Source organism: Watersipora subatra, chromosome 8, assembly GCF_963576615.1.
Source record: "Watersipora subatra chromosome 8, tzWatSuba1.1, whole genome shotgun sequence".
Taxonomy (NCBI): Eukaryota; Metazoa; Bryozoa; class Gymnolaemata; order Cheilostomatida; family Watersiporidae; genus Watersipora; species Watersipora subatra.
In genome coordinates, this window is record NC_088715.1 from 28959203 (window position 1) to 29103381 (window position 144179).

Genomic DNA, 144179 nt, shown 5'->3' on the forward strand with positions numbered 1-144179 from the left:
GGAGAATGAAAAAAATGCCTACTGAAAAAGTGATTACTAAAAGTTACTGTTTTAAGCGAGTTAGCTAATTTCTATTTCGCCATAACACCCGTGGGGGTTGCAGAACTCGATTTCTTCTTCCTTCATGCATGTCCTTTTTGACCTGTCCAACCATGTCATTTTCAGCATCTCTTGGCTAGTTACTTTGTGTTTGTTTTCCTCATATTCAATTGTTGGTTACTCATGTAACCAATCCTCTTCATTTCTTCCCTCGGTGCTCTATTACAAGCAAGACACAAAATTTGTAGTAAATGTTCAGCATTGCAATATTACTTTTGCTAGAAATTAAACCAGTATTTTGTTTAAGCTTGTTCACAATTTGTTTTCTGTGATGTTTTTTATTCATTACCAGTTTAGCTTATGTTTACAACTTAATTTGTGGTTACAAAGGTTTCAAAATACACTAAAAAACTCTCAGATAATCCCAATACGACCTACATACTTACATAAAGAAAACGGCAAAATCATCCATACTATAACAATGTCTGCTCTAAAATTCTCCGTCACTCAAATGTTTCTATCAAAAAAGACCTGTAGGTTTGTTCTTTTATATCTAAGCATGACCAATGGGAACCATCACAGCAATGCAAGTTTCTTGATGTGACTGCCTTCTGGAGGTCTTGGCAAATTTTAAGACACTCATGTAGGGCCTATTCATGAGTCTTCCTTGCGAACAGCTCAGTTAAGAACACTGTATCATTATTTATCATTATTTATCATTATTGATCATATTTATCGTATCATTAACAGCTGTATCGTATTATTTTACAAATAGTGTTAACTGTATCCTCATTTTAAGATTGTGCTGAGACTTCGTTATTACGACGTAAAAATCTGTTTCTTTCAATCTGTGGAAAGTCACAACCCTAATAAGCATGTTTAATTTGAGGCCTGTTGCTTGTTTCCCTTCTCTGACTCTGGTCCATTTGGTTGGCACCTAATTAATTAATTCTGACAGCTCTTTTTCTGGTTTTCTTTGCACTCTACCCAATCACTTTTAAGACTTTTTGTAAGACACTAATATAGTTGGGAATTTCCATTCTCAACAACTCACTTCAGAACATTAAGCCAGTGCTAATTGCAGCTGATAACTATATGGATAGGTTTAGTTGGATCCAAGCATTTCTCAAGGGCTAGGATAAAAACACTCTGCCATTCTCTTCAGTAGAACAAGACCGTGAAGTAATCGCTAAAGCTGAAACTCAAAGACTTGAATGTTGTTTGCTCTGCCAATGCTGTTTAGCACTGAAGTGGCTACGTTGTGGTTATTAGTGTAATTGATCTATTCTCCCTTCCTTTCTCAGCAGTGTTGTCAGAGGGAACTGTTGCAATTAGCTACTATATCTCTCTTTAGTAAGAAGTGTCAGACTCTAATCCAGCGTGTCAATTTTGATAAAATAAAGCACTCAAGTAGTGCGATTATTCCTTCTTACAAGCGTGTTATGTATTCAGAGGGCTGAATCTCTTGTCTTGGTTTAATAGAACCAGTCACAGCCATCTGACAGGCCTGGGCAAGTGACCTATGGCAGCTATCGTAATGTGACGAGCTAGTCGTTACCATCTCAAATATTTAGCTTAAATAAGATTTTTATTCAACCATCACATTCAGGATGACTCATGCGATAAAAATTATCTACTTACCTTCGTCAATTTCAATGTTTTGATTTGTGTATTTTTCAATTGGTATTGTTTTTGGCATTTATCTAATAGAAATAACTCATTGTTTAGTGTGATAGCTTTAATCGAATTTAAATATAGTATGCAAAGTACACTTTTGAAAGTTTCTAACATTCCTTAGTAAAACATTTCATAACCTTTTGAGTGCTATCAGTAGGAAATGCCGAGTGTTTATCATATCATTGGTTTAAAATGGTGTTTATCATGGAAAGTAAATATCTAACTAAAAACACAAATGGATGGAGCTGTTTTCTTCTTTCGGCAGGAACAGATGAGCGAACGCTGCCGCGAAGCATGAGTCGGGACAAAATGTTTAACATTGTATCACCATCTGCAAGTGGACACTCAGTACTTTCTACCGCCTCTGATGATGGGGCGCTTTCTCGCGGCTCCAGCGCCGCCTTCTCTTGTGATCAGAATGTTACCGCCGCAAGAGACACAGACAGTGACAATACTCGTCATCGGCATGGTGTAGGAGAATACCACCTCACTAGTAAGTCTCCTTTCTAATGAATGTTTTGGCGAATAATTTGTTCTCGCACATCTTTACTGTTTATGCTTCATGTATTTCCTATGACATCACTCAGGTACTACAGTTATATGCAAAATATCTTCATCTAGTTTCTCCTGGATAAGGTTTGATCCTCTATAATGTGAATCTATGAATATTACTACTACAAACGCTTTAGGAACACACATCTAGTTGCTAGTAATTGCTAGGATGTAGATATAAAACATGTTATTTAAACTACGCAGTGTTAAAGGGACAAATATTCACACTATACTACGATTGATGAACATAACTACTAATTTCATCAAATGCTTAGATTTCAAATGATAAAACTACAAAAGGTAGGAGTTGTTTTCTCGGTTCCATTATTCCCCGCCATCAATGCAAGACAATTTGTAATGCTTACCATAGAAAACGCTATATACTAAAATAAACCTTTTTAAATTATCACCGATATCAGAGATTGGACATTAACTACTGTAGATGCATCTCATCATCCAACAATTCAGCCTAGATCTGTGAACACACCCGATTCATTCAGCTCTACCTGCCACTATTGCCTTGACAATCAGTCACAAGTGCTTCCTTATCACACCCATCACAGCCACCAAGGTTAGAGGCTGCTCATGGACCTGTCTTTGGCCCATGGCTTTGTATAACTGATATAAACTAATATAAACTAGTATTCAGACTGCCAATTTGTCTACATGCCCACTTTAGATGAGTAGATAACTCCGAAGTTTGTCAAACTTGCAACAACGACGTAATATAGACACTGTTTTGCTTCTATGCTAGTTTGAGGTTACTACTATTAACATGCTTCTTGTTTACATTAAAATAGAAACCTCACAGTATTTTTTGAACATGTATGTGGTAAAGTTCAGTAGTGTCTCACTATCGATTTTATTAAATATTAAAAAATTTTTTTTTATTGCAGTTAATCAGGATTTGTATGCTCCTGGTTTCAACAGGGTACATTACTTTTATAATTGTCTTGTTTCGCTACCTAATGTCTACGTGCTTAATTTTTCTTGTAAAAAGGTAGCAGTTGTGGTTGTGGATCCTCCGCAGCGCAAACTCCAAACTCATTCACTCATTACCATCAGAACATTCCACATGCTCTGGGACGGTCACAGACTAGCAGGTTAGTTTAACATATCCAGCTAAGGAACTTAGGCTTCAAGACTATAAAGACAATCTCTGGAATTTTTACTATAATATACGCCGTGTTCGTTCGTCTCACTGGTTGGAAGTCGGGAAATAGATTGCTTCATTCCGGATTCGAACTTGTGACTATCAGCATGGTATACGCACAACTGCGCCCATCGACCACCCGGTACAATTCTAGAATTATTGTTTATCTATTATTACACCTACCGATCTCTCACGGCATACTAGACTTACAGGCTACTAGCTTCAATAAAACCAGCTAACTTTAATATCTTGTTTTACGGTAATACATAGTCTTCATTTTTAAAAATTTTTTTGGTATGTAATGAAAAACATAATTTAGTTGATCTAAGATTCTCCTACGTCCTATGTTATTTTACAGTAATATCCTCCACCAAGGTTAGAGGTGGAGAGGTTAGAGGTTAGAGATATTACCATTGTCAATAAAAAGTTATACACGCGTTATGAAGAATCTCCAAATTTTACGTCACCTTGAATGTATGTTTTCTTGTAATTGGTTAGAACAATCATGCATATTTAGCCACATCTTTAAGAACTACTACGATCTCGACCAGTCGTTCAATGACATAAAAATAATTATTTATTGTTGTTTACGAAATCCTAGTCCTGACCCAGTAGAACCTTTCATAATCAATGAGATTTTGGTTAGTGCTTTTATATAGTGGTAGTTCTTTAAAAACAGCTTTGTAAAAACATTTCCAAATCTATTACTTTATTTTTGCTGGTGGTAAAATGTTTCTCACTTTTTTCTTGCAACAATACTATTGCATTACTATTGTACTACTATAGTACTATTATTGACCTATTGTTGCACTATTGCAACAATAGTGCAATAATAGTGCACTATTAGTGCACTATTAGTGCATAAATAGTGCACTGTGTTTCTATAACCTGTAAAGAACCCATAAACAGATAAATGCAAGCAAGCTTAGAATTTACCATGCAAACAGTCTTCCAATGGTAATTGCAAACACTTGTTTGCAATTACCTTGCAAAACACTAGTGAAATTACATTGGACCTGTGTTTTGTTGTACATTGGAGTTATCTCACTAACTCCCTTGACTGTTATGATTTTCTCACCATATGACGCCAAAGCAGGAACGGATTAAAATCATATTCTTAGGGTGCACTGTATATTGTTATAAAAATATGTAATTTTAAAATGCTGTCAGTTAATTTGTAAAGAAACCACATACTAAAAAATGCAAGCAAACTTGGCAACTACTTTGCAAACAGTCTTCTAAGGAGCTTTGTGTATTGTCTGACATGGGAGTTGTCTCACTAACTTCCTTAACCCATACTTCATTCAATCAGGTTGACTACAGTTGCCCTTTCAACTTGCAGTAAATACCACAGCGGATCATATGAGCCTCCGTGGGACCTTGTTTACCCATCACTATCCAAGCTCAGCGAATTCCCACAACATCATTCTGCTCGGCTTGGCTACACTATACCTGCAGCACCTCACGACTGCTTACACCCAGGGCCTCAAGGCAATATGTGCACACATAATAGCAGACCGACCAATGCACTCGGCTCTATGCAGAATCATCAGTCTCCATACAGGTAGGTCTTTGAGTGTACTTATCACGGCTGATTATGGATGGAGGAAAGATTAAACACAACCTGGCGCTCTACACGAAGACGAACTTACACGACATTTCAGTTGATTTTATTAGAAAGTTTCGATATTTTCTATAATTGCGGTTGGTTTGATGTTTGAGGTGATTGGACTACGAGGATGTTTCAAGATTAAAATCGACCAAACTTTATTGCAATTAAAGCATTCAGAAGAAAAATATGCATGAATAATGAATAACTAGTTGCCATTGTTGCTGTAGTTGATATCGGTTATTGTGTTCAAGTCGCTGCGTTGCGCGTCTCTATTCCATCGGTGTCTTCGCAACTATAGACGCCATAATCGTACCTTCGCTTGACCTGAGCATTTTAACCGCAATGAACTTTTGTCACTTTTAATCTTGAAACATTCTGGCAGTCAGATTACCTCAAACATCAAAACAACCGGAAACGATAGAAAAATACTGATAATTTCTGATAACATTTACTAAAACTTTGTGTAAAGTCATCTTTAAACATTTTAAGTTTGCTTCTGTTATTGCTTTGTAATTGACAAACAGCTTTTATGCGTACTCCTTATGTAAAAGTTACTTAGAACTTTTACATAAAACATTTTAAGGCAAAACATATACATATCCAGTTAAACCTCTTACAGTCAAACAAGGTAATTTGTTTAGCGATCTTCACATCTAGTACCAAAATACCAAAAATTCTTATAAAAATACACATAACTTTTTTAATCTGTGTTATAACTGAAAAATATGATACAACTGCTACATAAATACTCCAAATGCGGTAATTACACAAGCTTTTAAACAAGGATGTTACACAAAGCTATGCATAAATTTAAAATATAGATTTTTTTGGGTATATATCGAGGATATGAAATTAACATTTTAGATTTTAGAAACCACAAATTTTACAAAAAAATTCGATTATTATGCGCAAAAGTAGGCAATTACTTTAGGGGTAGACCTGAATATTCACTCAAAGTTCATATCCTACATGTATATTCGAACATTTATATGTTGAGCTCTGGCATGTCTCGTTTTTATGTAAGTTTTTCGGTGGTCAGCAACGATAATAATGTTGATGGAAGCGTTGTAATTAATAACCTTGAGTGGTTTTAATGACCTTCAGAACAGCGTTTTGTGCCGCTCTGCGTGCCGTTCTTGCCATTTCATTTTGCATGCAGCCCACAAATGCTTTCCTATAAGGTTATTGCTATGTAGTTATAGTCATTGAATTTTGGAGTTGGACCCCCTTGCAGTTGGAGTGTGCAGTGTTTATGGCTGCTGTGTTTTCTCTTGAGCGAATTGGGTAACATTTCTAATGCAATGTGCTACCTTCTTGAAGCAATGGGCTTACCCTATTTAGATGCAAGGGTGAACCATACTTTTGCAATTGGCTAATCCTCTTGATGTAATTGGTTAATTCTATTGATGCGATAGATTAACTTTCTTTTGGCAATGGGTTAACTTACTTAGGAAAGTCACAATGCTTGTAGAAGTATGTATTTCTTGTTTATTTTTGTAACAACCCTTCAAAGACTTCTTCAACTTGCATTTTTAGTTTTGTTGCGCTATTGATTTTAAGGCTTATATTGTGATAGCCCTTAAGCTTTTTCCCATAAAAAACCAAAGATTTCGTTGTTAGTTATCCTCACCATAACCTTGCCTAGACTTAATATCCAAGCTGGATTTCTCTCTTGAGCTCTCGGTCTAAATATTTAGATAACACATAATTGTCTTATCTCCTAACTGTGCAGGGGGTAATCCTATTAATTCTGACGCATAACTAGACTGCTTTGAAGTATCTACCCCGCATTTCAGGTCAATACTTCTTATTCTTCACCTGAAACATTCATCTTTAATTTTGCTCTTCAAGTAAACCAACTTACGACAGCAGGAGATACTTTTCTCCAGAATGTCTGCTTCATCAGGATTTCGTACTGTTAGTTTTTACCGACTAGTAAAAGAATAAAAAGGACATAGTTGAATAAGGATGAGTAACAAACTATATGAGATGCAGAATCTTGCCATTCGTGGTTCGTCTGAGAATAGCGAGGAGCATAATATAAGCGAGCTGGAATCTCGGCTGTATGACCTCACGCCAAGGACTACAAGTGATCGGGATGAATCAGACGATTGCGTTAGTAAAAGAATAGAAATATCGGCTCCACTCTTTGGAACGTTACGGTCTGTTTCTAGTTGGAATTTTATTGTTTTTTTCTAATTCATTAGCCGCGTCTGTATAGGGCTTGTTTGACATTGTTTGTCAAGCAGGATCGCGTTGCTTGCTATGCGATGATAACCCTACCATTCACTAAATTATCACAACAGTAAAACTAGTAAAATTGGTTACTTTCTCCTTTTGTTATCTGGTGGTTACACAGAAATTATTGAAATAGGTAAAGGGCTGAAGTGGTTACCTTAACTACTGGTAATGAAAAACAGAATATCTAATAGATCACCAACGGTTTGTTTTAGAGCTTCGAATTCGCTAGTGTCAAGGTCTATGACCAACCATGACAGGTTAGCTTTACAAGATGGCAATGTAACACAGCAGAGGGGGAATCATGGCAGCAATACTATGGCTACTACAGGAAGTCACAGCTATGAGACTCCATGGGATAATGGTGACAGGTTTGTAGTTTTATTATCTTGGATTGGTACATTTTATAAAAGTGTAAATCAGTCTATCATTATATTTTTTGAACCACTTCATGGATGTTGTTTGCTAGCTTATGTTTCTTTGGAAGCTGAAATTTGAATGTGTCTGAAACAGATTTTTTCATCTTCTATCTTGTTCTCTTAAACTGTACAGGGCCACAGTGTGAGTCTGAAATCTACACAGCGTCGCATCATGTCTTGAATATATTGTGTTAGTATAGTCTGTTATATTGTGTTAGTATAGTCTGTTATTTTGTGAGTCTAAAAGCAGTACAGACTCACATCAGGAATCTGAAAGCAATATCAGTGTCACATCTGGAGTGTAACGTTGCGAGTTTAGCAAACTATGTATTGTATGTCGACTCAAACACTTGCTCTCATATTATGTAGCTTAAGTTTTAGTTCTTTATACTTGAGTAATTTGGAATTGAATATTTGAGGAGCGTCATTTCCACAATGCTTTTCTTTTTACATAGGAAAATTACTTTTGGATGACTTGAAGTTGAAAATAGATGAGTGTTTCACGACTCTTTTTGGCTGAAAAATAGAAACTCATTTTTTATCCCACTCACCGTTTCATCAGCAGCTGTAGTAAATAATTTCTGTTTTGGATAGATTGGCCTGTTTGATTAACTCACCCAGATTTACTTCCTTTCTACATACCGTATATCCCCGCATATAAGCCTTGTATGCGGGGATATACGGTGTATGTATCAAATATTTACTATTTGTTCTCAACTATTTGTAGCCAGTCATGGCTGGATCGTAGTGACTAGCCTGATTTCTAGACAACGAACTAGGGTTATAAAGCATGCAAGGGTTCTAAGTTGCTCTCGTGATCCTTTTGGATTTTGTAGCTTTTAAAAACATGCAGTTTCATGTCTGTGTTGGGTGGGATTTATCTCCCTTTTCACATTTAAAAAAACTATTCAGTCTGTCCCTGTGTTTGGATTTATCCCCCCTATCTGCTCTCTTGTTGAAAACATGTAAATTTGTGTCCTTGTATGTATTATTTTCATTACATATTTGCAACTGTAAAAGCATACCTGGAGTATGTCTGTGTTTGGATTTATCACCCTTACTTGTTTGTAACTGTGAAAGCTTTTGTTAAGTCTATGTCCTGTGTTGTGTCTTACCTACTTGACTCTTGCTATCTAGTGTGTATCTATCGTAGCTGACTACTTGCAGCTCAAAAGTTCTTGCATACTGGCAGGGTCGCCAGTCGACCCGAAAGTTGCATGACACAATAACGACCTCTGGTTCTTCAGGGGACCGGTAAGAGTCACGCGTGTGCTCCACCCTCCATATTTGCGCTAGCAGTTAATTTTCTATGGATAGCTTTTTATGGACAACTCTTTGGATACTAAATGAGCTTCAACTACAACTTGGCATTGATATGACACTGAGCTAATTTAGTCTCTTTCTTAGAAAATGCCCGCCAAAACCACAAAAAATATGCCTGCCAGTAAAAAGTCAAACACAAATCCCATTGCAAATCACAAGTTTTTGGTGGCATGGCTAAATATTACATTGCCAATAGTTGGAAATGTTTGAAGATCTATTTGCTGGTTGATAGTACAGGGACAACGTTGGTGAATGATTTCATGATATTGCAAAAACTGAATTGGAGATTCTTGGTCATAGGGCTTGGCAGATGAAGTTAAGAAATTTATCTTGATGGTATGTCCAATCGGCAAAAAAATTACTGAGCAAACGAATTCACTGACTGTTTGTATGCAGGAGGCCATGCTCACTTGTAAATGTTTGCGCACACGGATACCCGCGAGCACATATTTTGTGCGTGAGCGAAGTTTGTGCTAGTGGCAGGTTTCTTCTAAAAAATATCTCCGAATTATATATATGCAGTTTTACTACAGCGCATCAAATTGGAGGGTGAAGATTGGTTGTCTTGCAATTGCTGGTTGTTGTGATGTAATACCCAGTGTGTTTTTCTTTGTTTGTCCAATTTTTTATCCCTCTTTCTGCGCATACACCTGGTTTGTTGTTGAATGCACTATAAGGTTTCACCCACCGCTGGCACCTCTGTGTTACTCTTGGAATTGTCACCTCTTGTTGCTCATGGAATTTGTGTAATCTACCTGAGCTTGGCCTGTCTTGACAAACTGTTGTTTTTGCGGAGTTGTCCCCCGTCGAGCGGGCGAGCAACACAACAGCTTGTCACAAGAAGTACTGCACCTGATGCATCAGCTGCACTTATAGGGAGTTGTTCTCTTCCGTCTATGCGGCTCGGTTGCGATTTTATATCGGTCGCTCCATTGGTAATCATAACAAATTTCGCGCAAAGATTTATGTAGAAAAAAATAAGATTATAACGTTTAACCAGTGGCCAATCTCCGCGGTAAACTTTAGTAGAATTTGAAAACTTAGGCTACAACAGTGACTAAACATGTCGTTATTTGTGCGCTCAGTCAGTTTTGTTTCTATTTTTGTATCAGTCAGTTTTATTTGTTCTTATTGATTATATTTTCAGTTTATTTTATTCTTAAGTTCTACTAAAGTTTACAACAGAGACTGGTCTTTGGTTAAACGTTGTAATCTTTTTTTAAATAAATCTTTGCATGAAATTCGTTATGATTACTAATGGAGCGACCGACATAACATCGCAACCAAGCCGCATATACGGAAGAGAACAACTCCCTATAAGTGCAGCTGATGCATCAGGTGCAGTACTTCTTGTGACAAGCTGTTGTGTTGCTCGCCCGCTCGACGGGGGACAACTCCGCAAAAACAACAGTTTGTCAAGACATGCTAACCTGAGCTGCACCGCTACTGGTAGTTGTTTAGCTGGCGTTTTGCCTAGTAACACAACTCATTCACAATGTGTGAGCTGATAAGCACTCGAATTTAATTAGCGAATTCTGTAAAACACTCGCAGCGTCGAGCTTGAAGCCATGGAAATTAAAACCAAGTTTCAACTAAACACATTATTATACTTGAACTATGCTAAACTCAAGTCATTATCGTCAACTTTTTGCTTAAAACTGCAAACTATGATAGTGCCTGCCTTAGAATTATCTGTTTTGTAGTCATGCATTCGCAAGTTTGTTGCATTTTAGTAGACAGATAATGGTAGGATGTGTACCATTGGTTGTCATAAACTACGAATTGAAGAGGGCTAATAAAACCAACTGAGTTTGCCATGACCTTTTACATGAATGACAACTTCTATTTTACATGAATGTAAAATAGAAGTTGTCTTTTTATTTTACTATCGGCTGATTTGTGTTTCTTAGATGCAAACTGGCTAAAAGGTATGCAGGCTATGGCTGTCCTCACTGTTCACAATTTTATATATTGTAATACACCTTCATGTCTAGAATATTTTTGAGCAGTAACTCAGTTGGAGAGCATGGCATCTCACAAACTCTTTCTAATGTTTTATCGATGTTTTCTAATGTGGTTTTATCAAAACCTTCTTGATCTGAACCTATGTTATAAGTGGATTTTTTAGCTTATGCTTTACCGCCTGTGATAGCATATGGGGCCTCTATTAGCACCCTTCACGCAGCACCAAATCTCCATCTCATTTTTTACACATTCTGAAGTTGTCCTTTGTACGATAAGCTAACTCCTGCTTACCTGGCTGATATAAAACATATGCTTTGGTCACTTTCTAGCCAGTTACCATGAGCTACAATAGCTTGCCAAATATTCAAATGTTGTAAAACCTATTTTGGTACTTAATCCTTGGATTATTTGCTTCTAAATACTGGCATTTTTTGTAGATACTATAAATATTTATATCTACAATGAACAGAGACAGTGATTAAAAGATGCTTGCCTTGCAATGATTGCACGTGCTATAGGATACAGGATTGTACCAATATCTAAACGCATTTTGCCAGAGGCCATATTTGCCAAACATACATTTTATGATATCACAATTTCTTGATTATAAATTTTCAATAATGTTGCAAAATACCTCCTGGGTGTCTAGCGAGAATATATCTGCTAAAGGTATCTTGCATTGCCTAAAGAGGAGATAATTCTAAAGATAAAGCTAAAAATAAACCTTGCAAATTAAAAAACTGTTAATAAGCACACATAAGCGTTAGTCATGTAATAAAATTTAATTAAAATACTTGCACCAGCCATTTGAGAAAATGACTCGCTGCTTTGATTTTATACAAGATGTCTATTTATTGTTTAATCATCTCCTTTTGTGACTAATTCATAAGGTATCCGAATCCCACAATAGAATGAAAATAAACAATTTTGGTGACTAAGACTAGTAATCATGCTTTGAGACAAACATTTGTCAGCACTTACCTTTGTAAACCCCAAACTGCTTAGGAGAATGTTTTTTTTTATAAAATCCTTATCAATTATTACAGCCTTCCTGTGGTATCTTGGCCATCCAGAGATTCCAGACACAATCTTTGTTCACACATTTTTATACAATAATACAAATATATAGAACGAATCTTCAGTTTGTAACAGAGTCCCAAGTCTTTACGGCAGCATAATCTCATAATAAAGAGAAACCAGTTTAATCTTGATGCTGTTGTCCCTGCTATGGATATATATTAATCAGCTATCAGATAGTTTTTGTATATGCTACAGACATATACCACCACCCTCCTCACCGCCACCTCCACCACCAGAGTCTATGAGACGCCCAACTGTTCCATATGAAAGTGCAGTGACACAATCCAATGTAGTGCACCACTTGCCACAGAAAAAGACCGACAGGCGGCAATGCAACTGGAGGTAGTTAAATTTACAAAACTTTTTTTTTTCGTTATCATTCTATCTCTCATAAGTTTTGAACGAAAAGGAGTAATGGTTAGTATTTTGAATTGAATTTAAATTTAAGAAACTAGAGTTGCTAGAAAAAATATTATTGGGCGGGTGCAACATTTTGAATGCTCAAAAATGACTTTTTATTAGTTTTTAACTAATGGATTACAAGTTAATGCATTTGAATCAAAATAGAATACAATTTTATTTATTTTCAGCTACTTTAAAAATATGGAAACTGCTCATTAAATATTTTTTGTTTGTAGTTTTCATTTTTATATATTTATAGTAAACATCATACATACATTTTTTAATATCACAATTTCTTGATTATAAATTTTTATTTATCTCAAAATAATGAGTGTCTAGCGAGAGGTTAACTGCTAAAGGTATCTTGGATTGTCTAAAGAGGAGATAATTCCAAATATAAAGCGAAAGATAAGATACATATGCAAATTCAATCCTTAGCTTTATCTTTTATTTTAGAGTTGTTTTATCATCTAAGTACATTTAGGAGAATATTTTTTCATTTAATATCTTCCTAATTATTTTCCGCATTGTACCCCGCATCAGTTCCTGTACAGTATTATACCTAGTTCACACACCTATAAACCCGTTACCTGGATACATACAACCGTTACCTGAACGCATTAACCTGTTTCCTTATTGTCTAAACCTGTTACCTGGATGTATATATATGACTATATTTTGTTCATCTTAGTCATTGTACAGTGTAATGATCCAATGAATAAGCGGATCTGAAGAGTTGTATTTCTATTGTAGATGTATTGGAGTATTTCTCATGTTAGCCATTGTATTGCTGGCTGGATGTGTTGCCGCTTTTACCTATCTTTTGGTAGAGAAGCAGAATTCAAACACACCATCTAAAGGTGAGCCTGTCCTCAGGTCCAAATACCTAAGAGCTCAATAAAACTAGGATACTGCTTTCATCTATATATATTTTATATTTATATATAATTTTATAATAATTTTATATTTATGTATAAACTGTATATTATAAATATACATTTTACGCAAAATGTTATAACATTGTGCGATTGATCAACAACCTGCCTCTATCCCTGACTCCGAATAAAGGGTCTTCTGACTCTTTTTTGACACTGTTTTTGACAATAAAATTGTCAAGAAGTTGACATATTGGAAAATCTGTCAAAATATAGCCCAAAGTGACGTGGTACCAGCAAGATCAACAGATAATAGATCTATGCATTTTGAGAGATCGATTCTATCAAGAAATAATGTTCATGGCAAAAAATCAAGTCTAAAAGATTTAGCTGATTGTGTCAGAGTAATATATATGGTGTACAATGTGTACACAGGAGACTGAGTAATTTATTGCTGCAGTTCTTTTCATTTATTCTGATAATTTAAAATTTCAAAGACCAACTGCTAAATATTGATAATTGCTATAACTGATGGTTGCTGACAGGTAGCTGATGATTGATACAAGCCCACTGATAGGTTTTAGTAGTTATATTAATTATTTATCAATATGAGCAGAGAAAATCTATAGCAAACATTTGTAGTTCTGAATAACGATTCGTTGCAACTTTATGCACTAATATAGCTAGAAAATGCGTATGTGCCCAGAAGTATTGTTTTTAAATGTTCTCCAGCTGTCAAACCACTAGAGAATGGCAGCAGAATTTTATGTGGCTTGGTTCAAATTTTTACAGACAAAGTTTATTGAGATTCTAGATGTTCATTGATTTGAATTGTGGTGCTACAGGTGCTAGCTTGGTGTCAGGACCAGTGACAGATGGTAACCTAGGTGACAGGCATCGTAGTGACATACCACCATATGATTTTGTCAAAGTCCGGTTCTACATGGCCAAGTCAAAGTTCTACAAGTTTAATGTTTCCATCAGTTCTGATTCTGTTATTGGTGTCTATGGTAAGTCTTGTCAATGTATTATTGATGTCTATGATGAGTCCTGTTCAATTTATGCTTAATATCTTTGTTTGATTAATTATTGATATCTATGATGGGTCTTGTATAACCTATGGTCTGTATTTCTCCTAGATTTTGCTCAGTCTATCGTTTGTGCCAACTATAGATCCTTTTCAATCCATTAATGCTGTCTGTTCTATTTTATTCCCCTACTAGATGAATGCCTGGCATTGTCCTGGTAATAAAAAGGTTTTGGTAAAGAAAATTTATTTTTACCTAACATACAAAATGTAACATTGTTCTTTGTCTGACTGACGAGCGGAGAGAGAATGTAGATGCCACTCCTATTCGAAACAACGTAACATACAACAGTCCATGTGAAAAGTTTTAGGTTTTACAGTTTTTAATGACTGACCTTAGAATTTGTTGAATTCGAAATTTGAAATTGAAAAAATTAGAAATTGAAAGTGTATAAATTGAAACTTGAAAATGATTCTTAATTTAAATAAACAAAGAAACATTAAATTTGTAAATAAAAAAATAAAGTTTTGTTGGTGGCCCACAATTAATAATCGGAGCACGCAAGCTAAGACCAAAGAGCGGAGCTAAAAGCAATGAGAAAAATGAAAAACCTCACTGGACTCGAATCCGAATCAGCACATTTGTATGCACGAATATGAAGCCACACTCATGTCGATTATTAGCTGCATAAATCATTATCACACTGTATAAAAGCCAGTCGGAAGCCAGCCGTGTAATGCTTACCACACATGTCTGCAGAACAGGAGGTTCTGAGTTAAATTCAGCGAGAAGTAGACTTTCCACTGGTAGATTTTAATCGCTATAACTGGATAAACAATAGACAGACAGATGACAGACAGACACTCAGATTTATGTAGAAATGTTATAATAGGTTTGCGTGTGTTCTCAACCTCAGGATGGAACCGGGATTATTTTGCTATGTTTAAATATGTACAATCTAATCAACCCTTTTTTGTTCATGTGAGCCTAGTTTGCGTGCCAAATTTTTATAACACTTTATTAGAAGTAATTGGTTTTCAATAATTTTAGTTTTACAATGATTTATATCGAATCCTTCATGAGTTTTTACGCGACGGAACAACAAGTATTTCATGCCTCTCGGGATGCCTAAAAGACAATTAAAATCGGTAGAAAAAATAAAAAAATGTAAAACTGTCTTTATAGTATGATACCGCCCGCTGTCGTTTTATATTAGCTAACAACGTTGCACACTTAGGGCTGTTTTAATAATTTTTCGTTTTTTTCGTTAGTTGCACATTTAGAGCTGTTTAACTGTTCTTATTTTAACACTTTTAACACACTTTTATTAGCTGAAAAAAAATTATCACAATGGCAGGTTGTTTCATTGAACGTAAAATAGTTCACAAAGTGTATGCGTAGCTAAAAGAACTAGCCAATGAGATGCAAGTGATTCAACAGGTTTTGAATAAACACTTGCGCTGGCCCAAGTCTTGAGACCATTGAAACTATGTATGTATGGGCTGAATGTATTGGTGCCAGCATGGCGTGTAACAGCATGTGTAGGAAGATCTTGTGAGCCATACACAGGTTTGTGGAAGGAGAGCTTGATCTTGAGTTCAAAGGTTTGTGGAAGGAGAGCTTGATCTTGAGTTCAAAGGTGAATCCGTTTGAATTCGAGGCTTCACCCTCTATATTACATTCCATTTAGGGAGACGAAGCGTGGAACCGACACACATACAGTATACATTTGTAGAGGCGCTCTATGGCCAGCAGATTGCAGCCGCGAACAGACCAAGGTTAGTATGTCTTGTCATGATGCACTTGTCCAGTGTTTAGGTATCAGCTGTTCAAATATGTTACCGGACAGTGGAATCTGTACCGTAAGACTCTATGTACGAAATTTTCAAGCTATGAAATGGCATCTGTCTGAGATGTGTCTTGATGCGAAACGTCGAAAGGCCTTTAGTAATTTGGCCTGTTTTTGTTTTGTATTTTGCCGCGTTTGTTTGTGTCATATTTTTGTGTATTTGTTTGTCGTATATTGGCTCATTTGCTTTCCACTGGTACGTGCAATGCGTCTCACTCAGTTTTATTTCCTATTGAAAGTCAGTAAATGACAATGCCTTCGGTTTCCTTTGGTTGCACATTTTGGAGTTATCATGTATCACATACGGATGAGGATAACTTTAGTTTTTAGCTGTTCAAGTTTGTGTTTTCTGAATGGTGACAATCAGTTTTTCAGTTGGCCCTACACGTTAATTTAAGTAAATCTTTCTGGGCAAGATTGTATTGTATTGCAAGAAAAAATATTCTGGGCAAAACGAAAACAAGGCAACTATACAACACCCATCACTGTCTTTCCACTCCTCGTGGTATTCGCTTAGCCTTGTCCAGACTGCCAAAACCAAGGGTAAACAAACAAACATAACCTTGTTTTCTTTGTTATATCTCTGTTCTTTCTTTTTTCTATATGTGTTTACTAATAATGTGTTTACATAATAATAAAATTTATTATGTAGTAATATATTTCTAAGATGTATTTGTTACAGGTTTTAATCAGTTCGAAGTTTTGTGGGGCCTTGTAATGTATTAGAGCAGTAAAAAAATAAAACCCGTTTACATTAAGAAATTTTTTACCTGTAAAACAGCTTTTGGGACCAATTCTTTTTGCGAGTAGATGTTCCACTGATACTATTTTCAAGCAGTTCTTGTTCTGCTATGTTGAATTCGGCACCTTCACTTCAGCTGACTGTCGGTAAAACATACCACTTTAGTTTTGACATATGACGCACAAATTCAGGCATAGCAGCTACAATCAAAGTGCAGTTACATTCAAACATTTAATAATTAGTTTATAACGATTTTGAGTAAATATATAAAAATTATTAAATGTAAGAAACACTTGTCCATTGGAGCTGCTTGTATAAATCACTTGCCAAAATGAATATTTTTTTCAGTCACATTTTTTGTGTACTATTCGACTTTCATTATGGAGAAATATAATTTTATGGGATTTATAAATACCATGAAACTCGGATAACTCGCCCTCGAATATCTCGAACACATGGTTAACTCGAACGGATTTGTTTGGTCCGTTCCCACGCAATAATAAATTGCTTTAGATAACTCGACCTTAACTTTGTTAACTCGAACAGTTTTTTTGCCCCACGGCTACCGAGACGAATGTTATCGCTTTAGAATATCACTTTATCCCAAGCTATATAGTTAAACAACAAATTTTAGTGGTTCTTAGGTGTCATTATTACTACTACTATCTGCAAAATATTTTCGTTAACGACTTTTCTATAGGTTTGCAAAAATCAAATTTTACCAAACATCCGCTTGGGGATAGCCCTCCGCAAGCAAGGAGAAGCGTCACATTACCAAAAACAAACAAACAAATCTCAAGTAATAAAAAGAAAATATTTATACTTTCTGATAAAAATTGTTAAAACATTACACGAGAGGTCCCTTAACTGGCAACAAGCAATCAATGCTTTTGATTTATATATAGTTTGTGTATGTACTGATAAATACAATAATACATGCACTTGTGACAGTGGTCTCATAACTTGAATGTTCTGATAACTCGAACACTTTCTCTCGGTCCCGTGAAGGTCGAGTTAGCCAAGTTTCACTGTAGTTTGAAAAACAATGACATTAGTTTGAAGGAGTAAAGTGTTTAATATGCACCTAGACTACGCGATTGTAATATTTACCGCGAATGAAAATTTTTGCGAATAATTTGCTGGTACAGGAATTGTCTAACCTTCATTGCTATTTTTTAAAATTTCTGCAGCTTAAAATCTTACCATTTAAGTTATGGCTACTTAAACCTTTAAGTGCGCTGTGCGTTGCTGAAATCGTGTGAACGTGTGAAAATGTGTCGTTTCAACAAAATGTTGATGTGTTGAAACGAACACGCTAGTCTATGTCAGTGGAGATAAAGCTGACTCATCTGCGATTGACAGAAATAACTGCTAATACTGACCTCAATTCAAATTAATTTATTTCCACCATAAACTAGTTGCATCCATGATTAGCTTTGACATGACAATGGCAACAGGGCTTCTTACAAACAAATTCTACTATGTGAAAAACATTATCACTTGTAATATATATACAAAGGCTACTAGTACAAATTGGAACAGTGCATGAAACATTTCAGATAATTTTTTTGTAATAAAATACATTCAATGAGTTTTTTCTATGCTTTAATCTATGTTATGAACTTGAAGTGTTTTATGTTTTGTTGTTTACATCGTCAAAGTGTAGCGTTTTTTTTTCAAGCAAAACATAGCAGTACAAATAGCTGTAGAAAAGCTATTGCTATCACAAATCATTTATGATCCATGTTACAATACAAATATTCTGTCGCTACTTGAATATTGGTACCAAACATCCATGAAGGATGTCACAGCCTTTGGACAGTTGTGGCTAATTCTCATTGGCCGTTTGTGATTATCAATATATATGGCCACTGTTAGTATAGTCTCGTAGTGTCAGTAAATGTATATATATTACACATCCTTGGTGTGTGCAGTGTCGTATAGTTTCACAGAGTCCCGTGACCAAAAGCCGGAAACAAAAATGTCCGATTCCAAACAAACCCGATCGACATACTGATCTCTAATGGAATATTCTTACCTCGCTCTCAACATCTCACTCTTTTGCATTTACTTTACTTTATTACAAAAAATCATTAGACGTTTCTTGTAGAGAATTTTGTCCTTTTTCAAATGGTGTATAATACAATAATCAATTTCAAAGGGACTGCCAATGGTAGTAATTTTTGTTGGTTAGTGTTGCGGCATCTCCATTATAACTTATATAAAACAATAGTGGGCGCGGCTTGTTTGCTTGGAGCCGTGCGAGCTTCGATATGCGCATCCGTTAGCAGCAAACTCTGTGAAGTTATTCAGCTCTGTACTGTCAGAGTCATATAGCTTTAAAAAGTCTCGCGACCAAAACCGGAAGCAAAAACGTCCGATTCCAAACAAACTCGATCGACATACTGATCTATAATGGAATATTCATACCTCACTCTCAATACCGCTCTTTTTTGCATTTACTTTACGTTTTTACAAAAACGTTGTTAGCACCTTTTTGTAGGAAATTTTGTTTTCTTTCAAATGGTTCATGATACAACAATCAATTTCAAAATGACTGCTAATGGGAGTAGTTTTTGTTGATTGATGTTGCGACCTCTCCATTATAACTTATATAAAAATAGTAGGCGTGGCCTGTTTGTTTGGAATCGAGCGAGATCCCGTATACGCTTCTGTTAGTCGCGGGACTCTGTGAAACTATACGGCTCTGGGTGTGTGGCCCGCCGTTTACTTGATACCTTGCGCATGTTGTCTTGCATGTTACAACTAAAATGGAAACATTGTCCATGTAGGCGTTCAACTCAAGAAAATGGTCAGAGTGGATCAAAGGAGGTAAACTCGGCGTTTGTCGAGTATCTTGAAACAGGCTACTGGTACATATCCTTCTATAACGATGGTAACATCACTCAGAGTGTACGCTTCACTGTAACTAGACATGACAAAATGTCAACAAACTGCCCTAATGATTGCTACGGAAAAGGAGACTGTGATGATGGGGTGTGCAGGTGCTTCCATGGCTATGAGGGCGTCGAGTGTAATCTAAGTAAGTGAGATAACATAAATAGTACTCTCCTATAATGTATACCTCCTAATACAGAAAATTTCCTCATAACGTAAAGAATTTGTGTAAAGCTTTTGCTTAGCACTACGTAAAAAATTCCGTATAACGTAAAGTGTAAAGTCAGCGAATTCTCAAATTCGATTTGAATAACAATAATCTTTTAGTATGTCGCTTTCGCTATTACTGAACTCGTGAGAGAGAAAAAACGACGTACACGTAGCGTTATCTCTGTTATATATTCAAGTTCAATGAAATTCTAGTTTGCCGTGAAAAATTGTCAGACGTGTCGAAAAAACAATGAGCATAAGTAGCTGCACAATCGTTCCGAAATTTTTATAGGCGATCAATTGGTACTGGTATTACAGCATCGGTGTACCAATCTGAATGTCACGAGTTGGAGTATTGTCGGAAGCTATTATTGATCCTGACATTGGCCCCTGGAAACTGATAAATCATAGCTAGGTCGACACTGCTCGTATTACAGTAAAAATAATTTTGTTTTGCTTTATTATAGACATACATATAAAAACTTTATTGTTAGTTTTCCTTTGCAGGATAAACCTTGCTCTCTAGAAACAATGAACAAATCGATGTAAATCGGCGTCAAAGATATGGGCTTCATTAACTTATAACATAAAACGAGTGAGAGTGATAAGAAACGGAGAAAGGTTGTCATTACAAACCAATAATACTGCAGTTATGGTACAGCCAACATATTAAAAAAAGTTTAATTTTTCTCTTTTGTATAGCCAAAGGGGTGAATTTGCAAAAATCTTGGAACGGATTAAACAATAAACATATACAATGTATTTTACTGTTCGTATAACGTAAACTCCCTTCTTGTAAACGTTCCTGGAACGGATTACCATAAAACCTCTTTTTGAACACCATTATGTCACCCTATTTTTCAACCCTTTTCTTATAGTGGGGATCAAATGGAGGTGACATACAAATAGAGGCTGACATTGTGTTTTTCAAATAGCTCATCAGAATTTTGGGAAACTAAATTTAACCCTTTTACTGACGACGCAAATGTTGCCTACATTTTACACTTTCCTTTGGCCAGAGCGACATTAACTCTTTTGTATGCAATAAATCTGTGAACTTACCTTGAACTTGTCAAAGATCTCTAAATAAATATGCGTTGAAAAGCCAAAAAGATCTCTATCAGCTGATATCTATTGCTTTCAATTAACCCGCGATGATATTATAGCTTGTAATATCTGCTTTGCAATTTGTTAGAGCTTTAAATTTTTTATTTCGTGTTAAATTTGAAGGCATTTTTTATTTTATAACTCTATTTTACAATGTTGCATAAACATTTATTGTACTCATTGAGATGTTTGCTGCAGTTTGCAGCCAACACTGGCTTTTTATGTGCAATAGAAGAGGAATTATGAGCGTCTATCCATTGTAAGCAGAGTTAAGATAGACGCAAGGAAGCTATTAAATAGTATGCTAAAAATCTGCAAATTTGTAACTTAAATAATTATAATCTATCAAATGCTACAAAGATATATTCAAGAACCAGTGACATAAACGAACCATAGTTATACAAGCAGAAACATCACATTAAATTAACAATTCTGAAACAAAAATATTTGCATCATTTGCTCAGCCAGTTGCATTCCGATTGTTGCAATCAATAGAACGCACATCTTCTGGCTGTTCAATACCTTCCACAATGTCTTCTGACCTCCACATATCTTCTGCACTGCTGAACTAGTCGATATTAGCGTCCAAACAATTTTTTGGCACAGCAAAACTTTTGCGCGGTGCATTTAGCACAAATGCAATGTGTAAAAGTTTTGCTTGCTAAACGTAACCTTTGGCCCAAAACTAGCTGCTAGTCTTATATCGTGAATGTAAACCGTTTTTTTATATAAATGTACTTCAAAGTATCAAAATCATCTTAAGCAAGTAGCTACTATTAGCCTGATACAGTTACTAATTATTTCTGTGGTATCGTTGTCAAAGTTTTAATAAAAAAACCAAAAAGCTTTGAAGTTGGAAAATGGACTTCGATAAGAACAGAAACAACGGAATTTTTTTTTATTGATGTAACCGAGTCATTATTAGTATCATTTTATGGACACTTTTCTACTTATCACTTTCTATTACGGGTTCGTAAAGATCAAAGAATGTCAAAGTGGTAGTCAAATGGAGGTGCCGTTCAATTAAAGGGTGCCGCTCTATTTTTCTACCCTTCCCTTATGGTGGTCAAATACATGTACGATCACATAGAGGTGGCGGTCAAATAAAGGTGGCGTTCAAAGAGAGATTTTACAAAATATGTAAAAGGTTATGAAGTTTAGCGAGTATGAATTGCTCGCTATTCATACTCGCTAAACTTCATTTTTATATTTCATACTCGCAGCGAGTATGAAATACTAATACTACACCGAGTATTAGTATTTTTAATAGCGAATACAACTACTAAGAGTATTTCATACTCACTGTAGTATTAGTAGTAGTGTTAGTAGTATTAATACTACTAATAATAGTATTAACACTCCCTGAACAGCGAGTATTTCATACTCTGAAATACTCACTGTTCAAATAAATACTGTGGTTCAAGGCCTGCTATTGCTCCATGCTGTTCTCGCTATGAAAATAGCCGAGAACAGGAATTGATTTATGAATTGATAATTATTATGTCTTAAAAGATATTGTTATTATGATAATAACAATTTCATTCAACAACAATTCAATGTTGTTGAAGCGAGTGTATTTCAGTGTATATACTCACTGAAAGGATTTCTTCCAGGATTTCACAAGAAAGTGTTTCTTCCTTTCAAAATCATCTTAAGCAAGTAGCTACTATTAGCCTGATACAGTTACTAATTATTTCTGTGGTATCGTTGTCAAAGTTTTAATAAAAAAACCAAAAAGCTTTGAAGTTGGAAAATGGACTTCGATAAGAACAGAAACAACGGAAATTTTTTTATTGATGTAACCGAGTCATTATTAGTATCATTTTATGGACACTTTTCTACTTATCACTTTCTATTACGGGTTCGTAAAGATCAAAGAATGTCAAAGTGGTAGTCAAAATGCTCGCTGAAGCAGCGAATAGGAAAGTGTATATTGATACTCAGCGAGCGAGTATTCATACTCGCTCGTTTTATTGTTCAAGTATTGATACTCAGCGAGCGAGTATGAATACTTGAACAATAAAACTTGAACACCGAGTTCACCGCGGTTCAGCGAGCTGAACGCGGTGATCGCTCGCTGAACCGCGGTGATCGCTCGCTGAACCGCGGTGATCGCTCGCTGAACCGCGTTCAGTGAGCTGAACACCTACTGAACGCTGTTCAGCGAGCTGAACAGCGTTCAGTAGGTGTTCAGTAAGAACTGATAATTCTTGACTATTTTCATAGTGAATATTCTTGACTATTTTCATAGTGAGAACAGCATGGAGCAATAGCAGGCCTTGAACCACTGCTCTGCTGTTTGCTGGTTCTGAACACTATCCACTACACCAGGGGTGTCAAACTCATTTTCACCGAGGGCCACATCAGCGTAATGGCTGTCCTCAAAGGGCCAGATGTAACTTATAATTGTAATGAAATGTAATCGAATAATATAAAATAACTTAAACTAGTCTTTGATATTAAATAACTCTGACTTTATTACTTAAAGTTGCAAACAGAACAGTTGCACAGCAAAACATGCAGAACACTTGTTTTCGAAAAAAAATCAGAAAAGTTACACAATACCCATTGTACTGGTTTTTGTCTTGGTCTACCAGTGTACCTAATGGCGACCCGACAGGTCGGCTTACATTAAGCTTGCCGTGCTTATAACTGTATGTGATTATCAACCCTAAGGTCCGTCGTCTGATTAGCTTAGGTCGACCTCTCTTCCTATAATTAGGTCGACCCAGTCAGGGCACATTAGCTGTTGACCTCGTAGTCAACTAGCTGACCGATGATGCCTATACTGGTCGTCTATCCGGCATTAATTTTTGCTGACCGCTCAAGCGAGAAATGAAGAGAGAGTGTGTGTGTGTATAATTGTATTGACTATATTACAAAACAACTGCCCCCACTGCGGCTATGCCTTCCTTTATATAGGTTGCAGCTCACCCATATAAGGGCATAATGACTATATATGGTAATGATGACCGTATATGGGTTAATGACGCGGGGTTGACTAATAATGTAAGTAAGCATGCACTTGAAATGAGCTGTATAATACGAGGAGTAACAAATCTGCCACATACGCTGCCCCTATAGACGGCTATCCGTCTATATAGACATATATAAAAATAACACTAAAAATAAAAAACAATAGTAATGAGGTGATAAAATAGAGAAGGAAATGAGTCTAAACCGCTTGTTACTGTCACAGTTAACAGGTGGTTTGCTGGTCGGCCAGCTTTTCTAAGTATGCGGCCGTCCTACGCAATTGCTGAGCCTCTAACCTCAACCGGTCAGCGGCTGACATTGACTTCCTTGGCATCGAGATTTCCAACCTCTCTGGACGTACATTCACAGTCCCAACGGAAATCTGAGGCTGTTGTTGACTGAATGATTGGGGCATGGCAGCACATTTTAAACTAGCCGCTGCCGATGACGTAATCGCTCCCCCCGAATTGTTTAATTGGATACTGTTCAACTCATACTCCCGCAGGTGCGGAGGCAAATTCCTACTCCTCTGAGGCCTGCTAACATTGTCTGGCTGTCGGTGGACAGCTGGCTCTCTTGCCTCCGCACTTGTTGGAGTGCAGTTTTCTGTATCTCGGCATTGTCCACTGGAAGGCTGGCTCTCTGGGTTGTCAAAAGCTGCCTTAGGAGTTGTCCCATCGCCACCTTCGGAGTTGTCCTCCCTATTTGCCTATTCTGCATTTTCAGCTTTTAAGACGGGCTCTGCCTGAGTTTTTCCATTGTTTTTCCTTACTCCACGCATGTTAGGCCTTCTACTAGGCTCAAGCAAGACTGGGGCTTATCCATGATAATTGCTGCATGGTTTGTAAGCTCTCAACCGGTGTTCAGACTGCACAGAACGCTGTCCCCGGCGTTCGATTGTGTACGTATGATTTGGAAAGCTTTGGATTACCCGGTAAGGCCCAATTCTCTTGGCCGACAACTTGGAGTTCTCCCCCTTTCGTCGACGTCTGCAGGTCATCCAGACCAGGTCGCCAGCCTTGAACAGTGGTGGTTCAGTGGTGTCTTCAGTCACGATTTCTAACTGCCTGTGCCTGAGAATCTCATGGGCTTGTAAGAGCCGATCTTGGATTGCAATAGCGTACTCATTCGTACTCTGAAAAGATTCCACTGAACTCCCATGTTGGAGTTGGTCAGGGAGGCGCAACTCCCGACCGAGCATCATGTAATTTGGAGTTTCTTTGGTGGCTGAATGGGGAATCCCTCTCAGTGTTCTCATTAAATGTGGTAACACGAGATCCCACTCCTCCTGTCCTCTTCCCGTAAGGAGGGCTCGCAGGGAGTCTCCGAGTATTCTGTTATTCCGTTCGACTATACCGTTACCTTCAGGCCGGTATGGAGTCGTCCTTGACTTCTCGACTCCCCAAAGTCGACACAGCTCCTGGAATAGGTCGGATTCAAACTGGGCCCCCTGATCAGTATGGATTATTTCTGGCAATCCGAAATAACTGAAAACCCTTTCCTCCAGCGTACTGGCCACGGTAGGCGCGGTGGCATCTGGGATTGCGATAGCGTCCGACCACCTAGTGAAGTGGTCGGTCATCACAAGAGCCCAGATGTTTCTTCGGGTGGTTAAGGGTAGGGGGCCGACCAGGTCTACAGCCAATCTCTGCCACGGTCGACCAGCGTAGAGCCTCTGTCTATTGGAGGTTGTTGCACCAGTGCCATGTTTGGCCTGTTGGCATACTTCACAGGACATTACCGTCCGACGTACGTCACTGGTCATTCCTGGCCAATACCAGTCCAACTGGACCCTTTTTAGTGTCCGATCTACGCCACTGTGGGCCTGTCTATGTGTCTCCCAGATTAGGTCTTGCCGCACAGGTAAAGGGCAGACGGTGACTGCTTTGCTTCTACCATTTCCTGGGATTGTCGCAGTTGAGACCCCGTCGGGATCGATCCGTAGCTGTGAAAACATGTTGGCTAGCCTCTTCAATTCTGGGTCGCCTAGTTGTAAAACTTGGGCATCTATGGGTCTACCAGTCAACACTGCCTGGTAAATTTTCCCGATTGCCGTCTCTGCTCTCTTTTGTAGCGCAACAATTTCGCCAGCTTTCGTCTGTGCGGAGGGCCGTTTTTCTATAATGGGGGGGGGGCTGACCTAAGCCTTGGTCGACCTTCTTGTTTACACTAGGGTCGCCCTCCTGGATTGGCCTGGGGCCGGCCTCCTTGTCCCTCCGAGGCCCGCTGTTGGGTCCGACCTGGTCGATCTCTACATCTGCCGGGACGCCCACTGCTTGGTTCCTCCATCTCTGGGGTTGTTGGGGCAGAAGTGGCCACTCAATCTCATCCAGATTTCCCGTGGGAACTCGACTTGATGGAATCGTCCCCTCCTGTAATTCCTTACAGATCTCCGAGCGGGGAGGCCCACAATCTCGTCTATCTATTGAGGCACATTGCTTGCAGTCCTCACACTGTTGCCTACTCAGGCCATCAGCATTTCCATGCTTCTCTCCCTTTCGGTGCACAATCTTGTATCTGTGTTCCGACAAGCTTTCCAACCACCGGGCTATCTGACAGGAAGGTTCCTTCCTCCGGTGCAGCCAGACTAGGGAAGCATGGTCGGTCCTGATGACAAACTCTCGACCGTACAAATAGGGCCGGAAATGTTTCACGGCTAACACCACCGCCAGGAGTTCTCGCCTCGTGACACAGTAGTTCCTCTCCGCAGGGGAGAGCGTCTTGCTGTGATAGGCGATAACTTGCTCCTGTCCTTGTTGGACCTGGGACAATACGGCCCCAGTTCCGACGTTGCTGGCATCTGTGTCAAGGGTGTACTCTAAGGTCGGATCTGGGTAGCCTAGTACAGGGGCATGCGTCAAGAGCCACTTGAGGTGACTGAAAGCTTCCTGTTCAGGTTGACCCCACTTCCAGGTGTATCCTTCTGCCGTGAGTAGTGTCAAGGGCTTGGCAACCGAAGCGTAGTCGGGCACGTATCGGTGGTAGTAACCGGTAGTGCCGAGAAAAGCCCTCAGCTGAGTCACATCGGTTGGCTCCGACCACCTGTGGATCGCTTCCACTTTTTCCGGATCCGTGGCTACCCCAGTTGAACTCACCACATGTCCGAGGTACTTCACCTTTGTCTGCATGAGGGTACATTTAGATGGTTTCAGTTTCAAGCCGGCTTGTCGAAGCCTGTCTAGTACTTCTGACAGCCTAGACAGGTGACTCTGGAGGTTGGCTGACATGACTATGATGTCGTCCAGATACAGCAAGAGCGTCTTCCAGTGGAGCCTTTGCAGCACTCGCTCCATAAGCCTCTGGAACGTGGCAGGGGCTGACGTCAGCCCGAAAGGCAGCACTTTCCATCTCCAAAGCCCATTTCTCGTGATGAAGGCTGATTTCTCCTGCGCTCCCGGTGACAGGGGTACCTGCCAATAGCCGCTCATCAAATCGAGAGTGCTGAACAATTTGCTGCCTGACAGAGCATCCAGACTGTCATCGATTCGAGGAAGTGGAAATGCGTCTTGTTTAGTGACCGCATTCAACTTCCGATAGTCAATGCACAGTCTCCAGGTTCCATCCTTTTTCCTGACCAGGACCACAGGAGGGCTCCAAGCTCCATATGCCTGCTCTATCATTCCTTGTTTGGCCAGCTCAGAGACCTGCCGATCTATTTCCGCTTCCTTCTCAGGGCCAACCCTGTATGGGGTCTGCCGAATGGGTTGAGCATCCGTTACCGTAGGTATTTCGTGTTGGACCAAGGTAGTCCGACCCACATCTCCATCCCCTTTACTGAAGACATCGGCATACTGATCAAGGAGCCTAACTACTTGTTGTCTGTCGTAGTCACCCCTACAGTGCACTATAGCTTGGCTATACAGCTCTTTCACGTGAGGAGCCACCTTTGGGTCAGGCCGGGTATCCTGGCTTGGTCTCACTCCCTTTGGCCCCCCCCTCTGTCCAGGGCTGGCCGATTTCAGTTTCATCGACTCCTGTGTAGCTGCCAATCACAGTTCCTGACGCCACCTGTACAGGGGAATCTGTCGGGTTCAAACAACGCAGGGCTACTCTTCCCTTCTCATCAGGTAGGTGGAGGCTGGCAGCCACCATGTACCGATCTCCTGATCCCTCTACCATTCCTAAGGGTTGGTAGGTGTGGGTCGTGAGGCGGCATGTAACCACCATATCCGACCGAGGTTGAAGTGTCATGGTACGGACAACCTGCACCTTGCTCACCAAGGGTCGTCCGTCCCGATCTGTGCAGATCAGCTTCTGACCATTCACTACCAATGTGGATTCTTGGAAGTTCATCTCACAGCATTGGTCTGTCAAGAATGGCATCCCGATGATGGCATCTTCTTTTAGGGGCATACAAGAAGTGATACAGTCACTTGTACACTTCTGACTCGGATGGGTACGGTCAACATGCCATGAAAGTTTAGGCGAGACCCGTCAGCCATCGTGCCATAGTCTGTTCTCTCTACGAACTGAGCCTTCAACCCCGCGGGAAGCCGGTCAAATACATGACGGCTGAATAGGTTGGAGGTGCATCCACTGTCTATCAGGAAATGAGCAGGTCGGCCCATAATCTTCCCAGGTAAGAAATAGCTACTACTGTACGGTTTCCAAAGGGTGTCCGCAGCTACTCTCTCAGGACCGACCTGCTGAGTCGTCCGACCGGTGTGCTGCCACCTCTTACGCCGTCTCCTTGTCTGGAGCTTTTCTGTAACCACTGGGTTTGGGATTTGGATTTCCTCTGTTTGCTGCTCAGTTAGTGAGTCAAAGGAGTTTTGTAGTAGGACTGAGGTCGACCCATGGGGGGTCTGAGGTCAACCTGTCCGACGTGGGGTTTGCCAAGGTGGCTTTCTCTGGTTTGAGGGTCCACAGTCAGTATGTCCCCCTACTGCTGTGGACGATGCCCGTTTCCCTGCTGCTGGTTTCTTGCTAGCTGGGTAGCCGCCATCCGAGGACACTGTCGTCTGACATGTCCGACTATTCCACATTCCCAACAGCTGGTCGCCCTTCTGATCTGCTGCGGCTCTGGAGTAGTCCGACCTTGGCTTCTGGGTCGGCTACCATTGACCGCCAGTCCTGTCGTCAAGGTGGTCAGCTCCTTTAGGGCTACAAAGACATCTTCCAACATAGCCGATTTTGTAGCTTGTGGGAGGTCGACCTGGGCTGCCTTGGGGTCATCCTCTTCCTCCCCTTCTATAGCCATGATGGTTGACCTTTGGGTCAACCGAGGATTAAATGGCTGAATTTGCAGAAAGTCATTTCCAGCCTGCACTGCCTCTCCCAAAGTCCGTGCTCCCACCGCTAACATATGCTTCTGTAGATAGGTGTTGCCCAATGTCATGGAGAAAGCATCTAATGCCATATTTGCATGATGGTGCTCAGGCAGATCAGCATAAGCTATATTGGCTAGTCTTTCTATTTCCGCAGCATGATCTTGCAAGCTAACCTTGACTTCCTTCTTGAGGTTTAATCGACTCCTGGCCTCTCTGTCAGACCAAATTTAGTTCTCAAGGCTGCAAAGATGGCATCTGTAGTTTCTCCCCTGCCACAGCTTTTAGCACCGTCCTTCAGCACCTCTCTGAGGTGCAGACGTGCTGACCCTGCAGACCATTGATTAGCTTCAGCTACTTCCTGAAACTGACAGATGAACAGTTCAACATCATCACTGCCATCAAACTTAGGGGGCTTGAAGTCCCTCTCTGGTCGAGATTGCCGTAAAGCCTCAGTTATGGCGTCAGCCATCCGCCCATACTGATCAGCTTGATTGAGATCAGCCTCAGCTGCCTCTCTCCTAGTTGACCGCCTTCCAGGCATGGTCAGACGATCCCACTGCTGCCACCAGTGTACTGGTTTTTGTCTTGGTCTACCAGTGTACCTAATGGCGACCCGACAGGTCGGCTTACATTAAGCTTGCCGTGCTTATAACTGTACGTGATTATAGAAGACCACGTCAACCCTAAGGTCCGTCGTCTGATTAGCTTAGGTCGACCTCTCTTCCTATAATTAGGTCAACCCAGTCAGGGCACATTAGCTGTTGACCCCGTAGTCAACTAGCTGACCGATGATGCCTATACTGGTCGTCTATCCGGCATTAATTCTTGCTGACCGCTCAAGCGCGAAATGAAGAGAGAGTGTGTGTGTGTATAATTGTATTGACTATATTACAAAACAACTGCCCCCACTGCGGCTATGCCTTCCTTTATATTGGTTGCAGCTCGCCCATATAAGGGCATAATGACTATATATGGTAATGATGACCATATATGGGTTAATGACGCGGGTTGACTAATAATGTAAGTAAGCATGCACTTGAAATGAGCTGTATAATACGAGGAGTAACAAATCTGCCACACCATCAACATGGGCATACTTTCAGTAAAATCAAAAATTGTGAGCTGCTAAGAACATGAATTTGTTGGCATACACACATTAAATCTGCAAACACTAAATAATTGCAACAGCAGCAACACAAAATCAATATGTAAGCAGCAAAAAATCAAAAAATGATTTGCTATTTGCTGAAACAAAGTTAGACTTGCACCAAAGAAATTACAAAATATACAGTGTTTGACTAAAATTAGTAATTTATTACATACAACACAAAGTTATGAATATTATTTATACATGTACAGTTAGTCATGAACATGAAAATCACGAAACTATAATTTCGAATTTTTCCTCGTGAGTATTATCTTCATAGCATAGCAAATCTACATCCCAATATAACTCAAATAAACTGTCATTAACATGTTTCAAACAATAAAATTATGTACAGTAACTCTGTTCTTGACTTTTCAGACTTCAGGAGCCGCTCTAAGAATGAATATGGGCCAATATGATCCTATCGAGATTGAATGATAACTTTTGTCTGACTACGGTTGACAGCCTAAAAAGTGCATTTTTATTCGAGTGTAACGATGCAAATTGACAAAATTAAAAGTTAGTAAAAACTTTGAAACATTAAAAATAATGTTTCAATTTGATTTATACAGTCTTTCACTGTCTTACCCCTTCTGAATCTGCATATTTACTTATGGAGTTGAAAAAAATTGATCGCGAACGATAAATTTTGAAGCGACAGCGATGATTTTCGTTTCAGTAGATGTCGCAATGGGCGCGGTAATTTAGTTATATATTTTGCCAGAGAGATCATTGAGGTATATATGTACGTTTGTTTGATTAACCAGAAAGATTTTTTCTGACTAATCAAAATTATTCTTATGTAATGTAAAAATAACAACACAAGGAATAGACCAATTTTAGAGACAAGATAACTCCCGTTGGTGTGCCTAGCAACGTTATAAATACGGGAGAATGAGTTTCGGGCGAATGAGTAATGAAGCCCTCGCGGGCCACATAAAATGAGGTGGCGGGCCACATGTGGCGGGCCACATGTGGCCCGCGGGCCATGTGTTTGACACCTGTGCACTACACCATGGCTGCTGTAGTGATTATGTCATAATGTTATGGCATTAAATAATTCACTCATTAAATCCTGGCTTTTAGGCTGAAGGCCATTATCTGTTAGAATTGAGAATATCTGTTAATATCTGTTATCTGAAAAGAGCATAGGAATAGAATGTAAGAATAGAGCGCACTATTTGCTAGTACAGTCATACATACGAGCTTAATGTGTGCTGGAACTGAACTCCTATGTCAATTTAGTCATGTCTCAAGCCACTTTCTTATATAAAATAACTAAATACAAATTAAGACGCAACCATACTACAAAAAAGCCACCTAAAAGAAGCCAGTACAGCAAAATACATGTTTTTATGGTTGCAATTCAGCACCTACACTAACAAAGTAACGAAAACATATTTAATTATAAAAATATGCAATAAAATCTAACATTAATTATTATGTACACTACTGTATGGAACTTTTACTTTTGAGGCAGACGTAGTGGCCAAAGCTGGTCTGAGAGATTTGACAGTAACGCGCTTGGTAGACAACATTTTTGTGGCGTTACTTGAAAGAAACTTTGAATTTAACTTGAATCAATTTAGCTTACTAAACAAATACTTGAAGCAAAGTTTTAATATTTTACAAAACCTAATTTAAGTTTTGTAGGCCTGATGTTTTATCATCTGTTTCTGGTTTGGTGCTTTTTGCCTCATGTTTACTGTCACTTTTAACCAACTTTTCCAAAAAAGATTTTCCTACTGATTCAAGGAAAAAGGCTGCGCGATGCTGTTCTCGAAAGCGGGCTCTCACATGTTTAACCATATTTGGCCATTGAGAAACTGGGTCATATTTTTGTACCTCAAAGGTTACTCAAAACTCAAGAAACTTGCTCAAAATTTTGTTTGCATCTTGATTTTTGAAAATGTTGGGGCATGCGTATATTGAGGTATGACTGTGTTAGCTACTGGTCAACACTACCGTATTGACTTGAATCTTGCTGCATAGCTAGTTTTCAAAAAAGGTTTTCAAATATTCGCACTGAGCTGGTCTCAGAAAACCCATCTTCAAAACAAGCTCTACAGTAAGATTCAAGTCATTGGCCAAGTAGCCAAAACCTAGGAGTCTAGCAGCCTTTAAGCCTTTAAGACAAGTCGAAATACTCTATTGAGTATTTCGACTTGTGTCGAGTTGTCGTTCGTGTCGAGTTCGTGTCCAGTTGTCGACAGTTGAGTCGTGATTGCATTTTTCATACGAAATAAGCATTGAGCTCTGGCAGTATGTTCTTATAACCTTCCAACTCCTATATAGATCTAGATTGGTAATGCTTGATAGATTTGTGAAAGCAATTACGACCAAAGCATGCCGTACTTATTACTAATAATTAACTGAACACAGCCACAATTTTAGCAGACCCGATTATTTTGTAGACGCGTGCCCTGTCCTTTGCTCTGGCAATGGAGTCTATGAGGAAGGTAGCTGCAAATGCTTTGACAGCTGGAAAGGTGTTGAGTGCTCCATACAAGCTCACCATTGCGAAGAGTGTGTGCATGGAAGGTGCTTGGAGGGCCAGTGCTCGTGCGCTGAGGGTTGGAGAGGAACACGGTGTGAAGAAGTTAATTGCCCTGTAAGCGATTGCTCAGGTCACGGCATCTGCCACGCAGGTTTGTTTACTCCAGTGTCTACTTTGGTTCTAAGGCTTTATGGTTACTAAATTGCTAATAGGAAATGTGTACCTATGCATTCTCTTGTTTTACATTACGTGATGAAGCTACGCATTTAAAACTATTTTAATGGTTTGATTCTATTTTACCAAATTTCTTGAATAATAACATTTTCATAATAATAAGTTTAGTTTTATTATAATTTATTTCGGATAATTAGGAGTTTTTACGCGACAGATCCTTAGCCATAAGGGAACAACAAGTATGCAATGCATTATGGGATGCTAAAAACAAATGCTGTACACTTGTGTGGACAACACAACAAATAAAAAAAACTGTTTTTATACTATGATAATGTTTGCTCTTGTTTTATATTAGGCGAAAAAGTTACACTTGTAGGGCTATTCTGATAAGTTTATTTCAGCTATTTTAATAATTTTCCGTTTATATTAACTGCAAAAGAATTATCACCAAAACTGGTTGTTTCCTTGAACTTAGAAAAGTTCACAAAGTGTGGGCATTGCTAACAGAGCTAGCCAATGAAACGCAAGTGGTGTGGCAGATTTTTGAACAAACACTTATGCTGTGCTGGCCTAAGTCTTTAGACCATTGAAACTATGTATGAGCTGCATGTATTGGCACCAGCATGGCGTGTAACAGCAGGTGTAATAAAATCTTGTCAGATGTGCAAAGGTTTGTGGAAGGGGAACTTAAGTTCATATAGCAAGTTTTCTTTTTCCACTAACATGCTTACCAAAGTAGTAGCATTAGAACACATGAAAAATGTAAGCAACCGAGATTTGACTCACATTATGTCAAGGTATATAACATTTGTTGATTTACGCAAGCTCAAAACAATGGAAGATTGCACAGCATACCCATACCCATGGACTGATACTGCGGCAGTGAAATCTTAATCGTTCAGTTTGTGTAATAGCTGAAGCCAAACTTTATGTCCATGACATAAGCCCAAGCCTTATGTCAACAAGGTATATGACATTTGTTGATTTACGAAAGCTCAAAACAATGGAAGATTGCACAGCATACCCATACCCATGGACTGATACTGCGGCAGTGAAATCTTAATCACCGTTCAGTTTGTGTAATAGCTGAAGCCAAACTTTATGTCCATGACATAAGCCCAAGCCTTATGTCAACAAGGTATATGACATTTGTTGATTTACGAAAGCTCAAAACAATGGAAGATTGCACGGCATACCCATACTCATGGACTGATACTGCGGCAGGGAAATCTTAATCGCCGTTCAGTTTGTGTAATAGCTGAAGCCAAACTTTATGTCCATGACATAAGCCCAAGCCTTATGTCAACAAGGTATATGACATTTGTTGATTTACGAAAGCTCAAAACAATGGAAGATTGCACAGCATACCCATACTCATGGACTGATACTGCGGCAGGGAAATCTTAATCGCCGTTCAGTTTGTGTAATAGCTGAAGCCAAACTTTATGTCCATGACATAAGCCCAAGCCTTATGTCAACAAGGTATATGACATTTGTTGATTTACGAAAGCTCAAAACAATGGAAGATTGCACAGCATACCCATACTCATGGACTGATACTGCGGCAGGGAAATCTTAATCGCCGTTCAGTTTGTGTAATAGCTGAAGCCAAACTTTACAAGTCGATCTTACCCCAAAAGCATGGATAATAGAAGAAATACAGACAGCTTGATTTTGACCAAAACTAGCTCAATAAATAATCATCCGTAAGCAATAACTGAATGAAAGGGATAGCTGGCAACTGAATTCTTCGCAAATAGTTACGTATTTCTCATACAGGAAACTGTTACTGCGAAACTGGGTACAGGGGACTGCATTGTTCTGTGGATGAGCTAAAGAATTTTACAATAGCGTGTAGCAATGATTGCTCTGGCCATGGGAGCTTTGAGCCTCAGCTCCAGACATGTACCTGCCAAGCTGGTTGGAGAGGAAGGAACTGCGAACAAAGTGAGTCATTACAGCTTAACTACCCAAAAAATTTGAATAGGTTTTATGCGAAAGTGTCTGTTCTATCCTTGGCCATTGTTTTTGGTGTTCGAACTTATTTGACTGCCTGTATGCTTCAATAGTTCTATTGTCTATTGTCCTTGTCTATTGTCCACGAGAGTTTCTTTCATGGTAGTTGCTGTCGGACTAATATTTGATCGCTTAGGGGACTGCACTGTATAATGAGTACTCTATTCCACAGACTATTCACTGATGTAAACATGGATGGGTTTTTGATAGTGTGAACAATGTTGTCACATATGATCATCGTAGTGTGGGATTAACGCCAACTTACGGCGATATACAGCAGTGTAAACCGGCCATAAGCTGGCAATGCCTGGGATTTTAGTCATTTTCAGTCAGACAGCCCGCAGGTTGGTTTTTAACAAGCTGGTTCTCAGAAACCAGATGAACTTTCAACATCACATATTTTTAGCGATCTGGCAGCTGGCATAGAGTATATGCATGTTATTTGGATGACATCGGCAAAAAATGTGGAAATGTTTAGCGCTTTTGCAGACTAACAGACAGACATACACAACGACACAATAGGATTTATTAATAAAGATTATATACATTCCATAGCTTGTACTTAACAAACAATTAAACAGATTATAAATTTAAATGACCAGTATTATGGTGACCGACAGCGTAAGTGATAAACAGTAAATAGATAATGGTAATGGATGACAGTGATAGATAATAGTAAATAGAGGGTGCTTTAACAGCTGCATAGCTAATGAAGGAAGGTGTGATGATTGGTCATTCGTATTAAGCCACAGGTGATAACATCCAGCTTGTTAATTTGTTGGAAGATGCTGTCTGAAGGTGTAATAAGACCTGATCGGTTTATCATTGTATATTGCCCACTCTCTGTACTATCCTTCTTTAGTTGTAGACTAGATTATAGTTAGTATTGTGTACACACTTGCAGTAGTAGGGGTAGTAGTTTGACAAGCACAAACGATTAACATCTTATATACAACAGATTTCGGACTAGTCCAGTCTGATCATTTACTGGCTGTTGTCGAGTACGATCCTGCAGTCCTCCTTTATTGCCTTATTAGTATAGCTAATAGCATTCCAAGCTCAGCTATGAGATATCGAATATATAGCAAGGCTAGTACTAGGTGCTCTGGATCGTATTCCAGCTGATCGTCTGCTGGCTGCTGTTGGTTACGATCGTACTGTACCATTGTAGTTTCTATAAAACAAATCTATTGTGAGCATAATTATATCAATGTACAGTTTGCCTAATGCAGTACTGTTTAATCACTACTACATCCAGGATTTTCTAATGTTTTCTTCTAATAGCAAGGTGTTATTCTGCAACAAAAATAACTACAGAATTATGTGTAGGCTACATACCTTGGTCCTATCAAAATTGAAAACTTCAAACTGAGCAGATTGTGACTTGTTTCAAGCGTCGCTGTTCGAATAATGAATAGCATGGTTAGTATGATGGCAAATATTATACTGTATTCGCAATCGCAAATACGGTATAAGAATTTGTGACAGGCGGGCCATGCTGCGCGCTATTGTCATGAATTGTCGGCTGGTTTTTTCCGCCGCGCTATTAATATACTGTTGAGCCTTCCGCTATTGCGCCCGTGCAAATCTGTATGCTAATGTATGCTGTATGCTAATCTGTGCTAACTACTCCGTCTAAGACAAAACGCTGCACCTATATCAGATATGAAATGTTAATACAGCATAATTATTTCTATCCATTTGTAACAGTCAGACGGATTTTGAGATGATATATACTATTCATCGATTTTAGCATAAGCTCAACTCCCTGATTGCAGGTCATACAATGGTTTAATTCAACATTCTCCAAAAATTAGGTATGGCTAAAACACTGCGAAGCCATTAGCTAGGAAAATCTATGCCACTTAAATTTATAACTTTTAGACAAGTGTGCTTATGACATAGAGTTAGCGTTAGGGTTGCGCATTGCAGCTGAACTCATCTTAGCTTGTTTTCTATAATATTAAGAAAATTCTTTGCATTAGCACAAAAGCTGCTAAGATGATTCTGTCATTCACTGCCCATAGGGCGTCATCCACTGCCCTTTTGCCATCAGCCACTGCCCACTCGGTGTCGTATACTACCTCTACAATGTCGTTCACTGGGTATATTGTTGTCATCCACTACCCATATAGTGTCATTCACTGCCCATATGGTGTCATCTACTGCCCATGCCATGCCATCCACTGCCCATAAAGTGTCATACACTGCCCAAACGGTGGTGTCATCTACTGCCCATGCAATGTCATCTACTGCCCATACAGTGCCGTGCACTGCCCATATGATGTCATCCACTGTCATATGGTGTCAACTAGGCACACTAAACTTATATCCTGAAGGGTAGCTGTTATCCATTTATGGTGTTACATGAAACACTTGTGGCACACCAGCTTGGCACAGCATTGGAGGTGACATGTAAAAAGAGAAAATTCTTGAAACAATTTCAGTGTGCCAACCATCTGGAATAAACTAGAACAAACTAAGTGCATATAACTCATCACTTGTGAGAAAGAGAAACAGTGTGTCTGGTCATAAGGTGGTCCTGACAACAGCCGGTCCTCGGTAGCAGTACTGGTTAACAGACTGGATTTTGGGTATCAAAATAAACAAAAGATAGAGACTGCTATCAGATGGTGTCCAAAAGGTCGACGATTTCTCTGGCTTACTTATTGCTGTCAGCTCATGTCCCCGGCTGGTCAGCTTAGTTGAAGAGTATCATTCATTCACTAGTGTTACATGCTACGAATTTTTGTTGTATTTTTTTCCTTCGTAGCATGTAAATGGTTTCAAACATCGCATATTTAATTCTTTGAAGCGATTTCAACCTCCGATTAAAGGGGGTATTTTTGAAAACATCGTCTCAACATCGAAGTACTGTGTATGATGCAAACATCAATATTCATATTATTGCATAAATTTTTGCGATTTGAGGTTAGATTTTTATCGTCTTTATTGGTGGCGTCCTTACAGCATTCCTACGCAGCTTTGTTTTTAACACGTGTTTTAAAAATGTCATTTCCGAAATAAAAAATATTAACTCTGAATCTGAAAGAAAAATTTCCCGCATTCTTTGACATTTGACCTTGGACGTATTTAAAAAATGTCAGCCGCGATATAAAATATGCGCCTCGTTGTAGCTACAAGCGCAACAGGTTAATATAGAAAACGTGGAGTTGTGCGACTATTGCTTCGTAGCATGTAAACCCGTCAACTAGAACAATTATGAGTTGTGCGATCACTCCTGCGTATCATGTAAATATGTCCTCTTCATTCCTACGATCAAAACCACAACATCGAAGCTTAAAAATTCGTAGCATGTAACACTAGGATTATCTCATTATCAGCTCATTGATGATATCTCTGAATTATCTCTAAGTTCCTACAGGCCTTGCTTGAATTGCCTCATGGCTTCTTGTTACGACTACCCAGTTACCCAAAATCATAAAATAATGCGCTGAACTGTGATGTAAAACATTTTATTTTTTTTATGGTATTTCTTAATAGTTAGTTTTGTGATGATAATTTAAAACCAAATAATTCTGAAGGTTTTGTTATTTCTGCAACCATGACATGACTTGGTCAATAGGTTTGGTGAATAGTTTAAATATTAGGTAGGTTATTGCTTCAGATTATCACAAGCCATGATGAAAATTTTTCCAATAAAATCTTTCAATTCACTAATATTCAAATTGTTAGATTTGAATTACTGCGCATTGTGATTTATGCTCTGTTCATTGCTACAGCTAGGCAGTAATGTCAAGAATTCTCATACCATGCGCATAGTCAAGGTTATACAGTAGGTTATACAATAAGCTTGCACGCTATTAGTTTGCATTGGCAGGGTATAATAGCCAGCCGATTATTTGCTATGTGGGAGCAAGGCTAGGGGAAATCCATTAAATGGAGTCATTGTCGAGAGGCGTGCCTAGTTCCTTGCAGTTGCCAAGCTGTGTTGCCAAGTTGTTGACATTTCACTACAACCATGTCAACAACATATTCCATAGACAGGAGGAGCATTCCAAATTCAATCAGTTTTAACAACAGTTATTTGCTTTAAGTATTCAATATTTGGAACACCAAAACTTTCCACTGGTCATAAGACTGCATTCACCTGTGCCTTATTTTTTGAAAGTAGTAGTGGGGCATTTTGTGTACAAATATATACCAATATGGATACCTTGAAGAAGACCCTGCAAAAGTTTTCGTACTTCCCTCTGGATTGTTCTAAAATGGGCATACTGGATGTTGCTAGACGAGAGAATGAAAGGCGATACTAGCCTTTGCTCTGATTCCCTATGTGTAAGATTGATGAGGGTTATTATTTGATTCAAATTATACAGTTTCCCAAATTTATGAGAATTAATACAGACTGCTATGAAGTTAAATTTAGAAAATTTAAAAACTACCTTAATGGGATAAAACACCAAAATATTGTAGCCATAATTAGTCTAATCCTAAATGAATATGCAAGCTCATGACCTTCTCATTTGGGCAACGAATACTCACTCCACAGATGTCCAGTGCCCCTACCAGTGTTTCCATACTGCCTAGTTGTTACTCCGTGCTTCTTCAGGCTTGATGGACAACAGTTTTTGTACTTACCATGAAAGTTTTTTGCTACATATTGTATTTTACATGTTATTTTTTTATTTAGTATAAGTTCATCTATATATATAAATCCCACTGTTTGTCTTTTATTTATCTATTGTTTTCTGTCGTTACTGATATACCTTCTATGCTTACTATTTATTTGTCTTTCTTGCAACTTAATTAAAATTCGGAAAAAGTTCTTTCGGAAAAAGATTTTTCTCCTGAATGGATCAGCTACAAAAATCTGCTAGCTGGGGCATGCTCCCAGCATTTTACATTACTGCGGTCTTATTAGAAAACCATTCCAACATCTATTGGAATGATTTATTAGTTTTTCTAATAATATCAAATGAATCGTTTTTAAATGTTGTTTAAAAATGTATAACATTTTTAAACAGACAAACCAATAATTCCTTTTCTATCTGCACTTGTCTGAGTTGATGTATAGTTACATATATATAGTCAGCATCTCATTAGGATAGTGATAAGCGTATGACAGGAGAAATGAATATCAAATTCAGTTCTAAGTATAATCTGAAGATAAATAGGTCTCTGCGCCCATTAAAAATCCTTTGCTTTTTTATGGTGTAATATTTTGGTTACTCACCTGATTATGTTAAAGTGCTGCCTACTTAACAGAGGTAGAGTAAAGCTGACTCTGTGTTGCAAAGAGTATCAATGGTTGTTTCCAAGGCTTAAAATTCCTTTTTTACTACATGGTAGGAAATTCAACGCGATTGGTTGGAAAAATTGTGTTTCATTTCCATCTATTAATTGGTTTATTTACAATAGTTTAACAACCCGTTTGTTAAAAACTATGCAACCTGACATTGGATATTAACTGTGCTTCATTGGAGTAGTAGATTTAAGTGGGCGCTATTGATTGAGGTGCTGTTGATTGAGCACTTGCATTTGTAATAACTTAGCCACTGTGCAAACACTGAGTGTACGAATGGCACTGATATTTGTTAATTTAACCTTGACCTGTGGACATGTCACATAATCTAGACCACCTAGAGATCAACTATGACAGCTGGTCTTATTCTGGACAGCTAAATTGAATAAATACGATTTTAAAAACGCCAGACCGTATCATGACAACAAATATCTCTTACAAAGCTATGTGGCTTCATGCGGCATGGAGATATGGCATACCTTCTTAGACTTTTACCACATGTGATGAAACAGTATATTTCAATATGGTTTTTCAGAGGAGTGCAATGTGGAGTGCATCAATGGTCATTGCTTCAATGGCCACTGCGTGTGCGATTACATGTGGGAAGGAGTGACGTGTACACAGAAAAAGTGTGATGCAAGGTGTGCCCTCCATGGCGTCTGTAGAAATGGCACGTGCAACTGCCAGCCAGGTTGGAACGGCAAGCACTGCACAATGAGTAAGTTTTACTCATTATATTCAATTTACTCATATTCAATTCTTTAGGTTTCTTCTCCTACCTTATCATCTTTAGCACTTAGCATCCTAGTTTAAGACTGTCCTCTCCGTTGCTAGCTGCTGTCATCTCCTCTAGCCACCGAAGATGGCAAACTTACAGAAATAAATGACGAGAAAATCTCTTCGGTTTTCATGACTATTTTTTATTGAGTAGAGTTGGTGTTGAGGTGGATCACTTGTACATACTTGTATAAATGTACCACTTGTACATATGTTGCTGTATCACTTGTACATACATATGTAGCTATATCACTTGTACATACTTGTGTGGCTGTATCATTTACGTAGGCTAATGTAGTATCCCTTCTGACTTGCACCGAACATTTTTTTGGTTGCTGTATTAAGAACACAATGGTGTTTGAACAAGGGCATAACTGCACTAGAAGGACTGTTTAACTCGTTCCTATTTCCTGATGGCCTAAGGAAGGTTAAACCATAACTGTCACCAACAACTTTTATCTATTTACTAGGTACATGTAAATCAGACACGCTGATTCCGATTTTGTAATCAAAATAAAGATTAGGCCACTAACTTTCAGAGTAATGAAGGATTTTTTATAGCGTTTTAATACCGGTCTCGAAAACAACACGATCGGCATAACAAGCTCCGCACATAAATACGTGACGTAACCTAGCTTTTTAGGAACAGAAGTTACGTAGGTATGTTTAGACCGATTTAGAATAATAGAGATGGGTGTTTTAAAATCCATTAATATCTAAATTCAGCCTTAAAAATGATATCAGTCTTTTCTGAAAGGTAGATAAGCTATTTAGCATTGCATATTTAAAAAGCGCGATAACAACGCTAGCTTGTGATAAAACCGCGCTTTTTGAACTAATTTTTCTCGGCGTCCAGCCCATTTAAACGTCATGTAGCAAGCTGCGAACAATTCTAAATAGTTTATATCCCTTTCATAAAAAACTGAAATTATTTTACAGGCTGGATTTAAATAATAATGGGTTTTAAGACACCCATCTCTATTATTCTGAATCGGACTAAACATTCCGAACTTCCGTTTCTAAAAAAGCTAGGTTTCGTCACATATTTATGGGCGGAGCTTGTAATGCCGACTGTGTTGTTTTCGAAACGGACATTGGAACGCTTTAAAAAAGCCTAAATGACTTTGAAGGTTAGTGGACTAATCTTTATTTTGAGTACAAAATCGGAATCAGCGTGTCTGATTTACCTAGTAAATACGATAAAAGTTGTTCGTGACAGTTATGGTTTAATGATGTGCAGTATGAAATGAGCTTTGTGCGATTTTACCATTTCAGAGCTGGTATAACAGTATTTTGCAATACTAGATCAGAATATGGGGCTGTCGTTCTGGCTGTCTAGAATGGTGCTTCATTGTCAATTTTATTAGGAGAGAGTTAGATGATATACGGAAGCGTTTGATTCTGATAACATGAGCCTTTGCATTAATTGCAGCTCACTCTGTGATTAGAAGCATGGTTTGTTAGCAGCAGTGTGAACATTAAATGAAATCCAAGTATGATTAAATGTATTTTTTTTATGCTGAAGAGGAGTTTGGACCAGAAAATTTGACAATTGCATTGTGTCACATTAGCAAGTTAACTAAGCTGTTTGTAATCTCACCGAATGATGAACTAAATCAAACGTTAATAGAACCGCTAGCTCGAGAGGTACGTGAGAGGTCGACAGTAGCGTAGTCTAATACCATAATAATTCCCTACGTAAGCGTATAGGGGATGTAGCTCAGTGGTAGAGCGCACGCTTCGCATGTGTGAGGCCCCGGGTTCAATCCCCGGCATCTCCAGGCCTTTTGTTCGAGGGATTTCACGGTATTTATATAACCCGAGTGTTTAAATATCTTTTTTTTACAATTATTTTAACTTCTTCATCCTTTTTTTAGATGGTTGCCCATCAGACTGTAATTCTCATGGGAGCTGCGAGAAAACAGGTGGTATTTATTCATGTTCTTGTGAGGCTGGATGGAAAGGATTCGCCTGTGGAGTGGCAGCTGAGCTGCAATGCGATGATGGTACAGATAATGATGGAGGTAAACTGCATTGACCAACCTATTTTATGAGCATAAATAAGTTTTGATAGTAGCAAATGGATTGAGATTCCATCACTGTTCCATCATACATGTTTTACCTTGATATTCAATACTTCAATGTCTATCAACCAGTGAACTGAGACAAAGGATTTGATTAACAAGCCCTGATCTTTTGACAAGTAATTACAGCTTTTTATTTTAGCACAACTGATCTATAATTGTGAAATTTGTTAAGTTTCGGTTGAGTGCATCTATTTCATGTTTTCATTACATAACTAATCAGATGAGATGGCAGCGCTTTTGCACAAAACATTCTTTTGATTTGCTGATAGATTCTATTCTATACTGATAGAATGATGCGCCGCTCTTGTTGGGCCATGATGGTTGAGTCATTGATTTGGTGAAAGTTGAAATAAGAGTCAATTTCTTCAAAATTGTTATATTTTTATTATTATTATAAATTATAATATAATTAAATGTTCTTATAAATATTTAATTATAATTATTATAACATTGATTATAATTACAATTATTAATATTATAATATTAATTATTATTATGAAAATAACTATTATAACATAATATTAATATATTATTTATTATTAACATTATATAATTAAATATTATAAATAATTATATATATATTAATATTATTATTATTATTAATATATATTATAAATAATTATTAATATTGTTGTTAACTAATTCTTCTTGTTTCTTTTGTATCTTTGGCATTCAGTACCAATCAATCATTGTAAAGAATTATTGCTCTGAGCCTAAATTATGAAAAAAATAATGAACCAAAATAAATCAAGACGATTATTGAAAATGTGAATCAGTAAAAACGCGTACTTGATATTCTGATATTATATTGATAGTCTGCTGGAGGCCTATTACAAGGACTTCACACTTTGTTCTTCGCATGGAATTTCAACATCAAGTATTTTGCAAACATCATGCCACTTCACTAGTAGCCTATACTCCCCTTTTCTTACACCAGCATCTCTGTACTGACCTTATCTGTTGTTGACATGTTTAGGTTCTACAGGGCTTAGCAAACTTTAGATCAAGTCAAACCGTGCCACTGACGGCTACCCATTTCACTCCTTACACGAATTCGATTGTGCTTGCAGATCACATGACTGATTGCTTTGACCCAGACTGCTGTAAGAAGCCAGTATGTAGCGATTCACCATTTTGTGGCCTAGCTCCCGAACCGATACAAGTACTTCAGTCAAGTCCAAGCTTAAGTGCTCTGTCATCCTTCTATGACAGGAATAAGTTTCTAGTGCAGCCCAGTGGCACGCTTGACAGGGTACAGAATGTTGCCGACCTTTCTGTCTTCGACCCAGCGTAAGCTTCATTTGTCATTTATTATCTTTATATCATTTATTGATATTATCATTATTAGATATTGATTAGTCATTGCTTATTGATTAGTTATTGCTTATTGATTATCTCTTGCGTAGTATTGATTTCTGATTAGCCATTAGTTGTTGATCAGTTTTACAGTGGCAAAGTTTTTATCAGTGTACTCTGAATACAATTATTGTGATCACTTAAGTTTGATTGAATGATGGTTTCATTAAAATGTTCTAAAGATGGTTGTTGGCCTTCTGAAGAATATTAACATTCAATTTCAACTGCAGCTTGTATGTATAATTTGTAGCCTGGTTTGGCTTGTCAAAATTTGAAGAACATTGTTCATGCAAAAGGAAAACATTGTTTGCCGGTTTTAGCAAGCTAATTTTGCACTAACAATTTAGCATTAATTTTCAAGTTTATCAAAAGTGGTGACAAACTGAGGTGGAAACTTTTAGCTTTCACAGCACCCTTCTGGCACAGAAATAACAATGTCTTAGTTTCATCTTACCTGTACTTTAAATTTTCTCATAGTGGTTGTTTAGCAGTTAGTTATTGTAATTCAAGTTGGTTTATTAAAGAAAATTAAGCAGAGCAATCAGTATCACATGAGATGATAACTCCCTTAACAGCCTTGTAGCATTTATTATATAATATATTTGCAGAAATAGAACATTACAAGCTCAATTGGTAGTTTGAAGTTTTTATTAGCAGAAAAAAGTTGAAGCAAAAGTTGAAGTTATATAAAACAAAACTTTGAAATTAATTGTTTCAGACGAGTCTCCGTGATTAGAGGTAAAGTGCTATTGAGAGATGGAAGTCCTGCCCTTTGTACAAGAGTCTATCTTCCAAAGGAGCTATCTTTTGGTTTCACATTGACCCGGGAAAATGGAGAGTAAGTAGTTAAATTTCGACCTGTGACTATATTTATGATTATGGTCATATTTTATATTTTCTAATCTTCTAGTAGCAAATGTACAATAAGTTTTCATACAGCGATAGCATGGCGACACAACTCCGTATAACGATACATTGCCATCATGATAACAGCCTTGTCACTATCATTTTGTTATGATTCAGTGTCGCCATTTAAAAGCGAAATATATGTGTGGCGGTCCGTCTTTGTGTCACAGAAACGACCTCAGCCACCAACTGTGTCACACTTGCATAGGTTAAAGATAAACCCTTGACTTATGGTGTCACACAACCACTGCTCGACTATATCACTCTTTGTAAATATGATCTGCTTATTTGCTCGGCGTAACACTGCAGCACTGGCTCACTAAGCCGTTACTGCAATAGTGCTGCATGTGAACTTAGCAAAGCTATTAACTTCATATTCGCTGTCAGCATGCAAAATTTTTTCATCTTAATTTTCACAGATTCAGCTATAAATGAAAATAAAAATTTGTTTCACTTTATTTATATTGCTTTTAGTCTGCTCTTTCAACTTCAAATGTGTGCATTTTATGTGTATATTGGGTGTGTATACATTTGACATATATGTATGTATTTTATGTATTTAAATTAGACTAGCTATGCAAATAGATGTTTCAAGTAATGAAACAATAATTGTCCTTCTATGTAAAAGGGTTATATTAAACTAGATGTGAATTAGTTTGTCACAAAGCTTGTTTGGATGAGATACATGCTTTATATAGCCGCCATGACCTTGGTAAACCTGCTACACGTAAACTACTGTAATGTTTGCCATCATATTATTTTGTAAGATAAATTCGCATTCGAATGGATTCCTAGATTTGACTTGATGGTGAATGGAGGTGGATCCATTAACCTCTGGTTTGTGCGAGGCCAAGCTCCTTCCATTAACACAACTGTCTGGGTGGCATGGAATACTTTTGTGACTATTGATCCAGTCACGTTACTTCAGGTAGGTCCAAATATTTATTCTTTGTTGCGAAATAACAGCTAAAGACTGGTACACACCGCATCACACTACATCGGGCAGTAATCACACACTACCATTCACGATGGTTATCAAGCCAGTCACAATAGCCGAGGTGGTGCGCATTGCACAGACTGTCATGTATGCATGGCGAAACATCGGTAAAGTTTGTCAGCTGCCATGTTTCCGGATATATCTTTGTTATATATGATATATATATATATGATATTTATATATATATCATATATATCATATCATCTGAGAGTGGTGGTGCACTCTTGTAATCCAACTACTTGGAAGCTAGGTTTGGTGGTATATATATATATATACCACCAAACCTAGCCTATATATATACCACCAAACCTATATGTATATACATATATATATATATATATATATATATATATATATATATATATATATATATATATATATATATATACATATATACATACACATATACACATATACATGGTCTTTGAATAATGGCTGAGTGTACAACCTGGACATACTGCAGTACAGGTTGTACCCGCCTTAAAACTTATGTTCAAACTTCTAACAGCAAGGAATATAACTTACCGATTTACTTGTAGTATTATAAGTTCTGGTATGTTTCTTATGTCACAAAGCAACTCTGAGATTCATCACTGTTTAATTTATGGACAGCAAGTAGTCACAGCTCAAGATATCTCAATGAGGATTGTTGGCTTTTTTACATATGGTTTTTTAAATTCCTTAGTAACACAGGTAGATACACCATGATTTAAAAAAACAAACAGTTGTTTGCTGGATTAACTGTTCCATAGAGACAATCACTCCAGGTTAAGATCAGTGTGAATAAAGAATTTGATGAGTGCGCATCCCTCTATTAAGCCTGATAAGCCAAAGGCCTCTGCAAAATTATAGTGAACAAGCGATATAAAGGATAGACTGTTGGAGTCAATGCAGAGTTTGGCTGATATTTAGACAGTTTGAAGCTCTAGGAAAAATAATAGTTGTCTCTTCGCTATGCATGCACAATTGTTGGATTGAGTTTAGCCAAAAATAGTCTTTGCAAGTAAATTCTCAGATTTTTTGCTAATGTAGGTATTGTAAGATGAGTTGATGTGATTATCTACACTTATGACACATCTGGTTAAAGTGAAACTGGTCCAGATTGAAATTGGGTAGTTGTCATATCTTTTTGTAGGAAAACGACGAGCCAATAAATGAGCAAAGTTGCAGCCCGGACCACGACAGGTACACACTCTATCCTGTCGTACTACCTATGTGGCAACACACCCAACTCAAGACTTGTCCAGAACAAAGTGCAATTATTCCAGAATCTCAGGTATGTTACAATGTTACAAATTATAGATGAATTTATCCTTTAAATCTCTACAGGAATTTGCTGTGATTGTTATTATCGTTGTTATTACTGTTGTATTAATGTTGTTTGTACTTCTATCTGTTTGTCTTCAGCATCAGTCAATAGAGTTCATTGTAGAATAAGGCAGTTGTAACAAGGAACTAAGCCTCGGTGTGTTCATTTTCTGCCAAACGATGTCAGTGAGTTTATCTATGAACAAATCGGCTTGCTGTACACCAAGGTGCAATGCTGTCACTGAATCAATGCTCTCAACCACTGAGAAATAATCACTAGCTGTCGCTGGTCACTTAACTTTTGCCTATTTATTTCACCCTAGCTTAGTAGGGTAGCAGCATATCACGTGGCAAACTGTTTACACATGTCACTGGTGGTATAAAGGTGCGGCCATACATGCCAATTTTTTCAATGGTTTCGACTGAAATCACGAAATAACGAAAAACACAGAATTATTTGGCTGAAATCCACAGAATTTTCAGAGCTGTGTATGCACACCAAAATAATTGAAGAAACGCTATAATTGGTTAAACAAATTATTAGCGAGAACGATTCTAGCAACTTTCGTGATTTATATAGTTCGAGGCACATAACGGGAAACGTAAGAAAAATACTAACGCTACTTGTCATATTAAATACGATGCCACTGACTTGATTGCGCTAAAGATGGCAACTCTTTTTACAACGGAACTTTTGTTGCTAAAAAAGAAATTGTCATTCATTATCAAAAACAAAGATTTATAGCCATAGTGTCTGAACGATAAAGAATCAACAATAGCGCAATTTAGACAGTTGCATCGTATGTACTATGTTGAATTGCACTGGTACTTTTGTTGTGTGTCGTGGTACGGGTCTTGGACTATACCAATTGCAAAAGCTGCTAAAATCGCGATAAATCATTAGCTTAAATCTTCAGCAAACATCGATATGATAGAATTATAGGTATACGTACTAAAATGCATGTAGCAAAGATTCTAATGAATGCAGGTAGTACAGGAGAGCATCACTATACCAGGGACAGACGCGCATATTATCTACAAAACCTCAGACATGAAAGGCTATAAAAGTACGATACTCATACAGCTGACACCAAAGGTCATTCCCAGTAAACTCTTTTTAGGTGAGTTTGCATCCAATTTTTTTTGAAGCTGTTTATTGATGATTTTCATGTAAGTGTCCATCATATTGCAGAGGCAATCAGTCAAACTTCTATTCGTAACTGTAGTGGAACAATCGTTAGAGTTAGAAGAATAGTAATAATAAGTGTAACCTAGATGGTTAGTCTGCTTATTTATGAGGCTCTACTTGTCATGAACTACTTTCCCTATTTTATTTTGATATTGAATGTTGTTCTAAAATCTTTTGTTGTATTATTATTACAAATATTTGGTAAACAGTATATACAGTACAGTATATGCGGTACAGTATATACTGTACTGTATATATGTTCTATAACAGTATTAGGCTAGTACTATATATAAATATATATCCATATGTATCTAATCACGTATATATAGAACAGTCATTAATGATGCCCTGATGACATATCACTGTGGAAGTTGTGTGCTCAGCAGTAAAGAAGTGACTCCTTGCTATATTGCAGTGCACCTCAAAATAGTTGTTGAGGGAGTTGTTCATACGGAAATATTTGAAGCTGACCCAAACCTGACCTACAAGTATTCGTGGAACAAGCAGAATGCATATCAACAAAATATATATGGAATCCGACCGGCACAAGGTACTATCTAAGTGCTTATAGGTATCCCAAATCCATTCTAAACTTGATTGGTGTTTGCATAACAAGATGATATCGATAATCAGAAAAACAAAATGTCCACTGATCGGCAAGGAGTATTTACCAGCACTTCTGGTTGTAACCAAAGCTGCACTCATGCTTGCTAAATTGAGATTTGTGTACTCTTGTTTCATTATCACCACGGAGTCTGTATGATGATGGGGCAGCCAACTCCAATAACGTTTGTATGATAAACATTTGTTAGCTTGTAGCTTTTGGGGTAATACCCAGTCTCATGCAAGCAGTTGTAAGCAGAGCTTAAATCAACACGTGAGTTGTCATGCTTTGCAGTCTCCGTGGGATATCAGTATGTTGGCTGCGACAAGATAATCTGGGACAAACAGGCTACAACAATCAGTGGATATCATGGAGGGGACGTGGGGGAGTCAGCCCGCTACCTTGCTAAGGGTTGGAGATTAGACATTCAGCACTTTTATAACTATATGGAAGGTATATGCGGCTAATTATTTTCTACATTTGCTGGGCTACTAGTTGAGTTCAGGAAATAGTAGATCTGTTACATGTACATACATCCGAATGCCTAGTTTTATTTGTTTTTTGAAAAAAAAATTCGAAAAAGATTTTTAAAACTACAGATAAAATGATTTTTAACAGGACATTTATTAAAGTTTCAGAATATTAAGGGTGTTAGTTACACTACATATCTCTACCACCACCTCTATCTCCTACCTTTGTACGTATTACCTAGTTTACACTAGGTTTACCGTAAGTTAGCGACTCGGTACAATTATGTATGGTAGACGCTCTTACAATGGAAATAATATTTTTACAATGTATGGGTTTTATGTACAGAAAAATACATATAAATAGCTTAATCTGTTCTGAGATATTTCTAAACTCAGCACTTTGAGCAATTCAAAAAGGAAAAAAAACTATACTTACCTTTTCAATTTAATGAATGTGCAGTAACTGTAGTATTATTACTTTGTAACGACAACGTTTCTCCTTATTCTTATCACTTCCACTCTATTTCACTCTATAAGTACAGTAATTTTATGACAAGGTATGGGTTGTGTATATCTTCAATTCCAATTGACCTCGAATTTTTCATTTTCTTCTAGATGGCAAAGTCTACTCTGCAAAAGAAAAATAGCAAAGAATGTTTTGTGTTTCTAAAATCTTTCTAAAATAATTCCTATAATAAGAGCGGTGTTTGCCTCTTCGTTTACCCTGTTGCCAGTGTTCAAGGTTAAGAAAAAATTGTTTTCGACGAGAATACAACTCCAACTCCGAGAATATAACTCGTGCATTCAACTTGGAATACCGATACTCTAATGCTAACGATACTCCAATCAATCGCCTTTAAGATTTTTGAACAGTTGCGCAGCTACTTTTTCTCTGTGCTTTATTGACACACCTGTTTATCTCTCATGGCCAACTACACTCTGTATTAGTTTAGGTTAAGGCTGGTATATCATATATCGAGCTGTTAACATCGGTACATAATATACTGGGAAGGTAATAGAGATAATCCTATACACCATTTTCCCTCCCAAGTGTGGCAAAAGAGAAAGCGATAATTTTAAGGCTAACTGCGATATTCTCGTTATTAAAATTGAATATGGCAACTTTCACTGATATGAAACTGTACATTATATAGAATTCTTAAGTAGTTTAAAGCAAAAAGTTAACATAAAGTTTTTGCATTTTGTTGATTTTACGTTATAAAAGGTTTACGCTACAGGAATGTCTACTGTATACATCTGATCATCGTATTATAGCCCACAGGTGTTTAAATAAACATAAGGAAGATAGAGATGTAAAATACTCACCTGCTTGGCTCAAAACTGTCATATAGTACGTTATGTTTACAGGGCATCATGTAACAGTAATAAGTGCTGATGTCAACAGTACAGGCCATGTTGCAAAAAGCTGATATAGCCTGAGGTACTTACAACACTTTTTGGTCTCAAGACCAGTCATTGTTATGCTAATATAGACGTCTGTTTTTGAAGGTATCCTACAAAAAGGAGATGGCAGCACCTTGTTTCTTAAAGAGCAACCAGAGCTTCTGAAGACAGTTTTGGGCAATGGTTCTCGTAATGTTCGACCAGTACGTATTTAACGCTGCGCTCATGTTTGCAGGCATAATCTAGGGAACTTTTCCTTTTTCTGGTAACAAATTCAAGTTGTCACCTAGTTACTGTCTAGGAATAAAATTAGATTAACAAAAGATCTACATAAGTTCATAAAATTTAACTTTTTAATCAACTTCTTGATGTCTCAATATATCGATGAATGTCTTAGTAACAGTACATAATAACAGTCTTAGTAGCAGTGTAATGATACAGTACTAACAGGCAAGAACTTGTAATGCTGCAGTACCAACAGGCAACAACTTGTAGTGATGCAGTACTAACAGGCAACTGCTTGTAATGATACAATACCAACAGGCAACTACTTGTAACGATGCAGTACTAACAGGCAAAAACTTGTAATGCTGCAGTACTAACAGGCAACAACTTGTAACACTGCAGTACTAACAAGCAACTACTTGCAATGCTGCAGTACTAACAGGCAGCTACTTGTAATGCTGCAGTACTAACAGGCAGCTACTTGTAATGATGCAGTACTAATAGGCAACTACTTGTAATGCTGCAGTACTAACAGGCAACTACTTGCAACGAACCAGTACTAACAGGCATCAACTTGTAACACTGCAGTACTAACAGGCAACTACTTGTAATGCTGCAGTACTAACAGGCAGCTACTTGTAATGCTGCAGCACTAACATGCAACTACTTGTAATGATGCAGTACTAACATGCAATAACTTGTAATGCTGCAGTACTAACAGACAACAACTTGTAACAATGCAGTACTAACAGGCAACTACTTGTAATGCTGCAGTACTAACAGGCAGCTACTTGTAATGCTGCAGCACTAACATGCAACTACTTGTAATGATGCAGTACTAACATGCAATAACTTGTAATGCTGCAGTACTAACAGACAACAACTTGTAACGATGCATTACTAACAATCTATGATTTGTAACTGCAGTGTGAAGGATGCGAGGATGAGCCAACCATGAGCAGGCTCATGGCACCCCTTGCCATTGCCTCTGACTTGGATGGAGCTGTCTATGTCGCTGACTATGACCTCATCAGGAGGCTCTCCCCTGACATGACTGAAGTGCGGACTGTTCTTGAACTGAGGTAAGGTTACACATATGTGACTACATTCATAAATCAAATAATATCTTTTTCATCAATATGATCGCTTGTTTTTTTAAAAATGTGTTCTGATTGATAATTGAAGTGTTATGAGAACTTTTAAACTTAGAATTTCAAGCTGAAGCATTGCTATAGTGTCTACTTTTAATTTAGATGTAAATATGAGACTAAAGATTTCTAGAAATTTGAAGGAAGTATGCCCATATCTGTAATTTACAGTTGACTTGTTCTTGCTATGTTTGTAAATATTACATACTAAACAGTACCAGCAGGTTTCTTACCTGTGCACTTCAGCAGACAAGCGTGGAGAGACTTACCAGCTCGGCTTTAGTACCAATGCAGGGAACTAAAGAGCATTGCTTTTTTTAATCCGCTCAGGTTCAAATCGCATTAACATATTGCAGCTAGAAACTCTAAAATGTATTAAGAATTTAGTTACCATACTTTTCGGACTATTAGCCGCAATATTTTTTGATGATTTGAGTCATATGGCTTATATAAAGGTGCGGCTATTCTGTGGCTTTTTCTTTCACCGCTAGTGCGCCTTTAGCGGTGAAACAAAAAACGAAACAATGCTTTACGGTACTGTTCCGTTAGGCACGAGGTTAAAAAGTGTCGGTTAATACAGAACAGTGCTGTTAGGCACTGTTCCGTTTTAAACAGCAAAGTTGCTGTCGTGTTAAAAAACACCGTGCTAAGTTATGCGGCCTATACAAAGGTGTGGCCTATGTATTGTGTTATTATCGTTTTTTGGAAAATAAAGCAGATGCGGCTTATATAGGGGTGTGGTTTTGTAGTCCGAAAAGTATGGTAGTTGACGGGTTGTAAATTTTATAATTTTATAATAGTTTTAATAATGATTTTATTATAGCCCGATGTGATCACTAACCAAGATGAAAATGAGTTTTCCACAGCCCAGACTACCTGCTAAAGGAAATAAAAAACTTGTTGTTTTCAAAGCTTCCAAATACTTTACAGATAAACACATAGATCATGGATAAGAAGTCTGATCTTCTTCATTCATCTGCCACTCACAACCATCTAAAACCTTTCGCTATTGTATTGTTTATACTAAATTTGACCCACTCTTATGACGCAAACTTTGCGTTACAAATCACAGTTGATATAACTATTATACAGTTGTCATGTGTAACGCATAGTATGTGTTCTCATTGTGCACCATTGTTGCTAGATAGCTGAATATATTTCCACAGTATTTCACCACTTTCAGTAACGGAATGCCAGTGTTTGTTGAAGGGTAAGAAGAGTGATGTGCAGAGTTTTTGTTGTGTTGGTTTGACGGAAGGAATACATAACCTGCTAGTTAAAACTAATGTACTGTAGCTGATAAGGCTAAGATAAGGCATAGCCATGGGTAGTTGAAGACAGGAAATGGTGCATGTAGCTAGTAGTAGTTGGCTACGATTACATATTCTCATGAAAATCCATTTGTATTATGTTAATTTCTATTACATTAGTAGTCCAACATTTGCTCATGGTTATATAATAGTATGCCACAGTTATAATTTTGATTATTAATATTATTGTTTTACTAAACTCATGTTACGATTTCATGCATATATTTATTCTGAGTCATCAATTGAGAAAGAAGTTAGACTTCTTATTTTTGCTTCCGTTTCTGTTAATTGGGCATGTTTAAAATCTGGTTTTGCTTTGAAGTGTTCAATTGAATATTATTTAAATAGGGCAATCTCCAAAGAATTTAAGTTAAATGTCTATCTAAACTAGTTGTAAGCTTCTTAAAACTGTTTTCAGCGTATAGCTGTGGGATCTTGAATATTATTTGCCGCTACTTGGCACTTTTTACATGTGTTTTTAAATGTATAGCTGATAATTGATGATTCAATTGAACAGCCTTTGATTTGTATCAATGACTGTTCAATTGAATCATTATTTGTTACTAATCCTCCTCTAGCGCAATTTGTAATTATGTTCTAATTATTGATATTGTTTATTACTCACAGAGCTAACCATTTTTAGGTCTTTTTATTTTATTAAAACTTTATAATTTAGACGTTTGTCAAACTCAAACTTGTCAAGTTGTTATCAAACACAAGTTGTTATCAGACACAAGTTGTTATCAAACACAAGTTGTTATCAGACACAAGTTGTTATCAAACACAAGTTGTTGTAAAAGTCAAACCACTGGCAAAATGAAAATGATAGTCCATTTAATCAAATATTTTTGGAGTAAGCATTGGAATGACTGTTTATTATATTCTATTTATTTTATTTATTCTCAGTTATATTTTTTATAAAAAATTCACTCAATCATTATTTCCTCATTCATGTTGAAGTAAACGGTTTAGTAACATCGGAGTCATCTACTTGTGCTTTACCATACACCCTCATAACAGACGTAACGGTTGTTGTTATGTACTCTCTCATGTAGAACTGATAGTATTAGCAACAAACCATCCTGATGGATTGTTTTTACCTATTCTATAGGCTGCTCATTACAGTACAAACTGTACTAGTAAAAGTATACGATTAAAACTTACAGCAACAAAATTTCCTCTTCAATGCTTCTCCATCATATCTCCGTCAAAACTACTACCAATGCTGAGAGCGTGAACTTACATTACATACCAGCCTTATATTCATTTTACATATGTTTATATAAAGCCCTCGTTATCATGCTAAAACTGGCATGTCATATGAAGATGGTACAACAATTAAACAAACAAGTGAACAAATCAAACGAAGGCCGTTTAAAATACAATCGTCTCATTCCTGTTGCTGATTAAATTTATTCAAGTCCTTGCTTTTATAGAAGAAACAAAATTGAGAAAATTTGCAAAACTTTCCATTAAACCTAGCAGAACGGAAATTTTTAAGCAAGTCAGAGGCATCAAAATCAAGCCTTGTTGTTCACCTTTTTACGAAACACATATGGTAACTGCTATTTGTATTAGTGGTTACACGAAGCAAAAATAGAGCGAATTCTTTATACAGAGGAGCGACACTGAGCCACAGGTACTACATGGCGATTTCACCGACGGATGGGAAACTTTACATCACCGACTTCTACTCCAAACAGATATTAAGACTGAAGAATACACAGCCTGATGAAATTGTAGACATTGCTAACAATTACGAAGTTGTAGCAGGTACATTGTCTTTTATCACGGTTAATTCATAACCTGGTGCAAATGTGTATTGAAAGGACTGCTATAGTTTGATCTATGTTAACTTCAAACTCTCTTTATAATTTTGTTTTTCTTATTTCACTCATTTAAATTTTGAAGCTCGTTTAAACCGAACTTTAGGTAAGCATTATTTTAGTTGTGGAATAGCGTTAGCAACCGTATCATACTACACATCATCTCACACTACCATATTTAAAGCTTTTTAAATATAACTCAGGAGTTTCTTTACATGAAGTGCAGCATTCCACAATAACATTATATTATAATGCGTAAAAAACTATTTTATATTTTCAATAGCAGTTCCATTCCAACAGTGTAAAACTTCAAACAGGCAAGTAAGTAAAACATGCCTGTCTTTTGCAGGAAATGGTGCGACCTGTATAAGGGTACATGGAGTTACATGTGGTGACGGAGGAGATGCCAAGCTCGCTCAGTTGTCACACCCTAAAGGTATGCAATTCTCTCTCATATTTTTTACCAAGGCTGGCAGTATAAGTCTCTCAATGAGCCAGTTGACTGGTCTAATGGATGCCTTGTTGCAGGTATTTACCAAGGCTGGCAGTATTAGTCTCTCAATGAACCAGTTGACTGGTCTAATGGATGCCTTGTTGCAGGTATTTACCAAGGCTGGCAGTATTAGTCTCTCAATGAACCAGTTGACTGGTCTAATGGATGCCTTGTTGCAGGTATTTACCAAGGCTGGCAGTATTAGTCTCTCAATGAACCAGTTGACTGGTCTAATGGATGCCTTGTTGCAGGTATTTACCAAGGCTGGCAGTATAAGTCTCTCAATGAGCCAGTTGACTGGTATAATGGATGCCTTGTTGCAGGTATTTACCAAGGCTGGCAGTATAAGTCTCTCAATGAGCCAGTTGACTGGTATAATGGATGCCTTGTTGCAGGTATTTACCAAGGCTGGCAGTATAAGTCTCTCAATGAGCCAGTTGACTGGTATAATGGATGCCTTGTTGCAGGTATAGCGGTGAGCAGCATCGGTGAGATTTACTTCGTGGATGATAGTACAATCCGTAAGATTGACATCAATGGTGTGATTGATACCTACCTTGGTAGGCAGGACCAGACAGGACAGTACCTACCTATGCCATGTGGAAGAGCGGCTGATCTATATGAGGTTAGTAACTCCAGTGCTGCATGTTTGAGCCTCAGCATCAGCTTTACGGTGAATAACAGAGATGTGCCTTAATCAATGGTGAGTTGATTATTAGAACATTTGAAGGAAATCTCATATGTAGTGATTTGAGTTTGTTTATTTGGTTTTGATACCTGCAAAAAGTTAATGGGAATTGATTTTGAGAAATAAGTCAATTGATTTTGTATTTACAATTGACATATCAACTATATGATTAGTTAATATCACAATGTAACAAGACCTAGGGTTATTCATTGTTTTTTGCGCATGAGGAATGGTGGGCAATGACTATTGGAAAATAAAATCTTTAAATTTAACTCTTTGCAAGTGATTCTTAAATTTCACTTGGAGCTTTGATTTTTATTATGTTTGTCAATATTAATTTGTGGTTAGATAATGCGATCATAATAATATAGCTATTTTTATATGTAGTGTAGCCATCAGCCCTATAGACGAGTTTTCGCATATCCTTGACTAAAACAAAGACCACATTCTGTCTGAAGACAACAGTTGTTCAATAGTCTTTAGTCTCAATCTGAATAGGTTCTTTTTAGGTTCATCTTAAACAGGTAACCTACTAGTATAATGTTAGCTCTACTGATAATACCGTAAAAACCTCTATTTTTAGCACCGTGGAGCTCTAGTATTCTACCCTTTCCCTATAGTGGCGGTCAAATAGAGACTAGGATTGTTTTTTCAAATAGCTCGTTAGAATTTCGGGAAGATAAATTTAACCTTTTTACGGTTGAAGCGAATGTCGCCTATATTTTTTATTTTCCTTCAACGATCTCCTTTCCAGAGATCTCTAAATAAATATGCATTGGGAGGCTGAAAAATATCTTTACCAGTTGCTATTTATTGCTTGCAATTAACCTGCGGTGATATTATAGCCTGCGCCCTGCTTTTCAACTTGTTGGAGCTTTCATTTTTTTTAATTTGAAGGTATATTTTTATTTTATAACTACATATAATGGGGTCCTACCACACAAAGTTGTCAGAATAGTCACTTTTAAAATCACTGTCGTCACCTTTTTCAAGTTGGTAACCAAAACAGCCTCTTTCTTCACATTTGTTATTTTAATACAATTATCCATTCTGGTGGCACTGGGTTCCGTTGAAAACCTGAAACTTGCTCAGCTTGAACTTCTGCTAATCAAAAGCATGGCTCAACAAGCGACCTTCACAAATTTATTAGTGATGTTTGGGAGCGTTGCTGATTACTCCGCGGAGAGTGATATGCGTCTTAGGTTTTTAGGGCTACACTTCTTTAACTGAAAATAGACCGAGATTGTCTTTAATAATCACTGTCAGTCACGGACTTGAAAACTGATTTGCTGTCAGTGTGTCGTGGCATTTCATTGCTGTTTACTTAAATTACCTGGCAGCCTATAAACCTATAGTTGGGTAAAATGCTTCAAACGGAAACTAGTGAAGTTTCGTTTGATTGTGTTGATTTGTGGACAAATCGTTAGTAAAGGTAAGTTAGTAAAGGTACAGCCAAACGTAACGGATTTTTCGTTGGTTCTGACCGACGAAACGAAATGAACGAAACACGGAATTATTTTGTGCTGCTAGAATTGTGCTAGCGAGCACGATTCTAGCGAATTTTGCAATTAGTATAGTCTAAGACATGTATAATGACATACAATAAAAGTATGAGTGCAATTCAACATATGTAGTACACACGATACAACTGCTTAAATTGCGCTATTGTTGGTATTTATTTATCGGTTGGACACTATAGCTACAAATCGTTTCTTTTTTAATAATAACAATTCCATTTTAGCAGCAAAAGTTTTGTGGTAGAAAGTGTTGCTATCTTTTGCGTAATCAAGTTAGTTGCATGGTATTTACTATGGTGAATTGCCGTGATATTTTCATGCGTGTTGCGTTATGCGCTTTGGACTACATAAACTTTAAAAGTTGCTAGAATCGTGCTCGCTAAACAATGAGCTATTAATTAATTAATGATTTCTATAGTGTTGCTTTCAAAGTTTTAACAAAAAAACTACAAAGCTTTGAAGTTAGAAAACAGACTTTGATGGGAACCGATGTGACCGAGTTATTATTAGTACAATTTAGTGGACATTTTTCAACTGGTCACTTGCCATTATGGGTTCGTAAAAACCAAATAAAGTCAAAGTGCCGGTCAAATAAAGGTGACGGTCAATTAAAGGGTGGCACTCTATTTTGAAACTCTTCTCCTATTATAGTGGCGGTCAAATGGAGATGGCATTCAATTAGAGGTGGCATTCAATTAAAGGTTTTATGGTAGTTTTATTCTTCAGATCGATCCTGGATAGTCACCAATAAACCCCTTAGTTCTATTGTAAATAATTCTCTTTTACAGGTTCATCTTGGATGGCCTACTAGCATAGCTTTTAGCCCCATTGATGAGTCTCTGCACATCCTAGACAAAACCACAAATCTTATTCTGAAAATGACTCCTGAAAAAAAGGTGACAATTGTAGCAGGGCGCCCTGCCCATTGCCCGCAAGGCACGGATAGGAAGGCAGGACTTGGTCTATTAGGTGAGTGCCTTATTTTGAGATTGACTTTTTTTGATATCTTTTGAATACACATAGTTTTTGCAGGTTGCAATGGTTGGATTATTTTCTTTTGCTTTTCTATACTCTTTTATTTCTCAAATGTCATCTGCACTGATATAATATACTGCAACAACGCGGCAGATTCATTCTTTTTGGTTAATTTAGTTTGGTTGGGTACACAAAGCACCACTAGGCTTGGCTGTCTGCGAACTTAGCTGTCATGTGCATATGCTTTGCAGCTGTAAAGCAGTTTCTGTTGAAGTCAATTACAACTAAGGCAAAGGCTACTGTTATATATTACTAGCAGTTACTAGTAGTTACTAGTAACTACTATCAGTAACTATTAGGTAACTATTAGTAGTTACTAGTAGTTACTACTAGTAGTAACTACTAGTAGTAACTACTAGTAGTTACTACTAATAGTTACTACTAGGTACTGTTAGTTTATCTTTTTATTTTCAGGTGACAACTACCTACAATCCCTTCAGGCACGGAATAATGACCTCGTAGCTCTCACTGACTTAACCTTTGACTCCAATGGTAAGCTGTATGTGATAGAGTCAGACCAATCGACAGTGAATAGAGTTCGAGTGATATCTACAGATGGCTACATCAGTCATTTCGCGGGAGTGAAACCAAAGTGTAGTTGTGAGGTGGTTGACTGTCAATGCTGGAATCCAGATGAGTCTACCGCTTCTAAAGCTCTATTCAGCAGCCCTGTCTCGCTGACTGTCACACCAAATGGTGTCCTTTATATGACTGATTTTGGAAACCTCCGAGTCCATGCAGTCGTCTCTTCTTTGCCAAGCTTATCTCGCAACAGGCACTACGAGTGAGTTACTTTACACTTTAAAATATGTGAAAGACATTTTAACTCTTCTACTGCTTTCTAACTACCCTAGGACACTTATGTATTCGCGGCATCTAACTTTCGCGTTTTCGCGGTGTAATCCTCTCGCGAAAATTTAATGAGCGAAACTAAACTATCATAACGAACGAGCGAAAACGCGAAGTTAAATAGCTTTGTTCATTGATATCCACAATAAAATCATAATATTAGAAATGCAGGCAACTTTCGTCTGTGGTTAGGATAAATGGGAAATTTCTGGTAAACTCATTATAGCTAATACACCAACTGAGCAGCATGGCAGAGCAATATCAGTTTAGTCACCAAATTTGTAACTGATGAGGATGAAAGTCTGGTAGGTGAAGTCGTAAAATTGAAGAATAATTATTGCAGTGATGAATTTTATTACCATCCAAAAACAATATCAACCCTCATCAGGTCCAACCACATTATCTCTTTCACTGCCAATCATGTACAAATTCGTTACCGGCCTAGTGCCAGCCATTTTACCGAAATTGCCGATATTGCTTCATGATATGTATACAGTATTTTTCAATTCTACTTTAATTATCTGTATAATCACGAAAATCTAAACTGGCTATTATGTCATCAACAACTAATTACCTGTTTTATGACTCGCGCGGGGTAGTTAATGAGCTCACAGAAAAATGTTCGTTTTTAGATTAGAAATTCTCAAACAAGTTTAAAATTGCTTCGTTGTTTTAGGCTGATTTTATAGAGAAATCTTCGGACAACACAGTCAATTTCATAAAACACTTAAAGACCGTGGGTTATGTGGTCAACAAATAATAAAATCAGGTTACCAGACAATTGCTGAGAAAGTCAGAATATGCGTTTATGTCAGTGGCCCCTAGAAAACGCATAAATGCGTTTATGGCATCGTAAGGGTTATACAGTTTTGGTTGTGAAGTTGGTTGTTACCTATCTATTTTCTTCTTCTTGGGATTCGAGTGTGAAAGTCACGGCGGGAGGGACCTAGACGTCATTGATAGTCTAAGAAACAAATGGCAGCAAGTGATCAAATTGAATTGTCGATCTCACCCACACATTTCAACCTGTGGTTTACAAATACGAACTATTCCCAAATTGAATTTTTTTCTTATTAGCGAACTTGACCTGAGGAATTTAATGTTTTTCCACTGCATTTATTTTCACACCACTATATTTTCGCACTCATCAGTGCCGCGAAATTAAGTTGCAGCGAAATTTTACTCTGTGTGCTACTCACGAAACTAAATACTAGCGAAATATAAGTGTCCTAGGGTATCAAATGAGTAAGCATGATAACGATCATCTTACTAGTGACTTGTAAGCGACCTAGTAAGTCTACAAATACATACGCTTTCGGTATGTGATTAAGTTAGGACATGTTGCATGAGGCAATTTTGTACTTTCTAATCACGTATGACATAAATTGCACTCTTGTCAACCTCTAGTAGAGACCAATAATATATCAGATAGCAGGGATCTATGTAATATAAACCAATAATTGTTGTGTAGAGGCTGTACATTTTTAATCCTGCATGACGATTTTGTTAGCACTTCCATATTATTCATAACAGTGAATTAACGACAATAGTACATATCATTAATTTAATTTTACCTGGGCTGTTTCATTGCAACATTTTTGGTAAATGCCAGAAGTTAATAACTTAATTTCCCTATTAATTTATGGGGTAAGTACACAAATCTCAGGCCGAGTGACAGTGTAAGTTATTAACATTGAATTTTGTAAAGTTGCAGCCGCCTGCGAGTAAGATGCTTCATGTTTTGTTTTATAGATAGTAGTTTTATCTGTAATTGTGTACTCATCATTTAATTAATGCTATTAATTTTAAGTTACAAAGTGGGGTAACCTTCCTCTCCTTTCGGTCTAAAAGGTTGTCTTTGCTAATTAAAATAAGTTTATGTGGTGGAGGTAATGTTGAGCATGGTATTTTTAGAGTGGTCTCTGATGGTCAGCTGCACACGTTCAACAATAACGGGTTTCACATACAGACAGCAGACATTATGACCAATACTATTCTCTACAATTTCACAATGTATCCGCCTTCTGGCATCGCTGGTAATCTTCAGACAGTTACTGCTAGAGGTGGCAACGTGCTCCGTAAGTCTCCTTACAATAACACTTTTGGCTAAAGACAAGGCCTAACTATTCTCTTTGCTATGTATTAGGTAAATGATAAAGCGTGAACTTAAAATACTATGTATTTGATACATTGATGCATTTAGTATGTTGTAAAGTCACTGTAGAATTATGGCCTCTGTATGAGTATTAAACTGCGACATCTTCACAATAATCATAAAGTACAGGTTGGCAGGAAAAAGTAAAGAAGAACGGAAAGTTTTCTGTGGTGTAATGAAAAACTGCCTCATTCAAAAGCTAGTTTGATTTATGTTCAATTCACTTGTAGCCGCACATTGTTTGCTAAAAGTAAATGGCAGTTTATTGGTTGGATATATTACTTTTTGTATACTCAGTGGAAGTCCACAAATTGCATTGAATGCTTTACACTAAACTGTGAACTCTAGCATGCAGGGCTTTGGCAAAGATTCCTGATGGCTTTTTTTGCGATCAATAATTAATGTTTCTGTGGGCTATCCAGTTCAAAATAACCTGTTTTTTCAGTACAAACTCTCATCTTTAATGAATACATTGCAAAAACGAGGTCGCTAAAAGATTTCCTATCGCGATACACAATAGAATTCTATGCTAAGGGAACTATGATATTTTTCACCTTGATCTAGTCACGATGGTACACAATTACTTTGAAAGGCAGAGTTTGTAGACAGTGAGTGAGCACATGCGTGTCAAATTATTGAAGACTGTGACTCGAGATTTTTTTACATTAATAATTCAATATTTGTAAGCTATAGCCACTCAATGCATATGTTATAACAAATGAGTTCGGTTTAGCTAAGATGTCTCTATTGGATTCATTTGTGAGTCAATGATAGAGAAATTTCAGTGGCATTTGCAGCTCGCTGAAAACTGCATGTAGAAGATAACTCCCAGTTTGTGGATATGCACTCGACTAAATGAATGACGATCACATACCAACATTCAACCGTAAATATTTCAACATTTTGTCACCCTGGCTTCTCTTCTTTGACAGTTCTGCTGACATCCAATATTGTAGGTTTTAACAGAGATCGAAATGGACAACTTGTAAGCTTTACGCTAAATCAGCGTGTGGTTGGCAACACCTCAACAAACAATAATGGAGAGTTCCAGAAGTTTACTGACCCCAATGGATTGTCGACTGATTACAACTATGAGTCCTACAGTGGCTTGATGACCAGCAAAGTTACTAGTAAAGGTAGAACAAATTTTTCTTTTCACACATCAAGCAGAAATTAAAAAAAGTGAATACTGCAATTTTATACTGTGATTGCTGCGTAAAAGAAAAAACTAACTGGTTCCTTTTTGAAAAAAACGATAACCCATAGCCTAAATTTGTTGTGGCAAAATTATGGGTAGATATGTTAACACTTTGTTCTGTGATCAGAGTTTTTGTATGGGTACTAATGCGAGCCATTATAATGGCTTTGCATAGCAAAGTACAAAACAATAAATCTAAGCATGACTATGTAAACGTGAAAATAAACACAACTTTCTGGATGAAGAAACACGCCTTTCTTGTGTGCTCAGTTTGTTGTTTTGATTGTTGCAATCAAAATGTGGTTTGATTGCAAATCAAATCGATTCAAGACCTTTATCAAAATGTGGGTTTGGGCCAAAACTAAGCTTTTTGCCAGTGTGCAGGCAAACCATAGAACTACTACGTTAGTGCGTAGTACCTGTACACGCTATCGACCAATAAAATATACACCGTGATATCGGAGTCTCGTGAAAAAGTGTGAGGTTGGCAAATATGGATTGCAGTGACATCTTTACTTGCGATATAACGTACTTCAGATAGCACCGTCCGCGATAGATTTCTGTCAACGCAGCAACAATCATAGATACATGCATAGTAATAATAAATGGAAGCATTGATGCATTTTGCCTCAGGACACTTTGCTTATTGAAAATTAGAATCCAATTAATTCGTCTATGTTGACAATAAAGAGTTGATTCAATTTTGCTGTTAGAATGTGCCAAATCAATCCAATAGTAAGTAAAATATACCAGATGATTGATTCAATTCCATTGTGAGTTGAGCCTTGAAACTTGCACTAGCAAGCATGTTAACTCGAGTGACCATTTCTGGAAAGGCCCCTCCCTATATGTCGTTTTCACTCTCAAGAGCGGCAAGCGAGAAAATGATATTTATAAGGCTACTTCTGAAACTCTCGTTATTTAAATTAGATTTGATTACATCACCGGCCTAACGCTTTACATTATATAGAATTTCTTACATAAAATGATGCAAAAACTTTATATAAATTCTTTACGATATATGGAATGTAAGTTATAAGTTTGCGTTATTCAGGCGTCTACTGTAGCAATTCTTGACCAATAAAATGACCAGTATTTCTCCATTCCATACTCAATACTATTGATATAGCCTTGTTCAGAAAATGATCATTAGTTATGGGAACATTTAATGTTCAGACTATTTCCATCAGTTGTTATAGAATCTTTATTGGTCAATTTATTTCTTTTCTTAGGTAGTTCAATCTCAGGCAAGTAGCCTATCAGAGAGTTCCTTATAAGATTATTGTTGGTTCAGTTATAACCATGTATTTATTGTAAGCATATGCATTGAAGAGGTTTTGCTGCCCGAAAGCTTCCTTAACAGCCAATAACCTTGATTGAAATAATCATGTATCCGTGTAGCAAGTTTCTGAAATGTCACATAACTTTCCTCAGTTTTGTTTGTAGAGTGCTTTTCAACTCCTTAAGTTTGTATTATATAATATAACTAATTTCCTATATTTTCCTATATTTAAACCTAGTATGGCATGTTGGTATGCTTTTGCTTTGTTTCTGTTGAATAAAGTAGTGTTGGTATACCTAGTTTCATTTTACAACCAATGATAAACCAATGTTGCTTTTAGTTATGGCTACATAAATAAAAAAAACATATGTGTGCAAACAGCGCTTTGTGCGACTTAAAGAGTAACGAACTACGAAAGCTGATATTTTTCATCATGTGTGCATTGTTGGAAATGGTACACTTCCCAAAGCCCATCAAGCTAGTTTGTTTTGAAAAAAATAATATAGATTCAAATGAGTTTTTTTTGCACTGATGAAAATTTTGGATTATGATTGGCATGTGCACTGTAGTTGAATTTCATATAGAGACAAAGTGAAGACAAATGAATCTAACTATTGTTGTTTACATGTTCCCTTTCTTCACAGGAGAACTGTTCCTTTATGAGTATGACGACACTGGTCGTGTGACCACAGTTATACTCCCCACTGGAGAGACGAACCATTTGGACTCTTCTGCTTATGAAGATGGCGCAATGGTGACTCTGTCACAAAATGGAGCTGTGGCTGGTGCTGCCATTTATAATGGAAATTCCTTATCATTGCTGCATGGTAAGATGCGCATATGAAAACTCATGGCTTGTTGTAAAATTCTTCAAACAGTGTATTCTCATCATTACATACATGTAGCTTAGGGGAATGAAACTATTTCATAAACAGAAACTATTTCATCTAGCTCTTCATAGCTCTTCATATTACTGAGATTTTGCTTTTGCATACAACAAATCGACATTACCATTACAATCAATAAAATGGTTATATTTAGAAGTTTGACTTGAAATAAAAATAAAAAGGGATGTGAGTAGGTAGGGCCAATTAATTCACTAACACTTATTTTTTGCAGAAGGGAGGTCTACAGATCTCACCTACTCAAAGGACGGCTCAATCGTTGTCGAGTACCCCAGTGGGTTAGTTGTCACATTGGAGACTGGGACTACCTCAACAGCTCGAGGGCAAAACTCAGGAACAGCCTTGAAACGGAAAGTCATTGCCTCTGCTGAGGGTCCTGTGCACCGGCTTGAATGGAAATACTACATGAGAAGACAAGAACCACTGGTAGCCAGTCGCAAGCGTAAAGTAGGTGATGCGGCGGATCTTTACAACGAGAAACAGCTTATGGTGAGTTTGTCACAATACTTTCACGTAGCTGAAACTTTAGATAGTCTAGTCTGTACAGAAGTTTTGCAGAATTAGGTATACAGAGAATATATTAAATTGGCATATTATGTGCTTACCAAAATGTGCTGATTATTATATGATTGTATATCTTTAAATTCATTCTTGTAATTTATTTCTAGCTTAGTGTGAATTCTAGATTCTTTTTGGCAGTTTCCAACTCCCCAAATCATATGTAAATAGATACTACTAGTTAAATTCTCTCACGACTAAAAGAGCTAAGTAGGGTATATGTATTCTTACCAACAATGTTGGTAGTCTACTCATTACAATGACCTTTGCAGCTTTATTATGAATATAAGTATTGAATTAACCTTCACCCTAGCTAGTAAAAATGCATTCTAACAAATTGGTGGTAGCCATGACTTTTTCTGAGGTGATTTACTTTAATGGTGAGATGTTGTTTAAAATCCAATTGATAAAGGCTAACGAAAACTGCCAACACGCTTCAATTATTGAGAATTTATTTCTGTAAGTGCGAAAGGTAGGGGGTGTCTTTTGAATAAAACATCACCATTTGTTTAATCAAAGTAAATATTCTTTATTTTTTACTTTTTGGATATATTCTATTTTGAATCTTGAAATTTTCTGTAATAAAATCGGACCCCGGAGAAACAAGCTTTATGCTAAAGTATCGTTTGTTCTAATGCGCATCTACGTCGTGGGCTAATAGACATCCATGAACATACTAAAAATGTAGGACAGACAACTTTATTCACCAAAGTTTTTTATGATCATCTCAGAAAAGTAGTCATATGACTAGCTAGCTGCATGGATATGAATTGGCCTTTTTTTATTTTCATCATAAATCAGCTCGAGTTATGATACTGATACAGAGTTGGCAATTGGAGAATGCTTGTTTCAAACGATATCTTGATTTCACCAAAGCTTCGCATGAATGCACTTCTTACCACCCAGTGCGTGCTGTCTGCTTTGGTTTGTGCTATCATTAGGGTACACAAAAATTGTGCATTTAAAATTCCTATCACAACATGACCGTTACTTAAAGTTTACTTCATGTACTCCAGAAAAACTTGAACTCAATGATTCATTTGTTTGCTCAAGACCAGTTGGTTTCACAAAGAAGTGCATTGTTTTAGTTGTGCCAATTATGATGTCTCATAGCTGAAACCGATGCACCCACTGTGAGTGGTTGTTAATTTAGGTGAATGGTGAGAATCTTCTAACACTCGAATATCTAGAAGGCGGTCAGATGGAAATTGTTAAGAAAAGAGATGACTCTGTTGTGATGCAAATAATTTACAGTGTTACTGGAGCACCAGAGTTTTTAGCAGGGAATGTGTAAGTATAAATCTTCTTTCCTATTTCGGTACCATATGTATATCTTGTGTAAGGCGAGTTTCCCATTACTTGGAATAAAATTCGAGAGTAAAATATATGTAGAAAACACCCTGTGAAAGTGAAGGTTAGGAATCAAACACGGTGGATACTTAACCTTGTAATGCCAGTTACTTCCATAAAACCGCTGAAATGTTCCCTAATCCTTAAGCTACAGTCTTGAGTGTTGAAGTTCCAGAGTACAGATTCCATAAGCATACTTTCAAATCTTCTTTAAAACGACTGATGGTTACCAGGCAATTACCAGAAATCAACTTTCACTCAACAGCAATGATTAACTTGCAGTTTTAAAGATTACTTATATGAGAGTCAATTGCTGTGTCACTGTTAAAAATATCATCTTAAATTATCCTAAATATTCAGTAAATAGGAATATATTCATCTATATTCAGAGCGTTCTTAATTATTTCCAAATCCAGACAACCTTTACAGTTTAGACTGAGCAACAAATTGCTACAATATATCTCAAGTACCTGCGCCAACGGGTCACAGCATGTATTTCTTCACTCGTGGTTTGGTTGAGCATCTACAATGATTGTATCCTACAAGTGACTTCATGCTATTTTTGCTAAAATGTGAATTGGAGAATGCACAACCAGTGAAGGCCTAAAAGCCCCTATGCAAAGGCCTATGCAATTTTTATTTCAACAAGAAATTCTACCGAATCCTCTTCTTTTTCGTAGAAAAAAAAGTAGGTATTACTTGCAATACCGATGCTGTTTTAGGAATACCGTTGGCCTGGCATCAGTGAACTTGACATATGATGCGGCTGGTCATTTGGTTGCCTGGAAACAAGACCAGTACTTTGAAAGCAGAGAGTACAGTTCGGTTGGACAGCTCACTAGTATTAGACTTAGCAATTTGCTAACAACCCACTACTCTTATGAAGGACTTTCTTCACAAGTATGTTTTGTGGTGACATTAATTTTTAAGCCTCATTGAAAGGCTTAATAGAGAAACTGTTTATTGTGGTGATGACTAGTTCTACATTTGGTAGAGCAAAATCTCCACATGCGAAGTTAATTGCTCCAATATATTACTCGCATGTCAAAACATGTATGCCGAAGCAAATATTCTCTTGAAAATATGCAATCGTTTAAGGTTATTTTACAGCTAATAAATACTTAAGTTCAATATATATACCAATAAAACAAACACATCATGTAAAACCATGGGCAATTTGAAATAAAACACTAACATGTATGTATAAAAACATTGTTACCCTAAACAATGTAGCTGACTCTAGCATATACTAGGTAAAGTCTAAACCGACTGCGTTATTGTATTTTTTATTTTTGTGATGTTTTGTGTTCTTTTCAACTCTCAGCTGCCTCTTCGATTTTTGGTAACAAAACTGCAATGTTTTGGAAATCTTCAAAAGTTGTATGTTGAAGATTACTCCAGGCAGAAATAAAATATTTCTCACATTTTACATTTTTGCTTGAAAAATTCGCTTGTTCAGGTAGAGTTTCAATTATATGTTCCTTTTTTAAAAGCCAACAGAGGTGAGACTCCCTCAAGGAGTTATATACAAGATCAAATACGATTCTCTGGGCAACCTCATGGAGGTCATGAATCCAGAAGGGCAGAGACATATACTGGCAAAATCATTGAACATGGGCTTTATCAGGCAAACATACCAAGTTGCTGGCACTGTATACATGGAGGATTATAGCGCAACTGGACATCTACTGAGACAAATATATCCAACTGAACAGAGGTTAGTAACGCTGCTGAAACTCTCAAGTGATGTTTCTTTGATTTGTTATGTATATCAAATAACTTTTTTGAAATAGGAAAATCTTACATGACTCTTGCTAAAATAAATTCACAGATTAATTTGTGATTTTAATTTAAAGGAATCCATTCAGGGTGTCTTGTGTCAATATTTTACAACTGCCGTTAGTTTATGCACTAGTCTGTCTGATTGCAGAAGCGTCCACAGAAGATACACGGTGGATGACAGGCCGAGTGAGGTGCTTTATGACTCAAACTGCATATCATACCACTATGAACCCCAGAGCCAGTTCTTATCAAACATCTCACTGAGTACCACAGGATACAACTGCGACCTTCATTTCCAGGCTAATGGCAGCCTATGCGACGAACATTCTGTGACCTTGACATCTAAAAATACTCACATCCAGTTTGCTGAAACACGATACAAATACAAATACAACAAGTAAGTTGCAGGAGATCGATGATATGGAAGATTAAGATGGGTAATGCGGCTTGTGTATTTGTTTCAGCTCGGCAATTGGTGTGAAACATTCATAGTTAACTTGTAAGCATATCACTGATCGGCTGTTGACCTATCTTAAAAATTGAACTAGTGCTGATTTGTATTTGTTTGGTTGCTAGGTTTCTGAGAGTGACAAAGATCAGTGGACTGTTAAAAGATGGTTCTCATGCTATCAGATTTGAAAATATATACAACTACAGTTCCACTTCCGGTCTTCTCAGTCAAGTTCAAGACTTGACCTTTGGCTTTGATTACTCCAGCCGTACACCGAAGCTGTTTTTCTACAATTCAGCAATTTATGTAGAAAGGGTAAGCTTGGTAATGCATCTTCAAACATTAATACAAGAAAGTATGATTTTAGAATTTTAGGACACCTTGTTATCTTAATATTAGTGCTTAAACCAAAGTTTGATTTGTTTTTCTTGGGCTGCAATATCCGCTGCAACAGTTCATTTGTACACATTTCTATGCATTAGTTTCTCAAAAGTAGTATTGCCTAAATCTTAGTTGTTTTTATTAATTTATGCATATTTTCATGTGCATTTTTATCGCGATCAATGTTTATCAATTTTAATCCAGAAACTTCTAGCAACCAAATCACCTCAAACGATCTACAAAAAATGGTGGGAGTTCTTCTTTAATTAAAATCGGAAGTGATTCCATGGCATTATACAGAGGTAATCTTTGTGAATTATGATGAGTCTACTTAAACTAATTATTGTAACTCGCTGCAATGGCAGTTGTTATGCAAACATTAAGAGCTATTCATATATCATTTCCTTTTTACCTAAAGCTTAGCCAGAACGTACACATTGGGCATGTAGCAGTGTTAAAACTATCCGAAAACAGTTTTGGCAAAGACTATAAAACATTTTGTCATGGATAGTACAGCCAAAAGCCCACGAAGCACTTTTTATAGCAACACTCTGAACCCTTTGAACCCTAATGGCCGGTTTTCCGACATTGCGTAGGGTGTGTCAAAAACCCTAACGGCATGGGTCTGTTTACAAAACCTGTTTCTAAGTAACAGCCTAAACCAATCAAATTAGTTCTTGCACAGGATGTTAGAGCAGAAATTTCACTTCCATATGTAACAGTTTTCAAATAACTTGATCTACTTCTTTTGTTATAGTAAAATAATTTTATTAGAACGATACTATGAAAAAATTGATACGACTCATTTGTTGGTAGGTAATAAAGATTGTGAGGCAAATGAAGAATTTTATTATACTAACTATAATTTTCCAGTATAATTTGAATCATGAAATTATGATTAACATGTGCTCAATGGTTATGATATTACTGTATATGTTTTTAAAAATCATACAAACATTTATAGTTTCAGCCTGAATAATGGTGAAGTAGTTCTTTCTGTTTGATGAGATTTGCTGTGGGTTGCCCAACTGTTTTATTAGTGTTTTACCAAATATCATTGTACTAGCTGTGCTACCCGGCGTTGCAAGAGTATTAAAAATCAGCTTATAAACATTAAGATGTAATGAAAGTTGCCTACCACTTGCTATTAGCCTGGCATATTGCCAATGGAAAATTATAGTAAGCTAACTAATGACAATCGCTTATGCAATCACCCTGCGTGGTATGCAAAGCCGTTTGGTAAGTGCTGTCATATATCGACTTATATCGAAAAGCTATCAACTCATTCTCTGTGGCCTATTGGGTAAGGCGTCAAACTGGCGAATGGTAGGGTCTAAGATCAAATCTTCCAAAAACATCAACCAATACTGACCAGATGCCTTGAACTGTTGCATGAATGACAACATGGTTTATACAAATTTTAGCTGACAAAATTGATCAAAGCGATTCCTTTGCAGCATGCAAACAAACAAATGTGTGATCTGACCCAACCAAATAATGATACGAGTGCATTTATTCGTTTTTTAATTCACTTTCGATATAAGGTTATCAAATGTAGAAACTTTCAAAGAATGCCATGATATTATTATTTGCTTTTTAGCTTACAGGATTTTAGCTTTGAAAACAAAATTGAGAATACCGGATTTTAAAGTGCATGTAGCACTGCTGGTTGTTATGTATTCGGTTGGTTTAAACCTTGAAACACCTAGCCATCCCATATTGATGCACCTAGCTAAACATTAGATAGCAAATAAATTTGTTCTGGCAATCACTGAGAACATGTAATGGGATATGTAGCAACACGTTGTTGCAAATAATATTAACTATCCATAGAAAAGGTTTTATGAAAATAAATTGATACGATATGATGATTCGGCCAATTTCAAAAACTACAAAGTATTTTCATTAAATCAAAAGAGGAGCTTTCTGACACAAATGTGTTTATAAGTATGTCTCTTTTACAGAGACATCAAATGCTTGTATCAAGTACTAAACGACACTTTTGGATAACTTATACCGCTGAAGTAAACTAAAAACTTGGACATTTGTACTATGCTGTTCTTGTTGTAGTTATATGACAAGGCAAATCTGCTGCGGACAGTACGAGTCTCTTCTTCGGTATCAAGACCTTCAGTAAAGCATGAGATTACATATGGTTATGATGCCTTACGCAGGATCACCTCCTTCAATTCCACATCCTTTGGAGGCCCCAGCTATGCTCTGAGATATTCTTATGAGTCTGGTTATGACATTACACAGGTTGGTCATTTACAGATAGTTACCAAATTGCCTTCAGCTGTCCTTTATATGGAATCTAAGTCTAAATATTTGTGGCAAGGTCCAGCAAAAAACTGAAACATAATGAATAACGAAAAACCTTTCTTGACTCTGACCAACTCTTTTTATTTTGTAGGATAATATTTAACAATGTGTTATTTAAGGTAAACAATTCAAAGCACAATTCAAGAATTATAAACTGCAGACAACCCCTGGATAAGGGGAACTACCTGTACTGAGTAGACATGGTTGTAAAACAACTACACAAGCTTAAATGGATATATTGCTAATTTATCTTAGGTAAAATCACTTTAAAGGACCCTTTACATTGTTCAAGCGAGTAGGTTGCACAAAAGTGTTACTACAATCATGAAATCAACTCCTTTCTTTAGCAATTATTTCTCCATTGTATGCTAGGCAATTTCAAATATTGTTTACGGCATTTCCCACTAGTTTTTGTTGTCAACATGTTTTGTCCGAATATCTTGTATGTCAATTATGTTTGATTTAAACCATTTAGGAATAAGGTTTGAGTGAGTTTAATGCAAATACTAATTACACTATTCTACATTTCAAGGTTAGATTTGTTTATATTAACTTTTTCACTAGTAGTTTTTAAGGTACTACAATATTATGTAATCATCACATAAATGAAAGAGTGCATCATTAATAATCAATTATACCAAGAATATTATTAATTCTAGTGCTATATATCTTGATTTATTTTACATCTAATTTACAGCTTTTATACATGTAAACCAAGTTTGTAGAACAATCTTATGACAAATATATCATCAATCATAATTTTGAATTTGAAACTGTTTTAATGGGAGTAGCACTGAGAATATTATTGCTCATTTTAAAATGGTTAATGCAGCATCTGGTAGGTTGTGTTCTGGATTAGGGAGCAAGTTTCAACACAATGATAGCTAACTGCATCCTGTGTTGCCACTGAATTGTGTGCTTTGCTATTGTAGAACACTGTCTCAATATTTTAATAACTTTGTTACAGGTGAGAGTTGTTGGTGGAGAAAAATACAAGTACACATACAACTCTCAAGGATCGATCACTGAAATCCGAACAGACTCTCAATCCCAAGGAGTTGCTCTTGATAGCCAGGAGAGGGTTCTTAGCTACAACGGACACACTTATAGCTATGATCAAGATGGTTTTCTTGTAGCTAAAGATAATATTAGATTTGAATTCAATTCTCTAGGTAAGAATGTAACATTTTAATTTCTTTCTCCTTACTTGCCAATAAGAGTGCACATCAGCGCCGACTTTGACCGACAGGTTGTAAGCCAGTCTGGGCGTAATTGAACCATTAAATATAGTATTGTTTATACTACACTTTAATTATGAACTATACAATGAAAAATCATACAAGATGCAACACAAATTCAAAATTGTTTTTGAAGCAGTCTTCTGTTAGTTCACTGCAGCGAACATTCTTATCGCAATAGGCTACTGCGTAGACCAAAAAGTTTAGAGTCACTGTACTTTGTATTCAGACTACCTAAAATAATTGCATATTCACTCTAATGTATTTGTAACCGAAAGCATCTCAACAAAACAAACATAGAAAGAATCTACCTCAAAAATGAAAGAAGGTCGTAAAGTTGGTTAAACATAAATCGAGGTGTATACCTTTAACTTAACCAGTGTTATAACAGTATCAGCACCTGACATGAGCATAATGTGATGGGTGTAAGCTTGTTTGCTACCAGTGTACTATAATTTACCTCTTATTTTATTGTAGGACAAATTACCCATGTACTAGAAAACGGCAAGATTGATGTATCATACGTCTATGACTCTATTGGCCGCCTTGTAACAAGAAAGGACAACTATGGTAGCACCCTGCAGCTCATGTATGCTAATGTCATGAACCCAACACAGCTAACAAATGTCTATAACTTCTCTGATCGTACTCTCTATCGACTACTCTACAACGATCTCGGCCATATAATTGCGGTAGATAATGGTGCGTAATTACCTTTTAAAATTTCGGCTGTATTTAGTCGTTTTTGCCAGTTGCATCTGTTTGCTCAAATCATACACTATCAATAGGTGGGTGTTTTATTGTTTCCAGTTGTAAATGGAGAGAGGGTGTACATAGTTTCTGACAACTCTGGCACCCCGATAGCAGTCTACTCATCGGACTTGGATTTGCAGAAATCAGTTCACTATACTGTTTTTGGGGAGGTGGTTACCGATACAAACCCTAGTCTGCAGCTCTTCCTGGGGTTTCAGGTAAAATTTGAATTTCTGTTAATTTTCCATATTGCAAGATTTAGAGAAACCTGAAATGGCATTTCAATAATTTTTGGTAGATTCAAGTGATGTCAACCAAAATCAATTTAATATCTGCTTGCAGGGAGGTTTTTATGATCCAGCCACCCAGTTACTATTGTTGTCTGAGCGGTGGTACTTCCCAGAACTGGGAAGATGGATGGACCGTCAACTGCCAGTCATTTTTGATATAGTCGACTCACTCTTTGACAACCCTACTCTCCTCAATGGATATAAGCTACATAGCCCCATCAACACTCATTTGAAAGATAAAGAAGCTATGTATATGGCAGGTATGGCATTCTGTTGATTAGTATATGAATTTGACCATGATAAAAATGAGTCAGATAATTTGGTTGTATTCACACAAAACTCTGGCCATTCGCAAACAAAGGCAAGTATAAACCAGTCAACCTGTTTTTCCAAAAGGAAAACAGTTAAAATATTTTTGAGTTACCGTACTTTTTTGGACTATAAACCGCACACCCCTATAGAAGCGACATGTTTTATTTTCCAAAAAACCATAAGAAAACAATACATAGGCTGCACCTTTGTATAGGCCGCAGAACTCAGAACGGTGCTTTTTAACACGGCAGCAACTTTGCTGTTTAAAACGGAACAGTGCCTAACGGCACAGTTTCATATTGACCAACGCTTTTTAACCTCGTGCCGAACGGAACAGTACCGTTAGGCCATATGGCTCAAATCATCAGAAAAAAGTAGCGGCTAATAGTCCAAAAAGTTTTGGACAGAGTTTTTGAAAAAGTTTTTCAAAGAGGTTCCTACTTATGCTGTCATATTTATTCTGGACAAGCCAGCGTTGTTTTAAAAATGTGTCACACATACTTCTACTTGAGCAAACTTTTGCAGTTGGACCACAACAAATTAACATTAGTTTGTTTGTTCCAGATGTAAATTCATGGCTGAAAGTGCTTGGCTATGACTTTGATGTACTTGCACCAAGAATGACATTTGAGGGGAAGCACCAGGTGTCTGCTCCTGAAAGAAAATCTTCCATCAAAATGTCTCTTCTACCGCTTATATCAGCTTTTCAATGTGCATTTGAAAAAGATATGGACAACTTTTTGAAGCTCTCTTTAGTACCACGACACAAGCTCATCAAACCTTTGCAGGTCACTCCGAGGTAGATGCTTCCTTATATTATTTTAAAACTAGTTTCATGCCAACCTTGATTTTTCTACAGAGCACTTGGGTCAAGTTGCTATAAACGTGTAATTTATAGCTTAACCTGAATTCAACTCAATTATTATTGGTGTACATCGCTGCAAACTGGTTATAACTAATCTTATTTTATTATAGGAATTCATTGATTCCTTCGGGTTCACTATTTTCTGCGGGGATAGTACTCTCCATATCAGAAGGTAAAGTAAATGGCCACTCTCTCTATAATAGTGCTGAGCAAGAGTCCCTGTTAGCTACCCAAGTTTTAGATGGTGCTTATGTGCTGAATCTCAACTATACCATAGGAGGAAGAGTTACTTTTTACCTACTCAAGGTTTGTTTCTAATTGATTTTTAAATACAGTGTGCGTTTAGCAAAAGCAAATGACACCACTGGCATTTTATGATGCGCTGTTGCATTGAATATATAGTTGTACAGTAATGCATTGCCGAACTGAGGGACTTTTTATAATAGAGGAATAGCTGCTCTTATAACTGTCTTAATGTCAAAGAGACACTGTTCCACATGTATGAGAAAACTGCTTCAAATTTTTCCTGCAAGGTATTGTAGCAAAATGATTGTGGTAAAATTTACTGCTTGTAGAACTATTATGACCTTAGTAGTCAAATATTTTCATCATTACATTAAATCTGAATTCTTAATTCTTGTAAACTTGTAAAAGTAAACAATGATTGCCCGAATTACATAAAGGCGCAATCTTTTGTCAAAAATATTAAATAAATTATTAACATATCCAAAATAGCTCAGCATTTTGATATGAAAATGTTTTGGTTTCAATGGCTTGAATAGTACAAAATCATGTGATGCTCCTGCTAGGGTCGACAAACCAATTTTCTGGAGTAATCAATCGTGTACACGCTTTATTTCAGCCTGATCTAGCTGACCTAGAAGATGACCTCAATACCCTGTCAATATCTCCAATGTCTACATTTTATCTACAAAATGGAGTGCGAGCCCAGTCAAACTCTGTTACATATACTGATCCTGAAACAGGTGAAGAGTTTAACCACGGTCAGCTTACTATCACTGGCAATACAACCATTATTGTCATGAGATATGGAGCAACTGCTGAACAAGAAACTACTAGGTAAGTCATCGATATACACAACTCTCCAATTAAATAGACATAGATTATCTTTCAACAATTGCCAACATGGCTGTTTCATTGGAGACAAAAAACTGATTGCTCTAGCTATTGTGTGGGCTTCACAATAAAAAAAAAGTGAAACCCTATTGATAAGCTGATACATCGGCTTACGGTATTTACTTATATTACCCCAAAAGATTAGGGTAGCGAAAAGATTAAGCAGCGTTCTGGCAAAAATTTTATTGCATAACTTATTGAGCAGTTTATAACGTTTAGGCAACCTTTGAGAGTGGCGTAGTAAAAGGTGTAACCTGTGGTCTCGCAGCAAAAGACTTAAAGCTAATAGCAAACCCACATGAGAAAATAATAATAAAAAATTACCTTCATGGTTTTTTCGCAACAAACATAATAATGCCTAATAAAATTTTTAATGTGTCAAAATTTGTTGATAATTAAAAAAGATTTATAGGATATTTTTTAATTATTAGTAAGTTATGAATGTTATTAGCTGAGCTTCATTGACAAAGATGTAGCACAATGATACTTTGCATTTCAAATTATAAAACTGCAATTAACTGCAGTAGGTTAGATTTTGGGTTAAAACTGATCATCCTCTTGAAATAAAAAATGTTGCTAAGTTTTTATGTTGATTTTGGCATTATTTTCTTAAAGATGGGAAACAGGGAAAATATCTTCTCTCTGACTCGAGTGGATATTGTGAATTCACTAGATTCCTTATCATTGTGAGCACAACACTCGCAACAAGAATACTAAACGATTCACAACAACTGTTTCTAAGGCCTAAAACTTAATCAAATGATGATCAACTGTGTCTAACTGAACAGTCTACAACAACTTCATTCAAATATTGAATACTAGTATAATTCTATATATCATACAATTTAATGGATCTTCAAGCCTGCTATGTATACATATATTTTAATGGCTGTGAGATATGAGAGCTTTTTATGCTCTTAATCTTTAATATTAGATTTGCCAACTCGGATTTGCTTCTGCACAAAGATGCATCCAAATACTAGTGATAATACTTGAGCTGTTTTTGTTTAAGGTGGCATTAATGCTTGTGCAAGCTGAACAACTAAAGGTATGGCCACACATACTAAATGTTTCGTTGGTTCTGACCGAAATCACGAAATGAATGAAAAACATAGAATTATTCGGATGAAGTTTACAGAATTGTCAGAGCTGTGTATGAACACCAAAATCGTCGACTAAACGCTTTAACTGACTAAAAAAATTATTAGCGAGCACGATTTTAGCAGATTTTGCAATTGGTATATTCCAAGAAACGTATTACAACACACAACAAAAGTACCAGTACAATTCAACATAGTGCATATGATGTAACTGCTTAGATTGTGCTATTGTTGTTTTCTTATTGTTTGGACACTATGGCTACGAATCATTCTTTTTTAATAATAATGACTTCTTTTAAGCAGGAAAAGTTCGGTTGTGCAAAGAGTTGCCACCTTTAGGGCATTCAAGTCAGTTGATCGTATTTACTATGGCAAATTGTGTTAATATTTTCTTGCATGTTGCGTTACGTGCTTCGGATTATACAAATGGCGAAAGCTGCTAAAATTGTGCTCGCTAATAATTTGTTTTGCCATTTAGAAGCGTTTCGTCGACGATTTTGGTGTGCATGCACAGTTCTGACAATTCTGTGAATTTTGGCTGAATAATTCAGTGTTTTTTGTTCATTTTATGATTTCGGTCAAAATCAATGAACAAATTGGTATGTGTGGCTTTTAGAATGGTTTTACGAGGAATTTACTCTCGATCCAAATAGAGTTCATTTTTTGCAAAATATGCAGATTTTGCCTCTAACATTCCTGCTTTAATTGTGTTTGTCTACATTAAAATTTAATGGCAGTAGTATAATTACTATCATACATCCTCTTCCAAACCTACAATGAAAACTGAGAAATGACTTCTTGTGGGATCTTAGAGGGCAAACGATATGAACTTTGATGCTGTGTCTAATTCAGAGTATGCACATGGTTTGAGAAAAAGAAACTCGGCACACGAATGATGCTGCAACACTTATTTTTGAGCATCTTTTTACATTCTTGTTTTTTGGAAAATGTTTTACTTGCCGCATTCATAATTGATGCAGTCAACATTATTTGCCTTTGACCCTAACTGTTACAAATGTACCTAACACTTGAAAATTTGTGTAATCCCAGTGTATGCTTTACTTGAGACTAACAGGCAGTTGTATTTAAGATGAAAGTAATTTTGTGGTTTGTGATGGAATCATAAAAGTCTACGATATCTTGTTGTCAAACAAAAAAACAAAGAAAATAATTTATGATTTTGAGTAGATTGTACATGTATGTTACAAATACTTGAAAGTTAAATGGCACTCATCTGGTTGAATCCTTTCATGGTTGCTCGGTTGTGATTGCTTGTGGATTTTATTAAACGCACAGGTTAAGCTGCCAACTAGCTATATAGACGCAAGGTTGGTAGCTTTACCATTTTGGTCAATTCTTTTAGAAACTGGTTTGTCTTTTTTCAGGATTTTAAATTTGGCTACGAGCAGAGCAGTTGAAGCAGCTTGGAGAAACGAACTCAAAATAGTGGATGATGGACGCCGTAGTCGTTATCCTTGGACCAGTAGAGAGATAAACCAGTTAAAGCATATCGGGAGGGTTGAAGGCTATACATATAAGTTGGTTAGACCAGCAGATTTATATCCTGAATTAGCTGATTCTCCATCCAACATAGAATTTGTAAAGTTGTGATAACTAGTTATTCTACTGTTAGTTGTAAATACTAAAGTTAACGGGTAATTGTTTCATAAACAGTACAAATCAGTAGAATTTATTTGCACAATCAGTTTTATAATTTCATTACAAACATGTAGTGATTGACATGCTTTATTATACACTTTTCTATAGATTTATTTATTTGGTAAAATGGCATGGCCAGAAAACTATCTTGCCTTTTTGCTGCTGAGTAACATGACATTGATATTTAGTTATAAAATGACCTTGGAAAGGTTTTTTGGTGCTCAATTACCTAATTACTCTAGATCATATGTGTAAAATAAAAAATTACACCAAAGAATATTATTTAGCAGAACTGAATTGTTTTTACATACCTTTCGACTTGTGTATGGCATTACTATTATACTTACTTCTTTTAAGCTAAAATTAATACTTGCATTACCTGTTGTATGCCAGCATTTTTATTCTGTGCAAAAAATTACCTGCACATAGGCTTTCTCTATTTTTTATTAAATACATTAGTAAAGTTTGTCACTGTTGATACTCTTTGTTGATACTCTTTCCCACTTGATCATCTGCTGTTTTAGAAAATCGCTGTAACAGAAAAGAAAGTTGTCAGTGGCATTCGAATATAATTTTTGGTGGCAGTGTGTGTGCTCCTGTGTGGCAAATTAAATTTTAGAGGGATAAGAGGAACAAGTGCAGGTAAATCTAGTCAATGATATGTAGTATGGCCTCTGGGGCTAAAAAATATATTTGAAACGTTCAAATGTGGCATCGTAAAAAAACCGTATAGATGCACATTTAATGTCAAACACTAGTGTTACATGTTACGAATTTTTGAACTGCGAAGTTGTGGGTTTGATCGTAGGAATGAAGAGGATGTACGAATTCACATGATTTGTAGCTGACGAGTTTGCATGCTACGAAGAAATTGTCGCAAGACTCAGATTTTCTATATTAGCCTGTTGCGGTTTTAGCTACAGCGGGGCGCATATTTCATATCGCGGCTGACACTATTAAAATGCATCTAAGGTCAAATGTCAATCATCCCCTTCCAATTTACAATAACTATTTACGGCATCTGCCAGATGGTTGTACACAGTCGTGTTACTTTCTCTTCAACCATCTACAGTGTATCTTTATAAAATGTTTAATGCAAGCACTAGGTCGAGCATTGTGATAACTCATCTGAGAACAGAGCGTTCACCATTTTGTAAAATAACTCAAAATTTGTAAGAAAAATTTCTCATACATTTTGACATTTTAAAATTTATCAAATATTTATGTGTTCAGAAATTTTAAAATCAATGTATTTTAAAACCTGTGCGTTGAAAACAAAGCTGCATAGGGATGCTGCAAGGATGTCACCAATGAGTACAATGGAAATCCAACCTCTGATCGCAAAGATTTGTGCAATATTCTGAATGCTGATGTTTACATCATACGCAGTACTTCGTTGTCGATACGATGTTTTCAAAAATGCGCCCTCTTGAATTGGAGATTTGAATCGCTTCAATAAATTAAATATACGACATTTGAAAACATTTACATGCTACGAAAATGAAAAATACGACAAAAATTTGTAGCATGTAACACTAGTGAAAGTTAGCAAAAGTTAATTAGGCAAACGTCGAGGTAGCGATATCAACAATGATTGGGGATTATCTATACTTGTAATATGGGATTCTTTCTGTTTGAGCTTTCATGGAAAGCCCGCTTGATGCATGGCAATATGATAACATATTTTGGAACTAAAACCCATTTATGGTAGTAATTACTATTTGACCAATTGGGTGGATCATACCATCACTAGTTTTAGAACCATAAGAGTCCATTGCTGCCTCTCAACAATGCTGAGAGAATTTATTCCATCGATCTGCTGCATTGGCCTACCTCAAAGCCAATCCTAATTAGATTCAATTTCCAAGTTCCTAGTATATATTGATTGACATGAACTTTTCAATGACCAACATAGAACCTTAGCAAATAATTTTCGTGGCATACGAAGCAATCTCGCAAAGAACACCAGAAGTTTCTCAAAACATTGCGGTTATATAGATCAATATGTATGTACCCAGCTATCCTTATGATAGTGTGGTGCACTGTAGTTTGAATGATGCAAAACAGTGCTAGATGCCTTCCCTTTTTAGTTTTAAAATCATGAATACAGAAGATTAGTGGGAGTGTGAAAAAGGGAGAGAGCAAGTTTTGTTTAAAACTAAAACAATAGCAAAGACATGAGCAAATGTCCTAAAGTCAATTCAAAGACAACTATCAAAACTGTATAGCAATAATCAAGAGGAAGTAAAAGATACAAATAACATGGTAAATAATTAGTTACCAGCCTTGCAGTTTGTTAATTGTCATAGCTCATAAATTTTATCCTGAACAACAAAAAAGAGTCAGAGTTGTGTTCTCTCTAGGGTAAATGTTGGTAGATTTGGTCATTCACCAAGGACATGCAATTTTCTGTATGGTTTATAAGCATGCAAAACAGTTGGTATATACCAGGGATGGGCAAACACTTTAACTTGTGGGCCACTTTGGGTTATACAATTTGAAGAAGGGGCCACAGTAGTACATCGACTGCTGAGCCAAAATGATATAATAAAGCGTTGCTTGTGTGCAAACCTCATTATACAGTGAGCAAATGCAAATTAAAGTTCAACAAGTTTCTCTAACATTGAATACTGCATTTTTCAAATGTGAAAAATAAATGGTCTAAATAGGCCTATATTAGAAAAGAACACTAAGATCTATCAACCATGGAGATTGCATGTTTTCTAATATTTAATTGAAGGCACCAAGTATGAAAAATATTAAAATTTGTTGAACTGTTGATGAATATTACTTTCAACTTCAAAACATTACAACCCAACAAAATTGACGACCAACCTCAATCTATCCTGCTCCGCCGCAGTGTTTAATTAAAGAAGCGCCCTTTTAACCATTCCATTTTTTAACACAGCAGAAAAACTCCAAATATCAGTGAGATCAGCGTTGTTGGTCTCTTTTTTTTGCCAGTACATCAACACTTGTAGTTAGTTTTGTTGTCAAAATTCTCAGGATAGATAGGTGTTGATCAGTTAATTTGGATCTGTGACGAGCTTTATTAATGTTTATGATTTTGGATGTCTGCCCAAGAATGTAGGTCGAGTCGAACAACACCAGCATCTGCACCATTCTCCGCATGGTTGGAAACCTGCCTTCAATAAGTTAAGCGTAGAAGTTATCCAGTTTAGAGGAGTTACACTTCTTCATTGAAACGGAATCGGACTGAAGGTTGATCAATTCCAATTGCAGCTCTGGTGGTGCTGTTTCAGGGTCTTATGATAATGGGCAGAAGACCAAACTGAAGCGACTTATTAATTTTTCAAAATCTGAGAATCACTGACAAAATTCTCTGTGCAGGTCGTCCATTGTTTTGCAGGATTTCTTTGTTTTTAGAGTCTCTTCCTACAGAGATAATACGATTGTCTATGTGAAAGGAATTGGCCATGATCGCAATTGAACCTTACGAAAAACTGAAAATAGAAGTTCAACAAAACACAAAAAACCGTCGTGTTTCATAGAGTTAATAGAATTCGAGTTTCAAAAAATACGACCTTTAGTGAGTGCATACGGGGTGAGGCATATGATGTCTTGGATACCTTGTATAGCTCAGTGAATCTAAAAACTTGCGGTTGCAATCTCGGTCAGTTCAAATCAATCAGAAAGCAGAATTTTAATTGCTATAGCTGGACAAACTGAGAAATATATAAATACTAGCCGGGCTACCCGGCATTGCCTGGGTAGTAAAGAAGTCATTGGACATAAATTGGTTTATATTTAACATAAATAACAACATTTGCCATTCTAACTTTCAAACTACATATCATGAGATAAGTGTTTTGTGTAGTTTAAATAAATTAATAGATTATTAGTTTCAAACTTTGTCAAACAGCTGCAACTTTGAACTTTATATCATGAGGAAACGATTTTGTGCACAACAGGTTCTTTTCTTTCGATGCCTTAGACAATGTGTAACTTCTGAGAATACATGTATTTAACAGATTGATAAAAAATATGACAGAATATGGTAGTATTTTGTAGTTGAAATTTTATTAGAACGATGTCTGCCAAAATTGGTTGAATGAAAAATCGGAATGATGAAAAATTGGAAAATGGTTGAATAAAGATTGGAAACTAAGTAATAGGATAGGAAAACCGTGATAGGAAAATGAATGTTTAAACTTAAACTCGACATTATACTCCAACTATGTTTAAAAATGCAAGTTAAAATAAAAAAGATAATGCAACAAACTTTAAAGCCTTATATTATAAACTTCAAAAGTTATACTAAGTTTATAAATTTAATGTAATAAGAGAATGTAAATCTATATCTATCTATATATACATTTCTCAAAGTATGTAAATTTGTGTAAATATAAAAGAGTGAGGAATAACTGATACTTGTAATCTTACACGATAAGTTTTACAGTAAATCTCACAGATAATCTTACAGATAATCTTACAGTAATCTTACAAATGTTTGTTGTAAAATGTGAAATTTATTACTAATTACTAATTGGTTAGGTTTAAAATGAAAGATGCAAAAGCTAATACACGAAGCAAGCGCTGATAGGAACATACAAACAAAGATGTTTTAATTTGAACTAAAAGATATAACATAAAAAGATTGTTTAAACGAACAAAATATTTATTCCTATTTAATGATTGTGGAGCACAAAGTACCAAAACAGAATCCATAAACATACTGTAGCTGGAAAAAAGTATTCTGAGCAGCTGGAATAAATAAGTAGAGAACTAAATGAAGATGTGAAATAAATAGCAAGTATGTAAATGGTCTACATGAGCTGAACTAAGTATTTTCACCTTAGCTTCATACATTGACCTACATAAATTGCTATTTCATTTAGAATGTCAATACTTAGACAAAGAGAAAACAAGAGATCATCTAAAACTCTGTGCCATACAACTGATGCACAATTTCATATATATGTACTTGCAGACCATATTGACTTCAATGGTGATCAATTTAGATAAATGTTTCAAGTTTTGTTGCAGGTTTTTCCTATATACATAATGTTTATGCAATTCTTTACACAATCAATAATAGATAATCCCTGTAACTTTATACCAATACTAGCTGTGTTACCCAGTCTTGGCCGGGTAACACAGCTAGTATTGGTATAAATTCTTTGGAAAGAAAATTGCCATTTACCATTCTAACTTTCAAACTACACATCATGAGAGAAGTGTTTTGGGTAGTTGAAATAAATTAAGAAAGAAAATAAACACAACTGTAAAGGTTTTCAAACCACTGTAAATTAAAAATCTTATAACTTTCAGCGACGTATATCTTTTAACAACGCACAGTTGAACCTCGGTTCTCAAACATAATCCGTTCCAGAAGGTTGTTCGAAAACTGAATTGTTCGAGATCCAAAACAATTTTTCATTAGAATAAATTTACATAAATTTTAATGCGTTCCAAGGCAAAAAAACAACTTCGGTAAAGTATTTTTTCAACATTTTACACCATAAACTGTACTGTATACTGCACACAATAAATAGAAGCGGGTAGATATAGATCATGTTTAATTTTAACAAGTTTTTTTTATCTATGTTGATAAAAAAAGAAAACATAAGTAAACATTTTGTATGTCTGGCTCTTAAAACATCAAAAACATTAAAGGTTAAGATACAATACTAAAAATGCAGAAATTGATAATGAGACATCAAAAATGAAACAAATCAGTTACATCAAAAATCATAGGAAAAATAAAATATAAACAGCAATGACACGTTTACTTTACATCTTCAAAGGAGAATCCTCCTCCAACACAATTTAGTGTAACTCGACTGGCGGAGTCATCTCCCTAGCAAATTTCTGTGGTAGAGGAGACGTCGTCCCAGATGGTTCTGCCCTTTTTGTAAAGAATTTATGAAGCGTAAAATGCTTATCCATTTATTAACGAATTTTCCCATGCTGTTTCCGGAGCTGTTCGAATTCCAATGCGCATGCTCTGGTTTGGTCGAAAGCCAAATTTATGTTCGAGCTTCGAGACGAAGAAATCTCAAAATCTTTGGACGAAAACCGAGTTGGTCGAAAACTAAGTTGGTCAAGAACTGAAGCGGTTGAGAACCGAAGCGTTCGAGAACAGAACCGTTCGAAAAGCATTTCCACTGTATATAATCAGTACACAAATCGCCACATTCTAAGTTTGAGATAAATTATTGTCAATATCGTGGGGCTGAATAAATTGAATCTAATGAAAAAAAAATGAATAAGCATTGTGTTGCATATACAGTCAAACATGGATAACTCGAACTTCACGGGACCGAGCAAAAATGTTCGAGTTATCAGAGCGTTCAAGTTATCAGAGCACTGTCACAAGTCCATGTATTTATTTATTAGTAAATGCATGTACATATACAAACTATAATATAAATTAAAAGCATAAATGGCTTGTTTCAAATTAAATGCTTCTAATGTAAAATTTAACTCTTTTATCAAAAAGTATAGAGATTTTTCTATCACTTGAGATTGGTTTGTTGTTTGAGGTGATGTTATTGCCAGGACGTTTTTTAGATTAAAATTGGAAAAACTTGATCGTAGTTGAAATGCTCAGAAGAAAAGACATGTGTTTCTTTTGAGTGTTTTAGCCAAGATAAATTTTGCCGATTTTTCTTGAACTTAATGCGAAGGTTAACTCACTTTTTCTTGCTTCCGAAAGGTCATCGCTAAGTGGGTGTTTGGTAAAAATAAAATTTCACCAAACCTTTAGAAAAGTCGTTGACAAAAATATTTTGTCGATTGTGGTAATAACGACGCCTATGAATTACGAAAAGTTGAGGTTTACCTCTATGGCTTGGAATAAAGTGATTTTCTAAAGCGATAACAACCGGCGCGGTAGCCGTTGGGCAAAAAACTGTTCGAGTTAACAGAGTTGAGGTCGTGTTATCTAAAGCAATTCATCATTACGTGGGAATGAACCAAAAAATCCGTTCGAGTAAACCATGTGTTCGAGCTATCCGAGGGCGAGTTATCCATGTTTGACTGTACTTAGGTCCCAAAATATTTCTGAATAGGAGCATCGTAACTCGTGGACCCAAGGCTAAACAAAATTAGCATACACATGATATATCCGTTATATGAGAATGTATCTTACTAATGTCTTACTACTAGTTCTAGCTCAGTGAGAAAGCTCCTGGATAAGAAACTTGTCGATGCATTCGTCGTAAGTTCAAATCCATTGAAATGCGGAATTTTAATATCAAGATTTTAATAGCTATAGCTGAAATGACAAACAGATCCACAGACGACAGACACACTTTGAGAAATATATATACAGACTAGGGGAATGCCCGACGTTGCATGACTAATAAAACAATTACCCAATGAATTTGAGTAGGCCTAACTTACCCAAGTACCCTAAGCTAGAAGTCTTAAATTATTTACTAAAACAATAGCGGTGTTTAAAGCCAGTTCAATAATTGTTATGTCTAAACATCAACTGTGCTAGTTAATAACATCAAGCGCTTAAGTGTGAGTAATTCAACTAATGTAATCACAATAATTGATCGACACAGTCCGTTAAGCGATCGAAGTGTAGTTTAGATTGCCGGTCTTGAGACCTGACGGTACCGGGATCAAATCCTCTGCAAAGCAGATTTTTCATAAATAGAATTTAATCACTGTAGCTGTACACAAAGATGAGAAACATAGAGCCAAACACTAAAATTTATATATAGAGAGAGTTGTTCAAGATCATTCAGCCTAACTTCACTGTTGTCCCGGACTTTTGATCCCATGGCATCTGATTACCTGTGAAGAATGTCTTCAAGAGTTGCGGGCCCTTCAACCGTTCACTCTCCTTTTTCCTTCTGTGCTTCTTCCTACTGACGACATATTTCTGTGTTGATACTTTGAGGTGAGAAACTGTGCAAAATGACAATTATGACATGTTAGTGTAATCAATCAGAAGCAAGCGTAAAGTAATTAGTGTTAATTGTTGTCTAATGTGTAGCCATGACTCATGTCATGCCAATTAACCTTTTTGCCAATATGAATAGAGTTTAGACCTTTATGCATTAACTTTAACGGGCAAATCTATAATTCAAGCATATCAAATGATGACCACTTGCGAGTTATTGTGCTTTTTGGTTGTTTATGATTACACCTTGTTTATCAGAATTGGCACGAAAAAATAAAATTGATTTAAATCTTGATTTTTTAGGCTAAAATCGGATTTATCAATATATAGAAATCTCAGTGTGTGTGTGTCACCTGTGATTTCATGATTCGGTCTGTCCAGCTATAGCTATTAAAATATTGGAATTGAAAGCTCACATCACGCTGAATTGGAACTAACGACGAGTGCAACCGCTAGTTTGTAGACCAATCATCTAACCGCAAGCCTACCAAGGTTCATACAGTTCCATCGCTCATACTATATGCTATATACCCTTTTTCAGATTGCACACGCTAAATGATGAATTAATTGATACATTGCACCCACGGGTTACGATGCCCCAGTTATAAAACATTTTTTACCCAACTATGAAACACTATGCGTTTTCATCTTTGCCATTCTAGGTGGGGCAAATTTGTTTTTTGCCAAACGATATCGCAAAAAATTTATTTCAAAGTTGAAATTTGGTGATTGTTGTACTGATAATGAAAAAATAACAAAAATGCCCATATGCTATTCACCGAAATTTCTTCCACAGCGCCAGAAATAAATATACATTGCTCGCTATTTCAGGTCAGCTATATATTATGGTAAATATGGTATTTCAGGTCAGCTCATTATGGTAAAAACGAATTCGCTAACAGATCAATGATAAAATTTTAGTTGAGTGTTTGAAGTTTAGTAAAATCTAAACATATATGTAGCTCTCAAAGTTTGTGCGTCATGTGTTAACCAGTGTGTCCAGTTATAGCTATAAAAATCTTAGGATGAAAAGCTTGCTTTATGGTGGATTTGAACTCACAGAGATTGCCACCGAAAGCTTCCATTCACATATTTAATAGAGATGCCCCGATTCTAACTTCACCAGCCGATTCAGATACCGATCCGATATACCGATTCTTATAGAAAAATAATCCGATTCAGATACCGATTCAGATCTTTTGTATTGCATAGATAATCATTAATTTTATTATGCAAATATAAATTTAATGCAAAGAAAATATAAATATTGATGCATTTATTTGTTTGTATTTATGGAAAAAGATATACATGTATATTAAATTCACATACTGACATACCGTGCATCTAGTAACAAAACAGTCCATGTTTCTTGTAATCTGCTATTAATAATGGTAATTACTGTTAGCGGTACATCTTTCTCTGTGATAATGAAGTCTGTCTTCTACTGCTGAACGAACTGATGCACCGGTACAAGTTTAGAGCAAATAAACGTTTATTTAAATTACCGTTAGCGATTCAATTATCTCAGTGAGACGTCCTTATCTTCCATCACTAGCGATGTAGCCAGTCGTACTGAAAAAGGATTCACTTGCAACAGATGATGGAGGACAGGCTAAATACCGATAAGCCACTCAGGTTATTTTATGCGATGCAAACGATACATCATATCATCAGGATCAAGAGAGATACGTAAATAACTTTATGCATTGACTGCTCAAATTACTTTCGTGATGCTAGTACATAGAAATGTTACACCGCACGCATTCTTGTTTCCATCATGGGTCTCTTGTTCGTGATTGGCTGCAATAAATCATATCGCTGTAATTGGGAAATACTGCACTTGTTGATTACGTCCGGTCTAAAGCCAAAAGATTCCTCGGCTGTGTTGACGTTTATCAGGCTATAGACATGAAATAGATTGTGTGACAGGTGTGGAATTCATTAGGTGAAAGTAAGGAACTTGCAGCTGATGATTTTTGATTAGTGCAGCAGGCTAAAATACGGTTTTCTGCTAAATAGTTGATCTACAAAAAGTATCTGAAGTTTCCGATTTTTTAAGAAAATATCGGCCGATACCGATTCAGATACTTAACACCCATATTGGCACTGATGCCGATTCCGATATTGAAATCGGGGCAACTCTAATATTTAACCACTTAGCTATAGTAACAGTCTTTACTAGTCTATTGTAGTGCTGCACGATAAAGCGATATAATTCGATGTGACGATATATTTCAATGGATGATTTTATATTGGGTCAGTTTTCAAATCGATATGAATATAGAAGCCGATATTTTATCAAAATATCGGCTTATTTTATTTTGCACAACTAGAGTTGTCTGTTCTCCTTATTGTAAAGAGGGAACAACTCCTGTTTTTCAATCGATATTAACCAATATTTTATCATATTGGTCATTTTAATGTCTAACACTATATATCGAAAGAAAACAACTCAAATGTGTTGTATAATCGAGTTGGTGGGCCGCGGGCTACGCTAATGTCTGAGGTCATGGTAGTTACAGGTAGTTGCAAGAGGTTACGAGAAGTTACAAGTGGTCAATGATGCGGTAGTCTCAAGGCAAGTATATAACCGTGGGGATGGGAAGGGGCCTTCTTCGCTTCAATCACATGTAAGTGTCATATTTATACAACATGGCGCAGTTGACGAAGCTCTGATTTTTTTTTCTTGTGCTTTATCATTAGCGATAATTTTTCTGGTTACGGGTTAAGTTTAACGGTTGATTAGACCCTCTCACGGGCGTGCAGGTGTGGTGACGTGAGGTAGGGTGGTGTTGTGAGGCTGTGAGGTGTCGTAGCGGCGAAGCATCGGTGTTGGAGAGGTGTAGATATTTATTACGTGTTCGGAGGTGAGAATTACATTAAATTTATATGAGTGAGGTAGAGTAAATTGGTGGCGAGAGATATAACGGGTGGCGTAGGGATGGAGAGTGGTTTTCCGAAGCTGGTGTTTGGTGAGCACGGTGATGGCTCGTGGGAACGATTTATAGAAGAACTGAATTTGTGTATTGAGAATGCTGTCGACAGGAGAGGTTATGTAGATGATGAAGATGGCAATAGAGTACCTATCATGAGAGGTAGAGCTAGGTTAGTGCCACTATTGAGAGCTTTGGGCACAGTGGTAGAGAAGTATTGAGGAGTGCAGAGTTTAACGTAGATGGTGCAAATTCTACTTATGAGGAGGCAGTGGAGGTTTTTGCAGGATTATTATGGTAGACAAGAGAGTATGTTCGTAAAGGGGCATAAGTTTCTGACAGCTAGGCAGGCACTTTGAGAAAGTGATAGAGAATATTTACAACTGGCAGAGAGTTTAAGCAGATATGCAGAGGTGGCTAATAATAATGATAGGGTAAGGTTTGCCCTTATAGTAGCGGTTAACGGGTTGAGAGATAGAGAAGTAAGCAGAGATTGGATGAGGAACGCCAATCTTACTTGGGGGTTATTACATGAGGCCAACAACTCGGATAGATTTTTGAGAACTGACGGTAGAAGTACCAATTTAAAAAGTGAGGTTAAGATGGAAGTAGCAAAGGTATCAGAGTTTGATAGCCGAGCACAGTACCGGAGTAATGATAGAGATAGAAGCTATGATTCAGTGGGTAGATCTTCCCCTAGAGGTAGCCCGAGGAGTAGTAGAAGGTATTATGGTAGTGAGGAGCATGATACTAGTAGATATGGGACAAGAGGCCGGGAGTATAACAAGGACAGTGACACTAGGAAGTATAGAGACGATAGCAGGGAGAGGCATTCTCTAAATATAAAGCAAATAATAGAGAAGGCAGTGAAGATAGAGTATGCGACAATTGCAAACGTAGTGGCCATGAGATGAAGAGTTGTCCCTCCATTAAATGTTTTTATTGTGAAAGGCGAGGACATGTATCTCGTTATTGTAGGGATAAGTGAGGAGATGTAGGTTACGACAGACGAGGTAGCAGCAGGAGGCCAGGATGTAGTCGGGACAATAGCTATGAGCGATATGGTAGCAGGGATAGTAGTAGGGAGAGGTACAGGGGCCGAGAAAGCCCCCGTGAGATGAGAGACAAATTGAGTAGGTACAGGGACATCAGTATAGATAGGTTTGAGGGGGAGAAGTATAAGGAGAGGCACGAGATGAGCCGGTATGATGAAGGGTACCGGGATAATAGCCAGGGCAGAAGTGTTAGATTCTCTGGTTATAAAGATAAATATGGTGAAGATCAATGACTAGGCCAGGGAATTGTGCAGTATTTAGAAGTTAATGGAGCAAATGTAGAGTTTACGTTTGATACTGGGGCTGAGGTGTCTATAGTAACCAAGGCAACAGCCAATAAGTTGAACCAACGGTTAAAGAAACTGTCGACAGTTTTAGAAACTGCTGATGGTAGTGAGTTAAAAGTAGTTGGAAGTGTAATAGTTCATTTTGTAAGTAAAGACAGGCATATGGATGCTGAAGTTTATGTAGTGAAAGGATTGAGAACAAGCTTCTTGGGCATAACTGAGTTGAAGCAGCTTAAATTATTTGCTGTTGTAAACGCGTTATGCGAAAGTAAGTTTGATTCTGTTAAGGGGTGTAGAAGTATTGAGCCAGTTAAGCCGTTTTTGTCGAGAACCATTATCGCTGAGTCAAGTTATGTTTCAGATAATGTCGAGTTGCAAAACCTAACAAATAAGTCTGACAAAGAGCACGATGTTAAGAAAGGCCACACAGGTCAAGATTGGTGGACTTGTGAAACCAAGGGAGTAAAGAGTAGCGGATACGCAGAAATTAGTAGTCGAGGGGGACAGCCCAAAGCACTAGAGAGGTGCAAGTGTCTATGGTGTATGATAGAAAACACAGTCATGATGAGGTAAGTGATGGTGCTAAGAAAGTAGCTGAACCAGTATCTGTAATGGAAAAGGTCTGCTCTTTTTTAGCTGAGGTATCCAGAAATGGAATGCTAGACAGAGATGGTCATCAGAGAAAGGTAGCAGAGATTGAAAGAGAGAAAAAGGAGGTGCGGAGGAAGTCAAAGGAGAAATTAGCTAGAAAATTGATTTGTATTTAGCATATACATTTGTATAACAACATTTGCCCTTCTAACTTTTAAACTGCATATCATGAGAGAAGTGTTTTGCGTATTTGAAATAAATTAAGAGAGAAAATAAAAACAACTTTAAAGGTTTTCAAACTTTGTCAAACAACTGTAACTTTCAAACTTCATATCATGAGAAAATGATTTTGTGCAGGACAGGATCTTTTCTTTGGAAGCATTAGACAATGTGCAACTTCTGAGGATACATGTATTTAACAGATTAATAAAAAATATGACAGAATATGGTAGTATTTTGTAGTTGAAATTTTATTAGAACAATGTCTGCTAAAATGGTTGAATGAAAAATTCATACTAATAATAAAGAATGGAAACTAATTCAGTTTCTAATTAGTAAACTAATTAAACTCACAGTATGAGACTGAATTTATTTCATACAGATAGGCAGTTACTTGTAATCTATCAGTTTATTGTAGCAGTTTAAAGCAAAGTTACAATGTGTACTTAATACTGTCAAGTTTAACAGTTAAACCCGCAGGCAGATGCCAATCTAACACCAGATGATTATAATTATGGCTTATCTGCACATTACTCTATCTAGTTATCCCGTTAATTAGTTATGATAAGTATTTACAGGCTATAAATTGAAGACAACTAGAGAGCACATGAACTCACCAAAGTACTTAGGCTTGCGACTTGTTGCAGGGCTCGTCGGTACGTCTACCTCTGAGTGTTGTCCAACTTCAAGTCTGTGGAGCTCTCCGAGATTGGGAGCTGCATGTTTCTTATTCTAAAATCAACCACTCAGAGGCAGTATCTAGAAACTGGTAGGCTGTCTTGACCCTTATTTGAGCCATAAGGGATCCAATGCTGTGTGTCTTTCAAGGTTAAATTATTCATTCTTACATCAGCATTGGTTCCGTTGAAGTATTTATAATTAGATGGTAATACTTAGTTCATATGATATGCCAGTCATGAATCATGGACTTTGTTTCGGAAGGGCAACTGCGTTAGCTATAGCCTACTATGTATAATTTGTAGTCCTTTGTTTCTATGTGCTAATCAGGTATACTAATTTTGCACATATCAACATGCCAAAAAGTCATGAAAAGGAGCTGCTAAGTGTGCAACAACTTAATAACATTAACATGCATGTGCAATTGTTAAATAAAAAATTAACACCCTTCTAGATAAGGTATTGAGCAAAAAAGAAGTACATTTCATGTCAAATCACTTTACCAACGCAGTATGCAGAAATGCCTTAAATCAGGTACAACCCATTGCACATGGAATGTTCTTGCTGATGTTGACAATGGTTTTACATCACACTCAAAACCTTTCACTGTAATCATTTTACTTGCAAGCATCAACTGTGTAGTCTCCCCTTTTGGCTCCGTTAATAATAACCCAACGTGGTACCAATAAAACCGGTACAATGTACATGTACTTAGATTTCTCATGACTAACAGCATCGGTCACACTAAGAAGAATGTGGTAAATATTTCAGTGTATTTTATATCGGCCACTCTCATTCGTACTTTGTTCGAACATGCAGATAGCTCTACTCCACCAATTCATATAAAGAAAATTATCAACATCGAAAAATCGATTGAAATAAAAAATCCGATTTTTTTATTAAATAATCAAGACGCGTTACAGCCTTGTTTTAAAAATATATGTTGCAACAAATTCTCTTGCAAACTACGCGAAGCAACGAAAATATAAATTGAATAAATACGTGTACCATTAATTAGATGAAATGTGGTTTCCGAAACTTATTTACTCGCTTTTCTTGTTTTTAGATTAGGCCCAAGTATAGCAATACAGAGAAATCGGTTGTCATTATGCCATACCTCTATAAGGGTATTCGTATTGTCGTATTTTTGCTTCAGAAAGAACGGACAGATATGATACGTTCTCTATTGTCCAATACCGATGACCATTGAACTAAAATCCTCAATGCCAATGACTGCCGTCTGAGCTGCCGACCTCGTTTTGACGAAGCTTGTAGTCTGAATTCCTTACTTGCTCAGCCTAAACCGTACGCCAATTTTCAGAGGTCAAGCTATAAAAACGCGAGTGTGATGCCCTTCGCCGTATCTTTTTGTCGTGCACTTGTTTAAAGGTGAGCTAAAATGTAGAGATGTAATGATGGAATGTGGGGGTTTAACAGAGGCAAGAATATGTACTGATGGACATTTTGAGTTTATTTTTTATGCTTTAGCTAATATTGCAGTTGCCCTTTTCATAAAACGTAGCTTGAATAATTTTATTATTCATAATCGTTGAAATATTAGTTTTACCGTTTTAGATAATGCTCAATTCAAAGATAATCTGAAATAAATATTAGTTAAACTTGTTTTTGTTCGTGGAAGATTATTCAGTAACGTTATATCCGCTGTACTCGTATGTTCACCTGAACATTGCAAGTGGCATAGACGTCTGCGTTGGCGAGCCACTTGCAAGAATAAAAGTAAGTACTACTTTTTGTGCATAGATTTGCCGGTTGGCCACTACGACTGGTAGTTAATAAACCGTACTGCGAGCCAATAACACGCTGGCAAGCAAATACAATCGATTACTCTAACAATTACGATGGTAAAGACATGATTGTGCATTGAATGTACGTATATAACATGCTGTGGAAACCCTATTAAATGTCACCGCAGCTGTGGTGCTTCATTATTTTGGCTGTAGGCCTACATAACTAGCTCATCTACTATTCTACTAACTGTATTACTATACTGAATGTTTTTGACCTTGTTACTATACATTGTGTTGTATCTTATTAGGATCTGAATTAGCTTTATGGTTTACACATGTTTATTGTTCCCTTCATGGACGAACACTGATCACACTAAATCTCGTGATTAATGAGAACCAAACATTGAACAGATAGGGAAGATAACTCTAATATACAACAACTCTTCCCCATCTCAATAAAAATCTAGAAACAGCTGATTACTTGATTGTCGAATTCGCAAAGAAAAAATAATACTCTATAATAATGAATATCGGGGTAATAGTAATATTAAACTTCTTCAATCAGTCTCTTAGGTGGCTGCCGCTCTCGGTTAGATTGTCGGATAGCTGTAGGCGTAGGTAGGGATATGCGAGGAGTGGTAGGAGAAATCGCGGATGCCGCGCCACCAACACCAGGCAGCGCCCCTCCAGGCGGGCCGGGCGCAGCCGGACATCCCACAGACTCGCCTCGATCCGACACACTTTCCGGATCTACAACAAGCGGCGGATTTGGGTCAATCACATTCAAAGGCGCCTGGAACTCTTCAAACTGAGTATCAACCAGCCTTGGTTTAAGCTGGTCAAAGTGTCTTTTCCATATTTTATTATTGACCTCTATACTATATAGTAATTGCCCTTCTCTTGACCTAACCCTGCCTTCTAGCCACTTTGTACTACCTACATAGCTACGTGCCCAGACTAATTCCCCGGTTTGAAATCTGATAGGTTTTCTACCTCCACCCCTTGTAACGTAATGATCTTCAAAGGTTGGTCTAATCATATTTAACTTGGTAGTGAGCTCCCTTCCCATGAATCGTAGAGCGGGCGACTCCCCGGTGCCTATGTGCGGACAATTTCTATAAGCTAGTAAGAATCTATCTAAACACAATTGTATACTATCAGTTGGATTCTCTTCCATACACAACTGTAAGCCATGTTTGATTGTTTTTACGAAACGCTCTGCCTGCCCATTCGTAGCTGGATGATAAGGAGCAGATCTAGTATGCTTGACCCCATTCGATTGCAAAAACTGTTGAAACTCATAAGACACAAACTGCGGCCCATTATCGGATACCAACTCTTGGATCAAACCGTATCTCGACATATAGTTAGCAAGCATTCCGATCGTACTAGTAGACGTAGTGCTAGTGGTTAAATATACTTCTGGCCATTTAGAGTACGCGTCTACTATTATCAGCAGCATTGTTCCTTTGATTGGTCCCGCATAGTCAATGTGAACTCTTTGCATAGCTTTTTTAGCTGGTAACCACGGGTGAACTTCAACTTTTGGCGGATCTCCCCCCAGTGACTGACAAAGTGGGCATGCTTTGCAACATAACTCTATGTCTCGATCAAAACCAGGCCACCATATAAACGAGCGTCCTAAAGCCTTCATTTTACTCATGCCTAAATGACCCTGATGGAGCTCCTCTAATAGTTTAGCCCTGAGCTTCTCTGGAACTATTACTCGTAACCCCCACATTAACACTCCTCCTACTAGAGACATTTCGCTTTTCTTAGCTATGAAAGGTTTCATTGATTCAGATGATGCTTTTTCTAAACCACCCTCCCGTAACCTACCTACTACTTCTGACAATACCACATCTGTACGAGTGGCTACTGCAACTTGTTCAGAATTAACCGGTAAACTTGCTGCTCGGAATACATAAGCTACTTCCTCCTTTTCAGACTGATCATTATCACCTTTCTCAGCTGGATATCTAGACAGAAAATCTGCTGGATTTTGTTCACTTCGACAACACTCAATCTGATAGTTAAACCCAGATAATTTTAAGGCCCATCGTTGTAATCTCTCTGCTGCCATGACTGGTATGCCAGCTTTGGATCCAAATATTATGCTTAATGGCTGGTTGTCAGTGACTAGTGTAAATGTACGCCCAAAGATAAAATAATAAAAGCGGTCAACTCCAAAAACTATGGCCAAAGCTTCCCTTTCTAGCTGAGGGTAGTTTCGCTCAGCTTTCGACAAAACTCTACTAGCAAACTGAATCGGCTGACACTGACCATCAGCTGACCTATGGGACAAAACCGCGGCTACTCCATCTCTAGAGGCATCACAAGTAAGTACAACCGGTTTGTTTGGATCAAAATGAATCAGAAACTCACTAGTAATCAACAACTTCTTAGACGTTTCAAACGCTTTCTGCGCTTCTAAACCCCAGACTGGCGAATCAACAGCGACCTTCAATAACTCTGTTAGCGGCTTCACCACTTCTGAAAATCTCGGAATGAATTTTCTATAGAAACCCAGCATGCCTAGATACGACCTCAACTTTTTGTCATCCTTAGGTACACTGGTATCAACGATACTTTCTACCTTACTAGGGACAGGCTTTACACCTTTCTCATCAATTATATGACCTAGGTATTGCACCGAAAGCTGCATGAACTTACACTTACGCTTGTTCAGTCTCAACCCAAACTGTTCTAGTCTATCCATTACGGCATCAAGGTTTATATTATTCTCAAGCTTAGAAGTACCGGAAACTAAAATGTCATCATAGTAGACTTGAACCCCTGGTAATCCATTTAAAACTTGCTCCATCGCATGCTGCCAGATAGCAGGAGCCGTCTTGATACCGAAGGCCAAACGTTTAAATCTAAAGAAACCTTTGCATGTAGCTATAGTTAACAAGTCCCTGTACTGCTCATCTACTACCATCTGGTTGTAGGCAGCTGATAAATCTAGTGTTGTAAACAGCTTACTACCCGACAGTTTGGACAGAATGTCATCCATGTGTATCTGGGGAGGGGACAACTCTTGTAAACATGAGTTAATAGTGGGTTTAAAATTACCGCATAGCCTAAGACTACCATTTTCTTTCACTACTGGTACTACCCCTGACGCCCACTCACTAAATTCTACAGGCTCGACTATTCCTTCTTTTACTAGCCGGTCTAACTCGACTTCAACCGATTCTTTTAGTGCAAGTGGTATCCTATATGCTTTCTCCCTAACTGGCTTACTACCCTCTTTCAAATACAACTTAGCTGTTATGTTTTTCAGGGTCCCTAAACCAGGCTGGAATAACTCAGTGTGACGAGCCAACACCTCATCCAATGACAGACCGTCTCCACCACCTACCTTGCCAGTCCCTCCAGCGTGTAAAACCGATGACCAGTCTATAGGAAGCCGTCGCATCCAGTCCCGCCCCAGAAGAACACATCTAGCACCAGTGACCACATACAACCACAGATTCCCCGACCATCCGGCATAGCGCACCTCTGCCCACAGCCTTCCTTTGCAGGCTACCGATTCACCTGTAAAACTATAAAAGTTCTTATTAGATGGTTGTAAAACTAAATGTTTAAATTTAGTGTCATACACATAATCAGGGATTAGAGTGGTAGAGCATCCGGTATCAACTTCCATGTTTAGCTCTACTTGATTTATTTCACAGGTAACAGTTATTGGATGGCCATGTTTAGGTAAACTTTCAGTTGCGTGTACTACCTCCGAAGTAAGATATACAGGATTCTCTCCATCTTCATCATCTCCGGATTCTCCGCTTCGATGGTTGGACGGGCCAGTACTGTCTACGGTTTTTACACTGCTGCCGTTCTCCTGGTTAGGTTTCTTCTTCTGGTCATTCTGGCGGCATACGGGTTTTATATGACCTTTCTTATGGCATTGATAACATTCCGCGTCCTTAAAAGGGCAGTTATTGGCCAGATGGGTCCTTCGGCCACATCGGTAGCAGGACTTGTTACCTTGTGGTGAAAAGTTTCGTTGGACTACCTGCGCAACGACCTCTTTATTGGCACCCAGTTCGCGATGCTTTTCATTAGACCGAGTTTGGCTGGCCTGATTGAATATCATCATTTGTTCACGTGCCGCTTCGTGAGCTCTAGCATCAGCTTTGGCTTGATCAAATGTCAGCGCTGCATTTCGAAACAATTTCTCTCGCAACCGTTCATCATAACATCCATAGACCAGCTGATCTCTAAGATGTTCATTGCGTGTATTGTCAGCAAAACCGCAATCTTGAATTAGTCCAGTGATTCGTACTAGATATGCATCAACAGACTCTTCCATTTCCTGTTTGGCTGATCGAAATTTGAAACGTTCTATAAGCACATTTGCTCGTGGTTGAAAGTGATTATCAAATCTCACTAAGATTTGATTAAGTGTTTCTCCGTGGTCCTCCGCCAAATCAAATGTATTATATATGCGAAGCAATTCAGGACCTCCCAGTGTCAGAAGGATTGCTTGCTTTCTAGCTTCAGCATCATCAGGAATACCTGATGCAATGAGGTACAGCTTCAGTTGCTGTTTAAAAGTTCTCCAGTTTTCCAGAGTGGGAGGTTTTCCCATTACACACAGTAGTGTAGGAGCTTTAATTCTCATCTCTGCCATTGTGCTATTACTGCTAATCCCATCCAATCGTCGCCAATTTGTTGTATCTTATTAGGATCTGAATTAGCTTTATGGTTTACACATGTTTATTGTTCCCTTCATGGACGAACACTGATCACACTAAATCTCGTGATTAATGAGAACCAAACATTGAACAGATAGGGAAGATAACTCTAATATACAACACATTGCTGTAACCTTGACCTGATTAAATAAAGGGGACTTCCTGTCTGAATATCTAACAGTCCCGCACTACTAATGAGACCAAAAAAAACTATTCCAACATAGAGCGTGAGCTCCTTGTACTCGTTTGGGCTTGCGGAAATATTGACCAATACTTGCGCGGCTTGGTGAAATTCGACCTAGTCACAGACCATTCCCATTAGTCCCCATGATTAACGGAAAGGACCTGAACACAGTCCTACCCCGTTCTCAGTGTTTACTGATGCGTCTCATGTGATATAATTCAGCGGCAAGATATCTTCCAGGGCTACAGATGGTCATTCCTGATACTCTTTCTCGATCACCAGACCCGAGTGACTTGCCAAACGTAAGACTGACTGAAAAAATAGACGAGCATCTCACCTCAGTAAGAACAAATCTTCCCATATCTGACACTAGAATAAACCGCATCATCAGAGCTACACAAAAAGACAGCATTCTGGTACAAGCGTTTCATTATACTCTAGAAAGGTGGCCCAAATACAGCAAAAATGTTGTCCCAGCACTACACCCTCTATTTCTTGTACACTCCAACCTATCAGTTGCAGAAAACATGCTTCTCTTTGAGAATAAAATAGTAATTCCAGAGTCACTGAGGGAAGACATGGGAAGACATACTTGCCGCAATACATGAAGGTCATTGGGGATTGGACAAATGCAAATCTAAGGCAGCACAGGCGATTTAATGGTCAAGCATAAACAGTGATATTCAGTCCCACATAGCACCATGTGAATTCTGTAACAAGCATAAGTCCGCCAATCAGAAAGAGCTGATGATTTCACAGAGCATTCTTGAGAGTAAATGGCATACCGTTGAGACAGACTTACATGACTACGATGTTCAAAATACTTAGTAGTTGTAGACTTATACAGTTGTTACATTGAGATTATCCGCACCCAAAACACCACATCACATATTATTATCCAGAAGCTCAAGTCCATTTTGCTCGCTGGGGAATCTCCATCAAACTAGTTCATGACAATGGTCCTCCCTATAGTAGTTATGAATTTGTCAAGTTCATGACTGACCTTGATATAGACTAGTATTGGGCCGGTATCTAATTTAGTGCCAGATCAGATATCCTTGCACATTTTTATCGGTTTTCCCGGTATCGGTATCCTCGGTATTTACCATCTTCAGTATCCTTTGCCAACTAAGAAAGTTCGGTTTTGTCTGTACTATTGTTCGGTATGTGGTTATCAGTGTGTCTTTAAATGGTTTAAAGTTTAATGGTTTAAACTTTAAATCATAACTGTCTCGAACAACTTTTATCGTTGTGAAAAAAGTAGCCTGTGCAACAAACATTCTTTAGTCAGCAGTATATTGTTTCGGCAAAGAGACTCATTGTTTTAGAAAGCCAAAAAAGAAAAGAAAGATGGAAATATAATTTTCATGATAGATGTTTTTATTGTTTATTCTATTAAAAAATATAGTTATTGATACAAACGTTATGTATAATAAAGAACAGATATATAATGGCAAGGGGCTCTTTTTGTTAAATATACTGAATCAGTTTAAAAAAATCTTACTATCACATATTGTAATCAGGTAATGTAATCACATAATTATAAGCAGTCCAATTAGAGTCCAGTCCCGTTAGAGTCTTTATACATCCTCCCATTTGTGTAGAACTCCGAAACCTTTGAGGCTGGTGGCATTATCAATGTAACGTAATATAATAGTAAATACAGTAAGCGTGGAAATTTTCGTTGAATTTGTTCGCAAATGCTTGCTGAGATTAGCATGTTCGTCACGAAGCGTTTTAAAAATCTCTGCGGATATCCGTATAACTATTTACTGGTAGGCTTTTACGGATAAATACCGATCATATCAAACCGGCCGCGGATACCTAGCTGACACCGAAAATGACTGGTTTCCTCGGATACCGAGAATCCCTCGGTATCGGTAAGAGCGGATAACCCAATACCGGCCCAACACTAGTATAGACCATGTTACTAGCAGCCCGTATTACCCCAAGTCTAATGGGGCTGCTGAGAGAGCCATTCAAACAGCCAAGAAGATTTTGTCCCAAGATGGTCCAGCAGCTGCCTTAATGATATATAGATGCTCCAAGACCGTTACTGAATACAGCCCTAATGAGGTAATGTTAGGTGTTGACGTTATAACATCGCTGTCCATGCCTTTCACAAAACCTAGCGTGAATACTGAAAGAGTCCCTGAAAATAACTTACAGGCCAAGAGATCTGCTTTCAATCAACCTCTCAATCAGTTGACATCTGGCTCTCCTGTTTGTGTACGAACCGTACACGATGATAATAATTCATTGTGTACACAATGAATTATTATCATTTTCACATTATTTATAGTGTATACGATGAATTATATACGTGTACGAACCAATGGGGAGTGGAGTGACCAGATCTATGATGTAATGGGCACGGCCGGAACACTCAGATCATAAACAGTTAGGAATCAACAAACTGGGCGCAGGTTTAGGTAGAACAGGCACCAATTTTTGCCGTCACAAACATCTCAATCCGGCGATTCATCACCATCAGACTCCACTGCACAATGCTCTTCGCAACCACCAATACCTAGTCAGCCAGCCGATCCACCATTACCCCAGCCCTCCTGATACCGGTCACAAACCTCAACCTGTCAATCATAAAGTTTTGCCTAGGCGTACCACCAGGTCCGGACATGCGGTTAATCTTCCTCGTCGGACTCGTTATAGTCTGTGACTATCATGTGCTTACTGATGTGTAACATAAATTTTCTAAACTGGTTGATATTTTTATCTGTGGTTTTTGTTGTAAAAATTGCTTTTGTGGGTTTACATGCTCTTTTAAAGCAGCTTATGTTATTATGTTGTAGTTGCTTTGGTGGGGAGGATGTTGGCTGTACATAACTAGCTCATCTACTATTCTATTAACTCTATTATTTTACTGAATATCCTTGACCTTGTTATTATACATCGTGGTAACCTGGACCTGATTAATTAAAGGGGACTTCCTGTTTAAATATCTAACACATTATAGTCTCATGTAATAGCTAATTACAGTAGCCTATAATACTATGATTTGGCATTCATTGATTTTTGTTTTTCTGTTCCTTGTTTTTCAGTGTAGCCTCATCACTTAACATGCTGTATTGTATCAGTTATATAACTGTACGTTGTGGGTAAACCGTTCATATTAATTAATCTGTAAACTTATCTTGTTTTTTCTTGTTTCCGCTGCAAACTGGTTAGGTTATCATTTATCCAATATTAGCCGGAAAATAAAGATGAGTGTAATGAATCCGTTACACAAGTAACATTTCAATCAAGGTGCAGCATAGTAGTGCAGCACTTTATGGTGAATTATATATTGATAACTAAGCGAAATAACTCACCATATTTTTGCTGCGTGCATGCATGCTGTTTAATGATTATTAAGTTTTAACGAAGTACCAAAAATCTAGTGAATGTGAAAATTTGATTCGTTATGTAGTTATTGGTGGGCAGTAACAGTTGCCTTTAAAATGCTGCTACATTCATGGATTGTTTCCACCACTGACTATGATTTCCTGTTTCTGCTTCTATTTTTTTCACAAATGGCTTGACGCCTTCATTGTTGTTTAATCCAAGTTTTTTAGGTTAATGATACAGTATCTTATCGCTTCTGACAACAGGCTTCCCTGCAGAGCGCCAATAGTGCAGCTCTACATGCACAGTGTAATAGGTAGTTATGTATCGCTAGGTAAATCTTTCTTTGCATTACGATTGAGCCAATTGCTTGAAAGCTTCTGTTATTCAAGTCTGCAGATCATTCATCAATAGCATACTGTATTCAAACTTTTTTATATTCAGGAGAAAAATAGTAGTGAGCGCTTTAGCTGCGGCTTAGTAGTTGAGCTCAGTAGGTAAATTAGCAAATGTGTCTTACCTTAGACAACACTTTTACCAATATTGATCTATAATCAGTTCATTTTGAAGTCAGCGCTCATGTTCATACTTTGACATGTCAATTTCAATTAGTTTTTTTCTGTATTACTAAATTTTTTTCAAGTTTCTATCCTTAGTCATGAAATCTTAACCTTGTTTGCATTATAGTGACTTTTGTCACAACGTTGAAAAATTATCATAATGGTTGCCTTACTCTATTTTGATATTCTATTAAGGCTTTACTCAGCTTCCAACAGTTTTCTTATTGTTGTTAATGGTTTAATCCGTAACACTAGATGGAACATGTGGAGTACATTGTACTTGTATAGATTCTCACCACCATGCCACTGGCTTTGAATACAACTGTACAAGCATATTATTTGGGAACTTACAGTATCTGTTGTCATAGTTACAGGTCATGGTGGAAGTCATGCTTGTATTTTCATCATAGAGATAAGATGAGAAGACCCATAGTCTGTGTTCTCTCTGAAGTACCAAAACTCACTGAGGAATTGAAGCGGCGCTGTGCTCATAACTGTGACAAGATTGTTAGCATCTCTCCTAAGGATGTTCAACAAGAAGATAGATTGTTACTGAAAGAAGCGGACATCATAGTTTCAGATCCAAACTTTGCACACTTGTGGTTGAACGGCCTACATAATCTTAAATTTGTTCATGGAACATGGGCTGGAGCTGACAGGTTAGCTACACTAAAATATTAACCCTTTTGCAGCCGTAGCGACGATATTGTCGCTTAGCGATAATGACAATAATGGACAGAGCGACTGTTATGTCGCCACACAAACGTTTTCATAACTTGATTTTTGGTTTGCTTATTGCCGTTTTTGTTTAAAATTTTTGCTAATAGTAAACTACGATTGGTCTCTGTTAACAACAACAAACATATTTTTCATTAGTTCGATTTTTCGAAACTAAACTAAAAATATTACTAAAACAAAAAATCCGAAAAAAAAACTTCTGTAAATAAAATTTTGAATTTTGTTTGTAGCTTGTTTTTGCTTTTGTTTATGCTTTCTAAATGTTTTCCTAGAGTGCAACAATTTTCTTTACTGTCATGGCGATCTCCAAACAAAATTACCCAGTCTCTCGAATGCTGCAAGAAGTAGTAGTGTTAGTTAGTACTAGCAGTAATAGGATGATATCAGCTGAATGTGATAACTTCTTGGATTTAGTAACCAGAACTACATGGAATAGTGACAGTAAATCTGGTTCAGATTGTGACTGGGACAATTTTGCGTCAGAATCTGAGTGTGAAAGTGATAAAGAACGTAGTAATAGTTTTGATGATTATAGAGGTGGGAACAAGAATAAGCACACAGTGTGAAGACTGCGGTGTAGGCCTCTGCAAGGGCAAATGCTTTTGAAAGTACCATAGCTATAGAAACAGTTATATGAATAATTGACTTGAAACATGTTTATTTGTATCATAAAAACATAATACACGTTTACAATGCCATAAATAAGAGTGTATCAATGACTTTTTTAAAATTCTGATTTTTTTTAAAGTTGTGAGAAATTAATTTGCCTAGAGGGTATATAGGGTAATAGCCCCAAAAACTCGCCTGCAAAATGTAGAGGTTAAGTATTACTTGCTCCATCTATAGATGTATATTTATCAAAGTCGGCCACTTTTATGTGAGAATTTCCAGCTACATGTATACCTATTATAATCTTGGAATAAAGAATCCGTATCACGGTAGATTTGATCTCGACCTTCTGGTTCACCAGTACGACGCCTTTACCAATTCAGCCACACGAGCATGATGTATTCATAAGGCGATATATGTCATTATATGTGAGCAAATATGCTACCGCTCTCAGTCACAACGTAATGTGATGTCATGAGAAGCTGGTAGCTCTTATTAGTAAGCTTACATAATATATTTATTGGCAATGTGCCAGGCTAATAGCAGGCACCTCTTATTATATTTTGTTGTTTATAAGGTGATTTTTAATACCCGAGCAACGCCGGGTAGCACAGCTAGTTCATAATATATGTCGGTTTGTGCCTCAAGATTGGAGTTTTTCAACTGTATACACTAGTCCAGAGGTCAGCGACCCACGGCTCTGGAGCCGCATGCGGCTCTTTTATCCTCTCGCTGCGGCTCCCTTTGACTTTGGTTTTTTTCCTTTTTTACCATGTGCTAAGTAATTCATAAAAATATAGATGTTTTATCCCTAGATTTTGTAATATAATTTAAAAAATTGTAATTATGATGTTAAATCAAACATTGTCGCTTGTTATGGGTCGTTATTTATGTGCCAATAAAACCGCTAAAATTACACTAGCCGGCACAATACTTTTTGATTTGTTTACACCAGGAAGACAAACTATGGCAAACTAGGAAAAGAAAAGTGACGGAAAAAAATAGAACATTTAATCCTACATGGACCAATTCAATTTTGCCTTCACTGCTGATGAGACTGGCTCACCAGTTTGCTTAATATGTAATGAGAAATTCACAAACAGCAAAAAGTCAAATGTCACAAGACATTTTCAGAATAAACACGCAACGCAGCCTTTGCTCAAAGATATCCAAAGAGAGATGAGAGAAAAAAGAACTTCGGAACTGACGCGTAAGGCTAATTTGAGCAATTATCGCTGCATGAATGACATTTGCTGCAGTTAGATTTCAAGTTCGGCGTTGTGTTGAAAGAAGGACTGAATTAAACATGAAGTTGCAGTTTTTCATGAAAGTAACCTTAAAACAACGTAATATTTTCACTCTACTTTCAAGTTATTATTAGCTATTTTATTGTTTTTTGCAAAAGTGCAATTGTGTTTTCTCAGCCGTGAAATCATTCTACATGCCACACCCATTCGTTTTATGGTGTAAACATGGTATACAAGTATTAAAAGTTAAAAGAAAACGTTACATGTAGTATTTATTTATTTTTTAATTCAAAATATCAAAAGTGGTTTGCGGCTCCCACTGCGTTCTTTTCTGCAGAAAATGGGTCCAAATGGCTCTCTGGGTGGGAAAAGTTGCAGACCTCTGCACTAGTCTATTGTATGTGACAAACACAATTGAAGACGCACTGTTGTGCCCAATGCGTGTTGTCATGTCGTTAACAAAAAGTGGTTTTTACTGTTACTTTATTTTAGCGACACACACACTAAACTGCAGGTATGGAACTGCATAGGTGGTAGGGTTTTGAATGTTATATGAGTTCAAAGACCATGTTTTACCTAATAGAACACACAGGGATTCTGCATTGGAACTTTTTTGATGTTCACCACAAAGAACCTTTGACAAGCACATCAACCTGAAAAGGAACTATATCTCTTTGTTTATAGGTTGATGAGGCTAGTACAGGAGCAAAATGTAACTCCCCAGTTCCCTTACTGTCGATTTGCAGGGAGGTTTGGGCAGGCCATATCTGAATATGTCATATCATATATCGTAGCCCAAGAGCGTAACTTTCGTAAAGTATATGAAGCGGAGGCAGAGTGTAAATGGTTAGTAATATATTTATAACATGTAGTCAACATCAGTAGACATTTTTATTTGGTAATAAGATTGATTATTCAGGTTGGTTTGAGTACAGATATGTAGAAGTTCAACACTAACTTTTATGCATTCGAGACTCATTATGGATGATGCAACTAACCAGTTCCATTTGTTATATGTATATGTAGCATTCTTATTATTTTCTATAATTCATCAGTGTCAGGTTATAACACATAATTATAGTGTTTAGAATTTTTTTTTGTAAAATAAAGCTATTAAACCATACAATTATATGCACATATACCTATATACATGTATATAGTTTACATGTGTGTGTAACAATTGTAGGATACGAAACATTCGAAAATAGATAGAAGATGAATTTTGACTTTACCACTGACATCCTAAATCACTGCAAAATAATTATGATAAAAAGTTGCAAATCTGATGCTTCTATGGAAGAAATATTATTTACAGGGGAGATAAATCTTAAAATATCATTTTATCAATTTTCTCTCAAAAATAAAAATGGCAGCTGCGGCAACTCTTCAGTTTTGAATTCTCCATACCAAAATTAGTCTGAATCACTACAGAAATTGCCATTGAAAGAAGGTGCCAACGGAACATCATTTTTAGAGCTCTTTTGCCTGCTCGGCCCACAGCCTAATAGAGATGTGGTCGACTAGTTATTTTCTTAACTTTTTGTTTTGAAGGAAGCATTTAAATGTATTTTTGAAGTTCACATAGGTAATTTACGCAGCAAGTTTTCTGCTTATATGTGAAAGTCTGACTACCCGTGAAATTGTGTCAGCAATCTGCTGTTTTGTAAAGAAAGAGAAATGTTCTGTTTGTGAGCTGAAGCAATATTAACTTGTTCTACTTGCTACTAGGCAAATAAGTGTTCTTGATGAGTCATACAGAGATTCATTCTGTCAAGTTTCTCATACAAAATGCTACTAATTTAGTTTTAATTAATAGTACATACTGCAAAGAATCTTCCGTGAACCCTTTACTGCTAGATTAAGAACCAACCCCTTTGTAGAAGATGAAGATATATATATATATATATATATAAATATATATATATATATAAAGATTTTCACATTAATACATACTCTTATATTTAATGGTAGAGGTGGTCCTAGTAAGAATTGACTTTAACTGAATGTTTTTTCTTTTCATCCCTTCACCACAAATATAACCTTTTTATTTACTGACAGCTTAGGGTCATGATTTGTAGCTAGTATTGTTTTATAATTCAGGTCGCAAGAAATAAGAGAACACATAGTTCAGAAGACACGGAATCTTGACAAGTTGTCGATAGGAATACTTGGTGTTGGGGACATAGGAAAATGTGGTAGGACTACTATTACTGATACAAAAATGTACTATTAGCTGCATTAGCCTAAAGAGACGTACAAATCTCACATACTGAGTCTCTGTCATGCTTTTCATACATCCTGCATGTTTACAAGTTTCAAATTCAAAGCCATTTAATTTTCTGTCCATTTTCATCATGAATTTTTAATGCTGCCAGTTTTGGGTTTCCAAACTTACTCCGATCAGTTAGATTATTTTTCATCTTTTCTTGAGGCAGAAGATGGCCGGTAGAAGCTGATGAAATTGTATTTGTTCTCTGTGTGCTCAGAACTTGTCAAATCACAATTATTAATCTCGGTGTTTGTTTTTTGTTGCTCAAACCTGTGTTCAGTTATAGTATATAAAATCTAGCAATGGAAAACTCATTTCGCAGAGGATTTGATATCCGTACCTCCAGACTTGAAAGTCAGTGATCTAAACCACTACACTCATGTAACTGACAGTAGTGATCAATGATTATTATTAAATTAATTACATTAGTGAAAATACTCACACTTTGAGCGCTTTGGGTTATTAACTTGCGCAGTTTATCATTATGGGTAGCGTAACGATTATTAAGCTCTTATAAAACACCGCTATCATTTTAGTAATATTACATACCCGTAATTTAAGAAACTTATGAGGTAAATTACTTAAATTCACTGGGTAATTGTTGCAGTACCAATGCAACACTGACAGTTCTCTTGTCATCTCTATATCTTCTTCTTTTTTTATATATAGATCTCAAAGTTGGTCGTATGTCTGTAAGTGCGTCCAGCTATAGCTATTAGAATCTTGGAATTATTATTTTTCATGCTTTCGTGGAATTGAACTCATGGAGATTGCTGCCACAAGTTTAAAATTCAGGCGCTCTACTACTGAGCCATAGAAGACCTATTGGTTGAAGAAGTTGATATATACCCTAATACTGTATGCACATGGTACCGTACTTTTCGGACTATAAACCGCACCCCTATATAAGCTGCATCTGCTTTATTTCCTAAAAAACGATAATAAAACAATACATAGGCTGCACCTTTGTATAGGCTGCAGAACTCAGGACGGTGCTTTTTAATACGGCAGCAACTTTGCTGTGCAAAACGGAACAGTGTTTAACGGCACTGTTTCGTATTAACCAACGCTTTTTAACCTCATGCCTAACGGAACAGTATCGTTAGGCATTGTTTCGTATTTTCTTTCACCGCTAAAGGCACACTAACCGTAAATTGTGGTTAATGCGCCCTAGCGGTCATAGAAAAAGCCACAGAATAGCCGCACCCTTATATAAGCCTCATGGCTAAAATCATCAGAAAAAAGTAGCGGTTAATAATCCAAAAAGTACGGTAACTATTTTAGCAATGCGCCCACACGTTATGATGCCCCTGTTAAGAAATATTTTTTGTAAGGTTCAATTACTATATATGCGGTCAAGGTCAATTCTTATCACCTTGACAATTTTATTATTTCCGTGGGAAGAGCCTCGACATCCTCTCTCCTTTCGGTCAGACAAAGACAGTACGATATCTCATTTTTACATTTGTACCAGTATCGAGAGCTACCAGTATCGTTGTACTCAAAGTTTTGATGGATAACTTTTGGTGGAACAGTAGCCTTTTTTATACACACACTTCTATGCAAGAATTGTTATTAGTAATTCAACATATTGACAATTTTTATTTTGTTTTCTCAGTTCATATTAATTGTGTCATTACCAAATCATCTTTTATTGTAATTGTAGCAAAACTGACTTAATTTAGCCATTACTTGCTAATTATTTCACATTTATATCTAAAACCTTTCATAGTTATTTTATTTTTTTTAATTTGTTTGACCTGCACAAAACATTTTCTTCTTGACATGAAGTTTGAAAGTTACAGTTGTTTGACAAAGTTTGGAAACCTCTACAGTTGTTTTTATTTTCTCTCTTAATTTATTTCAACTGTACAGAACACTTATCGCTTAACACTTACTTGATATGTAGTTTGAAAGTGCAATGGCAAATGTTATCTGTTAAATGCAAATCGATTTTCTGACCAAAGATTTTTTACTACCTGCGCAATGCCGGGTACCACAACTGATATATATATATAAAATCAAGTGTATGTCTGTCATCTGTATGTCCAATTAAAAATGATCGGTTAAAATACGCACAATTATACGCTTCAGCAGTTTGCTTTGAGATCATGAGGTGTAATGATTATGTGCACAAATATTCTAAGGTATGGCAAGGTGGCTGCATTGTTTAATAGTAGCATGGTTTGCAAGAATCAAACCCGTGCATCAGTATGCACAGGTTTAATTCTTATGAGGTCTGGTTTTTGTGAACCATCTAATATATCTTTTTACCTATCACTGTTAGTTGGGTTTGGACAGACATGGCTCTTATTATAGTAAAGATTTAGACTAGCTAAAGTTAGTAAAATTCATTTGGTTAAAAACTTAGCCAATGGTAACTATGATAAATTGCCACTGTTTACAAGCTATTTTAAATTCTTAACACATTCATGGCATGGAAGTAAGATATGTTTTTTCATCCGTTTCGGCCTCGAGCTTTCGATTATGTGAATTATGCGTTAGCTAGACACACACAGAGAAATAAACCACTACTATCATTTAAAAGGTAGAATGGTAAGTGTTGTATGTGTTGATTAACAAAATATTTGCTATGCACTAGAAATTCCACTGTCATACAGCCCACGACCGAAGAGATGGCCAGAGATATTGGCAAAAAAAATAAAGGGTACTGATGGTTGAGAAATGCAATATTAGCAATCAAATGGCTCTGCAGTGCAATAGGATAACTGCAATGGTAGCTGTAATGTACTGGGTGTGGGTGTTATTATATACAACAATAAGCAATAATGAATGGAAAAGATGTTTATATTTTCCCCCTGCAACAGGAGAAATGCAATATTGGCCAATATTAGAAGTAAAATGCACTGATATTCTTAGAATAATCAATTTTATTAATATAGTAATAATAGAAAACCAATACACAATTTTGTTTACATTTCAAAACGTCATAGGTAGCAATATCGAAAAGTTGTGGTATTTATATAGGTTATTAGAAAATTTATTTAAAAAGTGTTTGGTCATGACAAACAACAAGAATGAAAGGAAAATATTACATGTTTATATCTCTCCCTTGCAATAGGAGAAATGCAATGTTGGCCAATATTATAAGCAAAATGCACTGATATTATTAAAATAACCAATATTGTTAATATAGTAATACAGCAATAATAGAAAACCTATGAGCGTTCATGCGTCTCAAAGATTTCTGCAAACTGCAGCAAAATAAAAGCTGTTATAAAAGTGTTATAAAGCTGTAGGCCTAATTTACTGTAATGTATGTAATTCAACAACAATAAAGAAATATGTTTATTATGACTCTGAAATGCAAAATTAGAAGTAAAATGGCAAGCTACTGTGTACTATACACAGTTTGCAAGTTGGTTGCGTTGAATGTAGAATGATTTTGATAAGCGATCTTTAACAGAAAGTGGGTAGGAGCATTCACGCGTATAAAAACGTAGCAAAATAAAAAATGTTCTCATCATGAAGGGGCGTTGTAGTTCGGCCCTAGCTTGTACATAAGTTGTAAAGAATTTCGGCTAACGTTTCAAATAATGAAACCTTCGGTGATTGGACAAAAAACACAGGCTGATAAACTGTGTACCACAATTTCGTACCTGTAAATCGGTCTACGCCTCAAACGGTCTACGTTTATTACAGAAACCTTCGAATAAATTCGAATGCAAGTAAGAAAGGCCATAGACTGATGAAATGAGCACGGTTTTTTCGTGAAATGCGCACTGCTAAATAGTTCTACAATCGGTCGCACGGCTTTATTGGCGTTTCAATTTTCGGTCTTAACTTTTATTAAACCGAGCTTTTCAAGCTTTTTGTGGCAATTTTCGTTCAAATTAATCTGTCTATTTGTGTATAATCCGATCAGATGGGTAAGTTTTAAAATAATACCGACGGTTTACAAAGACTTGGTAACATATTTAAATAGGTTTAAATGTGTTTTGTATCGTTATTATACTTTAACGACTTTACATTCCGATGCTTAAATTTTTTGATGGAATTTCTTGACCAGGGTTCGTCTCATTGTTGTTGAATAATTTTCGTAAGTTGTGTGCACATGCATTTATCATAAAAACTCCCACACTTCCGCTCCGCTCGTGTGGTCGTGGGAAAAACTTTTGTTGTTACCCGTGTAACACCAAGCATTCAGTACTCAAATTATAAAAACCTGAGCAAACTTTGCTACTGATTGTAAAATATGTGACTTTTCTACCATAGTATTGTTTGTTATTCTGGAGCCTTTAGTAGGGGACATGTTTCTAAAGTAATTTACATGTTTAATTTCAAAAGTTTTAGCGATTAAATGTTTATAAATTTACTCGAAACTTGGTTTTATTGTTTAAATCTTGTTTGTGGCCATCGATAAACTTTTTATTCCGTATTTTGCTTTTTTCTGAATACTTTTTAGTTAACAAATTAGTTCATGCTCATACAATGTGGTTGGAAACTGGTTTTTCGATTACCTTTATTTATCGTAGTACCTTATTTATCGTATACCTTTAAGTATCGTCTGGACATTTTTTATCTAAAATGGATTATCAGCCCTTGGTTATAGTAATAATTTTTGTGTTGCTGGTTGTATTGATATATTTTGCTTTAAGAAGAAACACTATGTCTTTGTGACGACCACAGCCCAGTACTAAAATACTTCAAGTTCATAGCATAAATCAATCTATAAAAAGACAGGGATTAAATAACTACAAGCATTATTGGTAATAATACCTCATAAGCCTTCCAATTTCTACTTGTAATTTTGTGTATCTGTTACAATTGAGAACATATTTGTTTCCCTAGGAAAACTACAGTTTTGTTGATGTGTGGTTATTATCATTTAAACGTAAATATTGTGTGGAAAAAGAATAAAATAGATTGAGGTTGTTAGAGTCAGCTATTTCAGCTAAAACAGAAGTGTTAGGTTGATTTCAACTTGCGTAGACCAATTTTTTTTACAATTTGTAATTTTTATTTTTACCTACATTCAACTTTGAAATTTTATAAAATTTTCACTCCATGAACCTCACAAACAGTTAAAAAGAAATACAAACCCTCTTGTTTGTTGGCTATTCCTTCATCAAGTATTGTATATTTTCCAAAGACTTACTCATATTTCAATTGACTATCACTGTGTTTCTGTCTCTTTGCAGTTGCTAAGATGTGTAAAACCTTTGGAATGACTGTCTGGGGGATGGTGACTAGTTTGCCAGAGGAGAATGCTTGTCAATATGTGGATGAATATAGGTTAGCCTATTGCTCCTGATTGATTCATTGCAGAATCTACATGATGAAGTTGCAATCATGATATTTATACCATGAACTGTTTGAATTTATGTATCTAGAGGGGCTGAAGTGGTATTTTGGTCAGACAATAGAAATAAGTATTAATATTACACATAAGCAAAATCTGATATTCCCGATTCTCACATGTTTTTATCGTATAAATGTTGCTCAATTTCTTGCATATTAGGCATCACTTGAAAGGGAGCATTGCTTCTTAGTCATTTTGCTAGAACGTATTGAAGAAAAACGTGTATGTTGTATAAATCAGCGAATGGAGAATGTTGTTTGGAATGGAGTTGTTGTTTTGTACCATTTTTAATATCTGCATCTTTAATACCTTTTTACTACAGCCTTGATTACCTTTCCTTTTTTGCATTTTACTGCAGGACAGGATCAGATATAGACTCCATATTGTCAAACTGTGACTACCTCTGTAGCATCCTACCTAGTACACCAAAAACTAGGGGCCTCTTTGATGGAGATCGTTTTAAAGCCTGTTCCTCTAAACAACCCGTCTTTATGAATGTGGGCCGGGGGGATATTTGCAGTGAGCAGTCCATCCTCAATGCTCTACAGTAAGTGAAGAAAAATAACTAACTGTACTGACTGCTAAATTACAAATGATTAGAATTCATCAGCCAATACAGTATATGTACATGTATATTTAATTTCTGCTAAAATAAAAATGAAAACTTTAGATAAAATATTTGGAGTGATGTGGAATGTGTAATGTGGAGCTTACACAATGAGTGGTTCACATTAGAAAAGTGTCAACAGTATTATAAAGACTCGGTATTTTGTTATACAGATAATTCTCACTTCATGATGGACTCTTTCCTAAAAGCCTGGTCAATTGATATCAATTATTAAAATCAGTTAATTTTAACGTGGTGGATGTTTAACTACAGTAAAATTACATTGGCTTTGTACTGTCTTACATTGATAGAGTTATCCACCTTCCTTGTTAGTTACTTGTAGCCTTTATACTGTCTTACATTGATAGAGTTATCCACCTTCCTTGTTAGTTACTTGTAGCATTTATACTGTCTTACATTGACAGAGTTATCCACCTTCCTTGTTAGTTACTTGTAGCCTTTATACTGTCTTACATTGATAGAGTTATCCACCTTCTTTGTTTGTTACTTGTAGCCTTTATACTGTCTTACATTGATGAGTTATCCACCTTCCTTGTTAGTTACTTGTAGCATTTATACTGTCTTACATTGACAGAGTTATCCACCTTCCTTGTTAGTTACTTGTAGCCTTTATACTGTCTTACATTGATAGAGTTATCCACCTTCCTTGTTAGTTACTTGTAGCCTTTATACTGTCTTACATTGATAGAGTTATCCACCTTCTTTGTTTGTTACTTGTAGCCTTTATACTGTCTTACATTGATAGAGTTATCCACCTTCCTTGTTAGTTACTTGTAGCATTTATACTGTCTTACATTGATAGAGTTATCCACCTTCCTTGTTAGTTACTTGTAGCCTTTATACTGTCTTACATTGATAGAGTTATCCACCTTCCTTGTTAGTTACTTGTAGCCTTTATACTGTCTTACATTGATAGAGTTATCCACCTTCCTTGTTAGTTACTTGTAGCATTTATACTGTCTTACATTGACAGAGTTATCCACCTTCCTTGTTAGTTACTTGTAGCCTTTATACTGTCTTACATTGATAGAGTTATCCACCTTCCTTGTTTGTTACTTGTAGCCTTTATACTGTCTTACATTGATAGAGTTATCCACCTTCCTTGTTAGTTACTTGTTGCCTTTATACTGTCTTACATTGATAGAGTTATCCACCTTCCTTGTTAGTTACTTGTAGCCTTTATACTGTCTTACATTGATAGAGTTATCCACCTTCCTTGTTAGTTACTTGTAGCCTTTATACTGTCTTACATTGATAGAGTTATCCACCTTCCTTGTTAGTTACTTGTAGCCTTTATACTGTCTAACATTGATAGAGTTATCCACTTTCCTTGTTAGTTACTTGTAGCCTTTATACTGTCTTACATTGATAGAGTTATCCACCTTCCTTGTTAGTTACTTGTAGCCTTTATACTGTCTTACATTGATAGAGTTATCCACCTTCCTTGTTAGTTACTTGTAGCCTTTATACTGTCTTACATTGATAGATTTATCCACCTTCCTTGTTAGTTACTTGTAGCCTTTATACTGTCTTACATTGATAGAGTTATCCACCTTCCTTGTTAGTTACTTGTAGCCTTTATACTGTCTTACATTGATAGAATTATCCACCTTCCTTGTTAGTTACTTGTAGCCTTTATACTGTCTTACATTGATAGAGTTATCCACCTTCCTTGTTAGTTACTTGTAGCCTTTATACTGTCTTACATTGATAGATTTATCCACCTTCCTTGTTAGTTACTTGTAGCCTTTATACTGTCTTACATTGATAGAGTTATCCACCTTCCTTGTTAGTTACTTGTAGCCTTTATACTGTCTTACATTGATAGAGTTATCCACCTTCCTTGTTAGTTACTTGTAGCCTTTATACTGTCTTACATTGATAGAGTTATCCACCTTCCTTGTTAGTTACTTGTAGCATTTATACTGTCTTACATTGACAGAGTTATCCACCTTCCTTGTTAGTTACTTGTAGCCTTTATACTGTCTTACATTGATAGAGTTATCCACCTTCTTTGTTTGTTACTTGTAGCCTTTATACTGTCTTACATTGATAGAGTTATCCACCTTCCTTGTTAGTTACTTGTAGCCTTTATACTGTCTTACATTGATAGAGTTATCCACCTTCCTTGTTAGTTACTTGTAGCCTTTATACTGTCTTACATTGATAGAGTTATCCACCTTCCTTGTTAGTTACTTGTAGCCTTTATACTGTCTTACATTGATAGAGTTATCCACCTTCCTTGTTAGTTACTTGTAGCCTTTATACTGTCTAACATTGATAGAGTTATCCACTTTCCTTGTTAGTTACTTGTAGCCTTTATACTGTCTTACATTGATAGAGTTATCCACCTTCCTTGTTAGTTACTTGTAGCCTTTATACTGTCTTACATTGATAGAGTTATCCACCTTCCTTGTTAGTTACTTGTAGCCTTTATACTGTCTTACATTGATAGAGTTATCCACCTTCCTTGTTAGTTACTTGTAGCCTTTATACTGTCTAACATTGATAGAGTTATCCACCTTCCTTGTTAGTTACTTGTAGCCTTTATACTGTCTTACATTGATAGAATTATCCACCTTCCTTGTTAGTTACTTGTAGCCTTTATACTGTCTTACATTGATAGAGTTATCCACCTTCCTTGTTAGTTACTTGTAGCCTTTATACTGTCTTACATTGATAGATTTATCCACCTTCCTTGTTAGTTACTTGTAGCCTTTATACTGTCTTACATTGATAGAGTTATCCACCTTCCTTGTTAGTTACTTGTAGCCTTTATACTGTCTAACATTGATAGAGTTATCCACCTTCCTTGTTAGTTACTTGTAGCCTTTATACTGTCTTACATTGATAGAGTTATCCACCTTCCTTGTTAGTTACTTGTAGCCTTTATACTGTCTTACATTGATAGAGTTATCCACCTTCCTTGTTAGTTACTTGTAGCCTTTATACTGTCTTACATTGATAGAGTTATCCACCTTCCTTGTTAGTTACTTATAACTAATTGCAGAGGCTCACACAACTGGTGGTCTTTCAATCTATGCTTAGAACAATCTGGAAATTTACCGCTTAGCAGGTTCTGATTTTTTTGTATTTTTCTCAGACAGGGCTGGATCAGGGCTGCTATATTGGATGTGTTACCTGAAGAGCCATTACCAAGCAGCTCTCTTCTTTGGAAACACCCAAATGTCACGATCACTCCCCATTGCTCTGCTTTGTCTCTTCCTGATGAGGTCAGTAACATTAGTCCAAATTAAACATTATCTTTGTTTTTTGATTATAATTGTAGCATATACTCTTTCCAACTAACCCTATCATTGAGTATTTTTGTTGTGTTTGGAAGGATCAACCCTAAATTCTCTGTAATGTATTTAGTTAGGGAAGCGTCTCTAATTGCTTACCGTTGCTTCTCAGATGACTCTGGTAATCTGGTTATTGACCTATATAAGCATTAGCAGTGCTGACATCTAAAGTAATTTAGTTCACAAAGTGATTCCTTCCATCCCTCGGCAGCACACTACTCCCTGCATGGTAACTTTATTTGTTCGTGTTAAAACTACCAGCTGCTTGTTTTTTCAGGTCCAAATTGCTTATTTTTGCAAGAATGATAACTCATATTCATTTAAATTACGGTAATGTATTGTTTCTGGTCTGTTGCAGGTAGCTAGCCTTATTTCAGAGAATATAGAAAACTACATGCTTGACCGACCACTTAAGTACGTCATAGACTGGAGCAAAGGCTATTGATAAATGTTGTTTTGAATACTCAAGGACATCTCCTAGTGACTGAATGTTGTGTTTTTACCTAATACACAATTTATGTTCATACTTTATATAATTTGTACTGTGCTTTTACTATTTTTACTATCGTGTCCGCAGAATTTTGAGTTCATTATATCAGTAATAGCATTGACGCCATGAAGCATGTTGTTTTCTGAAATTAACTAGCTACAAGCTTATTAAAGATATTATTACTTTTGCTTCTGCTACGTGAATTAATTTCCACTACATATTTGAAATTACAATCCGAAATGAATTTTCACATTCTTAAACCCATTACCTAATTGGCAAATTTCTGCACATATTAACAAACGGGTAGGTGTGAGTCTGGTGAGTTGGTTTATTCCATTTAATTTTAAATTTCTTGTCTGTTATAATCTGTACAAACAGACTTTAGCAGGCTAGTTGGGTTGATGCGTCTCTTAAAAACTAACCACAACATTTTTGCGTCAACACGCAGAAGACGATGCTTTTAAAAAGATTGATTACTCAGATTTTATCCAATGGATGAATGCAATAGAACGAACGATTAGCGTATGTTGTGTATTTGTTAGAATTCAAATCTCTAGCCAGCTCTTTCTTATTCTGATAGTTTCCACTAAGTTTAGCTTTGCGCCTTTAGCTCAGGTCACCTTCATCCCTGATCTGATTAATTTATCTAGCAGTTTACATGTATATAACATTTTGTTTTATATCCACATTAGGAAGGCATCTGTTTTTTCCAATCACCCTTCTCTAACATAGTCTGCAAAAACATACTACAATACACTTTATACGGAACACTGTGTCAGTCCTTCCTTCAGTGGTGAGCAATCGCCTCCCGCTTGTTGTCTGAACGCTGCATCATCTATAGCTATTCTCGTTGTTATTTCTATATCACATCTATCTTCCCTAATCAAGCGTGAACATAATTAACTCACCATGTTGGGAGAAATATGCTGCTGAAATGTTCAGCAAGTGATCGCGCACAACATTTTCACAATAAATTATAACTATAATACTCTTTTTAAAGTATTCACTCTGATCGTACACCATAACTATCACATTCTAACGCAAGACATGCTCTAATGAAGCCTATCTGTTTTCACAATACTTCTAATGATGAGTGAAAATTTAAATTCATGGTGACCATTACTTTATTTGACACAGATCATTTAACATTAATATAATTTGTCTACAGTATTTGACTTATTTAAATTTTAAAAACGGAAATCTCTTAAAATTAGTTAACTTTATTTTAGATAATTTTTTATTATGAAATAGCAAAAACTTAAAAGAAATAAACTATTCTTTTTTATACAGTTCTAGCTAGAATATTACCGGGATAAGCTCTGCTAACATTATCATAAAGATGTTTGAAAACATTGTTATTGAATGTCCCAACAATGTTCCAGGAAGATCATTTTAGAATTTTTGATCATAAATGTCCATATACATGTAACATTGACATGCGATGTAACCAGAATGCTCAGATGTAGCACCATTTTTTTCTTTATTGATTACTTAAGCAATGTTACAGAAATGTTTGGGTGTAAAAATCTATATAATATTGGCTTGCAATGTAGTTTTAATATTATAGTGTTACGAAATGTTTATCTTCAAATAAATGTCTTTTTAATGTTACAGAAAAATTCCTTTGAAATGCTTGATTTTAAAGATCCACATAACAATGACTTGCAACGCAACTGGGACATTATTGTTGGACATGATTTTGACCTTCAAATGACATCCTAGTCACGTTGCAGAAAAATTACTTTGGAATGTTGCAGTGCAAACATCTACGTAATACTGACTTACAATGTAAAGGCAACATTAGGGCATGGCATCATTTTGACCTTCATACAAATGTCCCAACAATGTTACAAGGTTTTTGGTAATGTCGAGGTGTAAACGTCTACATAGCATTCACTTGCAATGTAACTAGAATATTATTGAGTGACATTGTTTTTATCTTGTACTGAACGTCCCAGTAATGTTACAGGAAAGTTCTTTTTTAATGGTTAAAGGTTGACTTGCAACAAAGTTGTGATGGTTGTGTGCGGCGTAATTATTTTACTATCAATCTTCGAATCGAATAATTAAACTGTCAGGTTGCAGCAGAACTTTATTGCATTAGAATCTCAACTTAGTAATCTGGTAATATATTCATCTCAAGCACTTCGTATTCTACACACACTCTGGATTCTAAAGATGCAGCTCTTATATATATCATACATAAAAACCATTGGAATCCCAGAATCGTATTGCTACAATAACAATTAATTAAATAGGAAAACACTTATGTTTATAGAGATTGCAAGACACAAAGACACTGAATGACTCAGGAGAATGTCAATGGCAAACCAGAACCAACATGTCAGATAACAGATTCGATGATAACTGTATGAAGAGGAAAATATTGCTGACTTCTTTAGCTGGCTCCATAAACATCATGCCACGTAATTATTGTTCCACTGGCAAAAATATCTTTATACAATCAATTAGATGGTGACAGTCTAACCAAATGTCTCGGATGTATCAGTGGTGTGGTGAAAACCAACCGGATCTCGTAATTGACTCTAAGCTTTTGTATAAACTAAATGAATGTCGTAAGATAGAAAATAGAGTGTTATTAAATTGCATTTGACCTCTATCTTACAAAGTTCACATTACAATTATTTGGTATCAAAAGATTCACCATGTCTTACTCTGCTGTGTTGTATGTGCAGAATATGTGGAAATGTGATTACAAGCTCCTAAAAGCTCAAAAACGAACAGTTAATTGCTGCCATCACAAAACCGCTGTATATTAGAATCTCTTTCCAAAACGGCTCAAATGGGATATAGTTCTAAAAAGATGGCTTTTGTTTAAATTTTAACGCAACTTTATTCGTCAAAAAATTTTCACAAATATACTTCACTCATTCAATAAAACCATGTTCATTGTTCTTACACATATATTTTATCGTCATTGTAATGCTGTCAATTTTAGCATTGATATCTTATAACTTACGGCAAAAATTTGTTTAATTTTTCAACCTTAGCTTGAAGGAGTACATATCATTGTCTGAAAATCATGACGAGCCTGTTGGTCACCTGTGATAATCTAAAATAGCTGCAGAAATCATTTTCGAAGTATTAGGTCACATGATCAGAATTCGATTAGACGATTAGACCAAGTCGAAACAAAACTATAAAGTAGCGAGCATCTATATTTGATACGGGGTCTTCGGTAAAACCTGAAGTTTTTGTCATAAATTACTACTAGTGATACGAGAGGTTTTATATTTAGCCTTTTAATGACCTCTCAATTCACATAAGAATATCACAAGAGAAAACAATAACCAAATGTAATGACAACGTCAGTGAAAAAAACTAATTCCAATCTACGGTAGCTTTTCGTTTTTGAGCTTTTAAAATCTTGTAATCACATTCTCACATATTTTGCACCTACAACACAGCAGAGTAAGTCATAGTAAATATTTTGATACCAAATAACTGTAATGTGAATTTTGTTGCAAGTCAACCTTTTGTTATCAAGTCATTTTATCTTTTGTGTGGCATTATTCGTTCGCACTCATTTTATTCTCTTTGAACACTAGCTTACTTTGTAAGTTTATTTATTTACAGCTTAAATAAGTTTGAAGTCAAAAACAGCCCTCAGGACATTATACTGAAATATTATAGGTTTTAACTTTAACAGTTTATAAACAGAAGTTGTATTACACTCAAATAACATGCTCATCTTAAAACATCAATAACCAACTTATCAATAGCTTCTTTCTAATTTACTGGTTCTAAACACAGAGGATACCATAAATAAAAAAGTATATTCATCTGACTCTCTTTGTGAATAACTCTTTGTTCATGAAAAATGTTTTATCATTAGTCAACCCTGCTATGCAAGATATCAGCATTTGAAAGTTTAACCTAGCAATATGCCTTTGTTATTTATTAGCTGCTTAGAAAATTATATAGCACTGATATCCATATAACCAACAAGATTAAAAAATTTTCATCAACGAATTTACTCAGTCTGAAGTTTAATTGGACTTTATTCTGAATATCTATTGCAGGTGAAGTATGCCATCAACAGAGGCTGATGAACCTTTAAAGAGGTAAACAATGTATTATTGCGCCCACCGCCCTTTTTTATTCTACATGTTTTATGACACTCGTGTTGCACGAGTTGGCGTCAATCAGCACGAGTTCGGCATTGTGAAATTGGCAAAACGTGCAAGTTAATTTACTTTTTCTATTTGTAAACATTTATCAAATGTTTATGCTTACAAAAAGTGGACATTAAAATATCACGCAGGCTAATTCATTTAAAGCAATTTCACACTTCAATAGTTTTTATCTCGATTAGAGCAGTTCAGAAAGCGCTAAATTATACAATGTTGCGTATCTAGTGAGCGTGTTGCAACTTATTCATCTGTAGGGTCAATGATTAGTGACACAGTCTCCTCTTTTTACTGACACGAGTTGGAGTTATATTCTCATTGTGCAGATGTCCATTGAAACACTTAACTGGACCGCAACTCAACTTGAGCACAGCTGCAAATGAGCATCATGCGTTCAATGGGAACGTTGGGAGCCTTACTCTTACCACACTTTTGAGTTGGTGGGTACTCGTGCTGTCTTTAGCAAAAAATATAATATATATAATAGAAGCTATCTATGCTAGACTGTAACTTATAAACATATCACAGGGTCTAACATGGTCATAGGTTTTGTAAGTACTAGATAATTGATGTATGTAGGGCATCCCAGTTTTGTTTTGTTTACGCGTTGCTACTGTTGCTAGTTGAAAATACAGACAGTTATACAGAATACATACGTCAACTGTATCATTTGTATAAGTATCTAAACAGGTGTACCGTTATCAATTTATCATCACCGTTATCAAACTCAGTTATTTTGAACATAAATAGAAGAGGCAAATATCATGTGACTACTATTGACCTCTGACCTTTTTATGTGTTTTACTGTTTTACTTGTAATTAATAAATAGAGACAGTTGGGCTCTAGATGTGAAGCAATAAGCACGCTAACATTAATTAGTGATACACATCGAGACTCTACACTAAAATACTATAGTCCTACACTACAGAAGATAATACACGCAATAACAATCATACTACACTAACATGGTCATAGGTTTTGTAAGTACTGAATAATTGATGTGTGTAGGGCATCTCAGTTTTTTTTTGTTTACACATTGCTACTACTGCTAGATAAAAATACAAAACAAAATACATTATCTGTATCATCTGGATAAGGTATCTAAACAGGTGTACCATTATCAATTTATCACCACCGTTATCAAACTTAGTCATCTCAATCCTATGCTTCATACGGGACGGATAACTGTTTTATTATTTGTACTTGGTTCTAGGGTTATCTCTCCCGGAACTCCCATGACACTTATTATACACCCATGGCTGCAATGTACAGGATCTAACCTAAATATAGTTAAAGGTGGCCAACTACACTCGGCTGTAATGGTTCGCATTGAGTAGTTGATTTTTGCTGCTTTCTATCATTGTATACTATTCGTATATACTTTCTCTGTAGTTCCCGGTAAGTGTTTTTTATGATTATTATGTGCTAAAGTTATACTTCCCAGTTTTTGAATTCCTGTAGTATTGCATATACATGCATGTGCATTAAAACTCATATACATATTTTTTAGGCTTTGTAAAAAACTTTACATAGACATTATGAAACAATAAAAACTCAATAGTGGTCAGTGCATCACTTTAAATTGAACTGATGTTTTCTGTTTTATATAGTTTTCCTCATGTATTTAGTAGTATGTAAAAGGTGGGTAGGTATTATACAGCTACTAGCATCAAGTTTGAGATTGCCTGAATTTACTTTTTTCGCAATCAGATCACTCGTAACGCCTGTGTACATTTTGAATGCGTTTAGCGATACTGTGTTCCCCCAACCATTTTTGAACGAATTTCGTGATGACAATTAATCTTAATCCTTGTGAAGGTGCGTTTTGCTGGTTTTCACACCAATATATATCGGTGTGTTCATATGGGAACCTAATGTTCTAAGATTGTCTATTGATCCTGGTAACGGTTGGAGTCAGCCGCCACCTTAAACCATAGATAATACATAGAGCTCAAGTAGTCTGTTCTTATACCACTTCCTTGAACGTTCAAGTTCACCAAGCTTATTATAGCACAGCTTATGTTGCCCAAGCAAAATGTGGTTGATTAGCATGGGAAGTAGAGTGCTGGCCTAACAAGCAGAGTGCAGCATAATTGAGTCCCATAAAACACAATATTTTATAAAGTATTTTAAGTTTTGCCTACATTATTTTTTCAACACAACGGTATGAAGCAAGATAAAATGACAATAAGAGTTTTATAAGTAAACCGATTTCAAGGATATAACAACAAAAAATACATCAGTATATTTGTATTGTTGGTATTATATGTGTATCGCATAAGCAATCATATAGATGCATGGTATAGGTGGCAGTATAGGAGCTTAGTAGAAAATGAATAACCACTGTATTGGCATTGCATAGTCATTATATAATCATTGTATAAACATATCAGTATAATTGTGTAGCAGTTATATTAAGCATCTAAGTATTCCTTATTTACAATAGTGACAATTCAAGTACCTTCATTATTATTATTATGTGTTCATGATACATAAATTATACATTAGTTATTGAATGTGCTATCATATAAAAAGTTCATAGTCACTACATAGATTACATAAAGCATTGAATATAAATCTTATATATTGGTTCTCAAAGTTAAATAGATGGAAGGCAAAATAAATAATTAATGTTATTGCAAAACGAGGGCCAAACAGAGATAATTTTCATTGAAAAATTATAAATACATTAGGCCTATCATTAGACTAGATAAACACAATATTCAGCCATGGCTCTGCCAGTAATCTTTATTTTCCATCGGTCACAAAAAACAACTTTAATTAGTAAATATCTTTATAATATGAACATTAAATAGAAGAAACCAGTATTCTACAAGCCGCAATCAACTGCCTCTATTTTCTCTGTCAGCTTAAGGTGGCCAATTTTACTTCAAAGAAGAAATATTAATAGCCATTTTCCCAAATTTGTCTCCAACCTTCATGAGCTTGTACTCTTGCTGACTCCAATCTTTTTAAAGCCTCAGATTCAGTCTCTACATACTGTTTAGCCATTATTCACGGATATCTGAAAGATACCTGTTCACATGTGCTGATGACTGCTAAGGCAATCTTTATTATAGTCAGAGTTGTGTCCACCTGTCCGCAGCCAAGGATGAACGTTGGAATAAACTATTATATGATATGGTAATTGATCTAATAACATTCAGTCTGGTAGCTACACACTTAAACACCTGTACGAATCTACCAGTGTACAAATAATTGTACAAATGCTGATCATTCAATGTATTTTACATAGACTTATTAAATATACATAAAGTATAGTAAAAGTATAAACTATATATAAAGGATAGTTGATAGGTTTATGGTATTTTATCAGTACGTTGGAATGCCAGGGTACCAGTAAATGACTAAGTTTCTGTACATCAATAAGGTATTGACTCATTTGCATACGGCGCTGTGATGTCATCATAGAACATTCAGGTCACTTTAATTTTGTGGTGATTTATTGTCACTGCTTTGAAATGAAACATACATTTTTGGTGTGTCACTTTTTGCCATGGAAATGGCCTTGGCCACGAACAGCGTCATATTTTTGTGATAAAATCTTGTTTTTTGTTGCTTCATAGGCATATTATTTGTTCCCAGAAGGCTTTGCACGACCATCACTTTACTACAGCACCTTATGGAAACCTGATCTGCTTGTCAGCTTACCGTATCACTTTAGCACTGTCAGATTCAAGTATCACTACACTATCTTTTCATGAAACCTCAAGTAAATATTTACCTGAATTGCATCATTGTTCCGTGTGATAAGAAACATTGGGGGAAATGTAACATTGATGCATTTTCAAGCTGCCGGCTTGCTACAGTCTGGCACCAGTGTAATAATACATCATCCCAGGGACTGTAGAAAACCTTCCTGTAGGCTTTGATTTTGACATAATGAACTAGATGTAAACAAACTAAATTGGAACACCGGTTTGGACTGCAAGCTAACATACTAGCACTGCATGGTGGAATTTGTATTATTAGCAGCACAGTATTAACGGCTAATTTAGATGTACATTTGATATGATCATATGAGCCCATTATACAGTGTAAACCAAATTTAGCCTTAGTGCCCGAGTTGGAGACATGTGTGCTATAATAATAAATCTCGTTTGGTCAATTTTGGTGTGTCTGTGTTATGGTATGTGTTAGTCAATGTACACACTATTAATGTTCACATGGTTTAGTTAAACTCATCCAAACTCGACACTCATGCACTTGGGGCCTTTTTCCAGGTAGCTGATAATATTTGGTTTCAAAACTCTGGCTGCTCTCTGAAAACCAAACTCTTAACCATCCAGTAGCAGCCAAGCTGATTGGAAATAAAAGACATCACTAGCATCGCCAGGTGTGCTTCTAGTATACATATTTATAGTATAGAATAAGCTGCCTAGACACTGGGACTAACTACTCAAAAATTTTATAGGGACTGCATTATGTAATACATCAATTGTTGTATGATAGGTTGTGTACAAAGTATGTAGTCTCTAAAACGGTATTACATAAGCACCATATGGGCATCGCATATGATTTCTTGTGGCATTTTATGACGTATTATAATTACTACATTAGACATAGTGGAAGCGTACTCACACTTCATAGATAACTATGTAACTTTCCACTATTGCTCTGGTCGTACAAACAATTTATGAACGGGCAGGTAATGTAGTAGATAATGGCTAAGTTTTACCATGTTTTCTCAAATTAGCAAATTGACCAGTTTGAGTAACTCAAGTTTGTATATTGTTTAAACCTGTTATAATGAGAGTAGTGAGCAGTGAAAATGTGAGCAGTGAAGACAGCTCTCATGATATTAAGCACCACACAACATTGTTATACATATTTAACCAGCGTAATAAATATGAGTGCAGTTAATCCATAGTCTCCAGAACTGGATGAGCAGAGTTCAAATCAAGTGTGAAGCAGATTTTTCGTTGGCTAAACTTTCTTGCTATAACAGGACACATGACATACAGAATGATATACAGATGTCAAACAATGGTATTTATATGTCTCTGACGATGTTTAATAATACAATACCACTGTACATGTATAGGTTTTCTCAACAGATAGCATAGGAGGTGTGTGACCACGCTCTCCATTTTCCTTATAGAAAGCACTTGGGTTGATCAAATTTCTACTATCTCAGAACTTGTTTGTTGCTCTTATCATTTTCTGAACGATAAAGAAACTTCCTCAACCGTTTCACTACCAAGCACATTTGTCTGAGAATTGTCCAGCCTACCAAGCGTGTCAGATAAAAATTTTATTGTTTGACATAGTTACGAGAAGGTTGAACTAATGTACCTTTAACTGATCGTGAATCCCTAAATAAATATGCATCGGAAAGCTGATAAATATATCTACTGGTAGATATTTATTGCTTGCAGTTAGCTTTGGAAAATCATAGACGGCACTGCAAATTTTGGAGCTTTCAATTTTTTGTTTCACTATTATAAATTTAAAGCCTCTTTCTTTTAAAATGATATTTAACAATTTGGTTGAAAACTCATCGCACTCAAAAACATGTTTGCTACAGTTTGAAGCAAAAACTGCCTTAATATGAATAGTAAACGATGAGTTGTTAGCATCGATCCACCAAAAGCCGAGCTCGCATAACAGCGGTGAATGTTTCAAAAAATAATATTTTTAAATATGTTATCAATGAGTAAATTAAAAAACTACGCAATAAGGATCTATCAGATTTTTCTGTATTTATGCATTACCATTTTTAATACAAAGTTTTTGAATAAATAAAGTGAATTACCTAGCCGCATTTCTAACTAGTCCTGCTTGTAAAACAAAAATTTTAGCTTTCAAATAGCAGTACAACCTTTCTCATAAATACTCGACGCTATAATTGGTTGTTATAATAAAAGTTTACCAACAAATCATAGTGTTTTTAAAAAATATGTCCAAGGCTGAATTCAGACGAGTTCAGACAAGTTTGGTGCATTGGAACAAGTTCCTTAATACAATATGGTCGGTTTCAGTAGGTAAAGGGTTAAGCTCTGACCGTATGGATATAGACACTAAAACATTTGAGATTTTTCATGACAGTATTTCAGTTGTATGTATTTATTTAAAAATGAATTGCGGAAAATAGGCTTTTTCGAAACCTTTCAATCTAAATAAAAAGCATATTTGTCATAAAGTCTCAGTTTAGTTCTCAACACTTAAAATACTAAATTAAAGCCTCGACCCTCCCTGCAGTTCTGAATTGATCTAAAAGTTTAAATAATTTAGACATGTTTAATGTCGAGTACATCATAATGTACTTTTCAACTGCATTTATACTATACTATTATATTGTCTGTGTGCATATAGTCATATGCTCTGCGTGTGTGCGCACGTGTGCAGTTACAAGTGTGTAATTTTCATTCCTGACACCCATTTGCTGGTGATCATGACATTCACCTGTTGTTCATCATGACACAGACCTGGTTGGTTATCATAACACCTTGCTGATTATCATGTTTGCTAATGGACGTCCGAACTCAATTCGTCACATCTAGAACCATCCCATTTTGGAGTATTAACTCTTCCTGAATAGAGATTTCAATTTGGTTAGTGCTGTGTAAAGTTGATTCCTCTCTGCAATTCATGCGTAAACTGGAACAAAAGAGGCCAACACATAGGTTTAAAAGGAAAAAAATAAAAAAATGCTAAGAGGAAGTATAAAAATGTTTGATGAAAAAGTCTGCCATTTTTGTTGCATATGTCTGTTTGTCTACATAAATGGTCAGCTTTGCCGCACCATTTGGTCAATTTTATCCAGCTTCTACATGCATATGCTTCAGATAACTAACCTTTAAAACATCCATCTGCGGCTGTTTAATTGGAAATTAGAAAAACATGCTGGGCACCCCATGGCTCACCTTTAAAAAAAGTTGATTGGTGCACATAAATGAGTTTTTACCCAACTAAACATAGTTTCATGAGTTCGAGTCCCAACTGAAATAATGTTTTGTGAAGTGCAATAACTACCTTTTATATAATATATTTATTCAGTGCAATAGTTTCAAGTTAGATTACAATAAGATCAGAATTCTATAATTGTAAGTATAAGTAATCAACTGCTTTTCTTGAGTGCCTTCCTTTAGTGCAGAATTATCTTTACTATAATATTAGCAGTTAAAAATTGTGTTAAAACTTTTCCTAGAGACAAACTCATGATAAAAAAATTAAAATGGTTTTATGTTTCTAGTTGACAACGAACAAATTCACAGGCTACCTAAGATGCAATGCTAGTTTAATATCTATATAGACTATTTTTAAAGCTTTAATGTTACAAATATGCAACATCTCTACATTTTATAAAGGTTACAAATTTAAGATCCATCAATAATAAAAGCCTCTCAAAGCCAAGACTTTGTAGGAAGACTTCAATGTAAGAAATGGCAGAAGGAAGAGAAAACATTATCAATGAGATGAGAGAGAACTTGCTTTGCCCTATCTGTACAGAGGATGCTGAATTGAGAATGCTACCTTGTCAGCATAGTATGTGTCTCTCTTGTATAGGTGAGTCAATATACTATAGATTGTGTCTAGCTTGTCTAGGAATGTCAGTATAGTATATGTCCATAGAGTATAGTTGAGTTTTTTAGAGCCTGTGTTTATATTGTTTTGATGTGTTTGTATATCTTGTATCTATATTGTCTGAGGTTGTTTGTACAGCCGGTGCCTGACTTGTTTAAGTGAGTCATTGTTCAATGAATGTACCTATTTAGACTATTTCCATTAATATAGCTACTGCCTCCTTTGTCATAAGTGTTTTTAAATATCGAGACTCTCTCGTTTTCTAAAAGCAATGTTGCTTGTTGTCGTTTTGTTTAAGTAAAGCAGTAATTTCATTTTCTCTTCAAGGACGTTTTGTATGCCCACATTTTTTGTGCATCTCCTAGCAATGCTTATTTTACCTTTGGGGTTCTTATGGTATTTTACTTGGTTTTGTGAGTTGATGTTAAATCTTTAACCAACTCTATGACTTGTGGTTTTATTTGATTTAGTAGTAATAGCAATAACAACTGACAAACAATTGTTTGACCATTTTATGTCACTACCTGTTAAGCTATGCAAAAAAACTATTCTGATTTTTTTGCAATCAGAATAGTACTCAAATCATTCAAATCAAACTCTGAGACTTCAAATAAAGCGTTTGTTCCCCCATATGTGTATCAAGGCAGAAAAAGGCTAAAGTTAAGATACTCTTAAGCATTCTGCAAACCAGATCACTTTTAAATAAATGCTGTGCTAAGGTTTGCGTGGTAAAGGCGGCAGAGTTGGTTGTCTCACAAACACTGTAGGCAAGGCCAGACCATTAAGAATGGTCTAAAAGTTGATTAGATTCATCTTACCACAATTTTATTATCACCTATATATAGAAAGAGCCATATCAGATGGCTAGCATTTTGCTGCTTTAAAGTTTGCATTAGGTGGTCAAGATAAGTTTCTCTATAAGCTCTGATATACCATTATTATTTATGATCCACAGTTTTTATTACTTAGCACATCAGCTATCTAACCCTATCATCAACCACAAAAGTAGAAGTATTTACAACAACTGATGTGAATATCTATGACATAATGAGTCATATGCAAGTTTACTGAAGCAAGGTAGCAGCGTCTGCAAATAGTTTTCTCTACACTGCGCAAGGTTTTTAGGTTAAAGTTACTTTGGATTAAAAAAACACTTATTTAAAACTATCTCTTTTTGGAGCAAGAAAGACCAGGCAACAATTCAACTTGTTAAATTACTTTATAACTCTGAGCTTTCATAGTTTTAGCTTACACACATTGTTGTATAGACATAGAAAAAGACATTAGACTAGTGTTTTCTAAGTTTGAACTTATAGTCTGCGATAGCATTCAGGATTCACTCATAACACATCTGTTTTTCACTAGGTGCTTTTAAATGCTAGGGTGCACAGCATAACAATCACATTTAAACATTATCTACAGCAATTATTGCTTTTGTGCATAGTCTTTGAATTCTTCTCAATTTTAAAACCTGTTATTTCAGACAACGTCTTACATGATAGAGTATCTCTCCATTCATTCTAATTTTCTTTGGGTACTTTTTTGTTGCTTTAATTGACACCGATCTTTGTCCTTCACCTTCAAGTTTATTAACCATTGACTTGCTGTGCCACTACCTCAGAAGGTTTAGAGCATTAATCTGCTGACTCCTCAACAGTGTGCCATTGTGTCAGGATGTTGGTGGTAAATGTAGTCTGTCAGCTTATACTCATGAAAGATATTTCACTTGTCATGTTTGTGATTAAATGTATTTAGTGTTTGCCACGCCATATTTTGAAGCTTTGCCATATTTCGTTTTGCTTTATTATAGCTATGAATAATCATGAGAGCAGCCAATCATATAGTGACAGCTCCCTCTTTCTAGGAGCTGATGCTGACCAGTAACAGATCACTTGTTCTAAAAATATACATTGGCCACTGACAGCACAATGTTTAGGAAAAAGAGTACTTAGACTAGTAACAGTTGACAGCTGATAAAATATTGTGATTGTTTAATGGTTCAGTCAACAGATACAATCCACCATTTTGGACTACATGTTTACATGTGATGTGTACAGTTATGGAACAGAAATACTTGAAGAATATAAATTTGAATGAATGAGCACACATGGACTCGCTTTCAAACAATATAATTTGCTCCCAAATTTATTTTCAATCCAAAGACCTACTAGCCTGTAATAAATTAAAGTTGTATCCAAGCAATAGAAAGTTCCTTCTAAATTAAAGCAAAGATTTAATTTTTGACTTTTGAAATGCTCGATTAACAATATTTGGCTCATTTCATCTAGTTCACAACCAACAAATCAAGGTGTTACATTGTAAGTTTTTATGTTTTGAAAATAATATGTATATGTTTTAATTAAACTGTTTTGATCCTGAAGTTGATCTCACAAAGTAAATATAACCAAAACTAGTTACTGGGTATAGTTTTACTTTCAGATTGTCAATGGATTTTTCTGCTTGTATATATTGTATGATTGTCACTTATTAGTAATCATACACTCATACTGTGGCCCACTATAGAAGTATCAAATAATTGAATTAAATTGTCATGTTCTATTATAGAGCAAATAGTGTCAACAGCATATCAAGATGGAAGAGATCCATGCTGCCCATACTGTCATTCAGTGATTTCAAAGCCCCCATCAGACTACTCCAAAGCTTTACTGGCCAATTCTTTAAAAGAGCAGTACAACAAGATCAACACTGAAATAAATGAGAGCAAGTTAAAAGATGGTAAACTCTTCCTAAGATGTTACAAGACCAACAAACCTAGTTACCTTCTGCATACATTGACCTCTGACCTTTACACTGTTTAGATAGTTTAGATGCTAATATATCTCCACTAGAGTGTTTCGTTATATTTAAATTTTTGTTATCAGTATGCGATATAACATAATATTCAAGTAATTGGTGTAACATGAATTGCTATCACTTACAGTTTGATCAGCCAATTAATGTTGGGTATCGCATCATTAATATAAGCATTAGCACAATAAGATATATATACAACATGCTTTTGAACAAAATTTATTAAAATCGAATGCTCTGCTAAAATTATAATATGCAAGACCGCATATGTTTTAGTTTAAAATTATCTGACATTAACTGTCAGTTTGTTTCAAGTTATAATTGAGAAATTAGGCTCTGCTGCACACATTGGCTGTCTAATTGATTTTATATGCCAGGAAGATTTACCTTTGCTTCATACAGATCTTGCTGAATGCATATTTCTTAAGTAGTTGCTAATATCTTACAGATTAAAGTGTTGTTTACAGTTACCTTTGCATATTTGTTACTTTGCTCAGAATTTTAAAAACCTGAACAACCATTTTGTTTACTGTAGTTTTGTTTTAGGAGCCATTTGTGAGTCTGCTGGATGTAAAAAACCTGCCGATTTGCGGCGGACAAAATGTAAAGAGTTGGACGGCCAAAGGTTGGTTAAATATGTGATTGCATCAAAAATTAGTTGGTTTTAACATGACACATCGATTTTTATATCAGATATGCTGTTTGTTGTTTCAGGCAATTTGATTGTCAAAATATTAGAAGACTGAGATTGACAAAAATTGATCACTGTTAAAAAGCTTAGAAAATGATTTCTGCTCAAAATGATGTATATAATGGAAAAGTTTGTCTCTATATTTTGTCTTCACATAGGCTTTTACTATAAAAAGTCTAGTCTTACGCGGCTGTATTGGCAATGTTTTATTTTGAATTTGCTCATGATTGCTAGAATAAGATTTTATATCTAGCTACTATACAGGTACATAATTATGAATGGCTCAAAAAATTCAAATATATAGGAAGTAAAAAAATTGTCATATTAGTTTTATCTAAATGCTGCGTAAACATTTAAGTATCGACGACAAGCCCGCCAGTATATGGTAATTAGGTTGTCGCAGCCTTTGTATCAGCAAAGTTCTTAGTTGCTACCCACACCGGAAACTAGTTTCAAAATAAAATAAACAAGTCATAATTTTGAAAACATTAAGTTCTAATATATGGAAAAACTAACTGCATCCCTATAAAGTTATGTATAGTCAACTTTGTCTAGTCATTATTGGAATCAATTTTTAGAGAAAAGTTGACTGGTCATATTTAATTAGTTGAGTCAAGTACCAAACATATGGCTTTATGAGTGGACCAAAATGGTGAAAGCAAAGGAATTTCAATTTCTTTGAAATCAATTAATCAACATAATATAGCAAAGGGTTAATAAAGCCATTATTGCACCTAGTTGGCGGTTTTTGGACTCACCTGTTTTCACTTAGTAACGTAGAGTATAAAATTTTTGAGTAGCTCTTAATATTTGCTTTGTTGGAATTGAGCCGAGCTATGCAAAAGTACCTGTTAATACAGCTCTGATTACATTTCATAAATCCATCTTTCAGACAGCATTTGGTCCCAGGTTTTTGGGCTGAAATCTTGTCTGTTTGGCTACGATGTATTTAATATGTTCGGCAAATCATGTTTTGCATTATCTTAAGCAATATTATTTTATTTAACAATGTTTATAATTCAATAATTTTTCATCTCAGCATGAAGTTTTCATTGAAAACGTCCATCAAAGTTGTAGCCACTCACATAGTTTCAACTCGAAGAATAGGACAGATTGCTCTATAGCAGTAAACTCAAAGAAGCATAACATGGTTTGTGCAGCACACCTTAATTTCTCTCTTTCCCATGTATGGCAGTTTCCACGCTGAAACGACTGCCCTGCTAGTGACACCACATAAATGTCCTGTAATCAATAGAACAACTGTAATATATATGTCATTCGTAGACATGTTGTTCTTACTTGTATTGAGTGAAAGCTTTCAATTTGGAAGTTAGTTTGCAAGTGTGAAACTACTAAATGAACAATTGTTTACAGTTCCACGGTCAAACACACGCTTCGCTCGTGTTTGGTCGTGGGACTTTATGATAAATGCATATGTGCACACAACTTCTGAAAATTATTCATCAATGGCCGTACTCAAACCCTTGTACCGAAATCCCATCCAAAAAAATTAACCATTTTTATGTGGAGTCATTTAAGTATGATAATGATACAAAACACATTTAAACCTATTTAAAAATGTTACCAAGTCTTTGAAAAGTGTAGAAAACATGTATATATATATATATATATATATATATATATATATATATATATATATATATATATATATATATATATATATATATACTCATGCTACAGACAGTACTGTTTCGGCTATTGAAGCCTCATCAGTGCAGCTCAGAGCTTAGGCAAGGGACACAAATCCCATTACCAATGAGAGTTGACTTCCTGCCACGAAACAACTAAGTTGCCTCACAGACTTTAAGAAAATCAATGTGCTGGCACCAGAGTGCTCAAATCACAAAAGTGATGAGCTTTGCACAAAGGCTAATAGTGCCGCACCTCTCACAGAGTGCTCAACCAAACCGAAGTAAGGGAGCATACATGAGTTCAACCGAGCAGCACCACCATACCAGCAGGCATTGACAACAAGTAAGGGAGCATATATGAGTTATATATATAAGTATATAAGTATATGAGTATATATATATATATATATATATATATATATACATATATATATATATATATATATATACATATATATATATATATATACATATATATATATAAAAAATTTATTCATGAAAACCTTAGATAAAAAACAACTTCATTACTATTAGTTTCATGTCTGTTACGCAGACAATCATCAGATAAAATTGTTTTGGTCCGACTGAGTTATATATGTAAGAGAGGTGTAATTACTATAATGACTGATAGCTATGTAATTGCATTTCGTAGTGAGTATTTAGCAGAATGTCGGCACGTGGAAGCTAGCTCGTTACACTTGTTGAGTGAGCTCATTTCTGGTTTTGTGAGGATGATGTACTTTTCTGATATGCACAGGTTACAACGCTTGGTGGCTGGGTCGTATGGCCTTGCGTGTTGAACGATTTTCCATTTAATTGTATACGGTGTGTTCAGGCCTTTTAGCTGCGAGATGTAGTTACAAAGCTCTGTGGCAGATTGCTTGTCCTGGTGCCTGAAAGATGATATGTGGCCGCTGAATCGTGTCTTAAAGGTATTTTCTGTGAGGCCAATATAACTTTCTGTAGGTTTGCTACCGTCGTCTGCGGTGACTACAGCTTGGTAAATGAGCGACTTGCTAAGACAGTTTCCTTCGAGAGGGCATTCATTTGGTGCGCGACAGTTGCATGTTTTGTTGTTTGCTGGGTGCGTCAAGGCGTTGTTCAAAAGCTTCTTATTGTGATTGTTGATGGTTTGTTTGATGTTAGGCATGCAGCTGTAGCCAATCTTTGTGTTGTTTCTATTAAATAGCTTTCTTAGAGGGTGATTGCTCGGAAAAGATTTATTTAATATTTTGATGAATGTCTGACCGATGTTATTTGCCACGTTTCTGCTATATGGTGGGTTGGACCATGTGATTTTTCTTCGTCGCCTGTGTTGTTTAGTTGGTGTAGTGGTCTCATGGGGTGTGAATTTCAGCTGGTGTGTATATCCGCTTGTTGTCAATGCCTGCTGGTATGGTGGTGCTGCTCGGTTGAACTCATTAGCATCGGATGAGATTGCTGATAGTCGGTGGTTGATTGCTTGAGGTAGCTGCTTTATAATGCAGGGTGGGTGGTTGGATTGAGTGTGGATGTATGACGGGATGTTATTGGGTTTGTTGTACGGTGAGTATTTCCCAGTTGTTAGGTCGAAGGTGACGTCTAGGAAGTGTGTCACTTTTTTGTTGGTTTTGGCTGTGATGTTTAGTCCGTGCTTCTTGAATATAAGGCAGAGGTCTTTTTTTAGTTTTCCGGCTTGGCGGGGTGTAGATCCTGTTACTGCTAAACCGTCATCTCTATACAGTCCTTGGTTGATGCTGTGCTTTTTACTGATCTCGTGTAGTAAGAATGAGCCAATTAATTCGCACGTTTCTGTTCCGTCGTAACTCCCCATTGTCACGTCAAAATGGGAGTTTTCTCCCCTTTTGCCCCACGTATTTCCGTTGAATAACACTGATTGTTTGGTGTGCATGATGATGTCTGTGTCCTCAGGTGTAATGTTATCGTAGTTTGATGCAAATTTCAATGCTAATTGGAGGAGTTCGGCTGAGATAGAGGGGTAGAAATTGACTACGTCAAACTCTATAAAGATAGCTCTATCTCTGTTCAGGATATTCTTGAACCAGCTAATGACTTCTGCGGTGTTTTTCCACTGGTTGATGTTTAGACTCTTGCTGATGTTACAGTTTATGCGGTCGAGAATTGCTTTGCTTATGCATCCGATGTTTGATTTAGCAGGGTTTATTAATCTACACGCAGGGTTCACTTTGAAGTTGGTTTTGTGGTCTTTCAATGTGATAAATGCGTCTCGTTTGGTCATGCCATTAATTCTGTCGTCTAGGTCGAGAGTTGTAGCAATCTTTTTGGCTTCTCTGTTAATACTGTCTGTTACGTCAGCATCGATCTTTTTGTATGAGTTGGTTATGCTGTTTTGGAGTAGTCGGTGTTATTTGGCAGTGCCTATTTTGTAGAAGTTTGACGTCTTGTCAGCTGGGACTACCATTGATTGTGGGTTGTTAGTGATGTTCGCCATGTCTTTGGATAGTTTCTGTTGGAAAGTGCACGGCTGCTGTTGCCTGAATCTTACGTTGCGTATCATATTAACCATTTCTCGTTCGAATTTCTTTAGTTCGTGTATTTGCGGTGGTGATTTGCGTGAGGTAAATCCGAATGTTTCTTTGCTTCCAGATGTGATGTGCGGGTTCAGGTGGAAAAATGCTTTCCATCGCATTCTCTTTATAAGGTGTTCTACTTTTTCTACAAGTTGTTTGGTATACTCTTGTTGTGATGGTATGCGGATGTTCTTGACTGAATATCCAACGTTTATACAATCATCAATTGTACCATCAATTTATGCAATCATTCAGAAAAGTACATCATCCTCACAAAACCAGAAATGAGCTCACTCAACAAGCGTAACGAGCTAGCTTCCACATGCCGACATTTTGCTAAATACACACTTCGAAATGCAATTACATAGCTATCAGTCGTCATAGTAATTACACCTCTCTTACATATATAACTCAGTTGGACCAAAACAATTTTATCTGATGATTGTCTGCGTAACAGACATGAAACTAATAGTAATGAAGTTGTTTTTTATCTAAGGTTTTACATGAATAAATTTTATATTTGAGCTCTGATCACTCATTGAGCACTATTTGGCAGCTTTAACACACTACATTGGAATATATATATATATATATATATATATATGAGTACACAAAGTTAAAGATACCTTTACCTTTATTCTTCTATCCTCCTCTGAAGCATAACGCTGCTGATGCCTGTTAGCTCTAACCATAAGCTGTCTGTCCCAATCTTTAACCACCCAATGCTCAGAAAGCTTTGAGTCACCTTTGCTAGAACTAGGAGCATTTTTACAACTATGTTGTTTATCAACACAACATGACGATGTATTGATTTTTAATTAAGGATGTCAATTAATTCAGTAAATTTAATTTAACTGTTCATATAGTATATGAACATTCATATATATTATATCAACTCTTCATACTATGAATGAAACCTACCTGAATCTGAGCATTTCAAAAAATGATCTCATTTAAACAACTAAATCTCGAGACAGGGTTAGTCTACAATGAAAAAAATGACATCAAAGTGTAGCTGATTTTTTAGATATTTTGGTTTTAGTTTCTTTTCATCGACTTTTTTGACTCAACACATCTTTGAGGACTACTAAAACATTGTACTAATTTTTTCTATCCCAAGATGCCAATGATGTTAGGTTGTCAAAGTTTTTGACTTGGATGCTGCTTTGGCTATATTACAGATCATCTATGTAGTTTCCAGCTATTCATTTTATTTTCTCAGTTTATCAATGAGTTCATTTATCATCTGTCATACTAACAATAGTTTAATTCTTACTATATTATCCTCACCTATTATAAATTAATTATATTATCATTTGTTTGGACAAAAAATTGTTAAACTTTTTTGCAGCTGTAAACATTTAATCTGTTTTTTGGTTAATTATTTAAACATGATTAATTGCAATATTTGAAAAAAGATGATTAATATTGTCAAAGTAAATGAAAGTTTTATCCATCAGAACATATCTGGCAGGTCTTCTAATTAAGACTGTGTTATGCTTTTGCTGATAATGATTGTTTAAATATTATTTTAATATATAAATATGGTATTATTATAACTTAACAGGAGTTGTGTTATTAGAATAGTCCTAAAATTTAAGTGTATAGAATATATGTTGTATTCAAAAACAGTGAACGAAATTATTTCAATCACAATCAAACACTTTTTTTTTTACCATCCAGCAAGCTAAATATAGAGGATGAAGTTAAAAATGGTTATTTGTTTAGAGGTAGACAGGATAATCTGTGTCCAACGCCTGATTCTCTCCACAAGCTTGCTGACTTTCGAAACTTGAAGATTCAGAGTGAGGAGGGTTTTAAAACCGGTAAAGCAGCAAAGAAAACAGAAATTAGCCTTCTGAAGCAAAAAGTAAGCTCAAGTAAATAAAAGGGTTTATATACCAGATCATTGCATGATTCAGGTAACACTGAAGTGTATTTAGAGTGTTTCAACCAATATGAAACAAGTATATATTTCGGTTTTGAAAATTTTTGCTGAATTCTAGTTTAACAGTAGCACAAGTTTTGAATTGAATCTTTTAAGCATGTTTCTAAAGTTTGAATTTGACTTTCAATTTTAATGGTGCAATTGTTCTTTTGACTTATTAGTCGACTTGGTGGAGTTATCAATACCGTTACAGCTTCCAGCCTTAATGTTACTATTGAAATACCATCACAATTTTTTTTTGTATTATTGCAAACTACATCATCATTTAGAGTCTGATCTAGAACAAAAGTCGAATGCTAGGTACACAAAAAACCATCGTGTGCCATATCATAAGGCAAATAAACCGTACAACAAGGATACCATAACCCGGGAGTGAACTGTACTAGGATAGCGTAATGTTTATTACAGAGAGACTGAAATGCTTGGCAAGTGTAGGATATTATAGTCATATTTGCATGTTTAGCTCTTACTAGCAACCAATATATTTCAAAATTGTAGAAAACTTTGCTAGTCTACCAGATGCATCAAGAGACAACAAACACCAGTGTAAGTCGACTGCCTGAGGTCTTTAGCAAACATGACAAGCTGAGAACATCACAACAGTTGCAAGGAATGAAGGTGATGGAAGGTGGGGCACAGTTCTGCTTATGCTAATATAGGGAAGATATAAATAAAGTTATAGGTACTCAGTTCATCAGACTTGTGTAGTGCATTTCCGTTAGTCAGCAACTATCTAAAAATATATTAAGAGTTGTGTAGTCTGTAGTGTCGGAATGTGGGTTAACCAACTTATTTTGAAAACTCATTATGAGTTATGACCTTTCGCTGGTAAAAGTGGAAAAAACAATTAATACTTAAGTTGTCAGACCAAAATAATTTTTTACATATTTGGTACTTCTATACACATATAATAATAACCATCTTACAATGTTTGGTTGCTAGTAAATTTGATACTAAATAGTCAATACGAAAAAAATGATAACTTAATATAGCCTCAGCCTAAGTTCCTGACAAATATAAACAGGACATTCAATAGTTCTTATTAGAGTGTATTAATAGTGGTTCATAGTTACCTGTAGGAATAAGTATCATGATTTCATGATGATATTTAGCAGTGGTCATTCTAGGGTGACATTATTTATTAACAACAGCCGCTAAATAGAAACTGACTGAAGTTGATTCGAATGTAGAATGTTTGAGCTTTTTCATTTTCGAAAACTAAGTTTACGTAATAACCAAGTCCTTTATAGCAGATTGTCTTACAGACTAAAGCAAACTTCTTATTACTCTAACAGTAAGAAATGTAACAACTATTATTAATTAGCCTCACAATCTAATAAATAAGGTTCAACATGTCTAAAAACGGGGTAAAGTAGTTCTAAAAGCCTTTTAACTCAAAAATGTAACAAAAAGACTTTTTATAAATTTTGCTATAAATTGTTTCATAACCTATTTGAACCTTTACATAGAATTTGTATATTACACAATGCGGTAGTTCTTAAAGCTTACTTTATTAAAAACATATGAAACAATATTTCTTGCCTTTTTACAAATTTTGGTCAAGATGGCCAAACAAAGTTATTTGAGGTTTGAACAACAAGTCAGGTGGCGTCATTAAAGAATTAGTGATATGAAGATGTGGTAAAAATTTTAACCAAAACAAAAAACCTTAACTGCTTTTGAAAGTTGATAAAATATGTTTATTTTTGCCAAATTTTATCATCTTGTTTTAATAAGACAAGTTTACAATAAATGCGAAAAATGGTATTTAGGTATTGAAATTGGTAAACGAAATACGCTAATAAAATAAGTGTTACAACACGATATAAAAGCATTAATATCATGACTTGGTGACCTTATTACCCTAACAATTTATTAGTATTTAGTAAATACATGTAAGTTTTATTAGTATCACATAACTAGTAATATGTATCACAAATTTACTCACTGAATATAATTTAGATATTTAGAGACTTTGTTCATTTTTATTGACCAAAAGTAAAACATTAGTAAAACTACACATACAGTACACAAGTATACTGTTGTTTAATTATACTTGCAGGGCCTCAGGAGCAGACAACTCTGGGAAAGTGTGAGACTGTCCTGGTTACATGGTGCTACTCTGTAGATGTAACACCTACTGGGGAGATCCTAGCAGGAGGACATAAAAAGTTAACTGTGCGTAACGATGAGGAAAGTGTAGTGAGGACTGTATCTGTATCTGATGGTAATATCACGTCTATCCAGTGGTACAAAGGTTACATATACACATTGTGCAAAGCAGAAAAAGGAGGTAGTAAAAGAGAAGTGATTGTATATGATGGGAGCAGTTATAATGAGTTGAGGAGGTGGTCTGTACCCAATCATGTACATATTAGCCAGCTGGCTGTTACTAATGATAGGGTTTATGTTGCTGACCCAAAGCATCATAAGCTATGTGTTTATTCTTTAACTGGTGAAACCGCTGACCCTATTTGTCATGCTATATTTAGTAGCACTGATCACCTAGCTATCAGCCACCCAGAGGGTATCATAGTCAGTGACTGGAAAGCAAACAAAGTCCACTCACTGAGAAATGATGGCACAATAAGATGGACTAGCAGTGCTGTTGCTGATCCCAGAGGTGTTTGCTGTGATGCTAGTAATGATGTATGGACTTGGTCCCGGAGTAGTAGGGTGCTGTTCCTGCTCTCTCATCAGTCAGGTGGGTCTGCTGCTGACTCAACAGAATTACTAGTTAGCAGTTACGATTTTCCAGTATACATGTATATGAATGAGTTGTTATAGCAGCCAATATTTCATATTATAATTATATAACGATTATCATAAGATTTTGCACTGAAGCTGATGCATTATCTTTCAGTAATTCTAAATTCACCAACTTGCAACATGGATGAGATGTACAGTAATTGAGCGATGCTCCAATCGTTTAGCCGCTTTAGTTATAGCATAATATCACTATTTTTAAGACTTTATTTGAAATTAGAGAGCAGTTACCTAGTGTTAACAACCCTAACAATGACCATATCATTAGCTTGCTACATGGGTGACATTTTTAGTATTTAACCTGTAATTTCTTAATTATATAATGATTATTGTTTTAATATGTAGACTATATTACTTTTTATTTCAGTATAATATTCCCACAATCATTTTAGCTGGTAAAAAACCATTTCTGTTATCGGTGTCTCATGCTGAAATAATTAGGCATAGAATTAGGGTACAACGAGTTTAACTTGTGATAAAACCAAAGATCAACAGGGGAGAGAAAGTATTAATCAAGTAGAATATTTTTAGTTTTATTTATATTTAGTAATATATTTGTTTAGTAATTATATGTCACACTTTTTATAAAACTGAACTAAGTGATAGGTGGTAAACATTGTTTGAAACATTGTAATATGTAACTAGATATCAATAATACCTACCATATATCTGCATTTAAACTGGGTTTAATGCTAAGGAAGTTAACAACCTCAGTTTTCACACTCATAACTCTGATCTCACTAAAAATATCATTATATTAACTTAATCCTAGCAGCTACAACTCAAGCCATGCGAAGCATGCTGTTAGTAACCTGTGGTCCTAATTTGTTTGGTATTATACCAAAGGCTTGGGCTT

The 144179-nt window shown here is 36.3% G+C and overlaps 2 protein-coding genes, 1 long non-coding RNA gene and 1 other non-coding gene across 6 annotated transcripts; 3 read left to right on the forward strand and 1 right to left on the reverse strand.

Annotated features, from left to right (window-relative positions):
* The first annotated feature begins 4856 nt into the window (after positions 1–4856).
* On the forward strand, positions 4857–80908 carry LOC137402178 (teneurin-m-like). The gene is made up of 42 exons (XM_068088659.1): positions 4857–4985; positions 7487–7646; positions 12225–12400; positions 13214–13320; positions 14181–14345; positions 16054–16141; positions 19747–19997; positions 32977–33210; positions 35013–35180; positions 41051–41233; positions 43170–43316; positions 44450–44669; positions 45454–45573; positions 46437–46569; positions 47774–47914; positions 48935–49067; positions 49551–49685; positions 50034–50192; positions 51719–51816; positions 52766–52920; positions 54079–54080; positions 57053–57240; positions 59609–59789; positions 60270–60639; positions 62619–62782; positions 63816–63995; positions 65984–66173; positions 66466–66733; positions 67956–68092; positions 68875–69052; positions 69646–69869; positions 70083–70331; positions 70511–70700; positions 72837–73025; positions 74056–74260; positions 74804–75028; positions 75137–75297; positions 75422–75629; positions 76246–76480; positions 76657–76852; positions 77409–77626; positions 80169–80908. Exons 1-42 carry the CDS (start codon positions 4918–4920, stop codon positions 80392–80394), a joined length of 7425 nt encoding a protein of 2474 aa, XP_067944760.1. The 5' UTR covers positions 4857–4917; the 3' UTR covers positions 80395–80908.
* On the forward strand, positions 43002–43073 carry Trnaa-cgc (transfer RNA alanine (anticodon CGC)). Its single transcript has one exon. It is a non-coding gene; the product is annotated as a tRNA-Ala (tRNA).
* A 1629-nt stretch (positions 80909–82537) lies between the features above and the next one.
* On the reverse strand, positions 82538–95409 carry LOC137402180 (uncharacterized). Of its 2 annotated transcripts, XR_010979485.1 has the most exons (4): positions 95202–95409; positions 94024–94138; positions 88213–88326; positions 82538–83838 (listed from the first exon to the last, which is right to left on the reverse strand). It is a non-coding gene; the product is annotated as an uncharacterized lncRNA (long non-coding RNA). The 2 variants fall into 2 exon arrangements; XR_010979484.1 differs by lacking the exon at positions 95202–95409 and having other exon boundaries at positions 94024–94850.
* A 273-nt stretch (positions 95410–95682) lies between these two features.
* LOC137402179 (glyoxylate/hydroxypyruvate reductase A-like) lies at positions 95683–119299 on the forward strand. Of its 2 annotated transcripts, none has more exons than XM_068088660.1 (8): positions 95683–95821; positions 104987–105277; positions 107897–108058; positions 109313–109407; positions 114644–114737; positions 115163–115351; positions 118536–118665; positions 119093–119299. In XM_068088660.1, the coding sequence occupies exons 2-8, from the start codon at positions 105036–105038 to the stop codon at positions 119177–119179; spliced, it is 999 nt and encodes a 332-aa protein (XP_067944761.1). In that variant the 5' UTR covers positions 95683–95821; positions 104987–105035; the 3' UTR covers positions 119180–119299. The 2 variants fall into 2 exon arrangements, with proteins under 2 accessions (XP_067944761.1, XP_067944762.1); XM_068088661.1 differs by having other exon boundaries at positions 105029–105277.
* Positions 119300–144179: the final 24880 nt, after the last annotated feature.

Bases quoted from the DNA above. Each gene is read 5' to 3' on its own strand.
- LOC137402178 (XM_068088659.1), top strand. From the start codon at position 4,918: ATGTGCACACATAATAGCAGACCGACCAATGCACTCGGCTCTATGCAG. The intron at 41,234-43,169 runs GTAAGTTTTACT...TCCTTTTTTTAG, and splicing joins CGGCAAGCACTGCACAATGA to ATGGTTGCCCATCAGACTGT. The intron at 68,093-68,874 runs GTAAGTATAAAT...ATGCTGTTTTAG, and splicing joins GAGTTTTTAGCAGGGAATGT to GAATACCGTTGGCCTGGCAT.
- LOC137402179 (XM_068088660.1), top strand. From the start codon at position 105,036: ATGAGAAGACCCATAGTCTGTGTTCTCTCTGAAGTACCAAAACTCACT. The intron at 109,408-114,643 runs GTAGGACTACTA...GTCTCTTTGCAG, and splicing joins TGGGGACATAGGAAAATGTG to TTGCTAAGATGTGTAAAACC. The intron at 118,666-119,092 runs GTCAGTAACATT...GGTCTGTTGCAG, and splicing joins CTTTGTCTCTTCCTGATGAG to GTAGCTAGCCTTATTTCAGA.